The sequence below is a fragment of the Bubalus kerabau genome, chromosome 15 (assembly GCF_029407905.1).
Source record: "Bubalus kerabau isolate K-KA32 ecotype Philippines breed swamp buffalo chromosome 15, PCC_UOA_SB_1v2, whole genome shotgun sequence".
Classification (NCBI taxonomy): domain Eukaryota; kingdom Metazoa; phylum Chordata; class Mammalia; order Artiodactyla; family Bovidae; genus Bubalus; species Bubalus kerabau.
In genome coordinates this window covers 50,477,805-50,588,643 of record NC_073638.1, presented here as the reverse complement: position 1 = coordinate 50,588,643, position 110,839 = coordinate 50,477,805, and the positions used below count along the sequence as shown (strand labels likewise).

Here is a 110,839-nt window from a genome sequence, read left to right as displayed (position 1 = left end):
ATGTAGTGACTCAGCATACATATATTTATTATCTTACAGTTCTGCATGTCAGAGAACCACATGGTTCTCACTGGGCTAAAATCAAGGTCTCACCAAGTCTGCATTCCTTTCAGAGGACTCCAGGGAAAATTCTACTCCCTTGCCTTTTCCAGCATCTAGGGGCTAGTCACATTCCTTGGCTCTTGGTCCTCCTCCTTCATTTCCACAAGTCCTGCTGAGTCTTTCTCAAGTTGTTGTCTCTCTGGTTTTCTGCAGCTGGGGAATTTTCTTCACTTTTGAGCACTCATATGATCAGATTTGACCTATCTGGGTAATCCAGGGTGAACTTCCATCGGAAGCTGTTAACTTTAATGACATCTTCAAAGTTTCTTTTGCCATGCAAGCCACTTTGTTCACAGGTTTCAGGAATTAGGAAGTGAACATCTTTAGAGACTGTTATTCTGTCTATCATAGTGGGTCCTTATAAAATTCCGAGGAAAGCCAAATAATTCCTTCCTTCATCACCTGCTGTAATCTCAGGTCCTTTTAGTACCCATACACTCCTAGGAATGCAGATAGTCAGAAGTTTAGTCCTTGAAGACTATCTTTCTTATTCTGTCCCACGTCATGCAAGTAGAAAACTTGAGTCTCAATGAGGATTTTGTCTAAATCATAACAATTTAAGATTATAATTAAGATACATACAGGTCTTCATATATGTGTTCATGAACACTCCTTATGTCTTGTTTGTGCCTGATATTTCTTTTCTGGTTATTTGCATCAGTTTTTATGACCAAGATAAATATATAGCATCATTTTTTCCTTAGGAAGGAGGCAAGCAACTACTCCATATTTCTAGGTGAATTGTATTCCAATTAGCTTAGGTGTTGATTAAAGTTTTTAGTTGTTCTTCTAGATATTTTAGCATATGGTCGTCAGTAATACAATTGCTTCACGGGGGTGGGGATATCAGTTTCTGTATCAGACGGTGAACAGAAAATATTTGTCACTGCCTCTCATGGTTACCATCTCAAAACTTATTGTCAGTGATTCTAATTGAAGCTGATTGGCTTAATGAGTTCTTTTCTTTTTGCCTAGTCAAACCTTTGATCCACAATGCTGTCATTCAACCAAACTATTAACAACCATCAGGCCTTTACCCTTACTGGGATTCCAGGAATGCCAGAGAAGGACTTCTGGTTGGCCCTTGTCCCTCTGTCTTCTTTACAGTTTCACATTCCTGGGTAATGTCACCATCCTAGCTATCATCAAAGTTGAACAACATCTCCATGAGCCCATGTATTATTTTCTGGCAATGCTAGTTGCCACTGATGTCAGCCTTTCATTGTCTTCCACGCCCACCATGATCAGTGTTCACTGGCTCAGCTGGTGCTCAGTAACCCTTGATGTCTGCGTCACTGAAATGTTCTTCATTCACACCCTTGGGGGAGGGGAATCAGGTGTCCTGGTGGCCATGGCCTTTGATCGCTTAAGTTTTCACAGATGCATAGCCATGCAACCACCACTGATACCTAGATACAGAAAGATTATATCATTCTCTCAAATTACCTCATGCTGCCCCTTTAGTCAACCCCTTTATCTATGCCCAACCCTGACAAGCTCTAATTTGTTTCCATGCATATAATTCTTGTTTTTCCAGAATGCCATGGGCCCTTCAGCACATAATCTTCCATGTCTGGCTTCATAGTGTAATGCATTTGAGATTCACTCATGTTGTTGTGGGTCTTTGTAGTTTATTTCTCTTTATTGCTGACTAGTATTCCATTGCATGCCAATCTTTAACAACTTATTTAAGAAAAATTCTCAGATTGTTTTTGCTCCATTGCAAACATGCTGACATATATTGTTGAATATAGGATATGTCTTCTTTTGTATTTAGTGTTTATTTATATGTTCTGTAAATATATTTCATAACATGGGGTCGCACAGAGTCGGACACGACTGAAGCAACTTAACAGTAGCAGCAGCATACAATGGGTTTGAAGCAGGAGAGAAATATATTAAAAATAAAATAGCAAGTAAAAAGTATGATGAATTCAGTGAGCTAGAATAATAGGGAACTCTGTATAAATTTTTGATATAAATTTCAGCTTTATTTCTGTCCAGAAGACTTTTCTGACATGCCCTTTATTATGTTAGAGTTTCTCACAGTATATGTGCTCTAATTACCTAATAGCATTGTGTCCCTGCTATTCTACATACTTCATAAGAACCATATCATGAGAGACCCTTTTTATACTACATCTGTCTATCTCAAGTATGTACTTAATATAGTTCATAAGATATGTTCTTTGTGAATTAATGAATGAGTGAAAACTCTATTTTATTAAGATTGATTTCATGCTGCCTAACTTCTCCATCTCATTTAATTTTAGTAACTCTCATTTGAAATTTCCAGAGTCACTCATTTTTGCTGAGAAGAGCCAGTGGGAAAGGATGGTATTTACATATAAATCTAAACATTACTTGCTGTATAAAAAGTTTATGCTATAACTTAATCTCTCTAGATATACATTGGGATAGGTGTCTGCAACTTTGCCCAGTGCGTCTGGCTATGATATAATGAGACATGGTTGGAAAAATGTTTCAAGAAGGATAAAAAGTCAAGAATGATTAGATATGGCGCACACATGCTAAGTTGCTTCAGTTGTGTCTGACTCTTGGGGACCCTATGGACTGTAGCCCACAAGGCTCCACTGTCCATGGATTGTCCAGGCAACAAGTGGGTTGCCAAGCCCTCCTACAGGGCCTCTTCCTGACCCAAGGATCGAACCCATGTCTCTTAAGTATCCTACATTGTCACGTTCTTTACCACTAGCACCACCTGGGAAGCCCGTTAGATATGGTAAGAATTATTAATATACTGCCTACTATGGAGAGACAGATTTTTGTCAAAATGAGGCTAAAATGAACTATAAGCACATAGTTGAGAATCAAGCAATCTATAGAATGGATAGATCGAGAACCATCTATTACAATCACATTTTCTGAAATATCAGTGGAAACGGTTGACCAGAGAAGACAGTAAAACATATTATTTAAGATTAACAGCTTTAGAGTAAGATAGACATGGGAGAGGGCAATGGCAACCCACTCCAGTACTCTTGCCTGGAGGATCCCATGGATGGAGGAGCCTGGTAGGCTGCAGTCCATGGGGTCGCTAAGAGTTGGACACGACTGAGCGACTTCACTTTCACTTTTCACTCTCATGCATTGGAGGAGGAAATGGCAACCCACTCCAGTGTTCTTGCCTGGAGAATCCCAGGGACGGCAGGGCCTGGTGGGCTACCGTCTATGGGGTCACACAGAGTCGGACACGACTGAAGAGACTTATCAGCAGCAGCAGACATGGGTGAATACCGGTTCTGTAACTAGCTAACTTTTACAGTTATTCAAAACCTCTTTGAGTTTCAATTTCATCAACTGTGGAATAATGGAGAATAATACCTAACCCATAAGCAAGATAATAAATAAATACAACAATGTGTTTCAAGTGTTAGCATTATTTTTGGCAAGTGTGATGAGCTCACCAAATGCTAGTTTAATTATGCCTAGAATGGTAGGTGGGCTGCAGATGTAATTCAGATAATAAGATGGCTTCTTAGAAAGGGATCCTGAGTAAGAGGAGGAACACAGGAATGACAAGGAGGACAACAAGATTTGTTAGAAAGAGTACATATTGGAGCTGAGAACATAGGGATTACTCTCTCTGCACTCTCTTGAGCCTGCTCTGACATCAGGGAGCATCCCGGGCTAAGAATCTGTAGCCTAAGGCAGGGTGAAGAGGAATGGTTGCAGTTTTCTGACCCAGGCAGGCAGATTTTGAAGACACCCATTACTGTCAGCCCCCAGGGCCAGGGCTGTGCTTACAGCCCCTGATATATGGAATTTGCCTGGGCCTGGGAGCAGGGTTGGAAGCGTGTCAGGGAGATGTGTCTGAGCTGTTGGAGAGGAACATAGTTTTATGGGCGCCATAACTCTTGATCCAACCAGTTCGTTCATCAGCCCTCTGTTGCCTGGTGACTCTACTAATCTTCCTATAAAGCCCCCACTCTTGGGAGCTGGCTTAGTCCCTGCTCCGTGGTGGGACTTAAGAGAAGTTGGTGCTATTTCCTGATGACTTGAGCAGGTAAGAATACATTAGTGGGTTGGAACAGAAGGGAAGGGATTAAAAAGTGAGAAATGCTAGGAGAAAGAGGGAAAGAGAAGATCAGTGAAGTGATGGAAACTATAAAATAAGGTAGGATGAAGAAACAGAGGGGTGTGATGGAGCCTTGAAGAAATTGCAACAGGAAAATGAAGGACATGAGGGAATGGGAGGAAAAAAGAGAAAAAGGGATAGAACTCATAACTCTCTGCCTGTGGTCACGATCATTTAGAAATCAGTCAACAATAATTAAAGATTTGTGTTATTCCATATCCTTGTTTACTAAGAGAAGAAAATCAGGCATTTCCAAACCTTTAAGAAACTCACACTCGAGGCAAAAAAAAGGAGATGGTGCTTGCATATGTAACTTACCAATTGATATCAACCATACCTCATTATTGAGTCAAATGTAAGATCCAACCATCAAGTGGTACAGAGAAGTGGAGGCGAAGTTTCAGGTTAATATGGCCTGGATCTGTCGTGACAGGGTTCCAGATTGTGGAAAGAATAGATTTCAGTGTTGAGAAATGAATGGAAGAAGGTGGGGATTGGTCTATACTTTACTGATGCCAGTAAGCAGTGATGCTGTCCTTTGGATCACTGCATTATTTAGTTGGGTGGATCTTATACAAGTCATTCAATCTAGCTTCTGTATGTGAATTGACAGATGTTACCTTCTGCCTGACCTGTCAGGTCGACAACTAGTGCTATAAAGCACTACCTACTCTTCTTGTTAGTAGGTCGTAGGGAGAAAATCTTGACAAAACTAGGCACTGAGCTTTGTCCTATAACTTGTTCCAGAGTGCATGGGCTTACGTGAGCTGGAGAGAAAGCCTTCTCCTTCTCCTGCCTACATATCCCTATCCCACTGGAAACAATTTTTCAAGTAGCATAATGAACTGAAATGAATCTCCTTTCCTTGTAACCCCTCATATCATCCCATATTATCTTTTTGTCCTTTATGAGATACATTTCAAATAAGAGAAGATAATTGATGTCTGATTTTTGGTCATCTTTTGATTACATTCCCATTCTAAAATTCCTCTCTACATCCACCAGCACATGGAGGTATACACAATACAAATATATGTGGACATCCATGTATATTTTTATACTGATTGACTCCACAAATATTCTTTAAATAAGCCATAAGGACATTGTTCTGTGTTTTACTTATTTCTCATCTCTATACTTCCTCTAAGTCACATACTAGTATATAATAGAAACTGTTCTTTCATTTTTAAGGAAGAATATCACAGTGTTCAACTGTTTAACTTCTCTCATAAGCCTGATTTCTCGAATGGTCTATGGTTTAATAAAAAATGGTTTAATGGATTTTGCAGTTAGTAAATTTGGCTTTGAATTTTGAATGTGTATGTACAATTTTACCTTGTCAGTTTCATTTCCTTTCTCTAAAATAGAAGAATAAACATCTGTATCAATTTTTCCTGGTATTATATAAAATTACATATAAATTGGCTAACAAATGGTGACACATATAAAAGACTTTAATTCTTTTCCTTTTCTTTTAGCTTACCCTCCTTCTTCTCCCAATCAATAAGAGGATTAATTACTCTCCTTATGATCCCCATATCTACGGAAACAGTTTGCCCTCAAAACTTCCAGTCTCATTTTGTATTTCTCTCATCTAGTCTTTATCTATCTCTCTATTATCTATCTATCCGCCTGTTAATACATCTAATGAAAACTAGTTTATCTGAACTTTTATCACCATGCTTTGTCTCTGGAGAAAATATAAAGATGAACACATATGTTTTATGTCCAGAGAGCTAGAATTTTAGAGGAAGAAAGAAATGTGATCAACCAATAGGATACTAATGTAATAAAAAGCATACGTAAAGCACTGTTGAAAGACAGTCAGTAGATCGAGCCCCTTTATTGCAGAGAGATTCCAGGATGGTTATCACAGAAAAGGAATTCACTTTTAATATCTTTGCTTATCAAATTGAAAAGAAGTTGTCACTAGTCTTCCTGATTCTTTGTGTTTTATTCTCAATCAACTATAATATAACAATACTAAATATTATAGCAGAAAAAGCAATTAATTTTTTTCCTTTGGTGTAACAAGTAATTTTATCTGTAACCATCTAGAGTAGATTGAAGGATGGGAAGAAAATAACCAGCAATCCCTCATTTATCTTTATAAAACAACTGGAAGGATCTGTTACTCACAAATTCCTTGTATCTATTCTGTCACTGGGACAGAAAGCCTAGACTAGTGAAAAATAAGAATAAGAATATTATGATTGGCTGTATCTACACAATGGTTAGGCTAGGTATATCATTACTTTTTTTTTTCTTGATAACTAAATGTCCCAAGTGAAAAATTAAAATGAGCAATGACATTAGAGCTTATTGAAACAGTCCTAAATAGAATTGCAATGCTTGTCTTAAATATCAATTACAGATTCTGCCTCCCTTCTGACATCATCTGTGTGTGTGTGTGTGTGTGTGTGCAGCTATTATTCTATGGGCTTTCTCACTCAGAGAACTACCTGATATTCCAGTTTATGATAGCACCTCATCCTGTCTGTCTCTGAGTGTCTCTCTTTAAGCTCTTAGTCCCTACTTCCATTCCATTAATGCTTTTTACAGTCATTCATTTCATTTTGTTGCGGGCCTCTCACATTTTTTTATACAAGTATTTTGTCTAGCATTACCCACTATCCCTAGATTAGGATGCTTGAAATCATGTATTCTAGAATATGATTTGAAATTTTTCACAGGATTCATTAGGGCAATCTACTCACAGTGAGTTGGTTACAAGTTACATGGTAGAGACCTATGGGAAGGAGTAGAAAGAAGTACTAAAGTGTAAGATTGGAGAAAAGGAAGACAAGGTCTTTTTATTTCAGTAGACAAGGAACAGGATTCAGAGAAACAGAATTAGAGCACAGATGATGTGGAGTAGAGGAGAGAGGAATTAAGGAAGCTACTCCATTAAAGGAAAAGAAATAAAGAAGCTCTGATACCTAAAGGACATTTCTAATAGAGTCCACTAGGAAAGAATGGCTAATAACTCAGGTACAAGGGTATTTCTGGATATAAAATCTTAGCCCATCTTCCAGCAAGAGCATTATGAAGTATGCTTTCACAGATGCCCTTAAGAAGTGCCCTTAAGCCCTTCTCCATTATTTCTATATCAACTCATATAGCTTAGAGACTTTTTTTCTTGAGTGCACCACACAGCATGTGGGATCTTAGCTCCCCAACCAGGAATGGAACCCATTGTTCCTGCAGCAGAAGCTCATAGTCTTAACTGCTGGACCACCAGAGAAGTCCCAGCTTGGAGATTTAATACTAAGACCCAACAGTTGTAATCACAGTTGCTGTTTTTTTGGTGTGTGTGCATGTGTGTGACATGTCTATAAGTATTTCCTACTTCAAGTCAGGGCTGGTCTGGGCAATAGGGTGGGATGAACCTAGAGAGACTAATGGTTTTAATTGGGATATGGTAGAGAAAGAAAAACAGGGCCAACTCTGATAAGAAAAATTTAAGATACTGGAGAATTATGTGATAGGTATCATGATTAAATTAGAGGTTTTGAATACAGAGACATGTGTAATTTGGGAGGAGTTTATAGAAGAGTTAGTGCTTGAAAAAGGATCAATATGACAGATACTATTATTGTTATCTCTTTTTTCAGGGCATGTCCTCAACCCACCATGATGATTTTCAATAACACCACATCCTCCCCTTCAACCTTCCTCCTCACTGCATTCCCTGGGCTGGAACTCGCTCGTGTCTGGATCTCCATCCCTGTCTGCTGTCTCTACATCATTGCTCTCTTGGGAAATACTATGATCCTGTTTGTCATCTTTGTTAAGCAGCGTCTCCACAAGCCCATGTACTATTTCCTCTCTATGCTGTCAGCTGCTGATTTGTGTCTGACCATCACGACCCTCCCCACTGTGCTTGGGGTTCTCTGGTTTCATGCCCGGGAAATCAGCTTTAAAGCTTGCCTCATTCAAATGTTCTTTGTACATGCTTTCTCCTTCCTGGAGTCCTCAGTGCTGGCAATTATGGCTTTTGACCGCTTCATGGCTATCTGTAACCCACTGAAATATGCCACTGTCCTCAAAGACATGATGATCATGGTGATTGGACTATTCATTTGCATACGACAACTAATTTTCATCTTTCCCATGCTTCTAGCCTTGAAGAGTGTATCTTTCCAGGAAAGAAAGGAGCTTTCCCATCCATTTTGTTACCACCCAGATATAATCAGAGATACATATTCCAACCCCTGGATCAACAGCTTTTTGGGCTTGTTTCTTCAGCTCTACATGACTGGTACTGACTTAATGTTCATTCTTGTCTCCTATGTCCTGATAATCCGTGCTATCCTGAGCATCGTGGCCCCCAAGAAGCAAAAAAAGGCTCTCAACACTTGTGTGTGTCACATCTGTGCTGTCACTATTTTCTATGTGCCAATGATCAGCCTGTCCTTTACACATCGCCTCCTTAGCTCTACTCCGAGGGTGATCTGTAGTATTTTGGCCAATGTGTATTTGCTCTTACCACCTGTAGTGAACCCTATCATTTACAGCTTGAAGACCAGGACGATCCGCCAGGCTATGCTCCAGCTACTTCAAACTAAAGGTTCATGGAGCCGTAATGTGAGGGGTCTTAGAGGATCATGGGACTGAAGGGGAGAAATTGTCAGTACATAAACTATATTTAAGTAGGAGAGGAATTTATATCCATGTCATCCTCAGGCACTGTAGTTACTAAGACAATTTCAGTAAAATTATAGGAGTAGGAAGATGAGAATCCCCTAAATTTATCAAAGAGTTCAAACAAATAAACAATATTCAAAACCAAATTAATTGTGTATTAGTCCCTCAAACATTTGGGGCTTCCCTGGTAGCTCAGTTGGTAAAGAATCTGCCTGCAGTGTGGAAGACCTAGGTTTGATCCCTGGGTTAGAAAGATCCCTTGGAGGAGGGCATGTCAACCCACTCCAGTATTCTTTCCTGGAGAATTCCCACGGACAGAGGAGCCTGGCGGGCTAGAGTCCATGGGGTGGCAAAGAGTCAGACATGACTGAGCGACTAAGCACAGCACAGCACAGCCTTCAAACATTTAAAACCACTATGTGGACTTTTGTGCATATTAAAAGCACAGAAAGACTAAACACACAGAGTGAAGTCATCTTCATCCATCCAGTTAAACAATTTAATTATCTGCTTAAAAATGATAATTCTAAGGACCAAAATAAATGACAATAATTTTATTTTTCATTCATTGAACAAAACCGTTTATTTCTGTGGCCAAATTTCCCAGTGGTAATTGAAGATTTTTGGTTGAGCTGGTAAACAGAAGAGTTACATGTGTGTGCAAAGGTTCACACATAGAAATTTGTAATTTAAACCTAGGTAATTATTGTACACTGGATTCATTTCCTAAATCACCTCCAGAGACCACTGCCTCCTTCTGGATACATGCCCTGAATTTCTCTTTTTCTTTTTTCCCTTTAATCTTTTTCCTCCTTAACAAAAATGAAACTTTCCAAGTTCTGATTTGTTACAACTCCAATGAGTGCAATTTATAAAATCACACATTGCCTTTTATTATTTTCCCACTGCCTTGACAGTTTAATATAGTTATGATTCTGATTCTATGCCCCTCTTCAGTATCTACTGTACCTCAGGACTGAAACTTCTCTCTATTCACCTTGGTTTCTTGAGTTGTTAATTTTCTCCCTAACTGTTAGGCTCCTTGACCTTTTTGTGTACTTGTTACCATAGAAGTGCACAGTGGTTTTGATACTTTTTAATATGACATGTGTGGGTTACCTCTATTAACAATATTTATTTTGTGAAAAAGTAAAGGAGTACGTCAAGGCTGTATATTGTCACCCTGCTTAGTTAACTTCTATGCAGAGTACATCATGAGAAACGCTGGGCTGGAAGAAGCACAAGCTGGAATCAAGATTGCCAGAAGAAATATCAATAACCTCAGATATACAGATTGCACCACCCTTATGGCAGAGAGTGAAGAAGAACTAAAGAGCCTCTTGATGAAAATGAAAGAGGAGAGTGAAAAAGTTGACTTAAAGCTTAACATTCAGAAAACTAAGATCATGGCATCTGGTCCCATCACTTCATGGAAAATAGATGGAGAAACAGTGGAAACAGTGTCAGACTTTATTTTGGGGGGCTCCAAAATCACTGCAGATGGTGACTGCAGCCATGAAATTAAAAGACACTTACTCCTTGGAAGGGAAGTTAGGACCAACCTATATAGCATATTCAAAAGCAGAGACATTACTTTGCCAACAAAGGTCCGTCTAGTCAGGGCTATGGTTTTCCAGTAGTCATGTATGGATGTGAGAGTTGGACTGTGAAGAAAGCTGAGCACTGAAGAATTGGTGCTTTTGAACTGTGGTGTTGGAGAAGACTCTTGCAAGTCCCTTGGACTGAAAGAAGATCCAACCAGTCCATTGTAAAGGAGATCAGTCCTGGGTGTTCTTTGGAAGGAATGATGCTGAAGCTGAAACTCCAATACTTTGGCCACCTCATGCGAAGAGTTGACTCATTGGAAAAGACTCCATCACCGACCCGATGGAAGTGAATCTGAGTCAACTCCAGGAGTTGGTGTTGGACAGGGAGGCCTGGCATGCTGCAATTCATGGGGTTGCAAAGAGTCGGATACGACTGTGCGACTGAACTGAACTGAACCTCAGTATAGAGTTGACAGGATATTGAGAGAATTCTCCTAATTTTTGTTTCACACAAAGGATTATGAAATCTTAATTCCGCTCAGAAATTCATGTGTAAGCTCAATGGACCAAACGGACACTCTGATCTAAGCCACTTATCTCCTCCCTCTAAGCCAGCTTCCTATTTCTAGTAGGCAGGGAGTTGTTGTTGTTTAATCTCTAAGTTGTGTCTGACTCTTTGTGACTCCATGGACTGCAGCATGCCTGGCTCCTCTGAACTCCCCTATCTCTCAGAGTTTGCTCAAATTCATGTCCATTGATTCAGTAATGTTATCTAATCATTTCACCCTCTGCCATCCCCGTCTCCTTTTACCTTCATTTCCCCCCATAATCAGGGTCTTTTTCAATGAGTCAGTTCTTCGCATCAGGTGGCCAAAGTATTGTAACTTCATGGATCACAGCATTGTCGTGGTGATGGGGCTTGCATAACTCAATGAAGTTATGAGCCAGGCTGCACAGAGCCATCCAAGATGGACGGGTCCCAGTGAAGAGTTCTGACAAGCCGTGGTCTACTGGAGAAGGAAATAGTAACCCACTCTGGTATTCTTGCCTGGAAAACCAGACAGGGAACCCCACTCCCAAATTCTGGTATGTTTGCCTCAGCTTTCTGTTCAGCTCAACTGCTAACAACCCTGTAACTCTGCTTTGCCCAAACCCCAACCCACTTTTCTCTAACCATAAGCAATGATATCCACGTATTGTTTATAGTGAATATTATCTGTATGATTTCCTTTTTATACAGAATATTCAGATTTTTTTGATATCTCACTGGAATCACTTAAATGTCACAGAAACATGTATGCCTGAAGCCAGTATTTTATGTGGAGAAAAATCAATGTATGAACATACAGAAAGTAGTGCAAATGGAAATAACATTTGTTTTTTTAGACTCCAAGACCAGCATCACAGCACAGAAGCTCTCTTGGCCTTGTGCATTTTGTGGGAAACCTTTATATTTCATCATACCACAATCAGTATTTCAGATTTCAATGTTCCATCTTCATGTTGCTGCCAAATGTCTCTTTGGTTATAATCCCTTCGATGGGATAGAATACAACTATTATGTAAAAGTTCAATAGTCCCAAGGTATAGACATAAAATATCTATACCTCATTACAGAAAAAAAGGATTAATAATGGAAGACATTTTTATTAATCAGGCAGCCTATTAGTAAGCCCACGGGAAAAAAAAAATCTTAAGGAAAGAGACTTAAGTAAGAGAATTTTGTGAATTTAGGTAAGAATTGTAGGAATGGGGTGAGGCAGAAAAACTGTCACAGAACTGGGCATGTTCTAGATGAGGTTACACAGTACTCTTTGAGGACTCCAGGGAATGACGTAAAATACCAAACAATGTTTTTCGATATTTATGTTTTTGAGTCCAGACATTACTCCGCCTAGAGAGGAAAGAGGGCTTATATAGCAGCTATGAAAGGCTGGTGAAAATGAAGAACTATGAAACAAGAAAGAAAAATATTTTTCTTTAAAGAGCATCACACTACGGCAGAGACTATCACTCTGAAACTGTCCTGTGGAGAGCAGACAGCCCACACCACACCCTAAGCTAACCATCCAAACATTCCGTCACCAGTTCTTACCAATATCAATGGCTTTTTAATTGCTTCTTTGGAAGAGATTTCTAAAATTTGTTTTCCTTTTCTTTTTTTTTTTTGTAGATCCACAACACTTCACAATTCATATATTTAAAAACATCTGGAAAAATACATATTATATATATATTTAAAATTTTCATAAGTCTGATACCCAAATGCATTAGAAGCAAACAACAAAGCTAACATGAACTGTTGTGAATATACTTATGGACATTATTTATTTCAATTGTGTGAATATTAACACATTTCACTTAAGTAATATAACTGTGTTAGAATACACGATAATGCCCCAAGTGTTACAGGGCCTTTCAAAGTATAAAAAATTCTGAGTTCTGAAGGTTTTAGGTGAGCAATTATAGAAATGTGTAATTGTTCTTCCAGTTTTATGATGGTCAGTATATAAAGCAGCCTGCTATATGTGTTAATCTTTCATTCCTCCGAAGGTACTTTTCATATTCAACTCAAAATTCAATTGCTCAATACCAAAATTGCCTGCTCAGTGTTGAAACGCTTTCATCAGTGTACTCTATAGTAGTCGCTATTAGTAGATGACTTTGCATTTTGGTGTTATTTCAAGCAATGCATTTAATATATTGGGGTTTTTCTTAAAAAATTATAAACGTCATATATATGTATATTTATATATAATTAAACTTTTGTGAATGTGTTGGGAAATACAGAAAAGTATTTAAAAGATAACAAAAATCATTCACAATTCTACCATTGAGAAATATTATATGATCTATGACCTAAACTCTTTTTAATAAGCCAACGTAGTACACACACAACATATATTTATGAACCAGGGTAGTACTGTATATGTCAACATATATTTCTACTTGTAGATTTGCCTGATGTTACTCACTATTCTCCATTAAATCATATTTTATATTAGATTAGCTTCCTTTAGGAAGCTTTCCTCTGATTCTTCACTAAAAAAGGCAAACTGCCATTCTTTTATTTGTGCTTTCTTACATTCATGCTTAAACTTACTGTACTTTACTCAGTGAATTTAACTATTTGTTTGTTCTCCCTACCACCAGACTATAAGCTTGAGAGTAGGCCTATGTTTTATTTTCATTTAATCCTAAACATTTAATTTAGTGTTTAGCAAATACCACTTAGTTCTGACTGCTGAGCTGTATGGGTGAATAGTATTTAATATTATTTGTATATCATGGTTTATATTATACTTCCTATTATTTAACATTTCAGTATTTTATAGCATTTTTATCATAGAAAATAATTCTCAAAATATATTCTTATAAATATATATTTGACCACACATAGAATTTGAATTGTTAAATTGAATGGATTAGTTTGTAGGCTCTGGAAACACACTGCCTGGGGTAGATTCAAGTTTCTAACACCATAGTTCTGTGTCCCTGGATAAGCTAACTGCTCAAAGCTTTAAATTCTTAATCCCCATAACACGGGGGAACTCATAAAATCTACCATGCTCTTGCAAAAATTAATGGAGTTAATGCAGGTAAATATTTAGCCCAAAGTCTGGTACCTAGTAAATGGCGAACATTGCATATATCATATTATTATCTTCTAAATTGTAATGATTTAAAAGCCATTCAAATATCTAATTGCTTTTCACTTTTCCTTTCAGCTTTTACATTTTTCTTATTTCTTTAGAAAATTGTTCCCATCCAGAGGTTAATTTATTTACTTAAAGTAGATTTAAAATTTAGCTTTGAACATACTTATTCATTTATCTTATTTTTGTGTGTGATTAAAGATCACAAACACATGTGTAGTTTAAATAGGTGCAGATTTTTTCTACCATAATTGTTTGAAAGTCAACCTATTTCAATATTGTTTTGATATTCCTTAATTATATATTAAGTTGTCATATCATGTATGGTATATTGAAGTGTGTTTTTTATATTTCCTTATTTTTCCCATTGATTTATTGACCAAACTGCACAGAATTTATAGCTGAGTAATAGTTGTTATTATTATAAAGAGCCTTGTTACAATTTTTATTTATTACTATCATACTCTTCAGTTTAATCTTATAAATCTATTTTTGGAATTATTAGGTAAATTTCTAAATATGCTACTGGGAGCTTGATTGAAAATGTGTTAAACCTGTATGGTAATTGAGGAAAAGTGACAAACTGAAATGTATTTACTCTTCTGATCAAGAAACATTTATTGACATGTTATGACTTGAGTTATTGTAAAGATTTGAATTTCTGAGTTGAGGGTAAACACTAAAAAGAGAATAAGTGTTCTTTCTCATGTTTTTCATGGCAATGTATTTGCTCTTTCTTGTGGTTAAACAGAACACTAACTGTTTTTTAGGACAGCTTCTTTAACCTCAAATGTATAGTTACTCCTTAATGATTTTGGCAATAGGTTTTCTATAATTCCAGATATTCTGTATGCCTGAAATTTATCATCATATTCTGAATTGTTAAGAGTTTTTACTGCTGTTGTTCAGCAATAAACTGTGTTGAGAGTTGAGAAATGTGTCAGACTACTATTCAGATGTCATTTCCATACAAGTGCTGGAGATATGCCATCAGTGTGATGGGTGCAGTTATTTTAAAGAAATGAATTACAAGGAAGAGAGGCAGACATGTGAACTAATAAACATAACATAATTGGAAACTGTTTGGGTCCTCAGAGAATTAATAGTACAAACTGGGAGGATGTACAAAAGGTTGTCCTTTCCTAAAGAATCTATAGACATGAAGACATCAGTTGTTGAACAAGAACTCAGTGAAATTCACCTGGGGACATCAAATCTATAGTAATATTTAGCCATCTGAGAAAAACTTCTTCAAATGATTTTTGGGAACATCAATACTATTAATTCTTTGTGATTTTGACACAGGAAGTAAAACATTGAAATTTATTAACAGTAATTTTCTCTCACTGCACAGTACAAATTGTTGGTTAGCTTATTCTAAATTTTATGCTTTCTATCTTTGTCCCCAACTAAATAGTCTTGAGTAAAACATGAACAAAAACCAAATGACATAATTTATAGGAAATAATTTGAGGTAACCAATCATTCTTAGTTGGCTATTTAACTTTTTAAAAGTGCAACTATATATGCATGAATATTATTTTATATTCCTTAATATATGCCTAGTATGTCATTTTTTCTGTTAGCTCAAAATTATTTCTAGCATTCTTAGTGTAACTGAACATGCCAAATACCTAATACCAAAATACCAAGTATCTAAAAGCATTGAAATCATTATTTTAGAACATATATTTTAAGGCATCTAAGAATATCAGTGCTTTATTTTATTTTTTAAATTTACAATATTGTATTGGTTTTGCCATATATCAGAATGAATCTGCCACAGGTACACATGTGTTCCAAAAAAAAAAAAAAAAAAAGAATATCAGTGCTTTAAAAATTACCGTGCTACTATTAATAGCTTTCCTATTTCTTACTAATAGCAGAACTGCCCCTCTGTTCTTTTAGTAAATATGGCTTTTTGGAACCCTGTTGTAAGTTAGAGGAAAAGAAAAGCAAACCTACTCTGTCTTAAAGAATATTATGAGTTTGTTGTCAGTTCAAGGCTGCATGCATGCTCAACTGTGTCTGACTCTCTGTGACCCCATACATTATAGTATACCAGGTTCCTCTGTCAGTGGGATTTTCCAGGCAAGAATACTGGGGTGAGTTGACAGTTCCTCCTCCGGGGGATCTTCCTGATCCAGGAATCAAACCCATGTCTCCTGCGTCACCTGCATTGGCAGGCAGATTCTTTACCGCCGAGCCACTTTGTCTCTATTTGATGGTTAAGGATAGAGCAAAGACAACATCATTAATTATTAGAGAAATGTAAATCAAAACTAAACTACAATGAGGTATCACCTCACACTGGTCAGAATGGCCATCATCAAAAAATCTACAGACAATAAAAGGGTATAGAGAAAATGGAATCCTCTTATAGTGTTAGTGGGAATGTAAATTGGTGCAGTCACTATGAAGACAGAATGGAAGTTCCTTAAAAAACTAAAATATAGTTACCATGCTTGCATGCCTGCTATGTTGCTTCAGTCGTGTCTGACCCTGTGAGAACCTATGTAATGTAGCCCAGCAGGCTCCTATGTCCATGGGATTCTCCAGGCAAGAATACTGGAGTGGATTGCCATGCCCTCCTCCAGGGGATCTTCCCAACCCAGGAATTGATAGTTACCATATGTTCCAACAATCCCACTCCTCAGCATATATCCAGAGAAAACACCAACTCAAAGAGATTCATGCACCCTAATGTTCATAACAGTACTATTTACAATAGCCAAGACATGGGAGCAACCTAAATGTCCATAGGCAGATGAATGCATAAAGAAGATATGTTATATTTATACAGTGAACTATTACTCAGCCATTAGAAAGAGTGAAATAATGCAATTTGCAGCAACATGGATGGACCTGGAGATTATCATACTAAGTGAAGTAAGCCAGATAGAGAAAGACAAGTATCATATGATATCACTTATATGTGTAATCTATAAAAAGATACAAATGAACTTATTTACAAAACAAAAACAGACTCACAGACTTAGAAGACAGAGTTAGGTTATCAAAAGGGAAAGGTGGTGAGGATAAATAAATTAGAAATTTTAGATTAAAATGCACACTACTATATATAAGAGAGATAATTAATAAAGACCTACTATATAACATGAAAAACACTACTCAATATTCTGTATTAACATAAATGGGAAAAGTATCTGAAAAAGAATATGTAACTGAATCACTTGTCTGTATACCTGAAACTAACACCACATTGTGAATCAACTATGAAAAGTGAAAGTCACCCAGTCGTATCCGACACTTTGCGACCCCATGGGCTATAGTCCATGGAATTCTCCAGGCCAGAATACTAGAGTGGGTAGCCTTTCCCTTCTCCAGGGGATCTTCCCAACCCAGAGGTCAAACCCAGGTCTCCCGCATTGCAGGCAGATTCTTTACCAGCTGAGCCACAAGGGAAGCCCAAATCAACTATAACCCAAAGTAAAATTAAAATAAAAAATTAAAAAAAAAAACAAGTGCAAAGGGAGAAAATATATAAGCAACTCATATTTGAAAACAGAGTTTTTAAATTTAAATGGGTAATCAAGAATTTAAATTGAGTCCCCACAGTAAATACATGTCTGAAGGCTGCAGGAAAGAAAATAAGTAACTGGTTTGGAGTAATGTCTTTAGACTCCAGCTCCTCTGATATTCATTCTCTATAAGGGAAAACAATCTCTACTTCCATTTTTACATCCTTGTGTTGTAAATACTGTAACTAAAATTCCACATCCATTTATTGGTTCATGATTTTAATTATATTACAAAATTATCCCTTATATACCTATCAATGCCCGTGTAAGTCCTAAGCTCACAGACCTCAATGCCCAGACCACATGTTGTTGTACTGATTACAATCATGATTAGGAAAGATAAGAATGACCCATCCATAATACTTTGCTTAGAAAGGTATTGTTTTATTCCCTGAACCTGGCTGACCCTGCCTCACTTTTCCCCATACCTTTATTTTAGACCAAATTTCCCCAGAACCTTCTCACGAATTTGCTGTGTCTTCATACAGTAGACAATGGGATTCATCAGAGGTGGTACTAGCAAGAAAATGTCAGCAATTAGGATCATGGCCACTGGGCACTTGAGCTTGCCAAAGCAGTGCATGGAAGCTGAAGCGATGATGGGCACATAGAAGATAAGCACAGCACAGATGTGGGAAACACAGGTGTTGAGGGCTTTGAGCTGCTCCTTGTGGGATCAAATTCCCATCACAGTCTTCAGGATGAATACATAGAACACAGCAGTGAACACACTGTCTGTCATCATAAAGAGAGCAACAAAGAAGCCATAGAAAAAGTTGACTGTGTTGTCAGAGCAGGCAAGCTTCATGACATCTTGATGGAGACAGTAAGAGTGAGAAAGTAGGCTCTTCCTACAATAGGTCAATCTTTTAAGAGTGAAAGGAAATGGGAGCAATAAGAGAATGCTTTTAATGAGGAACACCAGATCCATTTTGGCCACTCTGGCATTGGGGAGGATGGAGCTGTATCTCAGGGGGTTGCGGATGGCCAAAAAGCAAACAAAAGACATGACCAGGAGCACTGAGGACTCCAGATTTGTGAATCCGTGGATAAAGAATTCTTGAGCAAAGCAGGCACTTGGGGAAATTCCTGTAGCATTGAGAGCAAAGATCAGCAGCATAGTGGGGAGGGATGAGAGGGACAGTCCCAGGTCAGAGACAGCCAACATGGAAAGGAAATAGTACATGGGTGCATGGAGTGAGGGCTCTGTCCTGATCATGAAGAGGATGGTGCAATTGCCAAGAATGGCCACCAGGTACATGAGGCAGATGGGGACAGAGATCCATATGTGAACATGCTCCAGTTCTGGGATCCCAATCAGGAAGAAGGTGGTGATCTCCACCTTAGAGGAATTGAGAGTGTGCATGATAAATTGATTGGGAAGTATTTATTCCAAGATCTGAAATGGCACTTTCAGCATAGGTCTGTTATGCACTTCTCCCTTCTTTCAGCACTTTTGTCTGAGACATAAACAGAGAAAACACAGTTTTGAAAGACTTCTCATAATAGAATAAAAGAATAAAAGAATGAAATATTTCTTACAAACAGACTATTGATAATATAGTCAGGTAATGTTAACTGACAAGGAGAATCATGGATGCCACACTTCCCCATCAGGTCCTGAGAAAAAATAAATTCCCCTTTTATTACTAGGTTTTGCTCCTCCCCATCTATAATATAATTAAACAATTTATACAGTCAGGCTGAACTATATGGTAGCTCTTTCTTCTTGATCCAAAATGAACATAGAATTAAGAAGAAAAGAAGAAAAAAGGCAAGAAATAGATTTTAGTAAAGCAGTTAGGAAGTGGTTTCTCCAATTTCTAGAGATGTTTACTCCAAACACTTTTCAGGCCAGGCTTCTAAAGCTGATTTCACTTGCAAGCTCTCTGTAGAGCTTGCTACCACTGTTGTAGCACCATCCACCAAGTAGAAACAACTGTGACATCGTAAAGGTGCAAAATCAACACTTGCTCAGTCAGATCAAGAGAGGAAGATGAGAGACAGCTCTTAAGCTGAAAGAGGGAAAAAAAGGAATAAATATGTTAGAGAGATTAAAAAGAGAAAACATCAGAAACTATTACTCGGTGCTAGACATCCTTTAGACAATTTTTACCCATAGTTTCACTTTCAAAATATTTGTTCCATTTTTATGTGAACTTAAAAATAAATGTTTATACATGAAGACTCATACACTTACTGGTGAACAGGAGCTAGTAAAATAGCAGAATTACTTTGAGGATAAGAGATAGTTGGCAAAGTCCTGATCAGTCTGAAACATAATAAATCTCCTACTAACAATCAGTTCAGTTCAGTTCAGTCACTCAGTCGTGTCCAACTCTTTGCAACCCCATGAATCGCAGCACGCCAGGCCTCCCTGTCCATCACCAACTCCTGGAGTTTACCCAAACTCATGTCCATCGAGTCGGTGATGCCATCCAGCCATCTCATCCTCTGTCGTCCCCTTTTCCTCCTGCCCCCAATCCCTCCCAGCATCAGGGTCTTTTCCAAAGAGTCAACTCTTCACATGAGGTGGCCAAAGTATTGGAGTTTAAGCCTCAGCATCAGTCCTTCCAATGAACACCCAGGACTAATCTTCTTTAGAATGGACTGGTTGGATCTCCTTGCAGTCCAAGGGACTCTCAAGAGTCTTCTCCAGCACCACAGTTCAAAAGCATCAATTCTTCGGCGCTCAGCTTTCTTCACAGTCCAACTCTCACATCCAGACATGACCTCTGGAAAAACCATAGCCTTGACTAGACGAACCTTTGTTGGCAAAGTAATGTCTCTGCTTTTGAATATGCTATCTAGGTTGGTCATAACTTTGCTTCCAAGGAGTAAGCATCATTTAATTTCACGGCTGCAGTCACCATTTGCAAGTGATTTTGGAGCCCACCAAAAATAAAATCTGACATTGTTTCCCCTGTTTGCCCATCTATTTCCCATGAAGTGATGGGACCAGATGCCATGATCTCCGTTTTCTGAATGTTGAGCTTTAAGCCAACCTTTCACTCTCCACTTTCACTTTCATCAAGAGGCTTTTTAGTTCCTCTTCACTTTCTGCCAGAAGGGTGGTGTCATCTGCATATCTGAGATTATAAATATTTCTCCCGGCAATCTTTATTTCAGCTTGTGCTTCTTCCAGCCCAGCGTTTCTCATGATGTACACTGCCTATAAGTTAAATAAGCAGGGTGACAATATATAGCCTTGACTTACTCCTTTTCCTATTTGGAACCAGCCTGTTGTTCCATGTCCAGTTCTAACTGTTGCTTCCTGACCTGCATATAGATTTCTCAAGAGGCAGGTCAGGTGGTCTGGTATTCCCATCTCTTTCAGAATTTTCCACAGTTTATTGTGATTCACACAGTTAAAGGCTTTGGCATAGTCAAGCAGAAATAGATGTTTTTCTGGAACTCACTTGCTTTTTTGATGATCCAGTGGATGTTGGTAATTTGGTCTCTGGTTCGTCTGCCTTTTCTAAAACCAGCTTGAACATCTGGAAGTTCACGGTTCATGTATTGCTGAAGCCTGGCTTAGAAAATGAGCATTACTTTACTAGCATATAAAGGGTCCCGTGCATTTGTTTCTCAAGTGTAGTGACTCATGTGGAGAAATTACTCAAGAATTTCAAGTAAATTTGTTGTCTTGAGAGACAGTCCTACATGTTATTACTAAAAAGAATTAAAATTCAGGAATACTATCTCTAAGATGAATGATATCGCAGGCTCTTTGTATACCCTTTATTTAATTCTCAGAGAAACCTTGTGAAGCAGGTACTGCTATTATCTCTGTTTTATAAATTAAAAAAGTAGCTAATCATGGATAGATATGCATATATGTGCTGCATACTCACTTGTGTCTAACTCTTTGTGACCCCATGTACTGTAACCCAACAGGCTCCTTTGTCCATGGAATTTTACAGGCAATAATACTGGAGTGGGTTGCCATTCCCTACTCCAGGAGGTTTTCCTGACCCAGGGATTGAACCTGCATCTCTTGTGTTTCCTGTGTTGGCAGGTGGATTCTTTACCACTGCACCATCTGGGAAGCCCCAGTCATGGACGGAACTAGAATTCAAACCCAGGTGTGTCATATTCTCTGACAGAATACTAAGGACTGTCTTAGACTGCACCTTACAGTACTTTCCTTGCAATCACATACGACTTACCTGGAGTAGCTAGATTGTTTCCAGGCCCCTCTTCCAATTAACATGAGGCCTTAATATCCTCTCACCTGCCCTTTCTTCCAAGACTAAATTAAGTCCTCTCCTCTGATTTGAGTCTAGTGACTAAGATCCTGTCATCCATGGCCTGACTTCTGTACCCATGTCTACCTTCCTAGTCTTTGCTTAGATGAATACACTTTACTCTTTCAGCTGATGAGTCTGCCTATTTCCCAATTCCTATCTCACATAGAGTTCCAACTCTATCCAGCATTTTGTCTAACTGTGCATGAACAACTGGATACTTTCTCAGATGAACTGTAGAAAGGTGAATTGAACAGTGGCAATGGATGGCTAAAAGCATTTTAGTGCATTTTTACATTTTCATAGCTTCTTCTCCAAATTTAAGTTAAAAGTATCTTCTTATCAGGTAAACATATCACCAAGAGAAGCTCCCCTACCCCCTTCCCCCCATTGCAATCTTTTTGTTTTTGTTTTTTACCTTTGAGCCCTTCCTATGTCAAAAAGTCATCCTTATTGAGCCACATTAGGCATTACTGACACTTATTCATCATCCTCTCTAAGGCCCAGTTCAGTTTTCATGTTTCAGACACACTCATGATACAAAGCCATATTATAAGACAATGTCATGTTAGGGCCCTACTGCACTTACCAAACAGAAATTATTTTAGGCTAGAGGCTTCTCAGCCTCAGTGTACCACATCTGTTGACCAACCTTCATCTACAGATCACTCTTTGATCTGTCTTTTGAGTTTTGTACTTATGGCACACCAATTCCTATAGCTCTGCTATCCTCTGTAAACAAATGATTTCCCCGAGAAACTTCCTAGAAATTCCCAGAAGAGAGCCTGATACAGGATTGTAGTTTAAACTCACTGGTTCCCATAAGAACATGAAAAGGTCAGACTGAAATATTTCACAGGTTTTGGAGACTTGAACATATCAAGGAGAGCCTGCCTGAGAGATTAGAGAAAGCAGTTGAAGCTACCAATACATTATTTAATTCCAAATTAACTGATACATTATTTTAGGCTCATCACTTCTTAGTTTCTTTTTATTTTCTTACAGTCAATGAAGATGTTTTCCTTTTTTAATTTTTAAAATGTAAATTACATAGAGTAAGATGGATACATCTGGAGTGTACAGCTCAATTTCATTTTTATCTACACATGCAACAAAGTAGCACAGAAACAGGAAAGTGCTAAAATCTCCAAATCTGATTAAGAATTTGTCTTTTTCCAGAGAAGGAGAAATATCATATGACATCCCTTATATGTGGATTCTAAAAACAAATAACATAACTTACAAAACAGAAGGAGACTCACAGACTAAGAGAAAGAATTTATGGTTGCCAGGGGGAAGAAAGGGGGGAAGGGATAGTTAGTTTGGGATGGACATATACAGATTACTATATTTGAAATGGATAACCAACAAGGGCATACTGTACAGCACAGGGAACTGTGCTCAATGTTATGTGACAGCCTGGATGGGAAGGATATTTCAGGTGAATGGATACATGTATATGTATGGCTGAGTCCCTTCACTGTTCATCTGCGACTATCACAATATTGTTAATAGGCTATACCCCAATACAAAATTAAAAATTAAAAAAACCTGTCTTTTTCTTTTTAGTACTGCTACTTTTTCTTTGTGTATTTTGGGCCTTTCCTATTACATGTATAAACAAAGGGCTTGTTCCAAGAGCTTGCATGTCACCCTTGTTCAGGGGCTGATCTAATCTTCTCTGTATGGTTCCAATTTTAGTGTATGTGCTGCTGAAATGAGTACTTATATGCTTTTAGCAGTGCTTGGAAGTCAGAGTAGGTTGATGTAAGAGGATGCAAGGGGATTCAGACAAGGGTAAGGAGGCAGGAGTCCCTGATTAAGAAGGCAGTGCAGTGTGGCCCACAGGACCATGGGCTTTAGAATCAAGTCTGTTTTCACTCTTGTTTCCACCATTTATTTACATGCTGGGTGACACCTTAGACAAATCATTGTATGCCTTCTTTCAGATAGGAATATTAGCACCTATTTTATACGATTATTTGGGTATAAACTAATGACACATCTGCAATGTTTGAGAGTACCTATAATTGATAGCTAGTATCTTAATAACAGCAAATTGTCACATAAATTAGGAGATGAGACTGATGCAGAGAGACGTATTTGATAGTACCATATGGTGCTCACACTAGAGGTGTTGGATGAGAGGGGTGGGAGGGAGGTCTAAGAGGGAGGGATATATGTATACTGATGGCTGATTCATGTTGTTGTATGGCAGAAATCGACACAACATTGTAAAGCAGTTGTCCTCCAATTAAAAACAAATTGAAAAAAAAATAGTACTGCATGGTTCTCATAGATGAGCCTCTTCAGGTGGAGAGACAGCAGACTTATATATTTGTAACTTTTGTACCCAAGTGTTAACATTTCCCAGGAAAAAGTGTATAAATAACTTAATCAGAAAAATCAGAGTATATTTACAACTAACTTTGAAAATTCCTAAAATAGTTTAATACTAGAGTTGGGGTACATTTTCTATAAAGGGTCAGATAGTGAATATTTTAGGCTTCTTTAAAATTTAGGGTCATACAGTCTTTGTTGCAACTACTCAACTTGACATTGTAGCACAAAAAGTTATATATAATACTTACACAATAAACATAGATGTCTTCTGGTAAAACCTCATTTATGGACACTACAATTCAAATTTTGTATAATTTTCACATGTTATAGATATTTATTTTATTTTTTTCCTGGCCACTAAAAAAGGTAAAGCCATTTGTAACTCATCAGTTGTATAAAAGCAAGTTGTAGACCATACTCGACCTGAGAACCATTGTTTGCTGATTCCTAGTTTAAGTGAAGAAAATATTTTCAGATTCAAAATAAAGATAAGGGCTTTACCATGCAATTAAGACATGAAAATCTAATTGGCTTTGAAATAAAGTAACTTTTTTTTTCATTGTAAGCAACAGATATTTTAATTGTTTCATATTACCTTTACATATATTCTTTTTTTTTTAATTTAAATTTTGGAACATTCCACTTTTTCTGCTTATCTTGACAAATCACACTGGAAGAGTAGACAGAAATTAATGAAATCGATTACTTTAAGGAGTGGGGGAAATGAGTAATGGCAGTCAGGGAAGGAATGACATCTATGAATACAACTTTTATTATAGTTTTGACTTTTGAAATCATTTTATATATTCAGAAAATTAAATCAACATGAGAGGAAAAACTCAATTCAAAGAGAAGCATTTCAAATGAATAAAAATTATGGGGTGAAGGGAGGAGGAGCAAGTGAAAACCTATTCCACATAACTCCTGAAGAGAATACTTTGATCGTATACATGCATTTAAAGACAAAAAGGACATACAAACCTTGAAATCTTTTTAATCTTTTGGCCACACCACATGGCATGTGGGATCTTAGTTTTCCAACCAAGGATTGAATTCGTGCAGTCTTAACCACTGGACCACCAGGGAAGTCCCTACAAATCTTGAACTCTTAATAGGTTTATTTTTCAGAGTACAAATATATAGCAATTCCGAAACTATTTTGTGTATATTACAGAACTAAGGAAATGAGTAAATATTTCAATAATTTTGAAAGTAAATATTTCAGTTGGGAAGCCAAGGAAGAATAGTGCAAGGCAGGATTAGAACTGGAGGCATAATTATGAATTCATAATTTCTAAAATACATGTTTTTGAACCTCTTATATGGCACCTGAAAGGATCTATAAACAGTGACACACTGGTGGCAATGAATGCATGCAACCAGCATTCAGATCTTCATTTTGAAATACCAGTTCTCACTGAAAACAAAGAAAAGAGTTCCTTGAAGACATGGCTGATTTCCAGTCTGGAGAAAAGAAGATAAAAGATGAGTTTAGAACATCTTGTTGTACCAGAAAAGAAGGAACTGCTCAATAAAATTATTGGAGGCAGGTCAAAAGGATATAGGAGCTGTCTGGATGGGACTCCTGCAGATCAAACCTCAGGAAATTTGAGTATCAAAATAAATGATGGTAATGAACCCACTGAATGAGAAATCATGTGTCGTATACACGCTACTATGCAAAAAATACATAACTACTAAGGACCTACTGTATCTACAGGGAACTCTACTCAATACTCTGTAATGACCTACATGGGAAAAGAATGTAAGAAAGAGTGGATAAATGTGTAGGTATAACTGATTCATTTTGCTGTATAGCAGAAACTAGAACAACATTGTAAATCAACTGTATAGCCATAAAAATTAATAAAACAAAAACAAAAACAAAGGGCTTCCCAGGTGGCCCTAGTGGTAAAGAATCCACCTGCCAAAGCAGGAGACACAAGTGATGTGGGTTTGATCCCTGGGTCAGGAGATCCCCTGGAGAAGGAAATGACAACCCTCTCCAGTATACTTGTCTGGGAAAGCCTAAGGACAGAGGAGCCTGACAGGCTAGTCCAATGGGTCCCAAAGAGTTGGACATGACTGAGCACATATGTATAATATTAAGATTGCTATGACATCTTAATGAACTGATGCTTTTATCATTGCAAAATGTTTCCTTTTATCTTGGTGATGCAGTTCACTTCAGTTCAGTTCAGTCTCTCAGTCTTGTACAATTCTTTGCGACCACATGGATCATGGCTTCTGGTCCCATCATTTCATGGGAAATAGATGGGGAAACAGTGGAAACAGTGTCAAGCTTTATTTTGGGGGGCTCCAAAATCACTGCAGATGGTGATTGCAGTCATGAAATTAAAAGACGCTTACTCCTTGGAAGGAAAGTTATGACCAACCTAGATAGCATATTCAAAAGCAGAGACATTACTTTGCCAACAAAGGTCCATCTAGTCAAGGCTTTCGTTTTTCCAGTGGTCATGTATGGATGTGAGAGTTGGACTGTGAAGAAAGCTGAGTGCCGAAGAATTGATGCTTTTGAATTTTGGTGTTGGAGAAGACTCTTGCAAGTCCCTTGGACTGCAAGAAGATCCAACCAGTCCATTGTAAAGGAGATCAGTCCTGGGTGTTCTTTGGAAGGAATGATGCTGAAGCTGAAATTCCAGTACTTTGGCCACCTCATGCGAAGAATTGACTCATTGGAAAACACCCTGATGCTAGGAGGGATTGGGGGCATGAGGAGAAGGGGATGACAGAGGATGAGATGGCTGGATGACATCACCGACTCGAAGGACGTGAGTTTGAGTGAACTCCGGGAGATGGTGATGGACAGGGAGGCCTGGTGTGCTGCAGTTCATGGGGTTGTAAAGAGTCGGACATGACTGAGTGACTGAACTGAACTGGACTGCAGCACTCCAGGCCTCTCTGTCCATCACCAACTCTCGAAGTTTACTCAAACTCATGACCATTGAATTGGTGATGCCATGCAACCATCTCATCCTCTGTCGGCCCCTTCTCTTCCCACCTTCAATCTTTACCAGCATCAGGGTCTTCTCAAAGGAGTCAGTTCTTTGCATCAGGTGGCCAAAGGATTGGAGTTTCAGCTTCAGCATCAGTCCTTCCAAAGAATAGTCAAGACTTATTTCCTTTAGGACAGACTTGTTGTTGGATCTCCTTGCAGTCCAAGGGACTCTCAAGAGTCTTCTCCAACACCACAGTTCAGAAGCATCAATTCTTCAGCACTTAGCTCTCACATCCATACACAACTACTGGAAAAACCATAGTCTTGACTAGACGGACCTTTGTTGGCAAAATAATGTCTCTACTTTTTAATATGCTGTCTAGCATGGTCATATTTTTTCTTCCAAGGAACAAGTGTCTTTTAATTTCATAGCTGCATTCACCATCTGCAGAGATTTTGGAGCCCCATAAAATAAAGTCTGTCACTGTTTCCACTGTTTGCCCATCTATTCCCCATGAAGTGATGGGACCAGATGTCATGATTTTAGTTTTCTGAATGATGAGTCTTTTTTTTTTTAATTTTATTTTATTTTAAAATTTTACATAATTGTATTAGTTTTGCCAAATATCAAAATGAATCCGCCACAGGTATACATGTGTTCCCCATCCTGAACCCTCCTCCCACCTCCTTCCCCATACCATCCCTTTGGGTCGTCCCAGTGCACCAGCCCCAAGCATCCAGTATTGTGCATCGAACCTGGACTGGCAACTCGTTTCATACATGATATTTTACATGTTTCAATGCCATTCTCCCAATTCTTCCCACCCTCTCCCTCTCCCACAGAGTCCATAAGACTGTTCTATACATCAGTGTCTCTTTTGCTGTCTCGTTACCATCTTTCTAAATTCCATATATATGCGTTAGTATACTGTATTGGTGTTTTTCTTTCTGGCTTACTTCACTTGAGTCTTAAGCCAACTTTTTCACTCTCCTCTTTCACTTTCATCAAGAGGCTTTTTAGTTCCTCTTCACTTTCGGCCATAAGGGTGGTGTCATCTGCATATCTGAGGTTATTGGTATTTCTCCTGGCAATCTTGATTCCAGCTTTATCCAATCCAGCATTTCTCATGATGTACTCTGCATATAAGTTAAATATGCAGGGTAACAATATCCAGCCTTGATGTACTCCTTTCCCAATTTGGAACCAGTCTGTTGTTCCATGTCCAGTTCTAACTATTGCTTCCTGACCTGCATACAGATTTCTCAAGAGGCAGGTAAGTTGGTCTGGTATTCCCATTTCTTTAAGAAGTTTCCCAAGTTTGTTGTGGTCCACACAATCAAAGGCTTTGGCATAGTCAATAAAGTAAAAGTAGATATTTTTCTGGAACTCTTTCTTTTTATATGATCCAATGGATGTTGGCAATTTGATCTCTTGTTTCTCTGCCTTTTCTTACTTTAAATCCCATATGCCCTGGAATTTATGGTCACATTCACCATTTGTATTGGAATGCATGACATTTTCCCCATCCTTTTACACTAAACTTATCTTTGTCTTTTTATTTCCCATGCAATGTATGTAGTCAGAATGTTTTTTAATCTTGTATGACACGAGTTCTTTGGAATCTTTAGCCCAATAGAGTTAATACAATGATTAATACTTTGATTTTATGTTTGTCATTATTTTATGTTTCCTCATTATGTCATCTGTTTTCTCTTCTCTGTCACAACTTTACTCACTCACTTCTTTTGAATCTTTAAATCAAATCAGTTCAAGTAAGTTTTGGTATTCCATTTTATTTATTCAGTTGACTGTTTGGCTATACTTTTTTGTTTCTGTTTTTTGTAGTTGCTCCTTGGGTTATGGTATGCAACCTTAACTTATCAGAGTCCACCCATGAATTAATATATTCTACCCCACCCAAAAATCCTACTACTGGGCATATACCCTGAGAAAGCCACTATTCTAAAAGACACAATGTACCACAATGTTCATTGCAGCATTATTTACAATAGCCATGTTGTGGAAGCAAAATAGATGTGCATCTATGGATGAATGTATAAAGAAGCTATGGTATATATATACAATGGAATATTACTTATTTATAAAAAGAACACATTTGAGTTAGTTCTAGTGAGGTGGATGAACCTAGAATTTGTTATATAGAGTAAAGCGAGTCAGAAAGAGAAAAGCAAATGTCATATATTAATGCATATATATGGAATCTAGAAAAATGGTACTGATGAACCTATTTACAGGGAAGAAACGGAGACACCCATGTAGAAAATGGGCTTGTGGATACAGTAGGGGAAGAAGAGAGTGGGACAAATGGAGGAAAGCACTGACATATATACACTACGTATGTAAAACAGATCCCCAGTGAGAAGTTGCTGTATAACACAAGGCAGACTCCAGCCTGGAGCTCTCTGATGACCTAAAATGGTGGGGTTGGGGGAGGGGAGGAAACCTCAATGGAGAGGGGGTATATGTATGATTATGGCTGATTTGCATTGTTGCACAGCTGAAACCAACACAAAATTGAAAAGCAATTTTTCACCAATCAACACATAAATTTGAAAAAACAAAATAAAATATTATACTACCCCATAGGTAATGTAAGAAACTTTTAACAGTATACATTTGTTTATCTCATTTTGACCTGTATGCAATTATTGCTGAGTACATATTTCTACCTTTGTTACAAATCTCTCAATGTGCTGTATTTTTTTTTAACCTTAAAAAGTAAATCCTCTTTCCTAGCAAATGAGAAAGGATAAAAATATTTTATGTTTACTCACATATTCACCCCTTTTAATATATGTCATTCTTTTCTGTTTAATCTAAGTCTCCATCTTGTACTATTTTACATCAGCCTGGAGTGCATATAATTTTGGAATACTTGGATAGAAATCTAACAGGAAGTGGCAGAACATGTCTATTTCAAGGCTTGTCTAATCACATTTGCCAAAAATGGGTCAAATTAGTGAAATCACTGATAAACTATCTTATAGTTTATAAAGTGCCTTCATAAACATTTGATATTTTGTGTATTGTTTTTCCATTTTGTTGATGATTAAACTGAAGTAAAAGGTAGGTGGTATAATCTCAAATTAGAACTCAAATATTTTGATAACAAATAGCCTATTCTTTTGCCTATATTGCTTAGTCTCTGTGACTGACACATATCGAGCATCCTTCATCAATATGATTTCCAGCATACTTTTAACTTGAGTAGTTTTCTAATTGTATTTTGCCTCAATTGGTCTCTAGCTCCTATTGGGGTTCCTGGGTACCAAAGAGTTAATGTACTATGTCAAACCCTTTCTACTTAAGTTTCCTGGGAGATTACAGAGAGCTGCCTACTTTTTTTATTCAACCCAAGGGGCTGCATCCCAGAGGGAAATAGAAGTAGATGCATCTAGATAAATTAAATGTTAAAGTTGAAATTTCTTGCTCTTGTCATTCAGGGATATACTGAACATCCAGTATTGGTATGTGCAAGTAGTTAAAACTCCTCTTGAAAACCCAAAGCTAAGGCTTTGTGAAACACTTCATATCTGAAGAAATGACTATGGGGAGGAAGAAGTAGCTTGAGAGAGAGAGAGAGACTTTGTGTGTGTGTGTGTGTGTGTGTGTGTATAAAGGGAGTATGGATGGGGTTGTGTGGTCTGAAGGTTAAAAATAATTTTATTAAATCTGATATTAGCAGGATCCCATTTATTGGATAATATGAAAAGTAATAACAAGCCTTAATGTCAACTGAAAAAATAAAAAACCTTCTTTGGCCAGCCCTAGGACTTGATGTGAAGAAGAAATGGTTAGGAAATTTTTGTTGAAATATTTAATAGTAGCTGATACTTAGTAATATATTCAGTATGCAAAAACTATATCAGACTTTCTAAGATAACTATGTTAGATAGATATTATTGTTTACAATATTTAACATAAAAGTAAACAGCAGAAGCTTACCCAAGTTCACACAGCTGGTAATCTGCAAAGATGAAACATATACCCAGATATTTCTGTATCATACTTGAGGGTTTATTTTTTACCTTAAAGAATGGAAATTCTAAGAAATCTAGGCAATGTTTGAACTGATGACCATCTCCTTGAAATATTCCATGGGAGTATTCTCTATCCCACTCTCTTAATTTTTCTTCCTGATGTCCGGATGTTCTTGAGCAAGATGCTCTCAACAATCTTGCTATTCTTCAGGGCTCAATCTGAGATTTCAATTTTGTATTTTGCACAGTTTCCTAACAGATCTCATCTATTCCAATGACCATAGATATCATCTACTGTTCAATATTTCTGATTTGATGACCAATATTTCTGTTGAGCTGTTTTTCCTGAAGTTCAGACTCTGTATTCAAAAGCATAGTGTGTAAGAACAAGTTTACCACTGAAAATGTACGTGAATGGACTGAGCATAAATATCCCTTGTTTACCACTACAAAAGAAAGGGAGATGGCACGAAGAAATGATTCTATGTCTTATATTTGTTCCACTCGCATTCACTCTTTGCATGCCTCCTAAGAAACTTTCATATTCTAGAAACTATGTTGATGGCAGATATGTGAAGACAAATAAAATCCCATCTATGTTTTACAGTATTTAGCAGTCTGTGTATATGATGGGGGTTTGGTTGGGTAGGTATACATGAAAACAGTACCTTATAAAAGTATAGAAGAGACTATAGTAAAAACTGCACAGCTGAAATATTCCCCAGAAGACCAAAAGCAATACCCCTAGCCAAAAAAAGCAAAAAAGGAAAGGGTTATATGCTTTTGGGAAATGAGGATTTCCTCCTGGGGTGGAAGGGTCAGCATAAAATTTGCTAAATAGGCAAAGTTTGACAGATTACATACAGAATGAGGTTTACAGCATTTGAAAATCTACTACCATCTCCAAAATACACTTTCTTGGGACTTGATAGGAGGCTTGCTGCCATGGTGGGAGATAAATAAGATCTGTCCAACTGCTTAGGGGCTCCAAGTCAGTGGGTGAGGCTCTTTTACAAGCTGACAAAACAGAACTGCATAGAAAATGCCCCAAAATGTTCATATATAATATGAACAAAGGGCTGCTGGCTATTTATTACATTTTCTTGGTTATCTTCTAAAGAATTACAAAATAAAATATCAATTCACAATCAAACTTCAGTTTAGCCAAATGATTTCCAATGTCCCCTAAATTTTCCCTTGGAGACTGATGATTTTTCATCTGTTGCAATTTGAACTTTAAAATAAATTCTCTAATGAGGTTAATGCCTCACATGAACTCTTGACTTCTTTTGTCTCTCCCTTTATTTTTGTGTTTTGCCATTATTTTTGTGCAATTGAAATTATTACTTTAATAAGTTGTATTTACATATGCATGTATTCATTGTGCTTACCGAATACAAATGGGATTTATAAATGGTTAGCTTAAATATGTGTATTTCTCTGGTAATTTATATCAATTATCCAACACTGGGATATCTTAAATCTCAAAAGTTTCATAAGCTGCAAGACTGTATATTTTACCTTTGAAAACATAATCTGTGAACTCTTTAATGACATTGATCAGTTGATAAGTTGTGTCCAATTCTTTGCACTCAGGCTCCCCTGTCATTCACTGTCTCCCAGTTTGTTCAGATTCATGTAAGAGACTTTAACAGTAAAATCAAAATTTAGTTTAATGCATAGGTGGAGTTAAAATTTTTACCTTACAAAGGTAAATGGAATGATTGGGATATTTTTCATTTTGAATTTCAATGACTAATTCAGTCATTGATCAAGAGAAACAAGATGAATATGATACTAATGTATGGCTTCAACATTTTTTCTTGAAATAATAAATAATAACTTGAAGTATGGGCCAAAGGTGTTTGAGCTAGAAACTATCATATTTTGTGCAGGAAAATGAAGGCATTACAGATACATAACTCCCAAGGGTGTATCCATGTTCCATTTCTCCTAGCTTTTCATTTGAAAACCACTATATCATCAATATTAATATATTACAGATACTTGTTCATGATTTTTTGAGCCCAGAGTGGTGTTTATGCTCATGTATAAAATAGAGTAATAAATACCAAGACCATAAATTTAATAATTAAATTAGTTTATAAATTTACTTTCTAGCATTTGCTATTCACCATAGTGTAGATATCTACAGGGATCTCTGTGCAAGAGAACTACTGAAGATCATGTGGAAAAGCTGTAGAAAAGATTCTGAGTATCTGTCAGTAACTCAAATAAAGCAGCTCTGCTTTGACATGAGTTTCATGTTTGGCTAGAAATGTTGGAAAACCACCTCTTTAGGATAAATTACTGTAAGTAAAATTCCTATGTTAGAGGACATGAACATGTTTAAGGCTTTTTGACAAATGTTGGCAGTTTCTTTTTATTAATATTTTATCAAATATATGCTTCTGTATATAGTGTAAGAAAAACCGCTCATCTCCCTCTGCTCCTCCCCACTCCTGTCCAGCACTGAGCTTTATCCAAAAGTGTTACTGCTTTTTGTTTATGTGATTTCAGATCTGGCTAAAGAGTTCATATTCCCACTTCTCATGGCTGTTCTCAATAACTCTGAGGTGCAGCTTTTCCTTCTGATTGGAATTCCAGGATTGGAACATGCCCACGAGTGGATCTCCATTCCCATTTGCCTCCTATATCTGGTTGCCATCATGGGCAACAGTACCATTCTCTTTATCATAAAGACAGAGCCCTCACTTCATGAACCCATGTATTATTTTCTTGCCATGTTGGCTATCTCTGACCTGGGCCTGTCCTTCTCCTCTCTCCCTACCATGCTGAGAATCTTCTTGTTCAATGCCATGGAAATTTCACCCAATGCCTGCTTTGCTCAAGAATTTTTCATCCATGGATTCACAGTCATGGAGTCCTCAGTACTGCTGGTTATGTCTTTGGATCGCTTTCTTGCCATTCACAATCCCCTGAGATATAATTCTCTCTTGACTAGCAACAGAGTTGCTAAAATGGGACCGATTTTAGCCACCAGGAGCCTTCTCTTAGTGCTTCCATTTCCTTTCATGCTAAGGAGATTGAAATATTGTCAGAAGAATGTCCTTTCTCACTCATATTGTCTTCATCAGGATACCATGAAGCTGGCCTGCTCTGACAACAAGATCAATGTTATCTATGGTTTCTTTGTTGCTCTCTGTACTATGCTGGACTTGGCTTTCATTGTTCTTTCTTATACACTGATCCTGAAGACTGTACTCAACATTGCATCTTTGGCAGAGAGACTTAAGACCCTTAACACCTGTGTCTCACATTTCTGTGCTGTACTCATTTTCTATGTGCCCATCATTACTCTGGCTGCCATGCACCGCTTTGCCAAGCACAAAAGCCCCTTTGCTATAATCCTTATTGCAGACATATTCTTGTTGTTGCCACCCCTAATGAACCCCATCGTGTATTGTGTAAAGACTCAACAAATCCGGGAGAAAGTCTTGGAGAAGCTATCTAACATATGTAGGAGATAAGATGAGGATGAGATGTTGGATGGCATCACCAATTCAATGGACATGAACTTAGGCAAACTCCAGGAGATAGTGAGGGACAGGGAGGCCTGGCGTGCTGCAGTCCGTGTGGTTGCAAAGAGTCGGACACAATTTAGCGACTGACCGACAACAACAAGAGACAAGAATTGAATATTTAGGCAATAAACTGTTGACCAGTATTTATTGGCATCTACAATATATTCAGGACTTTCCCCAATGGCTCAACAGGTAAAAGAATTCACCTGCAATGCAGGAGACACGGGAGATGCAAGTTCAATCCCTGGGTCAGGAAAATCCCCTGGAGAAGAAAATGGCAATCCACTCCAGTATTCTTGCCTGAAAAATCCCACGGAGAGAGGAGCCTGGCAGGGTAGTGTCTATGGCGTCACAAAGAGTTGGACATGGATGAGCAACTGAGCACACACAGTGGATTCAGTGCCACAGCATTTACCATTTAATGGAAGACTGGGGGAGAGTGAAGAGCTGTGCAGTATGGAATTTATTATAAAGTCAGGAATACATTATGAATAGAGCATTTAATTTGACAAATAGTGATGGAATATTTATAAGTAGTATGAGGGAACCAGATTTTGGTACTTTTAAATGTCTTCAGAGGAGTCTGAGCCTCAGAATTCTCACAGGAAGTTGCAGTTCATATCTTCCCTTTTCCCATCATTTCTGGGTTACATATGTTACAAAGTTTAACAATTACAATATTAGATACAAAGGACTTCATCCTAGGTCCCTCAGAGCATTGTAAACTCTCAGATCAAATCAGATCAGTCGCTCAGTCGTGTCCGACTCTTTGCGACCTCATGAATTGCAGCACGCCAGGCCTCCCTGTCCATCACCAACTCCCGGAGTTCACCCAGACTCATGTCTATTGAATCAGTGATGCCATCCAGCCATCTCATCCTCTGTCATCCCCTTCTCCTCCTGCCCCCAATCCCTCCCAGCATCAGAGTCTTTTCCAATTAGTCAACTCTTCGTATGAGGTGGCCAAAGTACTGGAGTTTCAGCTTTAGCATCATTCCTTCCAAAGAAATCCCAGGGTTGATCTCTTTCAGAATGGACTGGTTGGATCTCCTTGCAGTCCAAGGGACTCTCAAGAGTCTTCTCCAACACCACAGTTCAAAAGCATCAATTCTAGATGTCCATCAGCAGATGAATGGATAAGAAAGCTATGGTACATATACACAATGGAGTATTACTCAGCCATTAAAAAGGAATACATTTGAATCAGTTCTAATGAGGTGGATGAAACTGGAGCCTATTATACAGAGTGAAGTAAGCCAGAAAGAAAAACACCATTACAGTATACTAAGGCATATATATGGAATTTAGAAAGATGGTAACAATAACCCTGTGTACGAGACAGCAAAAGAGACACTGATGTATAGAACAGTCTTATGGACTCTGTGGGAGAGGGAGAGGGTGGGAAGATTTGGGAGAATGGCATTGAAACATGTAAAATATCATGTATGAAACGATTTGCCAGTCCAGGTTCAATGCACGATACTGGATGCTTGGGGCTGGTGCACTGGGATGACCCAGAGGGATGGTATGGGGAGGGAGGAGGGAGGAGAGTTCAGGATGGGGAACACATGTATACCTGTGGCGGATTCATTTTGATATTTGGCAAAACTAATACAATTATGTAAAGTTTAAAAATAAAATAAAATAAAAAAAAAACAGAAAAAAAAAAAGCATCAATTCTTCAGCGCTCAGCCTTTTTCACAGTCCAACTCTCACATCCATACATGACCACAGGAAAAAACATAGCCTTGACTAGACGAACCCTTGTTGGCAATGTAATGTGTCTGCTTTTAAATATGCTGACTAGGTTGGTCATAACTTTCCTTCCAAGGAGTAAGCATCTTTTAATTTCATGGCTGCAGTCACCATCTGCAGTGATTTTGGAGCCCAGAAAAGTAAAGTCTGACACTGTTTCCACTGTTTCCCCATCTATTTCCCATGAAGTGATGGGACCGGATGCCATGATCTTCATTTTCTGAATGTTGAGCTTTAAGCCCACTTTTTCACTCTCCATTTTGACTTTCATCAAGAGGCTTTTTAGTTCCTTTTCACTTTCTGCCATAGGGTGGTGTCATCTGCATATCTGAGGTTATTGATATTTCTCCCGGCAATCTTGGTTCCAGCTTGTGTTTCGCCTAAATCAAGGAATCTTTTCTGACAGTGACCTTAAAACATCAGCTTTGCCTAGCATTCCTGTCCCCTGTATCTAATATCAAATTATTGCTTTCTAATTTTCCACTGGTTAATGTTTACTCACTTAGCTCTAGCCATACTGGCACTGGTCTTTTTGTTTTTCCTACCTTTCAGTTTTGGGTTTTTTTTTCTTTGTCTTTGTTTTTTTTTTTTTTTTTCCCAACCTCAGACCATTGACATTTATTCTGCATTTTTGGAATGCTTTTCCTTTCAATCATTTCATATCTCACATAGTTTAGAATTTTATTGAACCCCCCCATTTGGTTTCCTTCAGACCACTTGGTGTTATCTGAAATGGTTACTCATTGATTTTTCTATTGTCTGTGTCTCTCAGCTCTGTAACAACCTAGAGGGGAGGGATGGGGAAGGAGGCAGAGGGATAGTCAAGAGGGAGGGACATAGGTATACCTGTGGCTGATTCATGATGATATTTGGCAGAAACCAACACAATGCTGTAAAGCAATTATCCTCCAATTAAAAATAAAACAAACAAACAAACAAAATACAAAAATATAAACCAAGAACAAAGTCTTTCTTTAATATTTTGCCCACTGTGTTTCTAGGATGCAGACTCTGCCTAGGGAAACACACACACACACACACACACACACTCAACAAATTCTTGTGGACTGAGGGAATATTCCTTCACTCACACATTTTGGGCTTCCCTGGTAGCTCAGCTGGTAAAGAATCCGCCTGCAATGCAGGAGACCCCAGTTCAATTCCCCGGTCAGGAAGATCCACTGGAGAAGGAAATGGAAACCCACTCCACTATTCTTGCCTGGGAAATCCCATGGACAGAGGAGCCTGGTGGGATACAGTCATGAAGAGTTGGACACCACTGAATGACTAAGCATACTTGGACTATGTAAAAAGCCTTGTGGGATAGACATTGTTAGATCCATTTTAATAGAAAAAGTTCCTAAGTTCACAGTTAGAATGCAGAACTTTCTCAAAACTGACTCCAAGTTTATTCTACTGACCAGTATATCACAATAACTCTTTAATTCATTATAAGATATAAGAGAACATGACTCCCACTGAAGGATTGAAATTGCCTGTAGATGGCATACATATTGTTTCCAGATGTGGAGTTGTAATGTATGCTTCAGTATTTTTAGTGGCTCTGTGGTTGTTTTGAAGTTTTGTGGGGGCTTCCCAAGTGAAACTAGTGCTAAAGAACCTGCCTGACAATGAGGGAAACACATGAGCAGTGGGTTCAATCCATAAACCACTCATGATACTAAAGGACATATTCTATTTGCTGTCTATAAGTAATCTTGGATCTTTCAAGTGATATCATCTAAGGTTTCCACATAGCTGTCATTGAAAACAGTTTTCTTATGCCAGACTGGATGAAGCACTGGTTGGCAGTGGGGCATGACACATGAAATGTTAAATGCCAAATGTGATAGGTAGCCTTGAATGAGACTAACTTCAGTGAGAGAGAACAGCCTCCACATAAAGGTCCTAGTAGAGAATTCTATCCTTGGCCCTCTGTCACTCTCTTTCTAGACCCTGAACTAAAACTATGCAGGAACACAACATCCTCATGCTTCCCTCTAGATGTTCAAAACTACCCTTGGTAGTATCTTATCCAGGCCTGCTTTCCTTGAAAATATCTCCAAGTCAAAATTACAAATACTGTTCAGACAAGTATTATTCAAAAAATCCATTAAAAAAAATCTGGAGCAATGTAGTAGAGCTGCAGTGCACAAATAGGAGGGTGTAAGGAATTCTCTCCTTTTAGTTCATTGGCTTATAACGATAGGGTCAGTGCCTCCACCTCAGTCCACTTACCACCACCCCCACATTATCTACTCTTCTCTGACTTGCTAGGGAAGAGCAATGGCAATAAGAACAACTTCAGATATTTTCCTGAAGACAGGGTCCTCTCCCTCACCTCTGTGTCAGGTTAGCAAATGCTGTTCTCTCAGGCTGGACCATCACTTTCCAGTTTGCCTGTCTAACTTCAATACATCCCTGAAGGCTGCCTTCTATGCCAACTCAAGGAAATCTTTCATTCCATTTCTTTCTCTAGCTGGAGGAAGAAATCTTTCTTTTAGCTTCTATATCAACATTTTTCACTTTAACACAGCTAACATATGGAACACAGTTAACGTATGGTTAACAAAGAATAACAAAAGGTAGTGTCTTTAAAACATACATACAAACAAACAAACAAAAAAAAACAGATATTCATTTAACTTACAAATCTGCAATTTGGGCTGGACTCACAGTACATTGGTTGTTTCACCAGGTGCAAGTGGGAAAGACAGGAAGGTTGGGTGTTAGAATAATTTGAAGATTCATTGACACTAGCAGCTGATAATGATCCAACCAAGTCTGAGGCCTCAGCTGAGTCTATTGGCTAAAACACCTAAATGTGACCTCTCCATGTGGTTTGAGCTTCTGCTCAGTATGATGGCCAGGTTTCAAAAGCAAGCACTGAGTGACAGCTATATATACATATCGAAAGAGAGACAGAAAAAGAGGGAGAGAGAAAGAGAGTGAATGTCAATGAGCAACATACCACCTCTTATGACCCAGCCTCATAAGTCTTATAGCATTGCTACCTCAACATCCAATCCACTGAGCTGCTGAGTCTGACCCAGTTACAAGGGGAGAAGCAACATACTCCAACCCCTGATGGAGGACTCAGGCATTTCTGGAAGAGAATTGGGGATGAGAGGTAACCCTGTGGCCTTCTTTGGAAAATACAAGCCACCATGTCATATTGCCATGTATTTCCTTGATACCACAGTGAGGGTTCCATGAGAGCTGTGACTTCTTATTTGTTCAGTAAATAAATAACAATCCTTCCACTTCATGCACATTAGATATTATAAATAATAGAAGAGTAAGGGTACATTTAAAAAACAGTGCCTCCAAGATTAGACCCAGCTAGGAACAAAAGGCATGGGTCACACGATCACAGATCTGTTTGGTCTTCACACTGTAGACGATGGGATTCATCAGAGGAGGGAAGAGAAGATACACAAAGCCCAGAATCACCTGGACCAGATGGGGTGCCTGCTTCCCAAAGCGGTGGATGCCCGACAGGCCAATCATGGGAGTATAGAAAAGGAGCACAGCACAGATGTGGGAAACACAGCTGTTAAGATCTTTGAGCCTCTCGGCCCTGGATGCAATGGACAGCACGGTGCGCAGGATCAGGGCATAGGAGAAGAGAATGAGCAGTGAGTCTATACCCACTGTAGAAACAATGACAAATATGCCATAAATGCTGTTGGCTCTGATGTCTGCACAGGCCAATTTCATCACTTCTTGGTGGAGGCAGTAGGAATGTGAGAGGACTGGGGAGCCACAATATGGGAATTTTTTGAGCATAAAAGGTAAAGGAATAATGAGTGCTACACTGCGACCCAAAGAAGCCAGGCCGATCCTGCCAATGACTGTGTGGGTGAGAATGGAAGCATAGTGCAAGGGGCGACAAATGGCCACAAAGTGGTCAAAGGCCATAGACAGTAGTACAGAGGACTCCAGGAAGGACAAGCAGTGAATGAAAAAGAGCTGGGCAAAACAGGCATCATGGCCAATGTCTCGTGCCCCAACCCAAAAGATGCCTAGCACTGTAGGGAGGGTGCAAAGAGACAGACCCAGGTCAGTCAGAGCCAGCATGGACAGGAAGAGGTACATTGGCTCATGGAGCGAGGGCTCTGTTTTAATGATAAGGATGATAGTGCAGTTGCCCAGGATGGAGACTATGTATATGAAGCACAGTGGGATGGAGATCCAGGTGTGCATGTGCTCCAGGCCAGGAATGCCACTCAGCAGGAAGGTGGAGGACATGCTGCTGCTGTTCTCCAGGGACCTCAATGGCATTGTGTGTGGAAGGAAGGGGAAAGTTGGGCTTCCCTCAAATTCCTGAAATGAACTGAGGAAAAGCTAGTGACTGTACCTAGGAAGATATTTTTTTTAAAAAGAGAAAGGTTAGAATCAAATAGATTTAACTCCTCCAGAGGTCATTTCCTTCCAGTCCCTGATTTCCTCTCAATGCTTTTGTTTTTGTTTTTTTAAAAGAGAAAATATTTTCTTTGAAATTTTTTTGCCTTGCTTCTTCAGGCTAAGACTTGTGAAACATCTTCACTACAGTGCATATAATTCACTGTAGCAGATATCTAAGTTGGTTCTACTTAATTTCATTTACCTCTTATGAGTAGGTCTTTGAAGAAACACTTCCTCATATGCCTCTTTTCTGCTGGGGCTCTCACTAATGTTTCAACTTTTCTTCCAGCTTCTCTTCTTTTCCTTCTTAGTTCCTTTCCTATTGCATTATCTTTTTTCTTCCTTCCTTCCCTCCCTTCCTCCTTCCTTCCTTTTCTCTTCCCTTCCTTTCCTCTTTTTTCCTTCCTACTTTCTGTTTAATTTCCAGTTGTGTATAATTGGTAAACTTAGATACCTTCTCACTTTCTCCTTTGATCTTCCTACTTTGGAAGCCTAGCTTGATCCAGAAAACACATAAATGATATGATACTCAGCTCACAGAATTCCAGAGAGATAACTGGAGGGTACAGGAATGGCTGGCTGTAAAGTTAATCTTGGCTGCTGGGATAAGAAATCAAAGCTCTGATGCTCAAAATAGTCAGAAACTGCCATTCCTTATAAGTCTATAAATTCAACTACTGTGAACCTAGGTGGGAGGAGACCCTGGCGCACCATCGACCATGGCCATGACCCCAATCACAAGGCAGAGTCCAAGTCCATCCAGAGAGCAAAAGGCAACAATGCTGGGGCTTATTCTGTCGATGAGAAGATGAAGACTTAGAAGAGGATAGTTACTGGGTGGAAACCATGTGTTAATTTTAGCCTCCCGACTTCCAGGGCATTGATCTTTCCACTAATCCCACTACAATGTGAACTCAAAATGGGTGAGGGTTTTGCTTTGTTGACTTCTGTCAAGACAGTGCTTAGAAGGTACCTTAGGACACAGAAAGTACCCAGAAATTTTTTTTATGAAAGAGTAAGAGCTCAATTTTATTTAGCTAGCTGTTACTAACTTCATGCATGTTTTATCTCCTTAAAAAAATCTGTGAATAAAGTTCTATTAAGAGTACCATGTTATGGGTGAAGAAACAGAGGTTTAGAAAAATTTGACATTTCTAAGCTCAAACTCAAAGTAAAATGGTCAAAATGGGATTTGAATCAAGATCTAATTTTTCTCTAGATTTCAAGCTCAAAATCATGGCTACTTACAACACTGTCAACTATCAGCAACTAGCATGAAAAGAAGGCTTAATGGACCTTCAAAAAGAAGGTACTGACTCTTTCATTGAATTAATAAATAAACTTCCTGCAGAAATACACACAATTGTATACACAGACATTTTCTTTCTTGCTACCAGTGAAATGAACAGTAAGGGTCATGAACTCACTGTTCGCTTGCAGGTCAGGTTGACTCTCAGTGTTCCTCAGTTTCTTCTTTGGCCGTGATCAGTGCTCAGCACATTATTTATCAAAGAATTCAGAAGAGCTGCAGTAAACTTACACATCAAGTAAGCTATGTGGTGACAGGCAAGTTACATGGTGGTTAACAATGAAATTCATAAAAGCTAAGGCAGAAAATATTTTGACATGAAAATGAGGTAGGATGGTGAAGAAGAAAGAACACATTTTTTGGACAGTTGCTATATGCCAGCCACTGCACAAAGAACATGGCAAGTGAAATAGCATTTAGACCTTAGAAAAGCTTTGCAAGTTAATATTATTGCCTCAAATGGCAAATAAGGCAAGAGAAACTTAGAGAATTTGTAATGTGCCTCGAGTCTTACAGCCAATCAGCAGCAGAAATGGGATTCAAGCTTAAATCTCTGGAACTCCAAGGCACAGTCTGGAAATTCAGAAGTGTTTGGTTAACAAATCCAGCCTGAGACAGCCTGGAATGGGTAGAGATTAAATGAAAAATGATAAAGAGAAATAGCAAAGGTCTGGGTGCCTACCTCCATTTAGTCAAGATGGACTCTTTGGAATCAATGCTTGTACTTCAGAATTTAAGGGAGCAGAGCAGAACAGGAATCAGAAAGAGGATTTTTGAGAAAAAAAGGAAGTACAGAACTTGAACATAAAAGAAAATTCAGAATAGTGAAGCCAGGAGATCTCTGCTTGGAAAAGATTGGCTGAAGAGCTCACTGCTGAATCTGTGCCAAGCCTTGGAAGCACAGAGGGCAACATAACAGGGAGGAAAAATAAATAAACAATTAAAACCCGCACATTGTGAGCCCTACGGTAACTCCCCCAGTGGAGAAGCAGCGCAGATGCCTGCATCCATCATTAGCAAGCAGGGGCTGGGCAGGGAGGCGCAGCGCGGGCTGCATCGTAAGGATCTGGCCTGAATACCCCGAGCGCTATCTGAGCGAAATAATTTGGGCTAGCAAACCAGACTGTGGGATATCTACCATGCAAAAAGCCAGCCCTAACCTAAGACACTGCCAGGCCCGCACACGGAACAAAGGACTGAACAGAGATAGCCGGCGGAGGACCATCCCCCTCCAGTGATAGGCAGCCAGAGCCGGAAGGGGACAATCGCGGCCCCAGAGAGACATTACCTATAAAACTGTAAGCAGGCTTCTTTGCTAACTAAAACTTCTTGGGGGTCTGGACGGTCAACATCTGCCTGAGAAGGTGCGCCGGTGCACACCTAGATAACCGAGCGGAGGGGAGGAGATAAGTCACAGCAATCACATGCACCAAACACCTCATCACCTGAGCTGCTCGGATCTGGGAAGGGCACAAAAAACAGGCCCAACCGAGAGTCTGTGCCTCTGAGGACTACCCGAGTGCCTGAACCTGAGCAGCTTGGACCTGGGAAGTTCAGACAGCCCAGAGCCAGCCACGGATGGTTCCCGGCGGAGCAACCTAGAGCCTGAGCAGCGTGGGCAGGGAGGCTACACGCACCGTGAATGGGGGGCAGATGCAGTGTGGCTGAGGCACTGCGAGCACATGCCAGTGTTATTTGTTTGCAGCATCCCTCCCTACCTCCCCACAGCGCGACTGAACAAGTGAGCCTAAAAAAAAAAAAAAAAAAAAAATTGTCCTCCACCATCCTCTTTGTGTCAGGGCGGAAACCAGACACTGAAGAGACCAGCAAACAGAAGAAGCTATAACAGAGGGAACCACCTTGGAAGCTACAGGCAATAGATTAAAACCCTGTGGTTACTACGGACTAAATAGGAAGGGGCCTATAGATCTTGAGGAATATAAATTGGACCAAGGAACTAGCCAAAAATGAACTGAACCTGCAATACTCACAACAAAACTGGAGAAAGTCCTAGATATATTTTTACTATTTTTACGATCATTCTTTCTTTCTTTTTTTAATTTTTTTAATTAAAAAAATTTTAAGTCCTCTATTATTCCTTTAATTTTCACTTTTATAACCAATTACTTTGCAAAAAAAAAAAAAAGAAGACTCCATTTTTTTTAAAAGCAAACTTCATATATATATTTTTTATAATTTTTTTGACCTTGTTTTTTTTTTTTCCTTCTTTTCTTTAACATTGTATTTTTGAAATTCCAAACTCTACTCTAGATTTTTAATTTTAGCTTTTTGGTATTTGTTATCAATTTTGTACCTATAGTTCTTTTTTTTTTTTTTTTTATAATTTCTGTGACCCTTTTTTATTTTTTCTTTTTCTCTGTTTCTTTCTCTTCTTCTTTTAAATAACATTGTATATCTGAAATTCCAAACTCTACTCTAGATTTATAATTTATGCTTTTTGGTATTTGTTATCAATTTTGTATCTGTATTTTCTTTATAATTTATGCGACTTTGTTTGTTCTTGTTTGTTTTTTTTTTCTCTCTTTCTTTTTCTTCTTCTTTTTTTAACATTGTATTTTTGAAATTCCAAACTCTACTCTAGATTTTTAACTTTTGCCTGTTGGTATTAGTTATCGATTTTGTACCTATATTTTATTTATAATTTTCATGACCTTGTTTGTTTTTGTTTGTTCGTTTTTTCTCTCTTTCTTTTCCTTCTTCTTTTATTTAACATCGTATTTTTGAAATTCCAAACTCTACTCTAGATTTTTAATTTTTGCTTTTATGTATTTGTTACCAATTTTGTACCTTTAAGAACCCAATCTTCAGTACCCATTTTTCACTAGGGAGCGAGATTACTGCCTTGACTGCTCTCTCTCCCTTTGGACTCTCCTTTTTCTCCACCAGGTCGCCTGTGTCTCCTCCCTAACCCCTCTCTACTCTACGCAACTCTGTGAATTTCTGTGTGTTCCAGATGGTGGAGAACACTTAGGGAACTGATTACTGGCTGGATCTCTCTCCCTCCTTTTCACTCCCCCCTTTTATCCTCCTGGCCACCTCTGTCACCTTCCTCTTTCTTCTCTTCTCTGTATAACTCCATGAACAACTCTGAGCAGTCCAGTTGTGGAGTGCACATAAGGAAGAGATTACTGGATAGCCCACTCTCTCCTCTGTTGATTCCACCTCATCTCATTCGGGTCACCTCTAACTCCCTCCTCCCTCTTCTCTTCTTCATATAACACTGTGAACCTCTCTGGTTGACCCTCACAGTAGAGGAACTTTTCATCTTTAACATAGATGTTTTATCAATGGTGCTGTATAGAAGGAAAAGCTTTGAAACTACTGTAAAAATAAGACCGATAACTGGAAGCAGGAGGCTTAAGTCCAAACCCTGACTCCAGGGAGCTCCTGACTCCAACGAACATTAACTGACAGGAGCTCATGAAATGCCTCCATATCTGCACTGAAACCAAGCACCACACAAGGGCCAACAAGTTTCAGGGCAAGACATACCAAGCAAATTCTCCAGCAACAAGGAACACAGCCCTGAACTTCAAAATACAGGCAGCCCAAAGTCACCCCAAAACCATAGACATCCCATAACTCATTACTGGACATTTCATTGCACTCCAGAGAGAAGAAATACAGCTCCACCCCCCAGAACACCGACACAAGCTTCCCTAACCAGGAAACCTTGACAAGCCACCTGTACAAACCCACAAACAGCGAGGAAATGCCACAATAAAGAGAACTCCACAAACTGCCAGAATACAGAAATGACACCCCAAACTCAGCGATTTAAACAAGATGAAGAGACAGAGGAATACCCAGCAGATAAAGGAACAAGATAAATGCCCACCAAACCAAACAAAAGAGGAAGAGATAGGGAATCTACCTGACAAAGAATTCCGAATAATGATAGTGAAATTGATCTAAAGTCTTGAAATCAAAATGGAATCACAGATAAATAGCCTGGAGACAAAGATTGAGAAGATGCAAGAAAGGTTTAACAAGGACCTAGAAGAAATAAAAGAGAGTCAATATATAATGAATAATGCAATAAATGAAATTAAAAATACTCTGGAGGCAACAAATAGTAGAATAACAGAGGCAGAAGATAGGATTAGTGAATTAGAAGATAGAATGGTAGAAATAAATGAATCAGAGAGGATAAAAGAAAAACGAATTAAAAGAAATGAGGACAATCTCAGAGACCTCCAGGGCAATATTAAACGCTAAAACATTCGAATCATAGGGGTCCCAGAAGAAGAAGACAAAAAGAAAGACCATGAGAAAATACTTGAAGAGATAATTGTTGAAAACTTCCCTAAAATGGGGAAGGAAATATCCACCCAAGTCCAAGAAACCCAAAGAGTCCCAAACAGGATAAACCCAAGGCGAAACACCCCAAGACACATAGTAATCAAATTAACAAAGATCAAACACAAAGAACAAATATTAAAAACAGCAAGGGAAAAACAACAAATAACACAGAAGGGAATTCCCATTAGGATAACAGCTGATCTTTCAATAGAAACTCTTCAAGCCAGGAGGGAATGGCAAGACATACTTAAAGTGATGAAAGAAAATAACCTACAGCCCAGATTATTGTACCCAGCAAGGATCTCATTCAAATATGAAGGAGAAATCAAAAGCTTTACAGACAAGCAAAAGCTGAGAGAATTCAGCACCATCAAACCAGCTCTCCAACAAATACTAAAGGATATTCTCTAGACAGGAAACACAAAAACAGTGTATAAATTCGAACCCAAAACAGTAAAGTAAATGGCAACGGGATCATACTTATCAGTAATTACCTTAAATGTAAATGGGTTGAATTCCCCAACCAAAAGACAAAGACTGGCTGAATGGATACAAAAACAAGACCCCTACTATGTTGTCTACAAGAGACCCACCTCAAAACAGGGGACACATACAGACTGAAAGTGCAGGGCTGGAAAAAGATTTTCCATGCAAATAGGGACCAAAAGAAAGCAGGAGTAGCAATACTCATATCAGATAAAATAGACTTTAAAACAAAGGCTGTGAAAAGAGACAAAGATGGTCACTACATAATGATCAAAGGATCAATCCAAGAAGAAGATATAACAATTATAAATATATATGCACCCAACATGGGAGCACCGCAATATGTAAGACAAATGCTAACAAGTATGAAAGGAGAAATTAACAATAATACAATAATAATGGGAGACTTTAATACCCCACTCACACCTATGGATAGATCAACTAAACAGAAAATTAACAAGGAAACACAAACTTTAAATGATACAATAGACCAGTTAGACCTAATTGATATCTATAGAACATTTCATCCCAAAACAATGAATTTCACCTTTTTCTCAAGCACACATGGAACCTTCTCCAGGATAGATCACATCCTGGGCCATAAATCTAGCCTTGGTAAATTCAAAAAAATTGAAATCATTCCAAGCATTTTTTTCTGACCACAAAGCAGTAAGATTAGATCTCAATTACAAGAGAAAAACTATTAAAAATTCCAACATATGGAGGCTGAACAACACACTGCTGAATAACCAACAAATCACAGAAGAAATCAAAAAAGAAATCAAAATTTGCATAGAAACTAATGAAAATGAAAACACAACAACCCAAAACCTGTGGGACACTGTAAAAGCAGTCCTAAGGGGAAAGTTCATAGCAATACAGGCATACCTCAAGAAACAAGAAAAAAGTCTAATGAATAACCTAACCCTGCACCTAAAGCAACTAGAAAAGGAAGAAATGAAGAACACCAGGGTTAGTAGAAGGAAAGAAATCTTAAAAATTAGGGCAGAAATAAATGCAAAAGAAACAAAAGAGCCCATAGCAAAAATCAACAAAGCCAAAAGCTGGTTATTTGAAAGGATATATTGACAAACCATTAGCCAGACTCATCAAGAGACAAAGGGAGAAAAATCAAATCAATAAAATTAGAAATGAAAATGGAGAGATCACAACAGACAACACAGAAATACAAAGGATCATAAGAGACTACTATCAGCAATTATATGCCAATAAAATGGACAATGTGGAAGAAATGGACAAATTCTTAGAAAAGTACAACTTTCCAAAACTGGACCAGGAAGAAATAGAAAATCTTAACAGACCCATCACAAGCATGGAAATTGAAACTGTAATCAAAAGTCTTCCAGCAAACAAAAGCCCAGGTCCAGACGGCTTCACAGCTGAATTCTACCAAAAATTTAGAGAAGAGCTAACACCTATCCTGCTCAAACTCTTCCAGAAAATTGCAGAGGATGGTAAACTTCCAAACTCATTCTATGAGGCCACCATCACCCTAATACCAAAACCTGACAAAGATGCCACAAAAAAAGAAAACTACAGGCCAGTATCACTGATGAACATAGATGCAAAATTCCTTAACAAAATTCTAGCAATCAGAATCCAACAACACATTAAAAAGATCATACACCATGACCAAGTGGGCTTTATCCCAGGGATGCAAGGATTCTTCAATATCCGCAAATCAATCAATGTAATACACCACATTAACAAATTGAAAAAGAAAAACCATATGATTATCTCAATAAAGGCAGAGAAAGCCTTTGACAAAATTCAATATCCATTTATGATAAAAACTCTCCAGAAAGCAGGAATAGAAGGAACATACCTCAACATAATAAAAGCTATATATGACAAACCCACAGCAAACATTATCCTCAATGGTGAAAAATTGAAAGCATTTCCTCTAAAGTCAGGAACAATCAAGGGTGCCCACTTTCACCATTACTATTCAACATAGTTTTGGAAGTTTTGGCCACAGCAATCAGAGCAGAAAAAGAAATCAAAGGAATCCAAATTGGAAAAGAAGAAGTAAAACTCTCACTGTTTGCAGATGACATGATCCTCTACATAGAAAACCCTAAAGACTCCACCAGAAAATTACTAGAACTAATCAATGATTATAGTAAAGTTGCAGGACATAAAATCAACACAGAGAAATCCCTTGCATTCCTATACACCAATAATGAGAAAACAGAAAGAGAAATCAAGGAAACAATTCCATTCACCATTGCAACGGAAAGAATAAAATACTTAGGAATATATATACCTAAAGAAACTAAAGACCTATATATAGAAAACTATAAAACACTGGTGAAAGAAATCAAAGAGGACACTAATAGATGGAGAAATATACCATGTTCATGGATTGGAAGAATCAATATAGTGAAAATGACTATACTCCCAAAGCAATTTATAGATTCAATGCAATCCCCATCAAGCTACCAACGGTATTCTTCACAGAGCTAGAACAAAGAATTTCACAATTTGTATGGAAATACAAAAAACCTCGAATAGCCAAAGCTATCTTGAAAAAGAAGAATGGATCTGGAGGAATCAACCTACCTGACTTCAGGCTCTATTACAAAGTCACAGTTATCAAGACAGTATGGTACTGTCACAAAAACAGAAATATAGATCAATGGAACAAAATAGGAAGCCCAGAGATAAATCCACGCACATATGGACACCTTATCTTTGACAAAGGAGGCAAGAATATACAATGGATTAAAAACAATCTCTTTAACAAGTGGTGCTGGGAAAACTGGTCAACCACTTGTAAAAGAATGAAACTAGAACACTTTCTAACACCATACACAAAAATAAACTCAAAATGGATTAAAAATCTCAATGTAAGACCAGAAACTATAAAACTCCTAGAGGAGAACAAAGGCAAAACACTCTCGACATACATCACAGCAGGATCCTCTATGACCCACCTCCCAGAATATTGGAAATAAAAGCAAAAATAAACAAATGGGACCTAATTAAACTTAAAAGCTTCTGCACATCAAAGGAAACTATTAGCAAGGTGAAAAGGCAGCCTTCAGAATGGGAGAAAATAATAGCAAATGAAGCAACTGACAAACAACTAATCTCAAAAATATACAAGCAACTCCTACAGCTCAATTCCAGAAAAATAAATGACCCAATCAAAAATGGGCCAAAGAACTAAATAGACATTTCTCCAAAGACGACATACAGAGTGCTAACAAACACATGAAAAGATGCTCAACATCACTCATTATCAGAGAAATGCAAATCAAAACCACTATGAGGTACCATTTCACACCAGTCAAATGGCTGTGATCCAAAAGTCTACAAGCAATAAATGCTGGAGAGGGTGTGGAGAAGAGGGAACCCTCTTACACTGTTGGTGGGAATGCAAACTAGTACAGCCACTATGGAGAACAGTGTGGAGATTCCTTAAAAAACTGGAAATAGAACTGCCTTATGATCCAGCAATCCCACTGCTCGGCATACACACTGAGGAAACCAGAAGGGAAAGAGACACGTGTACCCCAATGTTCATCGCAGCAGTGTTTATAATAGCCAGGACATGGAAGCAACCTAGATGACCATCAGCAGATGAATGGATAAGAAAGCTGTGGTACATATACCCAATGGAGTATTACTCAGCCAATAAAAAGAATCTATTTGAATCAGCTCTAATGAGGTGGATGAAACTGGAACCTATTATACAGAGTGAAGTAAGACAGAAAGGAAAACACCAATACAGTATACTAATGCATATATATGGAATTTAGAAAGATGGTAACAATAACCCTGTGTACAAGACAGCAAAAGAGACACTGAGGTATAGATCAGTCTTACGGATTCTGTGGGAGAGGGAGAGGGTGGGGAGGTTTGGGAGAATGGCATTGAAACATGTATAATATGTATGAAATGAGTTGCCAGTCCAGGTTTGATGCACGATACTGGATGCTTGGGGCCGGTGCACTGGGATGACCCAGAAGGAGGCTATGGGGAGGGAGGAGGGAGATGGGCTCAGGATGGGGAGCACGGGTATACCTGTGGCGGATTCATTTCGATGTTTGGCAAAACTAATACAATAGTGTAAAGTTTAAAAATAAAATAAAATTAAAAAAAAAAGATTGGCTGAAGAGACTTCAATAAGATGACTATGCTAAGCTCTTCTTAGTTAAAGTATCTTTAGATTATTCATCCTCAGGATTGCCGAGAATTTTATTGTTCCTGACTGGACAAAATCAGCTGTCCAGGGTAGAAGTGGGTTGCAGATTTAACAAATGGCCTTTCTGCCCCAGTTGCTCTGCATGGAGATCATTCCTAGAGGGACTTAAACAATTTCAGTGATCACTTCTAATTCCATTAGTCATACGTTGCAGCCATTCCAGGAAATGTCCTTTTATATCACAGCCTCGCTTTTCTCCAGAGGATCACATTACTTCCTACTACTCTTTGCTTCTTGGAAATAATCTCTGACTCTTGTAACCTTGTGTTGAGGCTAAGAGGTAGATATGGAACCTATAGTACCTTAACTCATCTCATTCCTACACCTCAGTTTTGCCTACTTAACTGGCCTGTCTCCCCAGATCTCAGCAATATTCCTACTGTTACCACATGTGACCCAACTCTCTGAGCAGGAAACTAAGGAACTAAGCAGATATGAGAGAGGTGTTGTAGGGCTAAACCCAGACCTGAGGTTGCCTACTAAGTCAGCAAGATCTGATGGCAGCAGTCACCTCCTTCGGCAGGCACCCTTGACAGCCTTTCCTGTCATTTTCAGCCCCTTCTCTCCTCTCTGTCTCCAAAGCCCAGGCTGAGACTTTGGGGGTCTCTTCTTGGTTCTAAAGTTCAGCACCAAACACCTTCTCATTATATTGACTCCTTACATACCAAGGCTGGATCCAGAAGTTCCAGGCCTTATAACAGGGCACAAGGCTCTGGGGACATGGTGAGACTGGAGGGTGGATGTTTAACTTCCTGATTTTTATGAAACTGCATCAGGCCCCCATTGCAAAACTTTTAAGGATATTTAATCTATTTCCTGCTAGGATTGGCTCCCCAGCCCTCATTATCACATACCCTGGGGATAGAGAAAGAGAGAAGAGAGTGTCCCTGTGAGCTATCTAGATGGGAAGTCCAGAGGATATTATGCACTGCAACTAATTTTAAAGATCTGGTAAAAATTTTGAACAACCCTCACAACTTCACAGAAGCACAGTGGGTGTAGATAACAGTGTCTTGTTAATAACATATCCTAACTCTATAGTTTATGCACATCACATGTACATCTTTAGTGTACATCTTTAGTTTATTTCAGTCACTCAGTCGTATCTGACTCTTTGTGACCCCAGGGACTGCAGCATGCCAGGCCTCCCTGTCCATCACCAACTCCTGGAGTTCATTCAAACTCATATCTATCAAGTTGGTGATGCCATCCAACCATCTCATCCTCTGTCCTCCCCTTCTCCTCCTGCCTTCAATCTTCCCAGATCTGGGTCTTTTCAAATGAGTCAGTTCTTTGTATCACGTGGCCAAAGTGTTGGAGTTTCAGCTTCAGCATCAGTCCTTCCAATGAATATTCAGGACTGATTTCTTTTAGGATGGACTAGTTAGATCTCCTTGCAGTCCAAGGGACTCTCAAGAGTCTTCTCCAACACCACAGTTCAAAAGCATCAATTCTTCAGCACTCAGCTTTCTTTATAGTCCGACTCCCACATCCATACATGACTACTGGAAAAACCAAAGCCTTGACTAGATGGACCTTTGTTGGCAAAGTAATGTCTCTGCTTTTTAATATGCTGTCTAGGTTGGTCATAGCTTTTCTTCCAAGAAGCAAGCATCTTTTAATTTCATGGCTGTAACCACTATCTGCAGTGATTTTGGAGCCCCCCAAAATAAAGTCAGCCAGTGTTTCCCTTGTTTCCCATCTATATGCCATGAAGTTATGGGACCAGATGCCATGAACCTAGCTTTCTGAATGTTGAGTTTTAAGCCAACTTTTTCACTCTCCTCTTTCACTTTCATCAAGAGGCTCTTTAGTTCTTCGCTTTCTGCCATAAGGGTGGTGTCATCTGCATATCTGAGGTTATTGATATTTCTCCTGGCAATCTTGATTCCAGCTTGTGCTTCATCCAGCCTAGCATTTCTCATCATGTACTCTGCATACAAGTTAAATAAGGAAGGTGACAATATACAGCCTTGATGTACTCCTTTCCCTATTTGGAACCAGTCTGTTGTTCCATGTCCAGTTCTAACTGTTGCTACTTGACCTGCATACAGATTTCTCAAGAGGCAGGTCAGGTGGTCTGGTATTCCCATCTCTTGAAGAATTTTCCATAGTTTGTTGTGATCCATGCAGTCAAAGGCTTTGGCATAGTCAATAAAGCAGAAGTAGATGTGTTTCTGGAACTCTCTTGCTTTTTTGATGATCCAACAAATGTTGGCAATTTGATCTCTGGTTCCTCTGCCTTTTCTAAAATCAGCTTCGACATCTGGAAGTTTATGATTCACATACTGTTGAAGCCTGGCTTGGAGGATTTTGAGCATTACTTTGCTAGCATGTGAGAGGAGTGCAATTGTGCGGTAGTTTGAGCATTCTTTGGCATTGCCTATCTTTGGGATTGGAATGAAAACTGACCTTTTCCAGTCCTGTGGCCACTGCTGAGTTTTCCACATTTGCTGGCATATTGAGTGCAGCACTTTCACAGCATCATCTTTTAGGATTTGAAATAGCTCAACTGGAATTCCATCACCTCCACTAGTTTAGTTCACAGTTATGTTTCCTAAGGCCACTTGACTTCATGTTCCAGAATGTCTGTCTCTAGGTGAGTGTTCAAACCATCGTGGTTATATGGGTCATGAAGATCTTTTTTGTATATGGGTGTGCATGTTGGTATATATAAAACCATATGTAACATTAATTTTTTTTAATTTATTCTATTTTTTGGTTAGTTTTTATTGGAGTATAGTTGCTTTACAATGTGTTACTTTCTGCTGTACAGCATAGTGAATCAGCCACACACACACACAGATACACACATATGTATCCTACTGTTTTAAAAATTGTGTTCCTATTTAAGTCACCACAGAGCATTGAGTAGAGTTCCCTGTGCTATACAGTAGTTTCTCACTAGTTATCTACTTCATACATCGCAGTGTATAGCTATCAATCCCAATTTCCCCTTCATCCCACCTCTCCTTTCCCTCGTTGGTATCCATATGTTTGTTTTCTATGTCTGTGTCTCTATTTCTTCTTTCCAAGTAAGTTCACCTGTATCATTTTTCTAGATCCCACATATAAGTGATAATATACAATATCTGTTTTTCTCTTTCTGACTTACTTTACTCTGTGTCAGTCTCTAGGTCATCCATATCTATGAAATGACACTATTTCATCCCTTTTATTGTTCAGTAATATTCCATTGTATATATGTATCACATCTTTTGTATCTTCTGTTGGTGGACATTTAGGTTGCTTTGGAAATATTCCAATTGTGTTGATGCTTGTTCTTGGGGTCCCGTGTAACCCCATATGCTCCTGACTCCTGCCCATGCTCAGGGACTCCATCTCCTCTTCCTGCCTCTGATCTATTCTAAGTTCTTGTTCCTATACATCAAGGAGCTAATTGGAGAAACTAGTCTATTCTGGTACCTTTGTGGGAGGATGAGTTTCAGCAAAGGGTGGTTAAACATGAAGAGGAATTTTATGTGTTAGCACAGGGTTGTGAAGAGTTAATCATCTATTTTGGGACTCTTAAAGGCTGATAGAGAAGACATTTAGAGAGATGAATGGGGGGTCATTTCAGTGTTATTATTACCCACCCAATTATCATCCACCACATTGGATCTCTTTGGGGAGTACAAAGGTATAAACATTAAGGACTGCCCCAGAATCCCCAAACCAATTCACTGGCCTGTCAGGTCCTTTTGGAATATGATTTTTCTTGCAGCCACATTCCATTGATTTTTCGTCAACTACATTGTTGACACATTTTGAGTGTCATGAAGCAGTGTTTTCCAAATTATAGTCTCCAGATAATTAGGATCTGAATTGCTTGTGATGTTGGCTAAAATGCAGATTTCTGGGCCTCCCCTCTATTGTACAGAGTTAGAAATGGACATTTATGACAACCAAAGAAGTTTAGGGATTTCATATATCCTTGTCTTTATGATTTGTTTTCAACACTGATTCCAAAATATCCTATTCTTTCTGTAATTCAAAATCCATCTTCACTTTTAACATGGAATTTATTCCAAAACAGAGTTATACCTCTTGTTTTAGTTTCCTAAACTGCCCTATGAAAAGACCAGACTGAGTGGTTTTAAAATAAAAAATTCACAATTCTGGAGGTTAAAAATCCAAGATCAAGGTGGCAGCAGGTCTGGTTTCTTCTTATTCTCTCCATTTGCAAGTGACCACTTTCTCTCTGTGTCCTCACTTGACTTCTCTTGTGGACATGAAAATCCTTTGTGTCTCTTCCTTTTCTTGTAAGGGGACCAGTCATATTTGGTTAAGGACCACCCTGAAGGTCTCATTATAACTTAATTACTTCTTTAAAGACCTTGCCCTTGAATACAATTACATTTTGAGGTACTGAGGATTGGGACAAGTTAGGGACAGAGGATACAATTAATTCCGTAGTACTTGTTTGGGCATACATCCTACCACTCATTTTTTTCATCTAGTTAATAAATATTTTAGAACAGAAAAAATGCCCCCCAGGCAATGGCACCCCACTCCAGTACTCTTGCCTGGAAAATCCCATGGACAGAGGAGCCTGGTAGGCTCCAGTCCATGGGGTCGCTAAGAGTCAGCATGACTGAACGACTTCACTTTCACTTTTCACTTTGATGCATTGGAGAAGGAAATGGCAACCCACTCCAGTATTCTTGCCTGGGGAATCCCAGGGACAGAGGAGCCTAGTGGGCTGCCGTCTATGGGGTCGCACAGAGTCGGACACGACTGAAGCGACTTAGCAGCAGCATACACAAGTAATAATTGTTTATAACCTCTGAGTCCAAGCACTGAGAAGAGAGAGTGTTATTAATGGATGCATATTGACAGAAAATAGGTCTCCATCTCAGGTGTTATGGAGAGAAAGAAAGACAGATAAGGGGGGAGAGATAGGGAGAGAGAAGGACTAGATTAATCTTTCAATAGCTTTGATTAGAAGGGACATAGAGTTTGATTGTAGTATAGGGAAGACAATACTGTCTGCTGTAAAATCTCAGTTTTTCAGCTTCTGCAAAGGAAACACAGGACATGATGTGTTGAGAGACAAAACAAAAGCTCATATTTTCTAGCCCAGAAAAGAGTGTGGAGTTGGGGGAGGTAGAGAGAAAAGAGAAGAGTCAGGTGAACATTTTGTATCCAAAGATGCTACCTTGATGAGAGACAGAACTTAGAGAGATTGCAGGGTACCTAAAAGGAATATTATCGGACTGAGACAAACTCATGCTAAATGAGTGGTTTTTTTAAATAATTTTTTTAGTTGTTGTTATTGAACAATGAGAAAATAAACAATAAGATTAAAACATGGGTCAAAGATCTTAACAGGCACTTCAACAAAGAAAACATTTAGAAAGCAAATTAGCATATGATAAGGTTCTCCATATCATATGTTCTCAGGGAAATTCAAATTAAAACAATGATACACCGCTGGGTACCTATTTCAATGGCCAAATCAGAAACAGTGACAACACTAAATGCTGGTAAGGATGCAGAGCAACAAGAACTTTCATATATCATTGGTGGGAATGCAAAAATGGAACAATGACTTCAGAATATAGTTTGACTAAACCTACTCTTAGCATAAGATCCCAAACTTGAAAGCAATCAGAATGTTGCTGAGGAGGTAAATGGATTAACTGTGGTACATGCAGAAAATGTAGGGATAGTTATGCAGATTCAGAGAATAGACATGCGAATACAGCGGGGGTGGGGCAGGGGAGTGAGGTGAATTGGGAGATTGGCATATATACACTGCTGTGTGTAAAATAGACAGCTAGCAGGAACCTGAGCATAACACAGGAGACTCAGCTCTGGGCCCTGTGGTGACCAAGATGGAGGGGATGGGGGAGGAGGGAGGTCCAAGAAGGAGGGGATATATGTATACATATAGCTGATTCACTTCATTATACAGCAGAAACTAACACAGCATTGTAAAGTAACTATACTCCAATTAAAAAAATAAAGTACAACTCCAAAACAAACAAACAAACAGGAAAAGAGCTGTCAAATCATGAAAACATGTAGAATATTTAAATGTACATTATTATGTGAAAGAAGTCAATCTGGAAAGGCTACATGCTATATGATTCCAAATATATAATATTCTGGATAGGACAAAGCTATGGAGACAGTAAAAAGCTCAGTGGTTTCCAGAGGATGGGTTTGGGGAGAGGGATGAATAGGCAGAGTACAGGGGAATTTTTGAACAGTGAAAATACTTTGTATGATACAATAATAATGGATGCATGTCATTGTACACTTGTCTAAAGCACAGAATGTGCAACACCAAGAGTGATCACTGAGGTACTGTCATACTGACCACCATATGCAAGATAAGGGTCTAGGAGATGAGAAGTGGACAGTATCCATGCTTAAACCTGAATCCAGTGCCTGTAGGCCATAAATGTAGGTGACAGTTATACCTGAACAGGTCAGGTTTGTGTTATCCTGGTGCATACAGCATCTTAGGAAGAAGGGCAGGGAGAGGATGAGAGTCAGGTTCCTGGCCCCAGAGTCTACCTACTGGACTCTGGAAACAATAAACAAAGAGATCCATCTCAGTGAATGAGAAATGACATCCAGTAGATAAGGTTGTGGTAAGAACTGAAGACGCCCAGAAGGAGAAACTATACATGAAGAATTGCTGAGTGAAGTGGACATCTATAACAACATAACAGAGATTAAACCATAATAGCCAGGGCACTAAGGAGTGTAGAAAAAGCCAATCAAATTCCAGGAATGCCAACAGTCAATAATTTATACATGGGTTCACAGAAGTGATAGGCATACTTAAAAATGTATAACATCATTGAATTGCTTAGGGAAAAGAAAAGATGGGGATGACAAGTTGCTGGTGTTATTCAGTTACTAAGTCAAGTCTGACTCTGACAGTGCATGGACTGCAGCATGCTGGGTTCCTCTGTCCTTCACTATCTCCTGGAGTTTGCTCAAGTTCATGTCCAGGCATATAATTTCTCTGGAATGACCATTAAAATAGGGGAACACGTGTATACCTGTGGTGGATTCATGTTGATGTATGGCAAAACCAATACAATATTGTAAAGTAATTAACCTCCAATTAAAATAAGTTAATTAAAAAAATAGAGGCTATGGGTTATGTGCTGCCAGTCATGGAAGACTCCATGGTTTTGGCTCTGGAGAGAAATTTCAGATCCATTAGCTCATACACATAAGCAATATTCTGTCATTACTATTATAAACATTATTAGATACTCCTTCAAAACACATTTTATGCCCAATTCTGATCACCCTAATTACTCTGCTGTTTGTTTTTCTCATCATTTCTTGGTGTGTGTTACTATATGATTATTATCTCCTTTATAGTCCTAGAATTTGGACTCAGTCTATTCAGGCTGTTGTAACAGACTGAGTTTAAAAAACAAACATTTATTTTTCAAAATTCAGGAGGCTGAGAAGTCCAAGACCAAGGTGTGGGCTGACTGGGTTCTTGCTAAGGGTTCTTGTTCTGGGTGTGCACACAGCTTTCTTCTCTCTGTGTCCTCACATGGTGGAGAGAGATCATCTCTCTCATGTCTCTTCTTGTAAGTGCGCTTATCTTATTCATGAGAGCTCCACTCTCATGAGCAAACTTCCTTCCAAAGACCCCATCTCAAAATATCATCACATTGGAGATTAGCCTTCAAAATATGAATTTTGAAGGTGGGGGGTGGAATCACAAAAGGGACCTCTAAGGTAGCACTAGTGGTAAAGAACCTGCTTGCCAATGTAGGAGACATAAGAGACACGGGTTCAATTCCTGGGTTGGGAAGATCATCTGAAGGAGGGCATGGCAACCCACTCCAGTATTCTTGTCTAGAGAATCCCATGGACAGAGGAGCCTGGAGGGCTACAGTCGATGGGTTGCAAAAAGTATGACTTAGCATGCACGCATGGGAGCACAAATATTAAGTTCACAGCACAGACTTTCTTTGAATTATTTATTTTTAATTGGAGGATAATTGTTTTACAATATTGTGTTGGTTTCTGCCATACATCAACATGAATTTTCTTCTGTTTTCTGGCAGTTGGTTGTCTTACATCTTTCCCGATATTACAGGAAAGAGATAAAAATCGAACTGAAGCATACAAAATGAAGAAAAACAATCTCTTTAAAAAATAGTCTTATCTAGAATGATGAAGCTGTTTTGATTAATTTACTTATTGGTTCCTTCATGTGTTGATTTTTTCAATCCATATATATTAAACCTTTTTTGGAGTTCTGAGTGTGTATTGTGTGTGTGTGTGTGTGTGTGTGTGTGTATTGTTTGTTAAAGCTAGACATCGACATGAGAAAAGCATCTTGCAAAAAGCATAAAATATGCATGTGTTTCTCTCACTTTTCATCCCTGTAATAACAGGATAACTGAAGAAAGAACTTAAATCCCTTGACTAGTTATTCAGATGATGAATGATTACCCTAAACCTTAACTACCTTCTAAAAGGCTCAACTATGATTATTGTTTTGCTGTTTTTCTAACTGGAGAACTTACCTCAAGCTCCTAGAGTGTCTTCTTTTTCTTAACTTTGCGGTGTGCTTAGGAAGAAGCCTCATGAAAAGTTATTAACTAAGACATAGGTATGGGTATCTGCAAGTCTGTTGCAAATGAATAAAAGTGATAATTATGATAAAGCAACATAAATTAACCAAAATGCAAATTTAAATATATAAATCTCTGATCAAATTCCACTGACTAGAGGAATAAAAGATGAAATTTGTGTACTCTTTTGGATTTTTTTCCCAAGTAATAATAGGCAATATTTATTGAGACTTGATAACACTTCAGGCACTGTGTTACAGAGTTACATGAATTATCTCATTTAATCTTCACAGTATTCCTATAAGGAAGGTAATATAATTATTTACATTTTCATTCTGCAATTGAGGAAACTAAAGAACAGAGAAATTGAGTAATTTTCCCAAGGTCACACATGAAGTATATTGCATAATTTATTTTCTTTTTATTGATAATTGGGAGTTTGCTACTTTTCCCTAGTAGTAGTAGTGTTAGCCACTCAGTCATGTCCAACTCTTTGCCACCCTATGGACTGTAGTCTGCCAGGATCCTCAGTCCATGGGATTCTCCAGGCAAGAATACTAGAGTGGATTGTCATTGCCTTCTCCAGGGGATCTTCCTGACTCAGGTATCAAACTCAGGCCCCCTGCATTGCAGGCAGATCCTTTACTGTCTGAGCAATAGGGACAGCTGAAATAAAAAATACCTATGGGTTTTATGCCCCAAACTTCTCTTTCTCTAAACTAATCCTGCTGAAAACCCCTGAGTGATTTTATAAACTCAAACTTCTTAACAATGCATTGGCGGATTTGTTTGGTCTTGATGCTGTAGACAATGGGGTTCATGAGCGGTGGGACAAGCAGATACACATATGACATGAGGAGGTGTACAGTGAGGGGCAGATGCTCACCGAAGCGGTGCACAAGAGACAAGCCAATCATGGGGATGTAGAAGAGGAGCACAGCACAGATATGGGAGACACAGGTGTTAAGGGCCCGAAGTCTCTCATGGTGGGAGGCAATGCTTAACACAGTGCGGAGGATAAGGGCATAAGAGAGGAGGATGAGCAGTGAGTCCACACCAACAGTGCAGGCCACGACAAAGAGCCCATAGATGTGATTGACGATAATGCTAGAGCAGGCCAGCTTCATGATCTCTAGGTGTAGGCAGTAGGCGTGGGCCAGCACATGGGAGTGGCAGTACTGGAAGTGCTTAAGGAGGAATGGCAGGGGAAGGATGAGCAGCGCACTTCTGAACACTGAGCTCAGCCCCATCCTGATGATACGTGCAGGTGTCAAGACTGTGGAATAACACAGTGGGTTGCAGATGGCCACATAGCGGTCAATGGACATGGATAACAGGACTGAAGACTCCACTAGGGACAAAGTATGAATGAAGAAGAGCTGACTGAAGCAGGCAGGGATATCAATTTCTCTGGCATCAAACCAGAAGATGCCCATCACAGTGGGCAGTGTAGAAAGGCAAAGGCCCAGGTCTGTGAGGGCAAGCATGGCCAAGAAATAGTACATGGGTTCATGGAGGGTGACATCAGTACGGATGACATGGATGATGGTAAGGTTGCCTATGATAACTGTCAGATAGATGAAGCAGAAGGGAATAGAGATCCAGCCGTGGAGATCTTCCAGACCTTGGAAGCCCGTCAGGAAGAAAGTGGCTTTCTGGAGGCTGCTATTATCTAGGATTCTCATGACTTTATAACCTTGAATTCACCAACCTGTAATATAGAATGGGATTTCTGGAGAATGACAGGGCTGAATGCTCACTCACCTGTCTTGGGGTCAGTGATCCAGGAAGGATCTACAGATGAACTGGCAAAGAGTTGGGGCACCTGATCTATTAGCCTTTTCTGGAAGGTCTAGGAAGGTGAATGTCATAGGTGATTTCTATAGCTCATGGATGCTGTGTGATTTAGGCTTATGGTGATATGTCCATCTGTATTGGACTCTCAGTAGTTTAATGAGGTCACCTCAGATGGCACCTTTTCCATATGTTCCTCCCTGAAAAAAATAAATCTCCAATTCAATCAGCAAAACATTTAAAGCTGCACCATCTACATGTGGAACTGGTACTATACACACCATTCTACATAATTGTCTTCTAGAATCAGCTGCATGTCAAGAGCCTTCAAATGTATTTGTAACCTGGCTGGGGATTGTCTTTCATTCCACAGTACCTGGCCTGCAGGGGAATGCAGGGGAAGCATTGAGTAAATATTTGTTGGACTACTTAAGCTTGTAACTTGTGACCAGAGTGATCCGTTTCCTGAATTTACATAAAAGCCTTTTATGGCTGAGGAGGCAAATGTCGATGTGCAAATTTGAAGTCTGGAACTGAGAAATGTCTAAAAAAGCAGTCTTCAAAAACAAGAAAAAAAAATACTTCTAGGACAGGGTGCTTCAGGGCTTAGTTCTGAGAGATATTAGGAGAGATGTGTGTTTCTGTCATCACGGTGGTTAAGCTAATGGCACCCCACTCCAGTACTCTTGCCTGGAAAATCCCATGGACGGAGGAGCCTGGTAGGCTGCAGTCCATGGGGTCGCTAGAGTCGGAGACGACTGAGCGACTTCACTTTCACTTTTCACTTTCCTGCATTGGAGAAGGAAATGGCAACCCACTCCAGTGTTCTTGCCTGGAGAATCCCAGGGACGGGGGAGCCTGGTGGGCTGCCGTCTCTGGGGTTGCACAGAGTAGGACAGGACAGAAGCGACTTAGCAGCAGCAGCAGCAGATATAGAAATGGAGATATGGAGGTGGGAAACATCAGCTCTAAAACAGTGATAACAAATAAAAATCTGAAATAGTCAGGAAAAGCCTCTAATCTCTAGCCTAAGGAAAGTATATCTTAAGGCTCTCAGAGTGAGCTGTGCCTCTGGGGTTTGGATAATATGGCACAGAGGTATAGGTCTGTCCTATAATACCTGAAACCAGACTCTCCTTTACCTCTGCCTTCTGAACTTTTATACAGTTATGTTTATTGTAAGCCACACTCTAATGGGTTCTATGTATATTAATGTAGTGTGACTAATATATTATTTATCACATGCATAAAAGCTTAAAATAGCTAATGTTTAATATGTTATCTTTCTGTCACCTTTCTAAGTGCTTAGTGTTTATTATACCATTTAACTCTCACAATGATCACATTATCAATAGATAGATTCTATTCTAAGCAGCATATTACAGGTGAGAAAACCATGGCCCAGAAAGATGAAGTGACCTGGGTAAATTTACGGAGCAAGTAAGGGTTGAGTATGGAATTCAAACTCTGATAGGGTATTCCAGAGTCTACATTATTGTCTTACATCATATTTCCTACTACTATAGGGGGACTACTACTAGTAGACATACTACTACACAGCACTTTAGGTCTTACAAAAGTCAGATAATTAAAAAAAAATCAAAAAACAAAACAAAACTATACCAAGATATATGTATTGATGACCATTTCAACTATGTACATGACAGATGAGAGGAAATGTGTTCTGGGCACTAAGTTCAGTTGGGACATGCTGAATGTTAACTTAAAAAGAAATTTTTGGGGATATTTCCTAGAGGGTATGATAGGTAGTGATCTTTGGGTTGAGTGGAGGCTAAAGTTGTAGGACATCTCCCAAGAATATGCAGCAATTGCTAGGAGATGCAGTGTGGAAGAAAAGACAAGGCTCTGTTCATAATACTGGAAACTATTTTACATGAGAGTAGAACATAAAATCAGAACTAGAAAAGAGACAGAGATTGGAGAAAAGAAATAGGATAAAAATAGTAGTGTATAATGTTACTGAAGTCAAATCATTACTGTTGACTAAGAAAAAGAGATGGTGTAAGATGTGGGTTTTTAAAAAGGCATTGCACTTATGATGGTGAGTTCATTATTGATTTTTCAGAGAATATTTCCATAGATTGGAGAAAGACTATACAGGCTTACACTATCAGTGAATGGGGAGGAATATGTAATAAGTGTATGTTACTTGTAATTTTCCTCCAGGAAAAAAAATCTATGTGATAGGTGAAGGTGGGATATTTTAAGGAAGAGAGATGGGAAGTTGAGGGTACTCTTTCAAAAAAGCTTCTTTTATTAATCAGTAAAGTGAAGAAGCATTGAACGGCTAAGAATAAAGAAAGACAAAATGTCCATGCCAAGATTTTGCCATTTAAACTACAAATCAAAACAAGTAGTAAAACAGATACTCATGTAATAATTAATATAATACTGAAATTAATGTTGTTTTATGATCCCAAAGGAGAAACAAACAAACAAAAAAATATAAAGAGGCATTTCTAGCAAACACGAGAAATGCAGGAGAAAAGTGGAGACTTGGAGGGAAGATGGGCTGTGAAGGAAGAAGGGAATATCATAAGATTTGAATAGCATGCTGTTGATGGCACAGACAACAATGCAGTCTGACTCCAGCACTGAGAACAGTGATGGAAGAAAAAAAGTTTCAACAAGACCTTAAAAATGAATGATAATAAAGAAGGGAGATTTTTCCATATGTTAAGTGGAGATACAAATAAGAGTTTAAACATATATATGGCTTTTCAGCCAGTAGACTCAGTCAAGCTGGTTTCCATCCATTCCACATTGAGAGATTTCAGAGAGTTTGAGAAATAGAAGAGGTAGAAACCATCTATTTCATCCTATATTTCCATACAGAGAAGTTTCATTCTGCCTGCTTAATGAAAAGTTGCATCCATAGTATCCCACACTAATTATTATCTCCACTTCCTCCAGATTAATGGATCAGAGAAGTGTCAGCTGACACTAGACAATACCATACACCCTTGAACCACCCTTCAGCTCTAATTTATTGGTGTAAAGGGATGTCATCCTAGAGTCTGCAGCAGAAATAGAGAAGAGAGGGGCTAAACAGATTTCAATGACATCTGACTCCCTCTGTCTCTTATTCTTCATATAATTGCACACAATGGTATTTACAATGATCAACATCTGTGTTGGTGACAGTCTGAAAAATTACTCCAAAGGACAATTATGACCTCATATTAGTTTAAAGTGTTACACTAAATATTGGTGTTACAGAGCATGATCAAATTCATTTTAATATTTAATTATCATAATACAGTTTTAAGGTAAGCAAAGTAGAGATCACAATTTTAATTTAAAGGTAGAGGAACTATTAATAATATTCCTAATGAGGAGGAAAGAGATGAAAGGCAGCAAGAAGAAAAATGGACGATGAAGATGACTTTTACAGGGTCATGATGCTGCTGCTAAGTCGCTTCAGTCGTGTCCGACTCTGTGCGACCCCCGAGACGGCAGCCCACCAGGCTCCCCCGTACCTGGGATTCTCCAGGCAAGAACACTGGAGGGGTTGCCATTTCCTTCTCCAGTGCATGAAAGTGAAAAGTGAAAGTGAGGTCACTCAGTCTTGTCTGACTCTTCGCAACCCCATGGACTGCCGCCTACCAGGCTTCTCCGTCCATGGGAGAAGTTCCAGGCAACAGTACTGGAGTGGGATGCCATTGCCTTCTCCGTTTACAGGGTCATAGACAATGACAAAGTGAGGACTGACTATTCCCAGGCCATCTGCTTCTCAAAATTTCTTTGACTAATTTGATGTGGGGATTCAGAAGTAACCAAGATTGAGAGTTCAGTGTCTGATTCTATGTGCCCCAGTAATCTTTTTTATTTTTATTTTTTTGCATTACATACCTGAGCAGCAACAGCTGGAGAGAAAAGTGAATTGGGTGCATTACTTCCAGCCAGAACTCAGGAAAAATGGTAGTCCAACTACAAGAAGATTTCCTGCTTGAAACTCAGGGTTCTTTTGAAGAGCCCAGCAGCTTCTCCCTTGGGGCCTCAGCTGAGGTTGAAAATTCCCTGAAGAAGTCTCAAAGCACTTGGCTAGAGAAGGAGGCTGTGAGAGGCTGAGAAACCCCAATCTTGTATGCAGGCAAGGGATATATTCAAAAGGATGTTTATACTAACAGATTTCATTTTCTGAAATTGTGTAAGAAAGCAACAGCTCAGATTGAAGAGCAGTATTACACAAGATAACGTATTGATTCAGATTCAGATAAAACATATAGTTGAACCTAACCTTATCTCTCATACTTTATATCCAGTAACCTAGGACATATGACTTAATGTCTAGAGAGATTACCTCCTTATATCTAAAAAAAGGAACCTCTTCTCTCTTTTTTTTTTAACACACAGACCCTGATACTATTAGGCATTCTCACATGTTTTAGAGTCAACTGCTAGTGTAATTTGGTTTGCATTTATGGAAAAGGATTAGTCCTTATTAGCCTTCAGTCCAACCTTTTTTTAAAATTTTATATTGAATAGTAATGGTGAAAGTGGGCACCCTTGATTGTTCCTGACTTTAGAGGAAACGCTTTCAATTTTTCACCATTGAAGATAATGTTTGCTGTGGGTTTGTCATATATAGCTTTTATTATGTTGAGGTATGTTCCATCTATTCCTGCTTTCTGGAGAGTTTTTATCATAAATGGATATTGAATTTTGTCAAAGGCTTTCTCTGCATCTATTGAGATAATCATATGGTTTTTCTTTTTCAATTTGTTAATGTGGTGTATTACATTGATTGATTTGCGGATATTGAAGAATCCTTGCATCCCTGGGATAAAGCCCACTTGATCATGGTGTATGATCTTTTTAATGTGTTGTTGGATTCTGATTGCTAGAATTTTGTTAAGGATTTTTGCATCTATGTTCATCAGTGATACTGGCCTGTAGTTTTCTTTTTTTGTGGGATCTTTGTCAGGTTTTGGTATTAGGGTGATGGTGGCCTCATAGAATGAGTTTGGAAGTTTACCTTCCTCTGCAATTTTCTGGAAGAGTTTGAGCAGGATAGGTGTTAGCTCTTCTCTAAATTTTTGGTAGAATTCAGCTGTGAAGCCGTCTGGACCTGGGCTTTTGTTTGCTGGAAGATTTTTGATTACAGTTTCAATTTCCGTGCTTGTGATGGGTCTGTTAAGATTTTCTATTTCTTCCTGGTTGAGTTTTGGAAAGTTGTACTTTTCCAAGAATTTGTCCATTTCTTCCACGTTGTCCATCTTATTGGCATATAATTGTTGATAGTAGTCTCTTATGATCCTTTGTATTTCTGTGTTGTCTGTTGTGATCTCTCCATTTTCATTTCTAATTTTATTGATTTGATTTTTCTCCCTTTGTTTCTTGATGAGTCTGGCTAATGGTTTGTCAATTTATTTATCCTTTCAAAGAACCAGCTTTTGGCTTTGTTGATTTTTGCTATGGGCTCTTTTGTTTCTTTTGCATTTATTTCTGCCCTAATTTTTAAGATTTCTTTCCTTCTACTAACCCTGGTGTTCTTCATTTCTTCCTTTTCTAGTTGCTTTAGGTGTAGAGTTAGGTTATTCATTTGACTTTTTTCTTGTTTTCTTGAGGTGTGCCTGTATTGCTACAAACTTTCCCCTTAGGACTGCTTTTACAGTGTCCCACAGGTTTTGGGTTGTTGTGTTTTCATTTTCATTAGTTTCTATGCAAATTTTGATTTCTTTTTTGATTTCTTCTGTGATTTGTTGGTTATTCAGCCACGTGTTGTTCAGCCTCCATATGTTGGAATTTTTAATAGTTTTTCTTCCGTAATTGAGATCTAATCTTACTGCATTGTGGTCAGAGAAGATGCTTGGAATGATTTCAATATGTTTTGAATTTTACCAAGGCTAGATTTATGGCCCAGGATGTGATCTATCCTGGAGAAGATTCCATGTGCGCTTGAGAAAAAGGTGAAATTCATTGTTTTGGGATGAAATGTCCTATAGATATCAATTAGGTCTAACTGGTCTATTGTATCGTTTAAAGTTTGTGTTTCCTTGTTAATTTTCTGTTTAGTTGATCTATCCATAGGTGTGAGTGGGGGTACTAAAGTCTCCCACTATTATTGTGTTATTGTTAATTTCCCCTTTCATACTTGTTAGCATTTGTCTTACATATTGCGGTGCTCCCATGTTGGGTGCATATATATTTATAATTGTTATATCTTCTTGGATTGATCCTTTGATCATTATGTAGTGACTGTCTTTGTCTCTTTTCACAGCCTTTGTTTTAAAGTCTATTTTATCTGATATGAGTATTGCTACTCCTGCTTTCTTTTGGTCCCTATTTGCATGGAAAATCTTTTTCCAGCCCTGCACTTTCAGTCTGTATGTGTCCCCTGTTTTGAGGTGGGTCTCTTGTAGACAACATATGTAGGGGTCTTGTTTTTGTATCCATTCAGCCAGTCTTTGTCTTTTGGTTGGGGCATTCAACCCATTTACGTTTAAGGTAATTACTGATAAGTATGATCCTGTTGCCATTTACTTTATTGTTTTGGGTTTGAATTTATACACTGTTTTTGTGTTTCCTGTCTAGAGAATATCCCTTAGTATTTGTTGGAGAGCTGGTTTGGTGGTGCTGAATTCTCTCAGCTTTTGCTTGTCTGTAAAGCTTTTGATTTCTCCTTCATATTTGAATGAGATCCTTGCTGGGTACAATAATCTGGGCTGTAGGTTATTTTCTTTCATCACTTTAAGTATGTCTTGCCATTCCCTCCTGGCTTGAAGAGTTTCTATTGAAAGATCAGCTGTTATCCTAATGGGAATTCCCTTCTGTGTTATTTGTTGTTTTTCCCTTGCTGTTTTTAATATTTGTTCTTTGTGTTTGATCTTTGTTAATTTGATTACTATGTGTCTTGGGGTGTTTCGCCTTGGGTTTATCCTGTTTGGGACTCTCTGGGTTTCTTGGACTTGGGTGATTATTTCCTTCCCCATTTTAGGGAAGTTTTCAACTATTATCTCCTCAAGTATTTTCTCATGGTCTTTCTTTTGTCTTCTTCTTCTGGGACCCCTATGATTCAAACGTTGGAGAGTTTAATATTGTCCTGGAGGTCTCTGAGATTGTCCTCATTTCTTTTAATTCATTTTTCTTTTTTTCTCTCTGATTCATTTATTTCTACCATTCTATCTTCTAATTCACTAATTCTATCTTCTGCCTCTGTTATTCTACTATTTGTTGCCTCCAGAGTGTTTTTAATTTCATTTATTGCATTATTCATTATATATTGACTCTTTTTTTTATTTCTTCTAGGTCCTTGTTAATCCTTTCTTGCATCTTCTCAATCCTTGTTAACATAGTTTTGGAAGTTTTGGCCACAGCAATCAGAGCAGAAGAAGAAACAAAAGGAATCCAAATTGGAAAAGAAGAAGCAAAACTCTCACTGTTTGCAGATGACATGATCCTCTACATAGAAAACCCTAAAGACTCCACCAGAAAATTACTAGAACTAATCAATGACTATAGTAAAGTTGCAAGATATAAAATCAACACACAGAAATCCCTTGCATTCATATACACTAATAATGAGAAAACAGAAAGAGAAATTAAGGAAACAATTCCATTCACCATTGCAACGGAAAGAATAAAATACTTAGGAATATATCTACCTAAAGAAACTAAAGACCTATATATAGAAAACTATAAAACACTGGTGAAAGAAATCAAAGAGGACACTAGTAGATGGAGAAATATACCATGTTCATGGATCAGAAGAATCAATATAGTGAAAATGAGTATACTACCCAAAGCAATTTATAGATTCAATGCAATCCCTATCAAGTTACGAACGGTATTCTTCACAGAGCTAGAACAAATAATTTCACAATTTGTATGGAAATACAAAAAACCTTGAATAGCCAAAGCTATCTTGAGAAAGAAGAATGGAACTGGAGGAATCAACCTACCTGACTTCAGGCTCTACTACAAAGCCAAAGTCATCAAGACAGTATGGTACTGGCACAAAGACAGAAATATAGATCAATGGAACAAAATAGAAAGCCCAGAGATAAATCCACGCACATATGGACACCTTATCTTTGACAAAGGAGGCAAGAATATACAATGGATTAAAGGTAATCTCTAACAAGTGGTGCTGGGAAAACTGGTCAACCACTTGTAAAAGAATGAAGCTAGAACACTTTCTAACACTATACACAAAAATAAATTCAAAATTGATTAAAGATCTCAACATAAGACTAGAAAGTATAAAACTCCTAGAGGAGAACATAGGCAAAACACTCTCTGACATACATCACAGCAGGATCCTCTATGACCCACCTCCCAGAATATTGGAAATAAAAGCAAAAATAAACAAATGGGACCTAATTAACCTTTAAAGCTTCTGCACAACAAAGGAAACTATAAGCAAGGTGAAAAGACTGCCTTCAGAATGGGAGAAAATAATAGCAAATGAAGCAACTGACAAACAACTAATCTCAAAAATATACAAGCAACTCCTACAGCTCAATTCCAGAAAAATAAATGACCCAATCAAAAAATGGGCCAAAGAACTAAATAGACATTTCTCCAAAGAAGACATCCAGATGGCTAACAAACACATGAAAAGATGCTCAACATCACTCATTATCAGAGAAATGCAAATCAAAACCACTATGAGGTACCATTTCACACCAGTCAGAATGGCTGCGATCCAAAAGTCTACAAGCAATAAATGCTGGAGAGGGTGTGGAGAAAAGGGAACCCTCTTACAATGTTGGTGGGAATGCAAACTAGTACAGCCACTATGGAGAACAGTGTGGAGATTCCTTAAAAAAGTGGAAATAGAACTGCCTTATGATCCAGCAATCCCACTGCTGGGCATACACACTGAGGAAACCAGAAGGGAAAGGGACACGTGTACCCCAATGTTCATTGCAGCAGTGTTTATAATAGCCAGGACATGGAAGCAACCTAGATGTCCATCAGCAGATGAATGGATAAGAAAGCTGTAGTACATATACACAATGGGGTATTACTCAGCCATTAAAAAGAATCCATTTGAATCAGTTCTAATGAGGTGGATGAAACTGGAGCCTATTATACAGAGTGAAGTAAGCCAGAAAGAAAAACACCAATACAATATACTAACACATATATACGGAATTTAGAAAGTTGGTAACAATAACCCTGTATACGAGACAGCAAAAGAGACACTGATGTATAGAACAGTCTTATGGACTCTGTGGGAGAGGGAGAGGGTGGGAAGATTTGGGAGAATGGCATTGAAACATGTAGAATATCATGTATGAAACGAGTTGCCAGTCCAGGTTCGATGCACGAAACTGGATGCTTGGGGCTGGTGCACTGGGATGACCCAGAGGGATGGTATGGGGAAGGAGGAGGGAGGAGAGTTCAGGATGGGGAACACATGTATACCTGTGGTGGATTCATTTCAATATTTGGCAAAACCAATACAATATTGTAAAGTTTTAAAATAAAATAAAATTAATAAAAAATTAAAAAATAAAATAAAAATTTATATTGAAGTACAGTTGATTTAACAATTTTGTGTTAGTTTCAGGCTTATAGCAAAGTGATTTAGTTATACATATATATGTATCTGGGCTTCCCTAGTGACTCAGATGGTAAAGAATCCACCTGCAATGCAGGAGACCTAGGTTCAATCCCTGGGTTGGGAAAATCCTCTAGAGAAGGGCATGGCAACCCACTCCAGTGTTCTTGCCTGGTGAATCCCACGGACAGAGGAACCTGGCAGGCTACAGTCCATGGGGGTCACAAAGAGTCAGACATGACTGTCACTAAGACACACACACACACATACATGTATCTAGTCTTTTTCGAATTCTTTTCCCGTTTAGGTTGTTGTATATTAAATAACAGCTTTCAGCCTTTTTTTTTTCCTTCAGTTTTTTTTAAAGATCTTCCCACATCCACTTCTTTTTAAAAATTATCTATTTATTTAATTTTGGCTGTGCTGGGTCTTTGTTGCTGCACAGGCTTTTCTCTAGCTGGAGCAAGTGGAGGCTACGTTCTAGGTGCGGTGGGCGGGGCTTCTCATTGCAGTGACTTCTTTTGTTGTGGAGCATGAGCTCTAGGCACTCTGACTTGAGTATTTGCAGCCTGTAGTCTCCGTAGTTGTGGCTCCCGGGCTGTGAAGCACAGGCTCAGCAGTTGCAGCCCACAGGCTTAGTGGCTCCAGGGCACGTGGAATCTTCCCAGATCAGGGATTGAGTCTGTGTCCCTTACATTGGCTGGTGGATTCTTTACCACTGAGCCACCAGGGAAGTCCCCAGTCTTCACTCTTAAATTATAGGTTTCTTAATTATGATTGACCAGCTTCTTTTAGAATGATTTAAACAATTGGAGGAAAGACCTCAAAAGGATGGCTTACACAATGGGTTCTCAGTAAACATCATTATTAAAACTGGTAGAGTGATTCTAGTTTGCCAAAAATGGGCCTAATGTATAGTTATTATCTTTGTTTCTCAACCAATTTGGATTTGCATTTCCCTGATAATTAGTGATGTTGAACATTTTTCCCTGTACCCTCTGGCCATTTGCATATTTTCTTGGAGAAATATTTATTTAGTTCCTCTGCTCATTTTTTAATCAGGTTGATTGTTTTATTATTATTATTGAGTTGTGTGTTCCTTATATATTTTGGAGATTATCACTTATTAGATATATGTTTTGCAAATATATTCTCCCACTATGTAGGCTGCCTTTTCATTTTGTTGATCATTTTGCTGTACAAAATTGTTTTAACCTGTCCTTCCACCTCTTGATTTTTCTTCTTCTTCTTTTTTTTTTTTTTTTTTTTTGCCAGTTGGGAAGATCTTCAGGTGATACTTTCCCATTGGCTCATAGACAGACTTCCTAATGGAGTTCGCTACATAGTCTTCAGGGACCACAGCCCTTTAATAACCTCTGAGAATTTTATCTGCCCTTCTCCTGATATCTTTCCTCTTTTCAGTCATGGAGTTTATGATTTGATACTTTGGATGCTACATGAGAAATAAGTCACTTTTGTAGTTTCCTGCACAGCTGGGGAAGCTGGGTATCAAGTTAACCATTCTCCCTTTCCCCTGCAGGGGAAATCAAGGGACTGAGAAGGTCTCACTTTGCTCTAAACTTAGCTGTCTTAGGAAGGGGTGATTCGTACAAAGTCTAACTGTTCTCATATACTCCAGGACATTGAAACTCATATATTTTTTGCTCCAATGGCATGCTGGAACTTTTCTGGAAATCTGGACTTCCAGAAAGCTCTCTCATTCATGGGGTGTCTACCCCAATCAGTGTTTTCCAAGTGCTAAAGGGACCAAGGCCCAGAGAGACTGGAACTAGTTCATAGCTCTCTTGGAGACCACACCATATAGCAAGGTCTGTCTGCCTGTTATGAATGCATGGCTGTGTGTGACCCTTCTAGGTTCCTTGAAATGTGGTACTGGATTCCACAGAAGCACTTTGCTGTTCATGGATGGGTGGTTAATTTTTTTTTTTTTTTTTTTTTTTTGCTGGAGGGAGGACAAATAAGAGATGTCTTATTCCACCATGATTTTCAAGTCACTCTAAAAATCAATCAGTTATATAAGTTGATGCTAAAGTCACTCTAAAAATCAATCAGTTATATAAGTTGTTTAAAAATATTATTCCAAGTCATGATCCGAAGATTTTGAATATGTTTTGGATTCACATTTTGTTCTATAAAACATGTGGTCCTATTGAAAATGCTATTTTGAATTCAATTAAGGAGCTCAACATTAGATATACGTTTTTAAAAATTTAGATATGTTTATATTTGTCAGGACAATAGTGTAGTAAAAACCATGCTCTTTTGAAATTAGGAAACTTTGTTCACAATGTTCTTGGGATAGTTGTGGTGCAGACATAATGCATGACTACATCCAGGCAATTCTTCCAGCCTATTTTCTTTTTACATATACATTTAGAATAACTGAATTAAGAAAATTTTAAGACAAATCTGATATTCAATTTAAAAAGAAAGAAAATCTTTAGCATTATAGTGAAAGAATAATCAGCATTCTCTTTTACTGACTAATCACTTTCAATCAGATTTTAAAGCTAGGTGAGCCTCTGAAGGAGTGTTTGGTAAATCAGACTAATTTGGTGTTCAGTTCAGTTCAGTTGCTCAGTCGTGTCCGACTCTTTGTGATCCCATGGACTGCAGAACACCAGGCTTCCCTGTCCATCATCAACTCCCAGAGCCTACTTAAACTCATGCCCATTGCATTGGTGATGCCATCCAACCATCTCATCCTCTGTCATCCCCTTCTCCTCCTGTCTTCAATCTTTCCCAGCATCAGGGTCTTTTCAAATGAGTCAGTTCACATCAGGTGGCCAAAGGACTGGAGTTTCGGCTTCAACATCAGTCCTTCTAAGGAATATTTAGGACTGATTTCCTTTAGGATGTACTGGTTTGATCTTGTAGTCCAAGCAATTCTCAAGAGTCTTCTCCAACACCACAGTTCAAAAGCCTAAATTTGTCAGCACTCAGCTTTCTTTATAGATCAGCTGCCACATCCATACATGACTACTGGAGAAACCATAGCTTTAACTAGACAGACCTTTGTTGACAAAATAATGTCTCTGCTTTTTAATATGCTGTCTAGGTTGGTCTTCCCAGAGAACTCATCCTTTAAACAATTTTTGTATTTTTGTTCGAAGTAGGTTAGACATCTTTAACCAAAGCATTGAAAAATTAGAGTATCAAAATTTTATTTTTGGTTTCTTTTAGCCAGCATAACCATTGTCTAATTCAAAGCTTGCAAACAGAGCTTGTACAAGGATAAAGATTTATTTACTTTCAGAGAAAATTTCATGTTTGAAATCGTTTTTGTTTAAAATGGTTTGATTGGCAAACCAATATTCTAAAAATATTTGCTAATGAATATATTTTAATGTGTATTATGTATGAGATTTCATATGAAATATGTATATAAAATTATAAACAATACAAAATATGTATATATGACCTTCTACATACAATTCCATGTTTGTTTATTCTCAAAAGTGTCTGATTATTAACTCTAAATGTTTTAGTTATTAAACAAAATATGTTTCCAGAAATTTTAAAAAACTAACAGAAAATATGTGCAGACAAAATTAGAGGTAATTATCTGATAAAGTTGAAGATGATTAATATTATTTAGAAAAATATGCACTAAAAAGGTAAATGCATACATATTACATAATTGCCGAAAAAAGAGACTATTGCAAATAGTTATTTGAGAAATGCAAATCATGTTCAATAGTGGTAATCCCATCAACATACATGTCAATCTATGATTGTATGAAAGAAAGGATTCATAACCATTGCTAAAGGTCTGAGTGAACTATTGGCAGTTAGTTCCTGAGTTGTTAAACATCCTTCAGTAAGCACAGCATTCCCATCTGGCATTTTCCTGACTCAAATGTAAGTAGTACAGTCTTTTCAGAAATACATTTACCTACTAATCCTAGTTGCCTGAAGGGCTAAAGTGATTTACGCATGTCTGATAGATAGAAGAGAAGAGGAAAAGAAGAGCTAAGAAAGAAAAAAAAAAAGTTGCATGCATTTAAATATACATGCACACAGATTCTTAAATCAGAGAACATGTATACAGAGCTTTGGAGTTCAGGAATTAGATATATCAACTGCATTATCATGAACTAAAAAAGGAAGAAACACTCTGTCTTTCCTCTAGTATACTTTTATTAGCTAGGAAAGTGAAAGTATGGAAACTATATATTTTTCTTTTAACATAGGCATTGAGATAGGTAAGTTCTCTTATTTTATTGGCATGCATTTTAAAATTCAAGAAGTAGAGGCTTTCAGTCATCACTGAAGTCTTGAATTTTTAGATGTTCAATCTGAGAAAAAGAATGGAAGTAATTTTCTCAAGATCTCAGGGACACTGAGGGTACTAAGCATACTCAGTATTAAAGCCATTTACTCTATGAGTTCTAACCATAAAACACAAGACCATTCCTCTAGATCATGCTTTCCTCTGACTATACATTCAGTTTATTTATTTACCACTTATAAGTTTATTCCCTTTCTTATTGCATTGATAAACTTCTTTTTGAACAAAATTTCCCCATAACCTTTTCACGGATTTGATGGGTCTTCACACAGGACACAATGGGATTCATCAGGAGAGGCACCAGTAATAAAACATCAGCCATGAGAATGTGGATCAAAGGAGACACATCACTGGCAAATTGGTGGAGCATGGCTGCACTCAGCATGGGCACACAGAAGATAAGCATAGCAAAGATATGAGACATGTGGGTGTTGAGGGCCTTAGGCTGATCTCTGGGGGTTGCAATGCCCAGTACTGTCTTTAAGATCATCATGTAGGTGAAAGTAATAAACAGAAAATCCAAAATAGTAGAAAGGGTAGCACAGAGTCCATAGACAACATTGACTCTGTTGTCAGAGCAGGCCACCTTCATGACACCCTGGTGGAGACAGTAGGACTGTAAGAGCAGGTTTTGATGACAGTATGTCAGCCTTTGCAACAAAAAGGGCAGTGGAAGAATCAACATGATATTCTTGGAAGTCAGCAAGACCCCTGTTTTGATGACTTGATAGCTGGTTAAGATTGTGCTGTATCTAAGAGGGTTGTGGATAGCCACATACTGGTTAATTGCCATTACCAATAGCACAGAGGCTTCAGTGACTGTGAATAGATGGATAAAGAATTCCTGGGCAAAGCATGTAGCTGCATGAATTCCATGGACCCCAAACAGGAACAGTCCCAAAGTGATGAGTAAGGAAGACAGGGACAACCCTAGGTCAGAGACAGATAGCATGGAAAGGAAATAGTGCATGGGTTCATGGAGGCTTGGCTCTGTCTTAATAAAGAAAAGGATGGTGAAGTTACCCAGGAGAGAAAGAAAGTACACAGATGAGAAAGGGATGGATATCCAGAAGTGATTCTTCTCCAGTCCAGGGATCCCAATAAGGAAGAATCTGAGAACTTCAATGTTGGTGTCATTAAGAGGAGCCATGACGCGTAAAAAAGATACTTAACCAGGTTCTTGCCTCAGTGGAGATGGAAATTTCCTAAATAAAGAAGATATTCCTTTTTTTGTAAAATGTAGGTCATAGAACTAAGACAACTCAGAAACTTCTTAAGGTAAATAGTCTATTTAAACTGTCAGTTCAGGCAGTAAGAAAAGTCAAACAAACAAACAAACAAACAAACAAGAAGAATCTGACTTGCTTCTTCATCCAGCTATTTGTTTCATTTTGTGAAAGTCTCAGTCAATTTGGACTTTACGTAACTAAATATTCCAAACAACCCTTTGACCACATGAAGCTACTCATGGCTGAATTTCATAAAATCAGATCTCCAATTTTATGGTTCTCTTAACTTAGTTTTATAAAAACAAAATCTTGAAAGGAAAAGCAAACTTTACTATGGGTGGGGGGATTCATAAATTAACTCATATCTATAATCAAATCTGTATATCTCTGATAGGGTATAGATTTGAAGTAATGGCAGAACTGGAAATTCATAATTATATAGTTTTAAAGTTAAAAAGTTTCTTTAGAAAATATATAGTCATATTTTCCTGACTATACAGAACCGCTTTAACCATCAGTTCAGTTCAGTTCAGTTCAGTACAGTCACTCGGTCGGTTCCGGCTCTTTGTGACCCCATGGACTGCAGCATGCTAGGCGTCCCTATTCATCACCAACTCCTGGAATATAATCAAACTTATGTCCATTGAGTCAGTGATGCCATCCATCCATCTCATCCTTTGTCATCCCCTTCTCCTCCTGCCTTCAGTCTTTCCTAGTATCAAGTTCTTTTCAAATGAGTCAGTTCTTCACATTAGGTGGCCAAAGTATTGAGGTTTCAGCTTCAAAATCAGTCCTTCCAATGAATATTCAGGATTGATTTCCTTTAGGATGTATTGGTTGGATCTCCTTGCTGTCCAAGGGACTCCCAAGAGTCTTCTCCAACACCACAGTTCAGAGGCATCAATTCTTTGGCACTCAGCTTTCCTTATAGTGCAACTCTCAAATCCATACATGACTACTGGAAAAAACAGCTTTGAGTAGATGGACCTTTGTTAGTAAAGTAATGTCTCTGCTTTTTAATATGCTGTCTAGGTTGGTCATAGCTTTTCTTCCAAGGAACAAGCGTCTTTTAATTTCATGGCTGCAGTCACCATCTGAAGTGATTTTGGAGCCCCCCCAAAATAAAGTCTCTCACTTTCCATTATTTCTCCATCTATTTGTCATGAAGTAATGGGACCTGGTGCCATGATTTACTTTTCTGAATGTTAAGTTTAAGCCAACTTTTTCACTCTCTTTCATTTTCATTAAGAGGCTCTTTAGTTCTTTGCTTTCTGCCATAAGGGTGATGTCATCTGCATATCTGAGGTTACTGATGTTTCTCACAGCAATCTTGATTCCAGCCTGTGCTTCATCCAGCCTGGCATTTTGCATGATGCACTCTGCATATAAGTTAAATAAGCAGGGTGAAAAAATTACAACCTTGACAGTTCTTTCCCTATTTGGAACCAGTCTGTTGTTTCATGTCAAGTTCTAACTGTTGCTTCTTGACTTGCATACAGATTTCTCAGGAGAGAGGTCAGATGGTCTGGTATTCCTATTTCTTGAAGAATTTTCCACAGTTTGTTGTGATCCACACAGTCAAAGGCTTTGAGTCAATAAAGCAGAAGTGGATATTTTTTCGGAACTCTCTTGCTTTTTCTATGATCCAATGGATGTTGGCAATTTGATCTCTGGCTTCTCTGCCTTTTTTAAATCCATCTTGAACATTTGGAAGTTCACAGTTCATGTATTGTTGAGCCTGGTTTGGAGAATTGTGAGCATTACTTTGCTAGCATGTGAGATAAGTGCAATTGTGTGGTAATTTGAGCATTCTTTGGCATTGCTTTTTGAAAGGTTGTTGCTGAACCACAAAAATGCCAGGATTCTTGGCCTCTGAAAGAGAAGAATTCAATCCAGGGGACCAGAGATGAGGCTTGATTGCTCAGAGTTTTTGTGTATTAAAGTTTTACTAAAATATAAAAGAAATAGAGAAAGCTTCTGACAGGGACATCAGAAGGGGGCAGAAAGAATGCACCCTCGCTAGTGTTAGCAATGGAGTTATATGCTTTTTAATGTTATTACAATGAATCAAAAGAATGTCTGGAGATTGTAAAGACCTTACTAGATTCACTCCCATAATTTACATTTTAAGATAACAGGATTAGCCAGAAGGCTTTTTCCAGAAACTGTTTTCCACAGGATACATTCAGCCAGTTCAGTTCAGTCGCTCAGTTGTGTCCAACCCCATGAATCGCAGCAGGCCAGGCCCCCCTGTTTATCACCAGCTCCCAGAGTTCACTTACACTCATGTTCATTGAGTTGGTGATGCCATCCAGCCACCTCATGCTCTGTCATCCCCTTCTCCTCCTGCCCCCATCCATCCCAGCATCAGAGTCTTTTCCAATGAGTCAACTCTTTGCATGAGGTGGCCAAAGTATTGGAGTTTCAACTTCATCATCAGTCCTTCCAATGAACACCCAGGGCTGATCTCCTTTAAGGTGGACTGGTTGGAAGTCCTTGCAGTCCAAGGGACTCTCAAGGGTCTTCTCCATCACCACAGTTCAAAAGCATCGTTTCTTTGGTACTCAGCTTTCTTCACAGTCCAACTCTCACATCCATACATAACCACCGGAAAAACCATAGCCTTGACTAGACGGACCTTTGTTGGCAAAGTAATGTCTCTGCTTTTGAATATGCTGTCTAGGTTGGTCATAACTTTCCTTCCAAGGAGCAAACATCTTTTAATTTCATGGCTGCAATCACTATCTGCTGTGATTTTGCAGCCCCCTAAAATAAAGTCTGACACTATTTCACTGTTTCCCCATCTATTTCCCATGAAGTGATGGGACCGGATGCCATGATCTTCATTTTCTGAATTTTGAGCTTTAAGCCAACTTTTTCACTCTCCTCTTTCACTTTCATCAAAGGCTTTTTAGTTCCTCTTCACTTTCTGCCATAAGGGTGACTTCATCTGCACATCTGAGGTTATTGATATTTCTCCCAGCAATCTTGATTCCAGCTTGTGCTTCTTCCAGCCCAGCGTTTCTCATGATGTACTGTGCATTTAGGCTAAATAAGCAGGGTGACAATATACAGCCTTGACATATTCATTTTCCTATTTGGAACCAGTCTGTTGTTCCATGTCCAGTTCTAACTGTTTCTTTCTGACCTGCATGCAGGTTTCTCACGAGGCAGGTCAGGTGGTCTTGTATTCCCATCTCTTGCAGAATTTTCCACAGTTTATCGTGATCCACACAGTCAAAGGCTTTGGCATAGTCAATAAAGCAGAAATAGATGCTTTTCTGGCATTCTCTTGCTTTTTTGATCATCCAGCGGATGTTGGCAATTTGATCTCTAGTTCCTCTGCCTTTTCTAAAACCAGCTTGAACATCTGGAAGTTCACGGTTCACATATTGCTGAAGCCTGGCTTGGAGAATTTTGAGCATTACTTTACTAGCATGTGAGATGAGTGCAATTGTCCAGTAGTTTGAGCACTCTTTGTCATTGTCTTTCTTTGGGATTGGAATGAAAGTGGAACTTTTCCAGCCCTGTGGCCACTGCTGAGTCTTCCAAATTTGCTGGCATATTGTGTGCAGCACTTTCACAGCATCATCTTTCAGGATTTGAAATAGCTCCACTGAATTCCATCACCTCCACTAGCTTTGTTCGTAGTGATGCTTTCTAAGGCCCACTTGACTTCACATTCCAGGATTTTGGGCTCTATGTGAGTGATCACACCATTGTTGTTGTCTGAGTCATGAAGATCGTTTTGGTATAGTTCTGTGTATTTTTGCCACCTCATCTTAATATCTTCTGCTTCTGTTAGGTCCGTACCACAGGTCACCATCAATGAACATGTCCTAGCTTATTTCCAGTATTAGTATATTAACTACTGCCTAAAGCTTTTTGCTTCATATAGTTAAATACTCAGTTTTCCTTCCTTGAATCAAACTGATAAATTTTTCTAAAAATTTCTATTGCTTTCCTCTGTAGGTACAGAATATAGTTCCATTTACACAAAATAGGTTCTTTACGAAAGTGAAAATTGAAAGTGAAAGTTGCTCAGTCCTGTCTGACTCTCTGTGACCCCATGTACTATACAGTCCATGGAATTCTCCAGGCCAGAAGACTAGAGTAGGTAGATGTTCTCTTCTCCAGGGGATCTTCCCAACCCAGGGGTCAAACCTAGGTCTCCTGCATTGCAGGTGGATTCTTTACCTGCTGAGCCACAAGGGAAGCCCAACTATGCTGCTGCTGCTGCTAAGTTACTTCAGTCGTGCCCAACTCTGTGAGACCCCATAGACGGAAGCCCACCAGGCTCCCCCATCCCTGGGATTCTCCAGGCAAGAACACTGGAGTGGGTTGCCATTTCCTTCTCCAATGAATGAAAGTGAAAAGTGAAAGGGAAGTTGCTCAGTCGTGTCTGACTCTTAGCGACCCATGGACTGCAGCTTACTAGGCTCCGCAATCCATGGGATTTTCTAGGCAAGAGTACTGGAGTGGGGTGCCATTGCCTTCTCCGCCAACTATGCTAGATATGGCTAAAATTATCTTATGTCAATAGACTGTGGCCATTTGCATTCTGGCTTTTTTATCACTACTGCTTGAAGACTGCATTATTTTTAGAGATAGTCACTATTAGATTTAATTGAAATGTATAGAATAAGCACACATAGATTTAATTATTTTATTATGTATTTATTCTTATTTTAAATTTTATACAATAATATGCATGCCTATGTGCATGCTCAGTCATGTCCAGCTCTTTAAGATCCCATGGACTTTAGCCTGCCAGATTCCTCTATCCATTCAATTTTCCTGGCAAGAATACTGGAGTGGGTTGCTATTTCCTTCTCCAGGGAATCTTCCTGACTCTGGATTGAACTCATGTCTCCTGTGACTCCTGCATAGAAGATGGATACTTAACCACTGAGCCACTGGGAAGCTCCTATATAGTAATATGACACCCTGCTAAATGGTTTATATATTTTTCCTCATTTATGTTATATATGATTGTTTTAGTCACCTTATAATTAATAAAACAGGTCTTCAGATCAGATCAGATCAGTCGCTCAGTGGTGTCCAACTCTTTGCGACCCCATGAATCGCAGCACGTCAGGCCTCCCTGTCCATCACCAACTCCCAGAGTTCACTCAGACTCATGTCCATCGAGTCAGTGATGCCATCCAGCCATCTCATCCTCTGTCGTCCCCTTCTCCTCTTGCCCCCAATCCCTCCCAGCATCAGAGTCTTTTCCAATGAGTCAACTCTTCGCATGAGGTGGCCAAAGTACTGGAGTTTCAGCTTTAGCATCATTCCTTCCAAAGAAATCCAGGGCTGATCTCCTTCAGAATGGACTGGTTGGATCTCCTTGCAGTCCAAGGGACTCTCAACAGTCTTCTCCAACACCACAGTTCAAAAGCATCAAAACAGGTTTTAGAGAGGTACAATAATTTGTCTAAGGCCATGAATCTACCTATGAGACATAGAGAAAATGAATCATGTGGTTTTTGAGATATACAGGCTTCCCCAGTGACTCAGACAGTACAGAATCTGCCTGCAATGTAGCAGACCTGGGTTCGATCCCTGGGTAGGAAAGATCCTCTGGAGGAGGAAATGGCTACCCATTTCAGTATTCTTGCCTGGAAAATTCCAAGGACAGAGGAGCCTGGTAGGTTACACTTCATGGAGCTGCAAAGAGTTGGACATGACTGAGCGACTAACATTTTCTCTTTCACCCTTGTCACACATATCATCCAGACAGGGCATTTCTAAGACATCTCTGGACACATACCCCTATCAACACATACATTCCATTTCTCCTTGGTTGCTCTATAAGATTTTCTATCTCCATAGGCATCTCCTGATTTGCTTTTAACATCTAGCATATCTATTGAGAATACAAATAGAAAATTGAATGAAAATTATGTCAAATATCCTGAATGAATAGAATTATATCTTACCTTCTTTGAGATTATTTTTTACCAATATGATATTAGAATCTGGGATGCATCCTTAGACTCCCCTTTTTTGCTTTGTAAGTCCTGTCTTATAAAGCCTAGAGGACCCTTGGAGTTGACTACAAGCAAGCTCTGCCTGATGAATAACATCATACTTCATGGGAAATGTTAGGGGTTGACTCAAGGGAGATGAATCTAACACCTTATAACACAGGCTCAGACTAAGGAAATTAAGTATGATTAGGTCTTGGAGACCATATTAAAACCCAATAGCCATTCATCAACTCTTGCTCTTGACTCATCTGCCAAGATGTTTCAGGATAAATTAGGTATTTAGAATATCAAGTTCTGAAAAATATAATACTATCAATTTTGTATATTTATTTTCTTCTAACATGAAAGTATACTTCTCTATTAATATGTTCACTGCTCATTTGTAATCCCTCTTTTTGAAGCATCTATTGAATCCTTTTGTCCATTTTCTATTGGATTACCTGTCTTTCTCTAATTGATTTGCCAAAATATTTAAATAAATACAGGCTAAGCCCTTTGTTGGTGATGTATAGCATATATTTTCTCCCACTTTACTGCTTGCCTCTTTAGTTTCTTACTCAATCCTATTTATTCAGTTGGTGGAGTTAGTCATGTCATGCTGTGTAGATTTATAGTATACTTACTTGTAGGCAGATACAGGGAATACTCTTTGGAACAAATATGAGTAAAATATAGGTCAGCAATCAAATGTAGCCAGCTTGTCTTTGCTGTATAAATCATATCTACTTTCTCAAATATCATAATCTTATGACATAATTAGAAATGTGGAAATTAGAGAGAAATGAATTCTCAGTGGCTATACACTTTTTGTTTAAAATCCTTGCAAGCCTTCAAACCCCACTAATACACAATCACACTAAATTCTCACACTTTTGTCAATAAAGAAGTGCTTTACTAAAGTGCCTCTTAAACTTTAATGTGAAGATCAATCACCTGACGATTTTCTTAAAATGAATATTTTGATTCAATATATTTTGAGTGGATCATAAGTTCCTGTATATTTAATAAACTCCTAGGTGATGCTTTCATTGGTGGTCCAAGGACCACACTTTGAGAAATGCAACTTTATTCTCCTAACACATGATTTTGGTAGATGGAAGAAACTCTGTCCATCATGTTGGATTTGCTTCTGAGTGATTAATTTTGTCTAAAGATAATAATCAAGTAAATGTGATTGATGAAAATTGTCTATCTTCAATTAGGTTGACTAGCATTTCTATTGTATCAAAATCAGTAGGCCAGTCTTACATTTTAAAATGTATTATTATTTTCCTTTTGAATTACACTACATTTATTCATTCTTCTATTTATCTATCCTTTTTTTTAAAATCCTGGATTATTTTCAGGAATTCTTGTATGTCTGTTCTACCTTCCATTTTGATTATTTTCTCATTAATCTTAGTGTTCTAAGACCTGCATCCAAATTGAATATAGAAGATGATATGGGATATCTTGTCCTGTTAATCAGTTTTGAAGGGATGCTTAAATATTTTGTCATCGATTTTTAGATTTACTATTTATTTTGAGAGAGTGATTTATTTTAACAGTGAATCAGCTCTCTTCTACTCCTTACCTTTTAAGAATCTTCTAAAATCATGCTATTGCATTTTATTGATTTTTAAAAAACTTTTGTTGTGACAATATCTTTTTAGTTTATTCGTATTGTAAAATATGTACATGTATATTTTTTAAAATTCTGATAATTATCTAAGAAAATTGAAAGGAGAAAGAATTCAGGCCTGTATGTTTCAGAAGCTCTCACACTGGGAAAGCTCGTGCACAGACACATAGAAGCACGTATACAGATACATTACACGTGTTTGATATATGGTATGTGTAGGATTTCAAATTACTAAGAAATAGTAATGCATTCAATTATTATGTTTTGATTGTCTCAGACTACCTATATCCAACGTTTGTGGCTGGACTGGCTCTTGTGGTTCTTATTATGATTGCAAGATGTCCTCAGCAATAGGAAACTTTGGAAAAAAATAAAAGTTTTACTATTTACAAGCCCTAGGAATTGTATAGTATACCTAGGGCCACATAGTGAGGGCACTGGGGAGGGGGGAGGAGAGAGAGACACAGATCTGGAGTTCTGCTTTTATTGGGATTGGACAACAAGTTTGAAGACTCACTTTTTAATGGTGAATTTAAACAGAGAGAGCAGAAATTAAATTGCTGGAAAAGAAAAAACAAAACAAGGACTCAAAATGGACAGTTATGGAAATCAGCCAAGATCTCTAAAACAGAGGAGCCAGATGGGGGTAGGGAGATGGTAGGGGTTTGGTTTGGCTCTTTTTCTAGTTATGTGGCAAATGTGCCCTTCAAAGAAGGGACATCCTTCTTTGAAAATGTCTCTTGGCAATCAAAGGTCAAAGTCAGGCACTGGCATTACATAAAGAAAACGAACTGTCAGAGCTTACTCTACAGTTAAATTAACTGGGTTGATTGTACTCAGTTAAAATGTGTTACACAAGACCTTCTCATGGGGTCAATCATTTTTTCATAAACATGTAGTAAAGTGGCTAAAGTAGGCATTTAACAAAGAGCATCTAAAGAAACTAATGCCACAAAATTAAATATGTGGCATTAAATACTCATGCTTTAAATGGGCACCCACCCTGCTTATTTAACTTATATGTAGAGTACATCATGAGAAATGCTGGCCTGGAAGAAGCACAAGCTGGAATCAAGATTGCTGGGAGAAATATCAATAACCTCAGATGTGCAGATGACACCACCCTTATGGCAGAAAGTGAAGAGGAACTCAAAAGCCTTTGATGAAAGTGAAAGAGGAGAGTGAAAAAGTTGGCTTAAAGCTCAACATTCAGAAAACGAAGATCATGGCATCTGGTCCCATCACTTCATGGGAAATAGATGGGGAAACAGTGGAAACAGTGGCAGACTTTATTTTTTTGGGCTCCAAAATCACAGCAGATGGTGACTGCAGCCATGAAATTAAAAGATGCTTACTCCTTGGAAGGAAAGTTATGACCAACCTAGATAGCATATTCAAAAGCAGAGACATTACTTTGCCAGCAAAGGTCCGTCTAGTCAAGGCTATGGTTTTTCCTGTGGTCATGTATGGATGTGAGAGTTGGACTGTGAAGAAAGCTGAGCACCGAAGAATTGATGCTTTTGAACTGTGGTGTTGGAGAAGACTCTTGAGAGTCCCTTGGACTGCAAGGAGATCCAACCAGTCCATTCTGAAGGAGATCAGCCCTGGGATTTTTTTGGAAGGAATGATGCTAAAGCTGAAAACTCCAGTACTTTGGCCACCTCATGCAAAGAGTTGACTCATTGGAAAAGACTCTGATGCTGGGAGGGATTGGGGGCAAGAGGAGAAGGGGACGACAGAGGATGAGATGGCTGGATGGCATCACTGACTCAATGGACATGAGTCTGAGTGAACTCTGGGAGTTGGTGATGGACAGGGAGGCCTGGCGTGCTGTGATTCATGGGGTAGCAAAGAGTTGGACACCACTGAGAGACTGATCTGATCTGATTATTAATGTATTTGTTTCTGACATAATTTTGCTACAACTTTTACTCTAATCTGCCTGGTTTTCACACAGTACACAATGGGATTCATCAGTGGAGGCACAAGTAAAAGAACATTTGCCATAAGAACATTGAAGAGGGGAGAGACATGCTGGACAAAACGATGAACAATGGCAAGGTTGATGATGGGCAGATAGAAGATGATCACTGCACAGATGTGTGAAACACAAGTATTAAGGGCCTTGAGCTGTTCCTTTTGGGATGCAATTCCAAGCACAGTCTTGAGGATTAGGATGTAAGACACAGCAATGAGCATAAAGTCTACCATAAGGCAGAGTGCTCCAAAAAAGCCATAAATGACATCAATCTGGTTGTCGGAGCAGGCCAGCTTCATGACATCCTGGTGGAGACAGTAGGAATGTGATAGTTGGCGTTTCTCACAATATTTCAACATTCTCAAAGTGAAGGGAAAGGGAAGAACCAGGAGGAAGCTCTTGAAAAAGCATACAATTCCAATTTGGGCAACTCTGAGAGTTGTAAGAAGGGAGCTGTATCTCAGAGGGTTGTGGATGGCTAGGAAGCGATCGAACGACATAATCAGGAGCACTGAGGATTCCAGTGCTGTGAATCCATGGATGAAGAATTGCTGAGCAAAGCAGGCATTTGCAGAGATTTCAGAAGCTTTAAATAAGAAGATCCTCAACATAGTGGGAAGAGAGGAAAAGGATAGGCCCAAGTCAGACAAAGTCAACATGGAAAGGAAATAGTACATGGGCTCATGCAAGGATGGTTCTGTCTTAATGATGAAAAGGATGGTGCAGTTTCCCAGAAGAGCAATAAGATACATGCTGCATATTGGAATAGAGATCCAGATGTGTGCATATTCCAGCCCCGGCATCCCAGCCAAGATGAAGGTAGTGATTTCAGCATGTGATGTGTTGGTAATGGACATGATGAATTTAGAGGGCTCTGCAATGATACATAGAGCTTTGAGTCAAAAAAAAAAATATATGAATATCTGGAAATTTAGTTGAAAAAATGCAACTCTTAAGTTCTGACTGTTTAGTTGTCTTTTGACAGACCAAAACATTTATATGACTATCATATTGTGAGAAGCGGTTTCCACTTTAGAATAGAATCTACCTGTATCACAGATTAACAAAATTACTTCTGGGCAAGTTTTTCCTAAATAGAGAAAACTTGCATTCAGATGAAAACTTGGTTTCTTTTCCTTGTGAAATATTAGTAAACCTTAATCTAGAAGCCTCTATAATTTCTTTCTTTCACATTCTAGATGAGATGTTGGGCAGAATATGTGATTTCTGGAATGACACTACATGAAGGCAAAGGATTCTCACAACTTAATTTCTATGTACTTCTTGGAACTCCCAAAGAAATATGGTCTTCTAAAAATCAAACTACCCTTAGTTCCATCCCTTACTATCTGAAGATTGTTGGTTAAATACCCTTTTTAAAAAACCCCATGGTTTTCAAATCATTTATATATTTGAAAGGGCAGTTACTACTGAATACTGACAAATTACATCTCATTTTCTCCTGGCCTGGAATGTGTGATGAATTGTGTTATGTTCACAGGAGAACAATAATCTGAAGAGCTTGGTATCATGATTTAGGAGAATTTGAATTCTGTTGAAGACTGATATCTTAAAAAGTGAATAGATCATTTACATAGTTTCTGAAATGAAGAATTTTCCTAGGTATATGACATTTGGAGATGTATCCTGCTCTATATAAAGTTCTAAATGGTTTATTTCCAAAGAAGAGAAGTAAAGTGAACACAAAGTAGATAAAGATAATCTGAGAGCTTACCAGAGAATGGGATATTTTGCAGAGGACTTTTGAGAGCAGCTGAAGGATTCTAGCATAAAATCCCAGAAGCCATTTGTCTCTTACCAAAGTCTCCTTCTTATATATGAGGGTTTGCCTCTTCTTTCCAAGACACCTCCTCTAGGGGCACTGAGTTCTCTTGGGATTTCAGCTAAGCTGGATCTATTCTGAGACTAAAAATAAACATGTGCAGACATAGTAAGTCCACAGAGATGGTTAACAGTAAAGGAAGTAAATGAGGATCTAGATTTTGCTGCTGCTGCTGCTGCTAAGTTGCTTCAGTCGTGTCCGACTCTGTGTGACCCCATAGATGGCAGCCCACCAGGCTCCCCCGTCCCTGGGATTCTCCAGGCAAGAACACTGGAGTGGGTTGCCATTTCCTTCTCCAATGCATGAAAGTGAAAAGTGAAAGTGAAGTCGCTCAGTTGTGTCCAACTCTTAGCGACCCCATGGCCTGCAGCCTACCAGGCTCCTGCATCCATGGGATTTTCCAGGCCAGAGTACTGGAGTGGGTTGCCATTGCCTTCTCCATCTAGACTTTGAGCTAGGGTTTATTTCAGTTGGAGAGAGGTTCTTAATAACCGAGCATGATAGAGACATGGTATATCTTAAATAAAGTCTCCTGATATTTCTGTTGAGTGTTTGACTCAGATACTGCTTCTCTGCCATGGACAATGCCAAAGCAGAGATGCTATGAGTTGAACATTGGCATTCAGGGAAGTGATGTAAGACAAAGATCCTATGACATGTATTTTAGCCTAGCCTTTACTTTTGAACCCTAGATCCATCCTTCTAAATGTTCCTGAACACTGTTAACTAAATACCCTTAAAATCAACTTGTTTAACATTAGGTGTAATCTTCTGCCTTTCCAAATCTGTCCTTTATGTAGGGCATGTTAATCCTTTATACTTAATATGTCAAAAGTTCAAAATCTGAGCCCTTTAAACTCTTCTCTCTCACATTTTACACATAGTATTAGCCAAAATTTAAATTAAGAATCTAAATTGTTCCATTTATTTTCATTCATTGCTGGATAATGATTTTGAATCCTTGACTCTTTTGAACAATGGTATCTATAATTATTATCTTCATTTTATTGATCAAGAAAATGTTTCTCAAGGAGTTCACATAATCTGTTCAAGGTCATATCAGGGTTGCACATTAGAGGTAAGGTAAGAGCTGAGGTCTGATTCCTGATAACTAAACTGGGCTGGAAGAAGCACAAGCTTGAACCAAGATTGCTGGGAGAAATATCAATAACCTCAGATATGCAGATGACACCATCCATACGGCAGAAAGTGAAGAGGAACTAAAAAGCCTTTGATGAAAGTGAAAGTGGGGAGTAAAAAAGTTGGCTTAAAGCTGAACATTCAGAAAACGAAGATAATGGCATCTGGTCCCATCACTTTATGGGAAATAGATGGGGAAACAGTGGAAACAGTGTCAGACTTTATTTTGGGGGGCTCCAAAATCACTGCAGATGGTGATTGCAGCCATGAAATTAAAAGATGCTTACCCCTTGGAAGGAAAGTTATGACCAACCTAGATAGCATATTAAAAAGCAGAGACATTATTTTGCCAACAAAGGTCCGTCTAGTCAAGGCTATGGTTTTTCCAGTGATCATGTATGGATATGAGAGTTGGACTGTGAAGAAAAATGAGTGCTGAAGAATTGATGCTTTTGAACTGTAGTGTTGGAGAAGACTGTTGAGAGTCCCTTGGACTGCAAGGAGATCCAACCAGTCTATCCTAAAGGAGATCAGTCCTGGGTGTTCATTGAAAGGACTGATGCTAAAGCTGAAACTCCAATACTTGGGCCACCTGATGTGAAGAGCTGACTCATTGGAAAAGACCCTGATACTGGGAGGGATTGGGGGCAGGAGGAGAAGGGGCTGACAGAGAATGAGATGGCTGGATGGCATCACCGACTCGATGGACATGAGTTTGAGTGAGCTCCGGGAGTTGGTGATGGACAGGGAGGCCTGGCGTGCTGTGATTCATGGGGTCGCAAAGAGTCAGACACGACTGAACGACTGAACTGAACTAAAACCTATATTAAGCAATTGGAATTGTCAGTATTTAAGGAGTTAGGGATTGGATGGTTGTCTGAAATTCCGTACTATTTTCAGCATCTTTAGTTGCATACTAGTTAATTTTGGGGACTGATGCAGAACATGTGTCCTTATCTTTGTTGTACTTTTGCAAGGAAACAAAATGGTAGTTAGAGGATCCTAAGGTAATGCTCTTGATATTATATCTATACTCGCTTCCATTAATACATAGCTTTTGGATAAGCACAAATATAGAATTGACCAAAAAGAGGAAGCACAACAAAATTTTACCATAATTTTCTGGAATAAGTTTTCTGAATTTTGTCATAATAATTTTATTTTACCAATGTCCTATTGTTTACATCCCCTCAGAAGAAATCCTCTTGGCTAGATAGTCAAGAATTTTCTAACTTCCACTCTTTCTTTATCTCTGAATGTTCTCTGGGTCCTTCTTATAAAAGAGATAGAAGGATTAATCTTGATTCCTTGTTATTAGTATGTGCATATGTGTGTATGTGTGTGTGTATAATAATTGTGATGATGGTTGTATGCATTTACTTACTTATTGCCCAACTTTGGAGACTGATCCCATTTGTCCCATGATGATGCAGTTAACGTACAATAGGGCACTTTAGGGCGTTTGTCCTTTTTATTTTGATATGTCCATTCAATAGCACATTGAATGGCTTGTGGTAGCTTGTAAGTATTTCTTGAATGAATGAGGGGATTGCATTTTTTAAACTGGCATCATGTAACACATACCATTTTTATTTTTTTTATCTTTAGTATGGTTTCCATTTATTAATAGCTATGTCTGTCATAGAGTAAAAGCACAGATTTTGGTAAATGTAACGTCTATTCATATGGATTTTTATTTTGTAAACTGACACCTATTTTTGCATGTTTAATTTACATACTATTCCAAAGTTTTACTTGTATATAAAGTATATTTAAAACATAACTATATTATAATAAATATAAATTATACAGTATATCAAATATTTTGTGATACAACTTTGATGTAATTTTCTTGTGATAAAACAAAACATTACAGTCTATTTGAAGTTTTTCTTGGTCATATGTACTAAATGTTAATAAAGATATACGTATCAAATAGATGGGATGCAGCTTAAGCAGTACCTCTATGGTAAAATACAGGTGAAATTCATTTATTAGGAAAGAATAATAGGTTGAAAACAAAAATATAACATCCATTTCAAGAAGATAATAAGAAAATGATATGTTAAATCCAATGGAGAAAGGAAGGTAAGATCAGAAGTCCATGAAATTGAAATCTATCATAAAATAGAAAAAGTCAACAAAGCAGAAATTTGGTAATTTGAAAAGTTTAATAAAGAAAATCCATTTAAAAACTTAGGAAAATTGATCAAGAGAGAAAAAAAAGTGCATAATAATAATGAAAATAGGAACATAATATACAGATCTTACAGATATAAAGTTAAATAAATATGATGAATATAATAAACAATTATTTTTACTGTACATAAGTTAACTTAAATGGCATCATGTAACATGATGCCATGTAACATGAAAATACCTTTGAAAAACATTAGTGTCCAGAACTCAAACAAGAAAGAGAAAATCTGGATTGTTTCATATTTGTCAAAAGTTTTTAATACTTTTTTTTAAAAAAAAAAGGTTTCAAAAAAACCCTAAAGTCAAGAAGGTTTCATATGAATTCACTGCATGCATTTAAGAAAGAAATAATATCAATATTGTACCTGCTCTTTCAGAAAATAGACCAATTTCTAATTGGCTTCATGAGTGACATCTAAACAAGACAATTATAAGAAAAAGTAATTAATGGCTAATATGGCTATGAACATAGATCCATACATTTCACAAACAGCAAATAGTATATAGTGACCTATAAAAAAGATAATATGTCATGGTGAAATACAGATTATCCCAATAAATTATACTTCAAAGAAATTATGAATGTGCCTTATTCTAATAGATAAAAGGGATAAAAACCATATGATTATCTCATTAAATAAAATTAAAATATTTTTAATTACAAAACTCTGAGTAAATTAGAAGTAGAAGAGTAGTACTTTAATTTGAAAAAGACATATATAAAAATAGAAAATCTGGGCTTCCCAGGTAGTTCAGTGATAAAGAATCCACCTGCCAATGCAGGAGACATAAGTTCAATCCCTGGTCCAACAAGATCCCACATGCCACGGAACAACTAAGCCTGCATGCCACAACTATCGAACCTGTGATCTAGAGCCCAGGAATCACAACTACTGAAGCCCATGTCCCCTAGAGCCTGGGCTAAGCAACAAGAGAAGCCACTGCAATGAGAACCCCACACACTGCAACTAGAGATAGCCCATGCTTGCCACAACTAGAGAAAAGAACACACAGTAGTGAAGCCCCAGGACAGTCAATAAATAAATACATAAAATTATGTAAACAATTTAAAAATACAAAAGCTAACATTATTTTAATGAAAAAAAAATTGAACATTTACCCACTGATGTAAGGAAAAGTCAAAGATGCTTCTCAGTATTTTTGTCCAAAATTATATGAAATGTCCAAAAAAGAAATGAAAGTATAACAGTTTTAAAGGTAAAACAAAAATATCTGTGTTTGCAAATGGTTAAATGGTAAACATAACATATATAAACATTAAACATAAGTGAAATTAGAAAAGCTGGCCTGATATAAAAACCATATACAAAACTGAAATTCTGCATAATTAAAAAAATCTGAAATTAAAATTTAAAAAGTCATGTACAATAGACTTCAAAACATCAAATATATAAAAATAAATGTAATAAAATACTTCCAAGATTTTAAACTGAAAGCCACAATAATGCAAACAATTTCTAGAAGATCTAAATAATAGATATATCTTATTTTTTGGAAAACTTTATGATGTTAAGATGACAGTTCTTCCCAAAATGACATGTTGATTTAGTAAAATTCTAATCCAATTCTAGTAGATTTTATTGGGAAAACTGACAAGTTGATTGTAAATTCTATATAAGACTGCAAAGAGCCAGGATATGTAAAATAAGAAAAAAGAAGTTGGATGGATTAAGCATTACATTTCATGACTAACTCTTAAGCTGCATTTATTAAGCAGTGTGGTATTAATATGAGAATTAGATAAAGTAATGGAATAAAACATTTCAGATACTGACACATACATTTAATATCACTTGATTTATGACAGTGACATAATTCAAAAGGGAAAGTATGGTTCATTTCAAGAAATCGAATAAAGTATAGACAAACAGTGAGAAAAAGTCTTAATTTAAACTTTATAAAAAATTAATTTGTTAGATAATAGACCTAAATACTAAATACCAAAAGAAAAAGATTATAGAAGAAAAATTATAATATTTTCATGAGCCTGATAAAACCAAATACACAGAAAGATTAATCCTGAAGCAAAAATAATTGATCATTTGCATTTAATTAAAAGAAAGATCTATTCACTGAAAGACATTTTTATGAGACTGAAAAGGCACACCCTCCACTGGGATAAATACTCTCATACATATATCTGATGAGAATATATAAAGAATTCCTACAGATGAATAAGGAAAAGAGCCTTAAAAATAGGCAGTGTACTTGAACTGGCACTTCCAATTTGCATTTAGAAAAATGCAAATTAATATTAAATGAGATACTATGATATCCATACTAGAATAACTAACATTAAAAGGATTGAGAATCACAAATTTTGGTAGAAATACGAAACAACTGACACTCTAATACTTTACTGGTGACAGTGTAATTTGATACAAATTATTTGATGACAAATACTTTGGCATTATCTACTGTAGCTAAATAAATACCCAACTCAGTGGTGTAAAAACCCCATTTCTAAAGAAATTAGTTCATTCAAGTACACATATCTCTAAGGATCTTTATTAAAACTTTATAGCCACAATTTGGATATAACTTTAATATTCATCAACAGGAGAACTGCTTAAAAACAATTTTGCATTCTGCTTTAATTGGCCTGTGATGTTGTACTATGATCCAGGCTTTTAAAAGCTTCTCATGTGATTCTTGTGCCTTGCCAAGATGGAGAAGAGGGCTTTCAGTAGCTCCTGTATATGTGCCATGAGTTAAGATGACATATACCTGGGCGCCTGTCTCTATACCTTAAGCATAGCCTTCTGAAAATGACTTTATTTTTCCATAATGATTCAGGAATTATTACTAATACATTGGTTTGTAATCAGTCGTTTAATGATGGCTGTATTTTCTAAGATCTAAAATAAAATCCCTACAGCCTACTGCATGAGTTAATTTCTTATGTATCTTTTACTAATCATTTTCCTTAAGTAATGGTCTTGACATTATTACTCCCTGGTGTCAGTCTGCCATATTTGGCAGTTTTAGTAGACAATTATTGGGTTTCCTTGGTCTATTTTAATTTATTTATTTTTGTCTGGTTTATTCCTATCCAACATTTCACCAACTTTTCTGGAAATAGAATTTCCTTATTTTATATATTGAAGGTGAAGGTGAAGTCACTCAGTCGTGTCTGACTCTTTGTGACCCCATGGACTGTAGCCTACCAGGCTTCTCCATCCATGGGGTTCTCCAGGCCAGAATACTGAAGTGGGTTACCATTTCCTTCTCCAGGGGATCTTTCCAAACCAGGGATCGAACCCAGGTCTCCTGCATTGCAGGCAGATGCTTTAACCTCTGAGCCCTAACCCTGGTGGCTCAGCTGGTAAAGAATCTGCCTGCAATATGGGAGACCTGGGTTCAATCCCTGGGATGGGAAGATCCCCTGGAGAAGGGAAAGGCTACCCACTCCAGTATTCTGGCCTGGAGAATTCCATGGACTATACAGTCCGAGTTGGACATGACTGAGAGCCTCACTCACTTGTTTCATTTTATATATTACTTATATATAAACTTACTTTATATGCTAAATCACAATGATTGAAATAGTGGGGTAGAGATTTGTACATGGCCAATTTTCCAAATCACATTAAATTTATATTCACTATATGGGTATAGTGATAAGTTCTGCTTCAGGATATTAACAAAGCTACATTCAATATTTTCCCTAGATCTCTAAATGGAGCTGATAGTGAAAGTTCTCTTTCCTCTGTTAAGTGAAGTGAAAGTCATTCAGTTGCATCTGACTCTTTGTGACCCCATAGGCTATCCAGTCCATGGAATTATCCAGGCCAGAATACTGGAGTGGGTAGCCTTTCCCTTCTCCAGGGGATCTTCCCAACCCAGAATTGAACCAGGGTCTCCTGCATTGCAGGCAGATTCTTTACTAGCTGAGCTATCAGGAAAGCCCAGTTAAACAAGAAGTAAAAAGTGTCCCTACTGCCTATTTATCCAATTTTTGTCTACTTAGCACACCATGTGTGTTAGCTCCATCCAGAACACTGATAAAAGTAGGAAGACAGGAGGAAGAGAAAGAGTTTAATGATGCTGATGACCTTTTGCTGCACTTAGTTATGCTAAGGCTCCCCAGGTTCCTACAAATTTCACACCTGTGAGCCATTGTAATATCTTACCTAAGAAAATTTTATTAAGATAATATTGTATTTGTTGTCACTTGCAATAGAGTATATGTCTCATTTACTAAAGCAGGCTTTTTTTATTTTTCAGAGTGTGAATTAATGATATTAGTTCTGATTACAAGCAGATTTAAATTCATTTAGGAACTTTCAGTGAGGATCTGATTAGATCTTATATATACATGGTATTATTTCATTTTAAAATAATGTCCAAGTGCTACTTTCACTTGCTTTTAATTTCTTTTATGCCCCAAGTAATTGATTTGCAGAACAAGTGAGCTCTACATTAATGGGATTTCTCAGACATAGTTTACTTGATTCTTTGGCTTCACAATTATGTATTTTATTCATGTCTTTGAAACTGATTAAAATATTGAGGTTTTTAAATCCAACAAATAACTGGTATGTAATGGGTACTTTGCTGGGTACTGACAAAGACAAAGATTAAAATCTGCTTCTTAAGTCACTTTCACATTGATTTAGGTGGTTTAGGATACAATTAAAAAATAATACTGCTTAAAAATAGCAAATAGCATTGCACATACTTGGATAAAGAATAGATAACTCAATGTACATTTAAAGGAGATAATTTATGAAATCTACTGCAAACAATTGAAAATATAAATGAATATTTGCTTATCTATTATTTTTTGCATTTCATTTAAATTATTTTATGTATATGAGCCTTTTATCTCCAAACACATTTCATAGTACTTTAGGAGAGGGGAATTTTTAATAGTTTATTTGAATTGCTAATGACTAACATGCATACACATACAAGTAAGAGATGCTTTGTTTGTGTGGGGATATGTATGGTTAATCTCATAGCACACTTCAGATACTGCTAACCATGCCTGAGTTCATTAGAGCCATAATTGGCTTCTTTTATATTCTGCAAAGAAACATGTTATTTTACTGTTTTTCTCTTTTTGTTTAGAATAATACTTTGAAAATCTATTTATTTATTTTTCTTTTTTTAAATTTATTTTATTGATGTATAGTTGATTTGTAATGTGTTGATTTCTGCTGTACATGAAAGTGATTCAGTAATACATATATTTATACTCTTTTTCATATTCTTTTCCATTATGGTTTATGCCAGGATATTGAATAAAGTTCCTGTGTTATACAGTAGGTCCTTGTTTATCCATTCTGTGCATGATATGTTTGCATTTGCTGGTCCCAAACTCCCAAAATCTATTTAGTCTTAATTGAGACTATATTGCTGTGGTTAAGGTTGATATACAGCTGGCTGCCTGTAGAGATAAAAACCAGAGAAGAGGTGAAAAACTTAGTTATAAAAAGATTATAATTCCAAGCCTAACTCCTAAAACATCTAATCTAGATTGTTGTTAATGCTTACATAAATAAACAACGTGATATTTGATGGGTGCACCAAGTATGTACCGTGCATCCTTGTATTCAGTTTCTATTCTTTCATCACCATCTTCAGATTTCGACAGTTGCTCAGGAATTGCCAAGTAAGGGAGCTTCCACTGCAGCTGTAATTGCCCATCAACTTCGTTTCTCGCATAATTTCACCAGGATTCGATTTCTAATCTGCTGACTTTTCACAGAGTACACGATGGGATTCATTAGAGGGGGAACCAGAAGGAAGATATCAACTATGGTGACACTAATAACTGGAGAAGCATTTTTGGCAAAGTGGTGAAGGGCAGCCAAGGTGACAGTAGGCACCTAGAAGACGAGCACAGCCCAGATGTGGGAGATGCAAGTGTTGAGGACCTTGAGACTGCCTTTGTGTGAGGTGATGCTCAGAACAAGTTTTAGGATTAGCAAGTAAGATGCAGAACTGCACAACAAATATAATAAAGAAGTAAGAGCCATAAACAATGTGAGGTGATATTGACCCTGTTGTCAGTACAGGTCAGCTTCATAACACCCTGGTGGACACAGTAGGTGTGGGATAGAAGGCTTTTCTAATGAATTTCAGCCTCTTTACAATAAAGGGGAAAACAAGGACAAACAAAATCATAATGCTGTGAATACAAGGCCAACTTTAATGACTCTGGCACTGGTCAGAATTGAGAAGTGTCTCAGAGGGTTGTGGATGGCCATAAGGTGATCTATGGACATGATAAAAAGAACTGATGACTCCATAGCTGAGAATCCATGAATGAAAAACTCTTGGGCAAAACAGGCATCAGGGGAAATTCCAGTGGCATTGAACAAGAAGATTATCAGCATGGTAGGAGGAGAGGAGATGGATAATCCTAAATCAGAGAAGACCAACAAGGAGAGGACATAATACATGGGCTCATGCAGAAAGGTCTCTGTTTTTATGAGAAAGAAGATGGTGCAGTTGCCCAGGATAGCAACAAGGTATATAAGGCAGATGGGGACAGAGACCCAAATGTGCACATGCTCCATCCTGGGGATCCCAATCAGGAAGAAGGCAGAGATTTCCCCTTCAGAAATGTTAAAGATAGACATTGCAGGAGTATAAAGGAATCACAGTGTGGATCTTGCAAAGACCTTCCTGCAATGGAAGAAATAGATTAGTTCAAATGTACATGCTTTAGTCAACTGCTTGGTACAAATCTTGGGACTGCAGCTATTTTCCTGTAATTCACAGTATGAAGATAATATTTCATAATATGTAAATACAAATAGTATCAGGACCCATGCATATAAGTAGGATATCAAGAGAAACTTAAACAAGTAGCCACCAACAGTTAGCTACAAACTTGTTCCCCCTTAGATTTAGCATACATAAAAGAAGCAGTAAATTTCACAAGTTCTATTTCCTATACCATTGTTTTTTAGATAGTGATGGCCTTTAGCTGGAACAATGTATGTATGTATAAATAAAGGATCATAGAAGGGCATCACTTACCACAATTGCATTGCATTTGTAGTTGCTGAAGAATATTTAACTTTAAGAAACAGTATTCTTAAAAAAAAATAGGGCTAGGACAACTGGATATGCACACCCAAAATAATGACATTAGACCCCTATTTCACACCTTACACAAAAATTCTCTTAAAATATACCATAGACATAAGTTCAAGAGCTAAAGAACTAAAGGTATTAGAAGGAAACATAGATAATGAATTTCTGTGACCTGGGATTAAGCAATGTATATGACATCAAAGGCACAAACAGAAAACTAAATATGAAACTTGTTACATAAATATGCACATATGTAAAAAACAATTCATTAACAGTAAAAAATATTCAAACGACATCAACAGGAAAGTGAGAAAAACAACCCACAGAATAAAAATATTTGCAAATAATATATCTGGATTTGTATCCAGAGTATATGAAGGACTATTACAACTCTACAATGAAGATAAGAAGATCCTTAAGATCATTCAGTTCAGTTCAGTTCAGTCGCTCAGTCATGTATGACTCTTTGCAACCCCATGAATCATAGCACTCCAGGCCTCCCTGTCCATCACCAACTCCCAGAGTTCACTCAGACTCATGTCCATCGAGTCAGTGATGCCATCCAGCCATCTCATCCTCTGTCGTCCCCTTCTCCTCCTGCCCCCAACCCCTCCCAGCATCAGAGTCTTTTCCAATGAGTCAACTCTTCGTATGAGGTGGCCAAAGTACTGGAGTTTCAGCTTTAGCATCATTCCTTCCAAAGAAATCCCAGGGCTGATCTCCTTCAGAATGGACCGGTTGGATCTCCTTGCAGTCCAAGGGACTCTCAACAGTCTTCTCCAACACCACAGTTCAAAAGCATCAATTCTTCGGCGCTCAGCTTTCTTCACTGTGCTACTCTCACATCCATACATGACCACTGGAAAAACCATAGCCTTGACTAGACGGACCTTTGTTGGCAAAGTAATGTCTCTGCTTTTCAATATGCTATCTAGGTTGGTCATAACTTTTCTTCCAAGGAGTATGCGTCTTTTAATTTCATGGCTGAAGTCACCATCTGCAGTGATTGTGGAGCCCTCCAAAAATAAAGTCTGCCACCATTTCCACTGTTTTCCCATCTATTTCCCATGAAGTGATGGGACTGGATGCCATGATCTTCGTTTTCTGAATGTTGAGCTTTAAGCCAACTTTTTCACTCTCCTCTTTCACTTTCATCAAGAGGCTTTTGAGTTCCTCTTCCCTTTCTGCCATAAGGGTGGTGTCATCTGCATATCTGAGGTTATTGATATTTCTCCCTGCAATCTTGATTCCAGCTTGTGCTTCTTCCAGTCCAGCATTTCTCATGATGTACTCTGCATATAAGTTAAATAAGCAGGGTGACAATATCCAGCCTTGACGTACTCCTTTTCCTATTTGGAACCAGTCTGTTGTTCCATGCCCAGTTCTAACTGTTGCTTCCTGACCTGCATACAAATTTCTTAAGAGGCAGGTCAGGTGGTCTGGTATTCCCATCTCTCAGAATTTTCCACAGTTTATTGTGATCCACACAGTCAAAGGCTTTGGCATAGTCAATAAAGCAGAAAGAGATGTTTTTCTGGAACTCTCTTGCTTTTTCGAGGATCCAGCAGATGTTGGCAATTTGGTCTCTGGTTCCTCTGCCTTTTCTAAAACCAGCTTTAACATCAGGATGTTCATGGTTCACATATTGCTGAAGCCTGGCTTGGAGAATTTTGAGCATTACTTTACTAGCATGTGAGATGAATTCAATTGTGTGGTAGTTTGAGCATTCTTTGGCATTGCCTTTCTTTGGGATTGGAATGAAAACTGACCTTAATATCATTAGTCATTAGGAAAATGCAAGTCAAAATCAAAATCAGATAGCAATTCATTTACACAGATGAACTAAAATAAAAAAGACAATTTTAACTGTTGGCAAGAATGGGGAGAAAGTTAAAAGTGTTGTTGGCTGCTCAGTCATGTTGTTGGCTGCTCTTTGCAACCCCGTGGACTATAGCTTGCCAGGCTCCTCTGTCCATAGAATTCTTCAAGCAAGAATTTTGGTGTGGGTTGCCATTCTTTTTTCCAGGAGCTCTTCCCAACCCAGGGATCAAACCCAGGTCCTCCCACATTGCAAGCAGTTTCTTCACTGTCTGAGCCACAATTCCCCTCAGAAAGTTGAACTCTCCTATATTTCTAGAAGGATTTTAAAATGGTTCACCAACTTTGGAAATCATTTTAATAGTTTTTGAATATTATGATATAACAACAGTATCTCAATGGAGTTGTTAATATAATAAAATGAAACTACATCCCAAATACTTACCTTACTGTTTCTCTTATATAACATACTAAAATATGGACATGGTCTTTTTTCTCTTACCAAGAAAATCTACTCGGAACACTTGATGCAGCTTTTGTATAACTGAATAAAGAGTACGTTTGTCTGACTGCTACCCAGAAAATTTTGAGGATAACTGAAATGGCTAGCTAGCCTCTTTAGGCTAAAAGGCACATGCATTTAGGTACCAAATGTGGAATAAAATATAGGAGTGCCAATTTGGGGTCATTTTAAAAGAGATCCTGTCAAAGCAATGAGGATACGAGGGGAGGACTAAAAGAGAAACACAGGTCCCAGGAGAGCAGCACTGAAAACACTCAGCAGGGAAGACAATGAAGACTGAACAGGTACCCTAAAGAGAAATAAACAGCTTTAAACATCTACAAAACCTGAAAAGCCTGAAGATATGCTATAACAAGACTAGACAAAGAGTTTCATGCCTCCACTGATTTTATGAATCAGCTAGATAAAAAATTTTTAAAGTTATAGAAGAACCACAGTTATTATTTTATATTTGTTTGATTGTATTTACTGTCAAAGTGCTGAATACAATGTGTTCCATAATCATTGTTAAGGGGGTCACAAATGGAAACTTAAAATTCATATTCAAACTATAGAATAGCCCTTATGATATAGTAAGGGCATCCCCAGTCTAGATCAAGAGAAATGTTACTTTTCCTGAAATGAATTGTTGAATTCCAGTAGGAAAATACATAATGTGAATATTTTTTCATGTAGTGAACATAAGCAGATAAAGTATGAAATTAATGATTCATAGTACTGATCACAGTGTAATTCTGGCCACAAAAGGACATTAATTACCATCCTCCTCCCTCTCTGTGCTCAACTCCCCTGATTATGTTCCAGCTACCTTTTAATTTCTGCAATACTATGCTTTTTCAAGTCTCTTCCTTTTGCAAACAGTAAAAATGCCCTCCTTTGCCTTGACTTTTCTTTGTTCAAATGTTTGGTTAGTTATGATGTCCTTTGCCATCCTTTTCTGAGATTTCTGTCCTCCTCCCATTCAAAATAAACTGGAAGCAGTGACAGGTTTTATTTTCTTGAGCTCCTAAAACACTGCAGATGATGACTGAAGCCACAAAATTAAAAGATGCTTGCTCCTTGGAAGGAAAGCTATGACAAATGTAGACAGCATATTAAAAAGCAGAGACATCACTTTGAAGGAAATGGTTCATATAATCAAAGCTATGATTTTTCCAGTAGTCATGTATGGATGTGAGAGTTGGACCATAAAGAAGACTGAGTGCTGAAGAATTGATGCTTTCCAATTGTGGAGCTGGAAAAGACTCTTGAAAGTCCCTTGGACTGCAAGGAGATCAAATCAGTCAATCCTAAAAATCAGCCTTGAATATTCATTCGAAGGACTGATGCTGAAGCTGAAGCTCCAATTCTTTGGCAACTTGATGCAAAGAGCTGACTCACTGGAAAAGACCCTGATGCTGGGAAAGGTTGAAGGCAAAAGGAGAAGGGGGCGGCAGAAGATGAGGTATTCAGATAGCATCACCCACTCAGTGGACATGAACTTAGCAAACTCCAGGAGATAGTGATGGACAGAGGAGCCTGGAATGCTGCAGTTCATGGGGTTGCAAAGAGTCTGACATGACTTAGTGACTGAACAATAACAATGGCAAAAAAAAAAAAAAATCTCCTAGTAGTCACTCTTGCTTTCTCACTGATGTTCACTGCAAACTCAGTGGTCTCACATATCTTCATCCAGAAACAATGCATAGTAACATGTATGTTGATAACTACCATTTAAAAACATGTCACCCAAGAGTCAGGTCTGAGTACCTGGCTTTGAATTTCTTTCTGTGCTCACTCAGTGATTCTGGCCTAGATTTGTTTAACTCTGGCCTTCTACTGTGCATTTACAGAATTGTTGGACTTCTTAGAAGATCAGGGTAATGCCATTCATTTCTAATCACTTAGTGAATAAAATCAGTCAAATACTATGCAAATTATTCTGCTTGAGATGGTACAAAGGCATGTGGTAGCTATGAACATGGAGAAGGCAATGACACTCCACTCTAGCAGTCTTGCCTGGAAAATCCCATGGACAGAGGAGCCTGGTGGGCTGCAGTCCATGGGGTCGCGAAGAGTCGGACAAGACTGAGAGACTTCCCTTTCACTTTTCACTTTCCTGCATTGGAGAAGGAAATGGCAACCCACTCCAGTGTTCTTGCCTGGAGAATCCCAGGGACGGTGGAGCCTGGTGGGCTGCCGTCTATGGGGTCACACAGAGTCGGACACGACTGAACCAACTTAGCAGGAGCAACCACAGCAGCTATGAACATCAGGAAACTTACAGTAAGTTAAGTCTTTGGACCACATGTCCGAGTAAAGAGGAAATGGAGGTGGCAAACAATGACCAGAATTTCACTGCTTTGTAGTCAGAACTACTTATCCTGACCTACAGAATCTAGTCCTGCCTCCCTGATGCTTTCTTACTGACCCAGAATACTTTGGGGATTGCAGATCAGCAGGCCACACTCAGAGAAAAAGAAAACTCCCTGTAGGTGAAACTCAATGAGACTGGAACCAAGGAGAGTCATCCAACCTCCTGTAAACTGGAAGAATTAATTCATTGAGGAAAACATCTCCTAAGCCTCCTCAGATCCCTCTGGCAGAATTAATGTTCCTCTTTACTTTGATTGACAGCATCATGTGAATAATCTTAGAGTAGTTTTGAAGGGTATGATAGCCTTGCTTTCTAAGTGAAGTAAGTCAAAAAGAGAAAGACAAATACCATATCACTTGTATGCAGAATCTAAAATATGACACAAATGAACTTGAAATAGACTCACAGACATAGAGAACAGACTTGTGATTGCCAAGGGGGAGAGGTGAGGTGGTGGGGGAAGGAAGGATTGCGAGTTTGGGGGTAGCAGATGCAAAGTATTATATATATCCAATGGATAAACTACACAGTCCTACTGTATAGCACAGGGAACTACATTGAATATCCTGTGATAAACCATAATGGAAGAGAATATGAAAAAGAATATACATGCTTATAATGGAACCACTTTGTGGTGCAGCAGAAAGTAACACAACATTGTATATCAACTATCTTCAGTAAAAATTTTATTTTTTTAAATTTTTTTTTCAGTAAAATTTTTAAAAAAGAAAATTTAAGTGTATATGCATGTTTTTATGTGTCTGTCTCCTCCTCTAGAGTTTAATCTCGTGATGTTATATGTCTTCTTCTAGAAATTCAGAAGGACTTGAAAATTTAATTTTTTTCTTTTTTTTTTGCTAAATATTCTAATTTTATTTTATTTTTATTTATTATTTTTTTTAAACTTTACAAAATTGTATTAGTTTTGCCAAATATCAAAATGAATCCACCACAGGTATACATGTGTTCCCTATCCAGCATCTTCAAGGGCAGTTTTCAACCTGGGATGTACATAAGAATTCCTTATGGAGTTTTATAAAATTGCAGTTATCTATGCTTACTCTAGATTCACTTAATCTCTTTATTTGGTATTCTTGGTAGTTTTGGTATTTTCTTTGTATATTATGTATATTATTTCCCATGATTATCATGTTATGTATCAATGTTGTTTCCATGGTAAAAACTAGGCTAATTATTTTTGTATATCATTATAACAGTACTGCGCTTAGTCTATATAATTACCCTTAGAGGCATTTTGCTTGAAATATCTTTTTTTGTAATAGCTTTATTATCTTGTTTTGCATGCCATGGAAACAACCAGATCTACTTGTCAGTTGCATTATTTGTGTTCTCAACTCTCATCTGACTTTTTACATTTGAAAGCATAAGTAATAAATTAACAATGACCACTTAAAGATAAATTTAACCATCTTAAGTTAGCTTAACTCTTTCAAAATAATAGATAATATTTGTTTAACTCTGATATGCATTCATGAAAGCTCTGCCATCAGCAATAAGGCTGGAGTTATGCCTTCAACACAAAAGGAACCTGCCAGAACCAATGAAAAAGGACTGAATCAGTGACTTCAAACTCTTATAACTCAACTCCTGGGTAACTTTCAGGCTGTTCCAGTGGGCTGAATCATGATTTCCATAACTCTTTTTAGTCAATAGACAAATAAGTTAATGAGACTGCTAAAACAAGATCGAGTGGAACAAGAATAAATAGCATAGCACTGGATGAACTGATGAATAACATTTTATTGTGTTTGTTTGGAATACTGTTGATGTGATTTATGTTCTATTTTCTGAATATATAATGAGGCTTTATCTCATTCTCTTAAGTTATAATAATCTAGTAGACTCTGCTTTTATGAATTGAGTGAAACATTATGAAGTCATAGCTGATTCTCACTGAATCCTCTGAGTTCAAGAAACTCTTATTGAGGGTCTTTAGGCAATGGCACCCCACTCCAGTACTCTTGCCTGGAAAATCCCATGGATGGAGGAGTCTGGTGGGCTACAATCCATGGGGTCGCTAAGAGTCGGACACGACTGAGCGACTTCACTTTCACTTTCATGCATTGGAGAAGGAAATGGCAACCCACTCCAGTGTTCTTGCCTGGAGAATCCCAGGGACAGAGGAGCCTAGTGGGCTGCCATCTATGGGGTTGCACAGAGTCGGACACAACTGAAGTGACTTAGCAGCAGCAGCCGCCGCAGCAGTTTTCAGTAAAATGTATTACTTTTATAGGTATAATAAGAACCTGTCCTCCTTTTAAATATGACATAATTTGAAAAGTTGATTATGCAACATTGAAAATGTTACTCATTTAATCAGGTCCGACCAGTCACTTTTAGGGAACAAATGGTGACTTTGCAAAGTTTATTCTGACAAAGCCCACCTAAGTAAATTAGCCTGTTACTTGACTTATAGGTAGCCGTAGAGATGGTAAAAGAGACCAGAATGGCAGGTCAGAATGGTGGGATGTGTTTCAGAGTGCAATAAAATAAAATACTACCCATATTTTTAGATACCTGAGAAGTAATCTGATCAAGGATTTTTTTTTTTTTTTTTTTTTTTTTTGGTTATAGCTTCCTCTCTTTCCTCTTTTGATAGAATACAATAGCAGTTTTAAAATATCCTATCTGAGATTCTATGTGGAAATTTCCAGCACTGCAGACTTAGGAAGTCCTATCTGATAAATTAACATTCTTTCTTCATCTGCATAAATAATGAAGCCAAATCTAATGAGGAGAGCCTTTTCTTGGATCAAGAATGATTTTTATTTGAAATATTTCATGAAAATGGGAAAGGCTATATGAAAAAAAAGGTATTCTTCAATGGAAAATTCTTCATTGTTCACAGTCCACTCTGATGGGTTATTTACTTCTCATCATGTGGGGACATGGAGTTTTCATTGTCTTTGATCTATTTTTCAACTCTGCAACTTGTAGATACTAATAGCAGTCAAAATAATTCATGTTGGTAGACATTCACATAAATTATCTGGTGGAGAGTCAATTGTCATGTGTCCTATATGATGGAATAATTCATATTTCAACTCATTTGCAAATTAATAAAATTTTTTATTCATAAATGTATCTTTTATATTTGGTCTCCTTTGTACTGAGTGTATCATTTGCCTGGTCTTTCATTAAAAATGAGTTAAATGATATCTTTAATAGATGTTATTTTATTTCTTTGTGAGAGCTGTTATTTTATGAAAATTAATCCTTCTCAAGGTTTATATTCTTGCATAAGAGAAAAAACAAATTATATAATGTAAAATGAGCTATGGCCTTAGGTAAAACCTGGAATACAGAAAACTTTCTGCTTTATATAACTTAGAAAATGATATCTTAATGCTCATGGAAGAAATAGTAAAACAAAATAAATAAATTACATTATTCTTGTAAACTGCATACATGCATACTTGTTTGTCTTATTGGCTCCATGTGTGCATTATAATTGCCCTTCTCAATTTCAGTTCCTGAAAGCACAGGTATACATCATAAAAGTGAAAAACTGTGTATTGAAAAGGGATATTTTTAAATGAATAATCAATCCTCTGTCACTTCTAATCACTAGACATTTGTATACATATATAGAATATTACATTAAACATGATCAAAATGGCAAGTGTATATTGTGTTCAAAAGGCTAGTAAGGAAAGCTGAGTGAAAAGAGAGCTTAGAACATTTTATGTTTACATAAGAACTCAATCCTAAATCCTTAACCAGGAAGGCTGAGTCTTCAGTCTTAATAAACACATTGAGAGAAGATATTGTATATTGTAAAGTGGTTAATATATGGTGTGATTGATTAACTATGCTGCTCCGTGTCCTGTACTGACTGGATTTACTTTGTGGTTAAGAACCCCTGTCAGCTGTATTTTTGACACAGTTTCATTAAAATCAAGTTTCTTATCTGCTGGTTCTTCACACAGTATATAATGGGGTTCATCAATGGAGGTACCAGCAGGAATATATCAGCCATGAGGATTTTAACCATTGGGGAACTGTTTTTGGCAAACCGGTAGATGACAGATAGGGAGATAATGGGAACATAGAAGATGAGCACAGCAATGATGTGGGAAACACATGTATTGAGGACTTTGAGCCTTTCATTCTGTGATGCTATGCTCAACACTGCTTTAAGTATCAGCATGTAGGACATGAAAATACATGTTATGTCTAGGATGCCTGTGAGAGCCACAAACAAGCCATAAATGACATTAATCTTGTTGTCAGAGCAAGCCAGCTTCATGACATCCTGATGGAGGCAGTAAGAATGGGAAAGGAGGTTCTTCTTACAGTATCTTAGATGTTTCAGAGTGAAAGGGAAAGGAAGGATCAACAAAACATTTTTGAGAGAAAAGACAAGGCCTATTTTTATGACTCTGGTACTGGTTAGGATAGAAGTGTATCTCAGAGGATTGCAGATGGCAATAAAGCGATCAAAAGACATGATGAGAAGTACTGATGATTCCATAGCTGAAAATCCATGAATGAAAAACTCTTGGGCAATACAGGCATTGGGGGAAATTCCTGGAGCATTGAACAAGAATATTCTTAGCATGGTAGGGAGAGAGGAGAAGGACAGTCCCAGGTCAGAGACAGCCAACATGGATAGAAAATAATACATGGGTTCATGCAGAGAAGGCTCCATTTTTATGAAAAAGAGGATGGTGCAGTTCCCCACGATGGCAACAATGTACATGAGACAGATGGGAATGGAGACCCAAATGTTGGCAGACTCCAGCCCTGGGATTCCAATGAGGAAGAAGGTAGTGATATCAGTTTCAGAGGTGTTGAAGATGGACATACCAGAATATGAGGAAATCAAGATGAGAGGCCCAGGAAACACTTTCTGCAGTGATGAAAACAGATTGGCTCAAATGCCTGACTCTAGCCTATTGCCATCATTTAAGGTCCTGTGAATCCAAGTGCTATTCATATAGTTCTCAAGTATAAACCTAAATGGATAAAAATAGATACATATAGAGTTAGATGTCAATATCCAACTAAAGATGAAAACTGAGAAAAAGGAAAACAAACTGAAACCTACAAGAGATAGTTTATAACAGACATACATTCAACACAAGGACTGATGGTTCAAATAAATAGTCATACAGACAATATTTTATACAAATGAATATAGTTATCTATTTTCCAAATAAAGAATTTGAGACTTTTGCTTTTCTTATGTAAATATAACACTCTCCACTGTTCAGGCAGAGAAGGTGATGACACCCCACTCCAGTACTCTTGCCTGGGAAATCCCATGGGCGGAGGAGCCTGGTAGGCTGTAGTCCATGGGGTCGCGAAGAGTCAGACACAACTGAGCGACTTCACTTTCCCTTTTCACTTTCATGAATTGGAGAAGGAAATGGAAACCCACTCCAGTGTTCTTGCCTAGAGAATCCTAGGGGCGGGGGAGCCTGGTGGGCTGCGGTCTATGGGATCACACAGAGTCGGACACGACTGAAGTGACTTAGCGGCAGCAGCAGCAGCAGCCATTGTTAAGGACGTCATTAAAACATCAATGAATTTACATAAAATTCGAAGATAATGTATTTTCCCAAGTCTTCTTATATAAAACAAGGGTTTCATTTTCTTTTCCTTGAGATTTTTTAGTTCTCTCAAAAAATTTGGTCCTTTTCTCCACAGAGAATTTTATATCTTTTGCAAAATTTATTTTTAGATTTTACATTGTTGTTATTATTTATAGAATCATTTACTGTCTATTACTATTCTTTCTTTCTTAATGATTACTCCAGTATTTTGCCTGGAAAATTCCATAGATGGGGGAGCCTGGTAGGCTATGGTCCATGGGGTCGCAAAGAGTTGGACACGATTGAGCAACTTCATTTTCTTTCTTTCTGTAGCTCCTTTTGCAGAAGGAAATGGCAACCCACTTCAGTGTTCTTGCCTGGAGAATCCCATGGACAGAGAGGCCTGGTGGGCTGTGGTCTATGGGGTTGCAAAGAGTCGGACACGACTAAGCAACTAACACACACAGCAGTCATATAGAAAAATACCATAAATTGTTGTCATAGAAGCATGTTATCAGACTATATTGATTATTTTATTTTTGTATTTTCTCCTCCTACCACAGTTCTGAATGTTTCTTCATCATCTTTCTTCCCCTTGATCCTTTATGCAAGTCTGCAGGCTAAGTTACTTCAGCCGTGTCTGACTTTTTGCAGCCCTATGGGCCATAGCCTGTCAGGCTCCTCTGTTCATGGAAGTTTCCCAGCAAGAATATTGGAGTGGGTTGCCATGCCCTCCTCCAGGGGATCTTCCTGACCCAAGGATCAAACTGTCTCCTAAGCCTCCTACATTGGCAGGTGCGTTCTTTACCACTAGTGCCACCCAAGAAGCTCCTACCCTGTATACACCTCTGTAAAGAAATCCTTCAAAAAACATTCCTGAATCGATTCTTTATGGACATCTATTTCTTGCTGGCACATAGTCTTTTGTTCCTTTTAGTTGAAGTGTTCTTCCTCTTTTTAGTCTTTGCAATGTTCTCTTTATCATTGATGTTCTGCAGTTCAATATGAAACACATAGGTAGAGATTTACAATTAATATCTTCTACTTGGCGATTGATATTTTCAACCTGATTTTTCAGTTTTGAATGTCCTCTGCCATTATAACTTTCAACATTGTCTAGTAATAACTTCTTTTTTTTTAATAACAGTTTTATTGAGTTATAATTCACATACTATACATTTTGCTCAATTAAAGTGTAAAATCCATTGGCTTTTAGTATATTTACTGAGTCTCACAGTCATCTCTACAATCAGTTTTAGGACAGTTTTGAAAAAGTTCAACATTTTCCAGCTAACTTACTATTTAGATTGCTTCATATTTTCAAACTCTTCCTTTATTTATGTTGTATTTTGGTACATTCTTTAGTACTATCGTCTAATTTATTAATTCTGTCTTTATCTGTGTCTGGTCTCTAACAACTATTGAGTTTTATTTCATTTATTCTATTTTCCTTTTTAAATAAAAGTTATTTTAATAATCCTCAATTTCAATTTATAGCTACCAATTCTCCCAATAATTTTTCATTTATTTGTATTGTTATTATGGTCTTTAATTTTTTTTTTGTTTTGTTTTAATTTTTTTTTTAATTTTATTTTATTTTTAAACTTTACATAACTGTATTAGTTTTGCCAAATATCAAAATGAATCCGCCACAGGTATACATGTGTTCCCCATCTTGAACCCTCCTCCCTCCTCCCTCCCCATTCCATCCCTCTGGGTCGTCCCAGTGCACCAGCCCCTAGCATTCAGTATCGTGCATCAAACCTGGACTGGCAACTCATTTCATACATGATATTTTACATGTTTCACTGCCATTCTCCCAAATCTTCCCGCCCTCTCCCTCTCCCACAGAGTCCATAATTGAGAATAGTAAGGTTGCCTAATTTCAAAATTCATCTCTAGTTTGATTTACTTCTTTTCTCATGAGTAAGTACTCTTATTATTGAAATTGTAGAATATCTTTGTCAGTATTAGTCTTCATCTTTGTTTTGCAATTCTACTTATAATCCCATCTTGAGTGGAAATTTCCTTGTTTTTTTCTTGATTTATTTTGTTCCTTTTCTATGATTAGATGTAGTAGTTGGCTCTTCTGACTTCCTAAAGTTTGT

The 110,839-nt window shown here is 38.0% G+C and overlaps 7 protein-coding genes, 1 non-coding gene and 2 pseudogenes across 8 annotated transcripts; 2 read left to right on the top strand and 8 right to left on the bottom strand.

The window, feature by feature from the left end:
* The first annotated feature begins 7,834 nt into the window (after nt 1-7,834).
* LOC129629119 (olfactory receptor 51T1-like) lies at nt 7,835-8,818 on the top strand. Its single transcript, XM_055548889.1, has one exon. It carries the CDS (start codon nt 7,835-7,837, stop codon nt 8,816-8,818), a length of 984 nt encoding a protein of 327 aa, XP_055404864.1.
* A 9,205-nt stretch (nt 8,819-18,023) lies between these two features.
* Nucleotides 18,024-18,959, bottom strand: LOC129629124 (olfactory receptor 51A7-like; annotated as a pseudogene).
* A 4,499-nt stretch (nt 18,960-23,458) lies between these two features.
* Nucleotides 23,459-23,565, bottom strand: LOC129629393 (U6 spliceosomal RNA). Its single transcript, XR_008703224.1, has one exon. It is a non-coding gene; the product is annotated as a U6 spliceosomal RNA (small nuclear RNA).
* Nucleotides 23,566-33,696: 10,131 nt separating this feature from the next.
* LOC129629123 (olfactory receptor 51A7) lies at nt 33,697-34,635 on the top strand. The gene has a single exon (XM_055548893.1). The coding sequence runs from the start codon at nt 33,697-33,699 to the stop codon at nt 34,633-34,635; it is 939 nt and encodes a 312-aa protein (XP_055404868.1).
* A 5,151-nt stretch (nt 34,636-39,786) lies between these two features.
* On the bottom strand, nt 39,787-40,728 carry LOC129629122 (olfactory receptor 51G2-like). The gene has a single exon (XM_055548892.1). The coding sequence runs from the start codon at nt 40,726-40,728 to the stop codon at nt 39,787-39,789; it is 942 nt and encodes a 313-aa protein (XP_055404867.1).
* A 19,755-nt stretch (nt 40,729-60,483) lies between these two features.
* LOC129628281 (olfactory receptor 51G1) lies at nt 60,484-61,449 on the bottom strand. Its single transcript, XM_055547695.1, has one exon. It carries the CDS (start codon nt 61,447-61,449, stop codon nt 60,484-60,486), a length of 966 nt encoding a protein of 321 aa, XP_055403670.1.
* Nucleotides 61,450-75,598: 14,149 nt separating this feature from the next.
* LOC129628944 (olfactory receptor 51A4-like) lies at nt 75,599-76,552 on the bottom strand. The gene has a single exon (XM_055548626.1). It carries the CDS (start codon nt 76,550-76,552, stop codon nt 75,599-75,601), a length of 954 nt encoding a protein of 317 aa, XP_055404601.1.
* A 9,583-nt stretch (nt 76,553-86,135) lies between these two features.
* On the bottom strand, nt 86,136-87,101 carry LOC129628235 (olfactory receptor 51A4). Its single transcript, XM_055547653.1, has one exon. The coding sequence runs from the start codon at nt 87,078-87,080 to the stop codon at nt 86,136-86,138; it is 945 nt and encodes a 314-aa protein (XP_055403628.1). The 5' UTR covers nt 87,081-87,101.
* Nucleotides 87,102-97,077: 9,976 nt separating this feature from the next.
* On the bottom strand, nt 97,078-98,025 carry LOC129628648 (olfactory receptor 51A7-like; annotated as a pseudogene).
* A 9,034-nt stretch (nt 98,026-107,059) lies between these two features.
* LOC129628234 (olfactory receptor 51A4-like) lies at nt 107,060-108,019 on the bottom strand. The gene has a single exon (XM_055547652.1). It carries the CDS (start codon nt 107,999-108,001, stop codon nt 107,060-107,062), a length of 942 nt encoding a protein of 313 aa, XP_055403627.1. The 5' UTR covers nt 108,002-108,019.
* Nucleotides 108,020-110,839: the final 2,820 nt, after the last annotated feature.

Excerpts from the sequence above, each read along its gene's own strand:
- LOC129629123 (XM_055548893.1), top strand. The coding sequence starts at position 33,697 with ATGGCTGTTCTCAATAACTCTGAGGTGCAGCTTTTCCTTCTGATTGGA.
- LOC129628234 (XM_055547652.1), bottom strand. The coding sequence starts at position 108,001 with ATGTCCATCTTCAACACCTCTGAAACTGATATCACTACCTTCTTCCTC.
- LOC129628235 (XM_055547653.1), bottom strand. The coding sequence starts at position 87,080 with ATGTCCATTACCAACACATCACATGCTGAAATCACTACCTTCATCTTG.
- LOC129629122 (XM_055548892.1), bottom strand. The coding sequence starts at position 40,728 with ATGCCATTGAGGTCCCTGGAGAACAGCAGCAGCATGTCCTCCACCTTC.
- LOC129629119 (XM_055548889.1), top strand. The coding sequence starts at position 7,835 with ATGATGATTTTCAATAACACCACATCCTCCCCTTCAACCTTCCTCCTC.
- LOC129628944 (XM_055548626.1), bottom strand. The coding sequence starts at position 76,552 with ATGGCTCCTCTTAATGACACCAACATTGAAGTTCTCAGATTCTTCCTT.
- LOC129628281 (XM_055547695.1), bottom strand. The coding sequence starts at position 61,449 with ATGAGAATCCTAGATAATAGCAGCCTCCAGAAAGCCACTTTCTTCCTG.